The 137,661-nt window shown below is 34.7% G+C and overlaps 14 protein-coding genes, 1 long non-coding RNA gene and 1 other non-coding gene across 36 annotated transcripts in view; 7 read left to right on the plus strand and 9 right to left on the minus strand.

Moving 5' to 3' along the window:
• Positions 1-946: 946 nt before the first annotated feature.
• Positions 947-3,645, minus strand: LOC105168650 (putative serine/threonine-protein kinase PBL1). Of its 4 annotated transcripts, none has more exons than XM_020696341.2 (8): positions 2,923-3,645; positions 2,774-2,815; positions 2,564-2,674; positions 2,363-2,476; positions 2,060-2,278; positions 1,849-1,964; positions 1,353-1,613; positions 947-1,283 (listed from the first exon to the last, which is right to left on the minus strand). In XM_020696341.2, exons 1-8 carry the CDS (start codon positions 3,563-3,565, stop codon positions 1,032-1,034), a joined length of 1,758 nt encoding a protein of 585 aa, XP_020552000.1. In that variant the 5' UTR covers positions 3,566-3,645; the 3' UTR covers positions 947-1,031. The 4 variants fall into 4 exon arrangements, with proteins under 4 accessions (XP_020552000.1, XP_020551998.1, XP_020551999.1 ...); XM_020696339.2 differs by having other exon boundaries at positions 2,564-2,680; XM_020696340.2 differs by having other exon boundaries at positions 2,774-2,818.
• A 4,173-nt stretch (positions 3,646-7,818) lies between these two features.
• Positions 7,819-10,748, plus strand: ENT1 (equilibrative nucleotide transporter 1). Its single transcript, XM_011088250.3, has 2 exons — positions 7,819-8,471; positions 9,709-10,748. The coding sequence occupies exons 1-2, from the start codon at positions 7,823-7,825 to the stop codon at positions 10,437-10,439; spliced, it is 1,380 nt and encodes a 459-aa protein (XP_011086552.1). The 5' UTR covers positions 7,819-7,822; the 3' UTR covers positions 10,440-10,748.
• Positions 10,749-13,987: 3,239 nt separating this feature from the next.
• LOC105168249 (uncharacterized) lies at positions 13,988-18,160 on the minus strand. Of its 2 annotated transcripts, none has more exons than XR_848319.3 (3): positions 18,042-18,160; positions 17,826-17,896; positions 13,988-14,243 (listed from the first exon to the last, which is right to left on the minus strand). It is a non-coding gene; the product is annotated as an uncharacterized LOC105168249 (long non-coding RNA). The 2 variants fall into 2 exon arrangements; XR_848320.3 differs by having other exon boundaries at positions 13,988-14,252.
• On the plus strand, positions 15,314-31,668 carry LOC105168248 (methyl-CpG-binding domain-containing protein 9). The gene is made up of 10 exons (XM_011088251.3): positions 15,314-16,038; positions 21,599-22,277; positions 22,775-23,860; positions 23,936-24,514; positions 25,428-25,730; positions 25,864-26,199; positions 26,749-26,847; positions 27,268-27,705; positions 27,932-30,055; positions 30,861-31,668. Exons 1-10 carry the CDS (start codon positions 15,665-15,667, stop codon positions 31,215-31,217), a joined length of 6,375 nt encoding a protein of 2,124 aa, XP_011086553.1. The 5' UTR covers positions 15,314-15,664; the 3' UTR covers positions 31,218-31,668.
• A 1,916-nt stretch (positions 31,669-33,584) lies between these two features.
• Positions 33,585-40,265, minus strand: LOC105168651 (splicing factor PWI domain-containing protein / RNA recognition motif (RRM)-containing protein). Of its 7 annotated transcripts, XM_088883436.1 has the most exons (9): positions 39,653-39,685; positions 39,095-39,181; positions 38,784-38,826; positions 38,034-38,278; positions 37,753-37,902; positions 36,888-37,326; positions 36,114-36,785; positions 35,487-36,034; positions 33,585-34,116 (listed from the first exon to the last, which is right to left on the minus strand). In XM_088883436.1, the coding sequence occupies exons 3-9, from the start codon at positions 38,821-38,823 to the stop codon at positions 33,865-33,867; spliced, it is 2,346 nt and encodes a 781-aa protein (XP_088739562.1). In that variant the 5' UTR covers positions 38,824-38,826; positions 39,095-39,181; positions 39,653-39,685; the 3' UTR covers positions 33,585-33,864. The 7 variants fall into 7 exon arrangements, with proteins under 7 accessions (XP_088739562.1, XP_088739560.1, XP_088739559.1 ...); XM_088883434.1 differs by lacking the exon at positions 39,095-39,181 and having other exon boundaries at positions 39,653-39,861; XM_088883433.1 differs by lacking the exon at positions 39,095-39,181 and having other exon boundaries at positions 38,784-38,829; positions 39,653-39,861.
• Positions 40,266-45,794: 5,529 nt separating this feature from the next.
• On the plus strand, positions 45,795-57,581 carry ULP1D (UB-like protease 1D). Of its 5 annotated transcripts, XM_020695774.2 has the most exons (15): positions 45,796-46,216; positions 47,631-47,685; positions 48,315-48,409; positions 48,499-48,758; positions 50,211-50,259; positions 51,422-51,498; positions 51,620-51,652; positions 51,763-51,858; positions 52,705-52,807; positions 53,478-53,572; positions 54,192-54,314; positions 55,275-55,389; positions 56,650-56,757; positions 56,894-57,050; positions 57,146-57,581. In XM_020695774.2, exons 1-14 carry the CDS (start codon positions 45,887-45,889, stop codon positions 57,002-57,004), a joined length of 1,650 nt encoding a protein of 549 aa, XP_020551433.2. In that variant the 5' UTR covers positions 45,796-45,886; the 3' UTR covers positions 57,005-57,050; positions 57,146-57,581. The 5 variants fall into 5 exon arrangements, with proteins under 5 accessions (XP_020551435.2, XP_020551433.2, XP_088740410.1 ...); XM_020695776.2 differs by having other exon boundaries at positions 45,795-46,216; positions 51,623-51,652; positions 56,894-57,581; XM_088884284.1 differs by having other exon boundaries at positions 45,797-46,216; positions 56,894-57,581.
• Positions 57,582-58,140: 559 nt separating this feature from the next.
• Positions 58,141-64,230, minus strand: LOC105168252 (uncharacterized). 4 transcript variants are annotated; one of them, XM_020695778.2, is made up of 20 exons: positions 63,928-64,223; positions 62,969-63,006; positions 62,770-62,833; positions 62,246-62,273; positions 62,043-62,149; positions 61,908-61,959; positions 61,732-61,816; positions 60,977-61,067; positions 60,569-60,604; positions 60,391-60,458; positions 60,243-60,305; positions 60,035-60,090; positions 59,883-59,956; positions 59,696-59,788; positions 59,510-59,611; positions 59,300-59,380; positions 59,135-59,226; positions 58,996-59,011; positions 58,545-58,655; positions 58,141-58,459 (listed from the first exon to the last, which is right to left on the minus strand). In XM_020695778.2, exons 1-20 carry the CDS (start codon positions 64,048-64,050, stop codon positions 58,331-58,333), a joined length of 1,509 nt encoding a protein of 502 aa, XP_020551437.1. In that variant the 5' UTR covers positions 64,051-64,223; the 3' UTR covers positions 58,141-58,330. The 4 variants fall into 4 exon arrangements, with proteins under 4 accessions (XP_020551437.1, XP_088740411.1, XP_011086556.1 ...); XM_088884285.1 differs by lacking the exon at positions 58,545-58,655 and having other exon boundaries at positions 63,928-64,230; XM_011088254.3 differs by lacking the exon at positions 62,246-62,273 and having other exon boundaries at positions 62,811-62,833; positions 63,928-64,220.
• Positions 64,231-65,344: 1,114 nt separating this feature from the next.
• On the minus strand, positions 65,345-66,127 carry LOC110012398 (PHD finger-containing protein 1-like). Its single transcript, XM_020695780.2, has one exon. It carries the CDS (start codon positions 66,125-66,127, stop codon positions 65,345-65,347), a length of 783 nt encoding a protein of 260 aa, XP_020551439.1.
• Positions 66,128-67,000: 873 nt separating this feature from the next.
• On the minus strand, positions 67,001-71,288 carry LOC105168251 (Radical SAM superfamily protein). The gene is made up of 9 exons (XM_011088253.3): positions 71,026-71,288; positions 70,775-70,851; positions 70,176-70,278; positions 69,558-69,655; positions 69,292-69,422; positions 68,875-68,983; positions 68,464-68,655; positions 68,234-68,370; positions 67,001-67,449 (listed from the first exon to the last, which is right to left on the minus strand). The coding sequence occupies exons 1-9, from the start codon at positions 71,255-71,257 to the stop codon at positions 67,161-67,163; spliced, it is 1,368 nt and encodes a 455-aa protein (XP_011086555.2). The 5' UTR covers positions 71,258-71,288; the 3' UTR covers positions 67,001-67,160.
• A 56-nt stretch (positions 71,289-71,344) lies between these two features.
• On the plus strand, positions 71,345-71,416 carry TRNAG-UCC (transfer RNA glycine (anticodon UCC)). Its single transcript has one exon. It is a non-coding gene; the product is annotated as a tRNA-Gly (tRNA).
• Positions 71,417-72,029: 613 nt separating this feature from the next.
• LOC105168253 (Transducin/WD40 repeat-like superfamily protein) lies at positions 72,030-75,291 on the minus strand. Of its 2 annotated transcripts, XM_088884254.1 has the most exons (2): positions 73,400-75,290; positions 72,030-72,420 (listed from the first exon to the last, which is right to left on the minus strand). In XM_088884254.1, exons 1-2 carry the CDS (start codon positions 75,184-75,186, stop codon positions 72,414-72,416), a joined length of 1,794 nt encoding a protein of 597 aa, XP_088740380.1. In that variant the 5' UTR covers positions 75,187-75,290; the 3' UTR covers positions 72,030-72,413. The 2 variants fall into 2 exon arrangements, with proteins under 2 accessions (XP_088740380.1, XP_088740381.1); XM_088884255.1 differs by lacking the exon at positions 72,030-72,420 and having other exon boundaries at positions 73,396-75,291.
• Positions 75,292-77,174: 1,883 nt separating this feature from the next.
• Positions 77,175-77,928, plus strand: LOC105168254 (FKBP-type peptidyl-prolyl cis-trans isomerase). Its single transcript, XM_011088260.3, has one exon. It carries the CDS (start codon positions 77,263-77,265, stop codon positions 77,827-77,829), a length of 567 nt encoding a protein of 188 aa, XP_011086562.1. The 5' UTR covers positions 77,175-77,262; the 3' UTR covers positions 77,830-77,928.
• A 2,989-nt stretch (positions 77,929-80,917) lies between these two features.
• On the minus strand, positions 80,918-83,689 carry LOC105168255 (protein CORTICAL MICROTUBULE DISORDERING 4). The gene is made up of 4 exons (XM_011088261.3): positions 82,466-83,689; positions 82,187-82,381; positions 81,927-82,018; positions 80,918-81,825 (listed from the first exon to the last, which is right to left on the minus strand). The coding sequence occupies exons 1-4, from the start codon at positions 83,246-83,248 to the stop codon at positions 81,108-81,110; spliced, it is 1,788 nt and encodes a 595-aa protein (XP_011086563.1). The 5' UTR covers positions 83,249-83,689; the 3' UTR covers positions 80,918-81,107.
• A 2,471-nt stretch (positions 83,690-86,160) lies between these two features.
• LOC105168256 (cyclin-T1-3) lies at positions 86,161-98,517 on the plus strand. Of its 3 annotated transcripts, XM_088883430.1 has the most exons (10): positions 86,161-86,318; positions 86,470-86,544; positions 86,657-86,935; positions 91,983-92,065; positions 93,814-94,129; positions 94,738-94,819; positions 95,795-95,929; positions 96,140-96,315; positions 96,405-96,556; positions 96,993-98,517. In XM_088883430.1, the coding sequence occupies exons 5-10, from the start codon at positions 93,903-93,905 to the stop codon at positions 97,997-97,999; spliced, it is 1,779 nt and encodes a 592-aa protein (XP_088739556.1). In that variant the 5' UTR covers positions 86,161-86,318; positions 86,470-86,544; positions 86,657-86,935; positions 91,983-92,065; positions 93,814-93,902; the 3' UTR covers positions 98,000-98,517. The 3 variants fall into 3 exon arrangements, with proteins under 3 accessions (XP_088739556.1, XP_020551609.1, XP_088739555.1); XM_020695950.2 differs by lacking the exon at positions 86,657-86,935; XM_088883429.1 differs by lacking the exon at positions 86,657-86,935 and having other exon boundaries at positions 86,168-86,318; positions 86,457-86,544.
• Positions 98,518-103,075: 4,558 nt separating this feature from the next.
• Positions 103,076-105,332, minus strand: LOC105168257 (polygalacturonase 1 beta-like protein 2). Its single transcript, XM_011088263.3, has 2 exons — positions 105,140-105,332; positions 103,076-105,044 (listed from the first exon to the last, which is right to left on the minus strand). Exons 1-2 carry the CDS (start codon positions 105,218-105,220, stop codon positions 103,221-103,223), a joined length of 1,905 nt encoding a protein of 634 aa, XP_011086565.1. The 5' UTR covers positions 105,221-105,332; the 3' UTR covers positions 103,076-103,220.
• A 28,243-nt stretch (positions 105,333-133,575) lies between these two features.
• The window catches only part of LOC105168258 (carbonic anhydrase 2), a 4,142-nt gene continuing 56 nt past the window's right edge, over positions 133,576-137,661 (plus strand). The window contains exons 1-9 of the mRNA XM_011088265.3: positions 133,576-133,735; positions 134,075-134,132; positions 134,479-134,619; positions 135,478-135,526; positions 135,636-135,752; positions 135,870-135,923; positions 136,778-136,863; positions 136,951-137,056; positions 137,237-137,661. The exon at positions 137,237-137,661 is cut by the window's right edge and continues 56 nt beyond it. Of these exons, the coding sequence (XP_011086567.1) occupies positions 134,086-134,132; positions 134,479-134,619; positions 135,478-135,526; positions 135,636-135,752; positions 135,870-135,923; positions 136,778-136,863; positions 136,951-137,056; positions 137,237-137,401 (765 nt within the window). The 5' untranslated portion in view covers positions 133,576-133,735; positions 134,075-134,085 and the 3' untranslated portion in view covers positions 137,402-137,661. The remainder of the gene's footprint in view (positions 133,736-134,074; positions 134,133-134,478; positions 134,620-135,477; positions 135,527-135,635; positions 135,753-135,869; positions 135,924-136,777; positions 136,864-136,950; positions 137,057-137,236) is intronic.

Consider the following 137,661-nt stretch of genomic DNA (forward strand, 5'->3'; position numbering starts at 1 on the left):
CATCATTAAATAAATATGGTAACGTCTTCCATCCCACAATTATAAATAGGGGTGTTTCTCCAACAATTAGACACACCACTCAATACGCAAGAGAACACACAAATTAAGACGAAAGACAAGACACAAGTGAAGACAAGTTAAAATAAAAGAAGATATAAGTGAAAATACAAGCAAGAGAGTATTCAAGAAATCTCAAAATACTCACTAGCGCAGATCAAAGAAGATCAATGACGTTCAAATGAAAAATACATTTTTTCAATTTTATATGAACCTCATAATTTTATCCGATCAAGACCCTTACTAAAAGGGACCCAACTCAGTCAAACACTTTCTTGAAATATAAGAGCCCAACTCCCGACCAGCCTTGGGGAGCCCAATTACTTTCACATATTGTAACAACAAACATTGTTGTCCTTCGCCATCAACGTTTTAGTTTAGTGGCACATGTTGAGATTTTATAAATGCGTATGAGGCCGTGAATTCGAATTTTATGATATATATATATGTGTATTTGTTTCATTTCTTATAAATTTATTATTTTTTAATTTATTAATGTACTGATCAGATCAATATATTTGTTAATTTATTAAAATATTAATATAATTATATAACTACTAATTCTATCCAATAAATAAATAATTCAATATCGATTTTCAAGCAACCGAAATTTTAGCCAAAAATAAAAATCTTTTGTTCAAATTAAATTTGATAATACCGGACTATACTATAAAGCTCCAAATACTTTCTATTAGTAGGTTGGATAAATTCTTCAATACACATTTATAAGATATTTATTTTGTATTACGAGATTTTCATTTGTATCCTCAAACTCTATACAAATTATTATTCGGTTTGAATAATTCAATTCAACTAAGTACAAACAATTCAAATAAACATATTATAATTAATATAGAACTCAATTTAATTTGATCACCTAAATAACTCATATTACAAAGTAAAAGGATCTAATTGTAAACCTTTGTAATTAACCATTTATTTTTTAAAAAAATTACACTACAATTATAATACATTTATCGCGACACGACAAAACCCGGTTTTTCGGTCGACTGTACTGAAAAATCGAGACTCGCGACTGTCTCCGAAACGCGGCGGGCTTCCTCCAGCACGGCCACCACTTTCTCCATGGACGGCCGTTGTTGCTTCAGCCCAGTGCATGACAAAGCTAGCCTGAACATCACTCGAAAACCCTCAACCGAATACTCCTCGTTAAGCTTCGGATCTGCGAACTCCGTTACATCCCCTCCTCGTCCGAGATTCTTAGCCTACATTAAACACTCAAATCATCCCACAAAAGAATTAAAAGCTGTCCGAAGAGAGGAAGATTTTCTTACCATTTTGCTCAGAGGTATTGGTCTGGTGGCTTCAAGATTGATGACCCTTTGTCCCGACAGAAGTTGGAGAAGAACTATTCCAAAGCTGTAGACGTCGGTCGAAGAATGGACGTGGCGGTTCTTTTGGTATTCCGGGTCGACGTAGCCGAATGTTCCTCGTACCTCGGAGCTGACGTAGGAAAGCCCCATGCAGATGACTTTTGATAGTCCGAAGTCGGATAGTTTGGCCCGGAAGTTGGTGCCCAGAAGGATGTTTGTGGGCTGCAAAGGTTAGATTTTTAAACTCTCAAGAACATTGGAATGTGCAGAATGATCAAGAAAAGGTAATAGGCTTGTGAACACTCTGTTGTTACAAAGAGTCACGATATTTGTGGTTGTTTTATGCAATTATGATTGTCTGCTTATGTATAAGTTTTGAATCTTGTTTGACATATGTATAATTTGAATTTTATACTCGTGGCATGTATATGCAATAAAAAATAACCATAAATTTTACCTTAACATCTCGATGGACAATGCAGCCATCAGGATATGTATGGAGAAAACAGAGTCCCCTGGCGGAGTCTATTGCGATATCCACCCGTTGGATCCAAGTTAAGGACTTCTGTTTACCTGATCACCAAGAAAATTTTATGGTATGTATGAAGAACAAAAACGAACATGCTCTCCTAAAAGAATGTATTTAACCAGAATACTGATTTAAGTACCAAACAGCCATTCTGAGAGGTTTCCATTGTCACAGAGTTCATAAACAAGAAAGCTCTCATCTTCTCCATCACAATGGCCTAATAACTCGACAAGATTTGGGTGTTTGACGTGCGATAAACTTGTGACTTCTCTAACGAACGTTTCCATGTGGCCGTCGTTTGTTATGTGCTTTACTGCGATTCGATGACCGTTTGACAGAATGCCCTTATATACTTTCCCTGGAAATAGATGCCGTGTGGGAATTCAAGTGATTCATTAACATGATAGGACATAGCAGCCTTGAAATTAGGCAAGTGTTTCACCTGCTACACCCTGACCAATGAAGTTTGATGCACTGAGGTGGTTTGTGGCTAAAAGAACTTCTTTAAGAGAGATCTCAACGCTGCTAGGTTCTTTAGAAAACGAGCCGTCTCGTGCTGTTGAGTTGAAGAAAACAAGCAAGGGATAATTGTAAGAAAATTGATCTTTTTCATTATCAGAGTAAGTTTGGAGAGTTTTCATACCATAAGTTCCTTTAGGAGGAATTGTCTTAGTTGTCTTTCTGAACAAGAACAGGCAAACAAGAGCTGCTATTACTGAAATGCCCCCCACGCCGCCGACCAGGACTTCAAGACCTGTAGCTACAACGAAATGTCATCGGTTCTGATCTAAGTAAAGGATACAAGATTGTTCTTCTGTTCATAGTTAGCCATTTATTTCATATGGATCGATACCTATAATGAATGTTATCTTCTTTCCTTCTGTTGCCTTATCAGCTGCTGAAGACGAGAGATTTTCATTTGTAAGGCCGGTATACACGTCTACTAAATCACTGATGAAACAAGAATTTGTAAAAGATTTACAGAATTTGTTGCTAAGTTACCTATGGGACGTCCATTTCCAAGGCATGTGTAGATTGACTTGATCCATCCAATCTCATTAACTCTTCGGCTCGTCAACGAGACAAGCACCGAAAACCTACAGACGTCGGCTTCCTCTCTGATTAAGCCATTGCTAGAGTTACCTGATCCAGCCATCTCTTCCCACCTCCTTAAACAAGAGCTGCATTCTTCATCTGATTCTCTCTTTGAGTCCAAATTCTTGCAGTTTCCGTCTAATGTCTGCAATTCATTTCCGAGTTTAGAAATGACGTCTATCACAGAGTAATCAGAGCAGCCTCCGGCACCGCTCGTTAGCCTCCCCATACCACAGCTGAAAACATCCTTCTCAGCTGTGTTTACTGTACTCAAACAAGCCTTTTGCTCTGTTACATTCAAGAATATCTCTCCCGTAACATTGGCTTTCTTGGCCATTGCATACAAATACTGTTCAAATGGTGATCCACAGCTATTATTGCTCAGAAATCCACCCCAGTTCCCTCCCACAACGTTCGACTCATTCCAAGACAACGGAGTTCTCATATCCAGCACACATTCGTCAGCCGCAGCTTGCAGGAATGAGTACCGGAAACTGATTGATAAGGCCAACATGTATCTGATAAAGGCAGTCACCGTCCCGTAATTCATTTTCGTGCAATGTTAAAACGGTCGACAAAAACAATATGAATACATCAATGTTCTTGGAGAAAGAACTAGAAACGCTTAGAGAGAACAAACATATTTTTTATCATAAGACTTGCCTTTCTGTTTACTATAACTACATGTTATGACAAATGGAGTTGTCAAAATCATTCATTTATATTCATTGTTCAAAGATTTGAATGAGTCTAAAGCAAAATTCAGAATAAGGTATTGAAAACGGGAAAAACATTTCGATTCTGTCCGTTTTTATTCGATAAACGACAAGTGCCGAAACAAGGGAGACTGCAGGCTGTGATGAATAAGCACAATACTTAACATTTTCTTTCACTATTCTTCTGTTTAAAACAAGCATATGAGCACAAAATAACGATGATGATTGAGCTTTTTGCACGTCTGTCAGCTTAAATATTCGGCGGGTTAAATTCATTTTTACCTCCTGTAAAATATCAAAAATCTCCCTATAAAAATTTTTAATGTCAACAATCACCCTCATGTTACGAATAAATAGTCACACCGCCGCCTAGTCAATTTGAGTCTATTTTTTTAGAAACAATGACTAAGATACCCTTCTAGTCAACCAGTCAATATTTAACAGAAGGGATCATCAAGACAAAATGGGGAAGTTCAGAATTTGTTCTCCTGAAACATGCATACATGTAAACTGAAGTAGGATATTTAGGATGTTTTTAAAGGGGTTAAATGGTAATTATGATTACCTTTTTAAATTTCTCATAATTAGGAATACATTCTTATTGTTTAAAAAAATTATAAATACATTCTCAAATAAAAAAAATACTTGTGTAGTCTCTTTTTAAAGAAGAAAACATTTCAAAAAATATAAGAAACTATAAGGGTAAAGTAAATAATCAATATGGCATATTAGTCCATTAAAATATTTTAAAAAATTCTAAAAAATATATAAAATTATAATTCATAATACAAAATGACATTTTTGTCAGCTCACTACAATAATTAAATGAAATCTAAAAGAATTAGCTCTTTGTTCGACGAGCATTAATTGGGGGTTGTTTGTAATTTTCAAGACAATAAGAAAATATTTATAATTATATCAAACTTTAAAATAAGTGGTTGTAGTTTAAATGCAGCATGTCCCGTTGGAAATAATAATGGTAAAAATATCCTTAGAAAAAAGAATGAGCAACGGGACTGCCTGATGCAGGAGGTAATGTGCTTCTTTATCAAAAGTTCAGGAGTCGTATTGCCATTTTTGTTTTCAAATTTAGTGAGATTTTGCACGTATTAGTGTTTTTATAAGGGGTAAACTGCAATTAACCCTTTCTTAAGGTGCTTTTCTTGTGTTTTTGTCTATTTCTCTCCGTGGTAAATAATGTTTCATGAGAGGGTGGTTAAAAAGAATAATGGCAGCAATTACTATAAACTTTGCTGGTATTTTCTTCTTCTTTTAAAATCGAAATGGAAAGTTTATAGTAATTAATTTAAATTAGATGCTTAGCAAATATATGGACTTTAGGCCCAAATAACTGGACCGGGGTCTCATTTTCCTATCTGGGCCAGCCTATGTCAATCAAGGCCCATTTATGATCCATGTGCTCCGCAATTACTACCAAACTATGAAATTAAAATTTAATTTAAATGATAATGAAGCTAATTAGTGGTTAATCACATGATTCCCATTAAGAAACAAAGTTTTGTAGTTGTGGGCAATAACATTTTTAAATCAAGGGACTATGGGTAAAAATGTCAAGACAATATTGACTATAGTCTACACTAACGTAAAAAGAAAAGATACTCTTCACTTGTTAACCACAGTTTGCGACACCATTACACTAATTTTTTTGTTGTGTCAATAATATCTTTAAATTAATTTTTTTTCTTTATTACATTTCTTTTTTTTAATATAATGTGTTGATTTATATAATACCCAAATTTACACTTTATTTCATTTCTTCCCTTTAAAAAAATTTGGTCAGATTCGTAATTTAAATAATTTTTAATAATCTGACAATTATATTTTTTTTCTTTTAAAGACCCTACTACTCCACATTCTCTCTCTCCTTACTTCTCCACATTTATTATAATTTATTTTTTTCTCATCATCTCATATTAAAAAAGTTTATATACTCACAAAAATCGCATACAATGATAACTGATATAGTTAAACTGAGTAGTTCCCATGTGGGATAAATAGTTGTTTATGTACAAGGATTGAGTACTCAGTTATCCAGAGGCAGACAGCTTTTATTGCTTAAGAAAGAGATTAAGGTTGCTTCAACGTTAATAGTCAGAAGGGGGGAGTTTCACTGAAGCTCCCTAAAGTTCAGGACATTAGTTTTCTGCCCCAAAACTTTTGCTGATTGGCTAATCCCGATTTAGTTCAGTGGTTGCATAATTAATTATGAGAGTATTGATTATGAAATAATCAATTCTAAAAAAAAATAATGAAGTTTGGATTAATAATTTTATAATTGATTATATAAATACAAATTATATTTAAATTTTAAATCAATCGCATTCTTACAATTAATGAAATATATCATTAAAAAAATTATTAAATGAAATAATTGATTATGTAAATACAAATTTCAATTAAATTTTAAAATTATCCCATTCTACGATTAATGAAGGATTTCATTAAAAAAATTATTTAATAAAACATTGATTATGTAAATACAAATTGCAATTAAATTTTAAACATTGACCCCATTCTTACTATTAATGAAGGATTTCATTAAAAAGAATATTCAATGAGCATAATAAGTAATTAGGAAAAGTAACTTTTATGAAAATATGATTTGGATAAAATTTAATTTAAAAATGGTTATTAAAAAGAGAGCAAATAATACAAAAAAAAAATTGTATTTTAGAATACAAAAATTACTGAGTCATAAATCTAATGGAACATAAAATGTTATCTAAACGTCGCACTCAATGTCTTATCGTGTTAGAAATGGGAACGGATATAAAACAAGAAATCCTTTCAACTCAATTATATTTCATACGAAAATAATACAAGATTAAAAAAATATCGCGCGTCTGATTTTAGTAAATCTGTACAGATCTAATTTAAATAAGCAAAGATTCAAGTATATATAGATAAGTTGAGAATCTTGAAATGTGAATATGTGAGGCAAGAAATTGTAAGAACCACATCAAGAAGACTCTGTTGTAACCCTCCAATGCTTTAAGTCAGCAAAGTTGTAAAAGACAAAATATGAAGGTCGTAAGAATATTCAAGTATACGTAGAGTATGAAAAATTTGCATTTCTAGATATCTCGAGATGTATGATTTTCACGTGAATCATTGTTTCATAAATGATCGATGATGATCACAAATTCATACATACTACGGTTGAAGTTAAGGTGAATCATGTCGATACGACCAGAATGTAAAAAAATTGAGAATCTTAGTCAATTTTATAATTAAAAAAATAGTGCTACATTATTTAGATCGTATTAAATAACTCGATAAAAGTATAATATATTTTTATAACACAAAATAATTTCTTTATCAAACCAAACAAGCCCTAATTAATTTATTTATTAGATATTCTCAATCGCGAGATATCTGATGATGTACATAAATAATTTAATTTTCCCAAAAGTATTAAAAAAATTAAACACCACATTTAGATCTAGAAGCACTTAAACGTGGGCTTTAAATAAATCTATCATAATTGAAGGATATCTCATTCTGCAAAAAATCTCTCTCGTCATTTCAGTCCAATCTCCTCCAATTAGAACCAAAACCGCAATGTTCAAACAGCAACTTTATTTGCCGTCAAGAAACGACAAGCAACTGGAAACCGCAAAATTTCCATCACTATGTTTGTTTTCATTTCCAGTTTATTCCCGAGACAAGTCAAAACATACCCAATGTTTGCCATCATTCAAAAACACCTTATTTAGGTGTTTTTAACTGATTTAGCATAAAAACATACATATATATATATACACACATATATACATAAATATATATAAAAAAGGCATGATTTGACAATGAATAGTAATTTTTGTCTCCCAAAATACAACATTAAACATATAATACTTATTTTAAATTATCTCCAAAGACATGATTTGACAATGAATAGTAATTTTTGTCTCCCAAAACACAACATTAAATATATAATACTTATTTTAAATTATCTCCAAAAACAAATCCAAACATACATACTATCTCTAACACACACTTATTTATCTTTGTTTTTCTCTCTCTATTTCCACAAAACACAACAAAACACTCAGAAAACGAATCCAAACATTATGCATAAATTCCACATTTGCCCCAATTTCCAACACAGCGGAGCCTTCGCAAATCCCAAAAGAATCTTTGCCAACCACTGCAACCTGATCGTGATCGGGGAAGAACGAAGGCCGATGGGGATAACCACCGCTGCCGCAGCCGACGGCGACTCGGAATCAGCCACCCTTTTGATCCCTAAAGCAGCTAACCCAGATAAGATTCCGAAAGACTCGTTTCACTTGGCCTACGTAATATACTTCACATTGGGCGCAGGCTACCTCCTTCCGTGGAATGCATTCATTACCGCTGTTGATTACTTCACCTACCTTTACCCCGACGTGTCCGTCGATCGGGTGTTCGCCATAGTTTACATGCTTGTGGGGCTCACGTCTTTGTTGTTCATCGTTGCGTTTGCTCACAAATCGAACTCCTTTGTGAGGATTAATGTGGGTTACGTGCTGTTTCTCGTGGCGATTGTGGCGGTGCCGCTGATGGATCTTTGGTATGTGAAGGGGAGAGTTGGGGTGTACGGTGGGTATTATGTGACGGTGGGGTTGGTGGGATTGTGTGGAGTGGCTGATGGGTTGGTGCAGGGTGGTGTTATTGGAAATGCTGGAGAGTTGCCTGAGAGGTATATGCAGGCTGTGGTTGCTGGAACTGCTGCTTCCGGTAAGGAAATTTTTCCTTTTTTTTGTTATGTTCGTGTTATTGGGTTCTTGTTTCTTTTCTTTTTTGGTTTGTGTTTTTGCGTGTGTGGGTTCTTAACATTGAGGAGTCTGGTGATGTTTTTTCTGCTTTTGTTGGGTGTTGTTGCCACTTAGATTTTGCTTTTGTTTGATTTAAATGATGATTTCAGTTGGGTTTTGGTCAAAGGTTAAATCTTTTTTCCCTGATATTTTGGTCCTTTATGTGATTTAGCTACCTTGAATTATTGGTTCCTTTTAGGCTTTCAAGTTTTATTGACTGAATACTTTAGTTTTTGTTGCCCTCTATATGAATTGGTCTAAGCAATTCCTGTAAAGATCGTAGCTCTGAGCTTTGATTCAAACTATTACTGGTTCTTGTTGGCACATGTTGTTAGTTCTAGCTTTATTTTGTCATGGTGACTGCTGATGCAAGTTATTTATAAATGGGCTTAGCCAAAATTTTTAACGTTTCATCTCTATTAATGCATAGTAAACTCACGTGTCGGTTGTAACTCAAAACAGTTTAAAGATTTGCCATTTTGGTACTACTAAGTCATAGTTCTATGTCAAAATGGACAAAGTTGCAGTTATTCTAGCAGCGGTTATTTGGTTGAGATCAATTCTTATCTTTCTGCAACTTGTGCCTATTAATGGTGGCTTGCCTTTCCTATTGCTGTTGTGCTGTACTGATGCTACTAAAACTCATATAATTTTTCATCCGAGAAACAAAGATTAATACTTGTTGGCATATGCCTTTCGTCATTGCCACCACAAAATGTTGTTTGATTGCTTGAGCCATGATATTCTAGTTAGCTGCATCTGCATTTCAAAGTTAAGCTTGATATGATGGTCGGTATGGAGTATTGGTACCCCGAGAAAATGAACTTATAGTTGACGAAATGCGTAAAAAGAAAAGATTATTACATTTTCGAGACAAATTACTTCTTGGAGATGCATAAAATGAATTATGAAACATGACCACAAACATGACTAGGCGACCTTGTTATCATCTAAGATAAGAGAGGAGATTTAGCTTGTTAAAGTATGAATAGCACATGCTTACTAGCTTGACAAATTAAGCTTCAGGCATTTAGGTGCAAATGTACGTCTTGCTCAAGTTCAAAAGTTTTTCTTTGTGCTTCAAGTCCTGGTATCTTAGACATGTTAGTTACAAGTATCTTGCTGTTAACTGTATTAATATCAAATTGCATTGACTGCAGGTGTCCTGGTTTCAGTTTTACGGGTTTTAACCAAGTCTATATATCCTCAAGATACCAGTGGACTTAGACGAAGTGCGAATCTTTACTTTATTGTCAGCGTTGTAGTAATGTTACTGAACATTGTTTTCTATAACGTGGCACATAGACTTCCCGTTATCAAATACTATAATGATCTGAAAAGTCTAGCTGTAAATGAGGAGAAGGAACAGAAAGGTGAACTTACTGGGAAGCTATGGAGATCAACATTATGGGAGATTGTTGGGGCTGTGAAATGGTATGGAGTAGGCATCTCGATCATATATGTTGTGACATTGAGTATTTTTCCTGGGTCTGTTACAGAAGATGTCCATTCTGATACTCTGAAGGACTGGTACCCGATCATTTTAATTGCGGGTTACAATGTTTTTGATCTGATCGGCAAGTCGTTAACTCCGCTGTATCTTATGGAGAATGCCAAAGTTGCTATTGGCGCCTCCTTTGGAAGGTTGTTGTTTCTACCTCTTTTCTATGGTTGCTTGCATGGTCCTGGCTTCTTCAGAACGGAGATTCCAGTTACAGTCTTGACCTGTCTCCTAGGTCTTACAAACGGGTACTTTACCTGTGTTTTAATGGTTTTGGCTCCCAAGACTGTCCAGTTACAACATGCAGAGACTGCAGGAATCGTGCTCGTGTTGTACTTAGTCGTTGGTCTGGCAATTGGTTCTGTTGTATCCTGGTTTTGGGTCTTATAACTATTGGGGAACTGGTGCATCCAAATTCCTTTCTGGGAAGTGATATCTCTTTGTCCCAGATAGCGCAAGATTGCCAAACAAGTAATCTTTCACCTTATTTGTTCGTATCATCCAGTTCCTCTGCACACCGTAACTGGAACATTGTGCTGTATTTGTAACTAGTGTTGCCCTGTGGAGGCTGTCCAGATGTATAATGCTCCTTGTTGTTCAGTTGATTTCCAGTTTTCTTCCAGCACATGTAAACGCAGAAGAATCTTGTGAATATGTAATGGACATCTAGGAATTTCATACAAGTTCCAAGTTTGTATACTTGTAGTCATGTTCACCTCAACTTTCAATTTCTGCATTTTCTTCGGAAGATTTATACACGGAAATTGTAAATTTATTATCGTATTAGTTTAAACGTATACGTGCAGCTGGACTAAGAAGAATGAATGACAAGATGAGTTTAAACGTATTCATGTAGCTGGCATTAAGCAGCTGGACTAAGAAGAATGAATGACAAGATGAGTTTAAACGTATTCATGTAGCTGGCATTAAGAACGACGAACGGCGAGAGGAATGCAACCACACGTAAGGGCTTCACTTTTTTCATGTACCGAACGACTTTGTAAACTGATTACAGCTGAAAACATGCTCGGGAAAGCATGAACTACACTGCCTATGCCATGATAGAAAAGTGCAAGCATGAATGCCTTTTGCAGCACAAAAGAGCAATGCTTCCTCAAGAAAATCATGTCCTGTACATTATATACAACCCTACTCTCATGCTTAAAATGCATGTGTAGAGGAAGTTTGGAGCAAGGCTGGCGAAACAAAATTGTAGGATTTGCATCTGCAATTCTCCAGAATCTCTCTCTCTCTTCTCTCTAGGGTGGGAGGGGGGTGTTTATGTTTGTGTATATGCATTGAGTGGAAGAACAACCAATAGTAAAAATTATACCATATCAGCACTTAAGTATATTGATGTGATTATAATTCATATTGTCGATTGTCGATGTTTTCACGCTTAATGCGTATAAAGAATACATTTGTTTTTACATGCATTGAGGTGGGATAATACGAATAAGGATTATGCTATGCCAGCACAAAATATGTTAATTTAGTATCATTTTCACGGTTGGTGTTTTCGCATTTCATTTATACTATTATAAAATAAAATTTTATTGTGTTCGTATTTTTGAATATTCAAATTTATCCTTTAACTCAAACATCTCTTTTAATAAATTTTGGTCATAATATTAGTTATAAAGTTTTTTCAATAAATTTACTAAAAGTTTCCCATCAAACCCTCAACTTTTGATACTTAAGTTTTAAAGACATTATCCCATAATTGATAACCAACTTATCAATTGATTATTTATAATTTTTAAATATTTTTGTACACACATCGAGTGTACCATGTGTCACTAGTACATACTAGAAAAAAAAAAAAAAGTGAATGTACGATCCGAGCAATAGCTGCAATATGCATTCTGAGTGACAATCTGGCCATTCAACCAAACTTATTTGTATTAATCCATACTTTAGCAATCTACTTATTTTCATCAAATGTTGTACCCTTATTGATGGAGGTAGAATCAATCTTTTAACATTTCTCAAAATAATAAATAAATTAATTAGTCAATATTAAATAATATTTTTTATTATTAAGTGATTAAGTCTGATACCGTAAATAACATGATTGTCTCTAATGAATGAAATGTAAAAATCAGTTTAAGTTCAAGGAGATATAAAGTTTAAAAACCTGTTTAGATTCAAAAAAACAATGTAGCGGTTACTAGCAGAATAACTCCAATGAATGAATTCCAGAAAGGAGTGCAGGTTCAAGAAGACAACGTAGCACAATCCAAGCCCTCAGCAACTCAACAATAAATGACCAACCACTATATAAACTCTACCAGGAGGAAGCGAAATTGAAGAGGTAAAAAGGAAAAGAAGAATAAACTTTTACTATATTATAGTGTTATAATACTAAATTGCACCTCAATTAATAAAACTTTAGTTAATTTCATTTTTGGACCATGACTTATAGCCCTAAACAAATTGGTTTGTTTTAGAAACTCATTGAATTGAAATTTATGCTATCATTTTGGTAAAACTCAATGAATGTGTATATTATTTAACGTATACAAATATATGATAATACATGCATTTGTATAATTTTAATCTTTTAATTATTTCACTTATATGTGCACTGAGTCAAAGAGCACCCAACAATGAAAATTATACCATAACAGCACTATTGTACTAATGCGACATAATTCATATTATTGATGTGAAAATAATGCAATAATTTATTTTTCTGTATTTTTAGAAATAGAACAAAAACCTCCCAACGTGTTTCATGAATGATATACACATTTTTTTTTTAACGTAAGATTTAAAATAATATTTATGTCCTTATATAAAAAGAAATCATTGGTCTTGATTCTAATCTTAGGTCCAAATTTAACAATGGTATAAGTTTTATCTAATTCCAGTCAACAGTTTAGATTTAATTAAATAATAATAAAAATGATATATAATATATAATTAAATTTGAAATATATTTATATTATATATATATTTAATATATGTATATATATATATATAGAGAGAGAGAGAGAGAGAGAAGGGGAGGTGGTTGCCGGCAGGAATGAGGGGGAACGGGCGATGATGAGTTGGGAGGAAGGACAAGGGGTGATGGAATTGGGGAGGAGTGTGGGCACGGGAAGGAAGAGGGCTCGGCAGCACAAGAGGAGGGGGTCGACGACATGAGGGGTGGAAGATAGGGGCAACGGGGCGCGAGTGGAGCAGTGGCGGCAATGAGGAAAAAAAAGAAGAAAGATGTATATATATATATATATTATTTTTATAAGTAATATACTTACATATAAATATTATTTTATTGATTAAAAATCATATATAGATGCAGAGAGGATGCGTAATACACCAATAGGGGCATTTTATTCTATTTACAAAAATACAGAAAAATAAACTATTATTTTTTTCTGTTCAACATAAAGTATTTATACCTTTCTCTTAATTGGGATAAATTACATTTTTCCTTATAAAAAAAAGTGATAATAGGAGTTGAGGAAAACCATTACTACTCGTACCAACAATATTAGGCTCCTTTCTACTTTGGGATGACCAATATTTTTTTAATAACAATTTTACCCTTTAATTTACTACATTTTGGAAATTTGTTGGAATTGAAATTTATGCTATGATTTTGATAGAGTCGATATATATGTAATATTATCTAAACATAAGTTTTCTAATACAATATTTAAATTGAATATTCACCAAATAATCAAACAGAGATAAAGCGAGCAAAATACTATGGAAAGTAAATTTTAGTAACCAACAAATCTATATTATTATAAAAGAAAACTATTTTATTCTACCCATTTTGAAATACTCAAATTTATTATTTAATTAATTTTTTTATTAAAATAATAATTTCAATATTCATAAAATCTTGTACTTGAAAGACGGTATCAATGACATCAATACATCCACATAATATACAAGGATGATAATATATGCAATTATGCATAATATTTGTGTAATATTAATTTGTTAATTAATTATTTGTTATACTCATCATTCTTTCCATTTTTTCTCCTTTATTTATATGTTTAAATCACAATCGAAATAAAATTCGACGTTGCTTCATCTTAATTGGCTCACAAACAACATGCAAATTAAATTATGAGAAAGTATAGTTTATATGTATGTATCCGCTCATCGTTTCCACCATCACTCCTACTATCATCCTTCAGCAAAGACCGAAAGCATTTCAATTCGTGCATGTTCCTGCAAATTCTTCACAAACAACTCCCAATCAACACTCATTCCCATACACGGAGCAAACATGAATGCCAACAACAATCCCACAACCACGCCGTCAGCTTCACAAGGTGGCGGAATTGGGGGTTCGTTTAGATGTATAGAGAACGCCATAATTCTTTAAAATATAGTAATCGGACTATAGCTACGACCAACATATGTATCTAATGTGTACACAACAATTTGGACAGCTTATAGTAAGAGTATAATAATGGGAGTCTTGCATTTGTCGGTGAAAATTGCAAGAACCCTCCATTCGAATCTTACTATAATGAAAATCCAATATTGTTCATTATTAATTTTGTCTGGTAATTTTATAAATTAGAATTTATAATTTATAGTCAATTTGATTGTATTTGAATCAGTCATAGGATAAGTGAAATATTGTTTATCACTTACCAATGCTGTGAAATGCAATCAAATAAGAATTAGACTATAAATTTTACTTCCTGATTCTGGCTATAAGAAAATTAAATTTTCATCGAGTTAAAGAAATACTACACAATTTACTCAAATATACATATGGATAATCTCAAACCCAATCATATATTTTCCAAAAAGACCAATTTACCCTCCTCCACTTCCCTTGTTCAATCAAAATCAATCATTTCATTCTCTTTTCCCCCAAAATGTCAAACAAGAACCCTAAATCAAACCATGCTTAATCCCTCCACACGTCACTCCCAATAAGAAAAAAAGAAAAAAAAAAACACAAAAGGGTAATGTTGTCATTCTATGTAATCCTACGAACTTAATGGGAAAATTGTATTTTTGATGTGATATAAAATATTATACTTTTGATCTCACAATTTACAGGTTTAATATATTTGTTTTATAGAATAAAAAATGTAATATTTAGAACAAAATACTTAAATTTTTATCCTATAAAATATGCAAGCCCGTAAACTGTGAGACAAAAAACCTTTTATCTTCAAGTACCAAAAGTTCAATTTTCCCAATCCCATTTTACCCCTCAACTAAAACAAGGGTAATTTGGTCATCCCAAACCCCTATCCCTCCCCAACCCTCTTCTTTTCTACACCAATTTCAAGAACCCCCGCCCGGCACTCTCCCTCCCTGTCTCTCTCTCTCTCTCTCTTCAATTTCCCGTCCAAAGAGAGACAAAATTTTTCTTCTTTTGTCCTCATTCTCACCGCTCTCCTTTCTTCCAAACGTTACAACTCATTCTGAATTTTACTTTTACCTAAGAATCCGCCATCACTCAGTCGGTGTTCATTCTCCACTTTCACCAAACCATTTGCTTCCACCGATAACCCCTTTTAGCAGACTTTTCTAATTCTTGTCCCTCGAATTTTTCTGGGCTCGTTTTGTTTTTTCTGTACATGGTGGGAACTGTGAGAAGTGTTCTTGCGAACACCCTCTGAGAAATGGAAACTGAAAACAGCAGCAAAAAGGGGAACTGGAAAATGGCGTTCCCTATAGATCTAAACGAGACGCCGATGCCGTCTCCACGTGAGGCTGTTGATGACACCGTTGTGGGGAGTGCTAGCGTTTCCGTTTGTGCGGTGTGCCGCAAGGGAGTTCCAGTTGGGAAGGTTCCTGAAAAAGGGATGGAGGGTCAGCGGCAGGAGTTTAAATGCTTCCGGTGTTTGCTCAAGGATGACGGAGGCGGTAGAAGCGGCTCTTGCGGCGGAGGAGGTGAAGTGGGTCGTTTCGACATCAACGCTTCACCACCACGTGAGGCGGAGGAGGGAGATGATGCTGCCGTTGTGGGTAGCCGGGGTGGAGATGGTGGTGGCAAGTACGAATTTTACTTTTTTGTTTACCCATTTGTCGTTATTTGAAATTAATTCTTATGATTCTTGTTATTTTTACAATGCTCGAGGTGTATACACTTTATTTCTGTTTGTTTCAACCCATTTGAACTATAAAATTGGATCTTCAATGTTTCTTTTCTTTTTTTTTTTTTGTGTGTGTGTGTGTGTGTTATTTTTTCCTTTTCTGGTCTACTATGTGCACAACCCCCCCCCCCCCCCCCCGCCCACCCACACCCACATCCACATCCACACATTTAATGCGATTGTTTTAAACTTTAGCTGGCTTACAGCTCTTGTGTCCTAAGCATGCAGAAGTATTTTCATGTCTGCTTCTTCAAGGGTGATCTGATGCTTGGCTGCTGATTGAGAATTTTCCTCTTCCCATGATTAATATGTGTAAATGAGAAGATATGTTGTGGTAACCATGCAAGCAGTTTTGGTTTTCACATGTGTATATATGCACATACGATAGAATATCTTATGAAACCTAAGCAATCATTACAAAATTTGTTCATCTTTCTCACACAGTCGCACTGGAGGTGAGAAGCAGATTCAATTATATAAGATAGTGATCCTATAATAGAAGGAAGTTTCCTTCAATTATTCCTGATGGGACATCTGAAATGTGACTAATAATTCAAAGAGTGAGCACTACATGTAACAATTTTAAGGACTTCTGATTACATGCTTCTCGCCTTTTTAACCCAATAACTTCTTCGCAGGTTTTTCTTAATTTTTTTAATACTTCCTTGTTCTTAATTTAGTGGATATGTCAATGATGTAAATCTGATGCTTCTGGAGACCTGTAAGACCTAAGCTGGAAGGCCAGCTGTGTGTTGGATAAGGTTCTCAGAGCTTGGTTGCATTAGTACTGCAACTTTCGCTGAGGAGTTTGTTTTCCTCATGCATTTACAGAAGATATGGGGAGCTAACTTTTGTAATATGAATGGTTTTGCGATAAGTATTTGGGACATGGAAAGGATTAGGAGTTTATAATTAAGCAGAACTAAATCTTGGCTCTTGGGCTAACATATGATAGTAGTTTAGGATGATGTTGATCATACTTGCTTTCCCTGTTAAGTAAGTAGCAGCCAGTTTGGGAACTTCTACAGGCTGCTTTGATGTAGTGGTTCATTCCAACTCTGTTTCTATGTCTTATAGAATGTCAGGGTGGATTATTGTAGGAGATGATTGATAAAAGAGACAACTTGCTTCTAGGTTTGTAGAAGTGTTTTTTATGGCCTTGGAGAATCATGCGCGGAGCATGAGGACAGGTTTTCTTTTTTCTCAGCTTTTGGTGTACCAATATATTCATTCCTATATATATGTAAGTTTAAAAATATTTTTAGACTGCTCATAATTTGTAAACCATAGGCTGAGTTTTTTTTAAGAAGTTTCAAATATTTCAGATAGGACAATTCATATACCTTTTGTTCCAAGCAAAGCTGGCTCATTTGTCACGAAGAAAAATGAAGGAAAAAAAGTTCATCACAGCTTTTTGTCTTCTTCTCTCTCTCTTTCGCTCTCGTAATTTACTTTAGAAAACCCATCAATGTACCTTTGAGCTCCAAAGTACTTAACATTGTATGAACTTTTCCTCTCAGCATCTATTCTAAATGATTAAGATGTTATAGAGGAGGTGACATCGATTAGACATGCTCATACAATCAAAGCTAAAGGAATGATCTTTTTCATGTGTATGTTACATTCCAGATGCAATCTGTGCAAGACATCATGTGAAGACTAATGAAAAAGGTTTTCAAAGCCATACCTTCTTATCCATCCAGATCGGTAAGCCATACCTTCTCATCCATCCAGATCGGTGTGGCAGTTGCCGGTGCTCTGCAAAAAACACCGTGAAAAAGTAATGAAAACAGGAATTAGAAGAGCGTACAACTCTGTTTACCTGTGTAGATCGCCTTTCAAATTTAAGATACTCTCACTAGCTATCATGAAAAACTAATGGAAAACAAGTAGAAGAGCCTACCTTTTAGGTCATCTGTCCGGATGGCCATTACGGTTGCAGAAGGGGAAAGGGGGTAGAAGGAAGAGGAAAGGGGGAGAGATGTTGCGGCTACTCTATTAGGTGAGTAGTTGTAACGCTCCAGCTCCTTCCCCCCTTTTAAATGTAGGGTTTCCTTGAGGCTGGGCTAGCATCCATACAACTTTTTGGGCCAAAAAACTTAGGTTGGTGAGGCCCGAATAACTGCATGTTTGGGCCAACAAAAACATTGACATTGAAATTATCGAAATCTGGTCCTCAACTGAATTTACTTCTTATCTGTTGTATGATTGCCACATACAATTGAAACTTGTAGTTGCATAGAGAATGTATGTTATTAATGATATTAGCAGCATACTTTTTTATTCTTTGAAGGGTTGTTTTAAGTTGAATCACTAATGTTCAAATGCCGGCTAACAAGCCTAGTCCATCACATCGGCCAACGTATTAATAATTTTAGGGAAAAAAGAACTGAGGTGGAATACAAGGATAACATTTTAAGAATTTTTATGAACTTCTTAAATTGTTTCTTCTTTTTCAAGTTTATTTTCTAATTGTCTGGTTTAATTTGTCTCACCTTACTCCTAATGTCTGCAGCAGTATATACGTTCGTGTACCTTTCATGTAATTTATGAACTTTGCTATAAGAGAACAACAGTTAGAACAATGGAAAATGCTATACTAGTCAATTTGACATTTTAATAATGTGCCTCTAGAAATACATAAATCCCTTGATAGAGGAAATGTGGCCCTGAAGAGCTATTTTGTTTTGTTGGATTAGTTGTTTATTGTTGTACTCCATTTATGGATATAACTAATACACCGTTTTAGAATGTAATGTATTTTTCAGACCGATTGAAATTTGCCCGTATTAAATGTTAGTGATTGATATACATCTTTGTATAGGAACTACTACACCATTGCTATTCAAAAGTCGAAAACTAGAGGCCTACACTTTCTTTTGATTTAGTAGTTGATTAAATTTTGATGGTATCTGTGTCTATATTTACATAGATCCACTCACACTTTGCCATGTTTTGCATTCCTTGACATGTATAATCTCAGAGTCCAAAATGGACACAACTTGATGGTGTAATAAATTCATAGCACCGAATCACATGTATTCATCAATGTAGTAGCTAGGCATCCCTCCTTTATTGCATTTATATTTGCATCATTTACATTTTTATCTCTATCAAGTTTGTCCATATAAAATGAACAATGTATTGATTTGTGCATCTAGATACCTAATTCAACCAGAAAGTTATTTTGCTCGAGTCCTTGTGTTCTGAAAGTTGTCAATAGCGTGTTACGAACCAATTCGTGACGTTCTTTTGCATATACTCTAGAGTTGTTTAATAATGGATGTTTTGTCGAAGTCACTATATTCCCAGAAGCAGCAATTGTGGAGCAGTCACGAATGTAGATTTTGTTTATGCCATATTAATAGTTAATGCTCTACTAGTCCATATTGCCACGTTTGTGGAAACTCTTTCTTGTGTGGTAGCTTGACTATCTGCAGTAGTAATTTTGCAAACAATGTATTCTCACTATACTTGTTTTAGATAAGAATCCACATGTATTTTCCGAACATGGTTTGACCTCTGTCTAAAAAATATATTAGACATTTTCCTATGATAAGTTGGCTGACAGCAGTCTATTTTTGTGCTTATTTTTGTTATGAGGCAGGAATTAGGTGAATTTTGATTCTCCAAGAATGAGACTCTTTGTTGAGCAACAGACTCTGATTCTTCAAGCAAGGTCCATAAGTTCTTAGAGTTGCTTGACAAAGAGTCTCATCCTTAGAGAATCAGTGAAGAATATTTGTTTTCCTTTTCTTCTCTCTTGAGACAATGATATGAGTTTGCATTGTTTTTTTGTGTTGATTTAATTGCTAAGTGACAAAATAACAAAGTGAGGTCTTTCTGTTTTTATTCATTTGTAGCCGCAATTCATGGGCATATATTTCGTTTGCTGGCACTTGATGTCTGAGTGGAGACAGTATTTCATTTGTTGACACTTGATATGTTAGTGGAGAAAGAGTGTGATAACTATAGTATCAACATGTTAATGCATTGAGGAGAGAGCCTTGTCATCAGTTTTTTATGCTCTAACCATTCGTTTTAGGATACATCTAGTCCTGTGAAAATGGTCCATTAAGGAAACAATATAAGTTTAATATGTAAGATACTTTATGGCATATTTAGTTCTTTAGGCAAGTCAAATTTTGATTTTGAATCAAGGATTGTGAAGAAGCAAGCTTTCATATACTAAGATTATATTGAAGTCGACAATGGTGTGAGTTCTCAAATTTCAAGATGTCGTAATTAGTTACATCTTTGGGCTATTTCCCATCTTTCCATTAGGAATTCAGTTTGTAAGAATATGTAATGGATCCAGTTTTAAAGAACCAAAACTTTGTAACATAGTAGATATAGAAAAACTCCTGTTATTATCTTTTTATTATAATTATTTATTGTTTTGCAAAACTAAATTGTGAAAAATAATTATTATGTATTTATTGCTTGAACCTTGTGTATCTTGTAAAGCTTGATCTTGGCATTGAATTTGATTGGAAGACGAGCCATGCTGAGCGCACGATTCTTTTCTTGGCTTAGTTGGAGTCTGGTTATTTTAAGAAATTGATTCGCCTCTTTCGTGGAGCATAGTTCAATAACATTCATATATACGATGTAACTCCTGAAAGATTTGGAGCTTCTTGTCGAATTATTTCTTACATGCCACCCATTCCTTTCTGGACCTTCTTTTATATAAAGCAGTTCTTTAATTGATTCTCTTGCTTTTGTTCATCTGTTTTCACTTCACTGTATTCTGTGGAAAAACTTTGTTACAAGTCCACCTATCCTTACTTTTGGTATTTCAACCACGATATGACCACATACTGCAACCATCTGTATGCTTCAGATTGTTTGTGTAAGGTTTTTGCAGATATATGGTCATCTTAGTATTTTAAGATTCTGTAAGTTTTTTATGTGGAATTGTAACTCGATGCCATTCCCTCTTTTTTCTTCATTTTTATTTGACTATTACAGTTATTGAATACTGTTAGATATACAATGATTAGATCTTCACTGAAGTTCCAGCATAGTGGGTTTATTCTCAAATTGGGATTCTTTTTAAAAATATCCTACTTTACATCAAGTCTATTTTCGGGTTGGGTTTGAGTTTTAATGTTGATATACCCTTCATTTCCTTTCTTAAGCTAATAATTAACTTTCTCTAGTGGGTCCTCATCCCCCTCCAGTGTTCTTAATACTGGGCCCAACTCCCTGCAACTCACCTCTGGCAAGAAGAGGGGTTAGAGAGAGAGACCAAGGACAGCTTTAACTCGTTTTCACCTAAAATAAGATGCTTTTCTCACCAGGGGTTGATTTCTTGTCTATAATGTACTCATCTGTCTTGATCTGTATTAACTATAAGAGTTTAGGATGCTGAAAATTATTGTTTCTTTGAAGGTACTTGCTTACTGGTTTTCTCTGTTCTCTATTCCAATTTTATAGTTCTCATGTTCCAATTTGCAGGATACACGCTTCAGTTCGATCTTCTTTCTTGAGCCATCATGCTACAAAAAGACCTCTAAATCCTCTGTTGGAGGATATTGGGAATAATTTTCCAACAACCTCATCTGTCGCAGCAGCTGCTAATGCAGGATTTCGAGATATGTTACAGCAAAAAGTGCATTCTGATAGAAACTTAGGTACAGTTCACAAGGAATCTATATTTGATCTGGGGCTCCTGGCTGGTCATTCTAGTCGAGTGGAATTTCCCCCTGAGAGTCCAAATATGTTGTATCTACAAACTCTTAGGGAATATATTGCTGAAAGATCAGGTGTTCTGGGAGAAGGTTGGCGTGTGGAATTTGAATTCTGTGACCAAAGATGTAAAACCTCTGCTGTTTATATTGCACCTGATGGGAGTAGGCTCAGGTCAATGGAGGATGTTGCTTGCCACTTAGGGTTGCAGTCGCGGTATCACTATTTAGTGACCGAGAATGGAAGTAATGAATTTGCTTTCAGTAGGAGTGGATTAAAAATTGATCCAGCAAAGAAGGTATCCTCAGCTTTTCTGGCAGCCCAAAATTGCAGACAAAGGCAGAAGACACTGAGGGGTAGCAACAGCCAGGGTTTCTTGTCCAGTTCAGGGACTATTGGTTGTTCTGAAACTAATGATAACAAAAGTATAAAGGAAGTTGGCTACCATGTAAGTATATGCTTAGACTGCAAGTGCGACTGACTTTCACAAAAACTACCATCTTTGATGTTCATTGTTTTGTTTGATACTTTTTGCCTGTGTAATTGTCATCAACAGTACTTGTTATTAGCAAAACTGATTCAAGCGCCAAGAGCACCAGTTGCAGCGCAACCCTGTATGTGTGTGTGTGGGTGGGTGGGTGGGGGGGGGGGTAATCATAAATCTGATTTGTACTCTACATTAGCTAGAGCCCAAGAAGGAGCTGTGGCGATTGTCCTTTTCGACTGCTTGATTAGTTGGCCTTCATATTTTGAACTCTGTGCCTGCTCCTTTAGGAAGCTAGTGAATTCTGTGGGCATTGAACTCCATGTAAATGCCAAAGATAAGCAGCTCTTTGACAGAGCTTGCATATCGGGGAACAATAGTTGTGATAACATGTAGGGTAGGATGATCTTTGGCAATGTAACTCTGTATCTAACATTACTCTGAATTTTCTTCGTTTCCAGGATGGCTTCCCAATTCAGTTTCATGACTTCTGTCTTTTATCAGCTGGCATCGTTGATCCACGACCATCATACCACAATACTGACCAAATCTGGCCTGTTGGTTACAGAGCTAGCTGGCATGATAGAATCACTGGGTCTCTTTTTGTATGTGATGTTGCAGACGGTGGTGATTCTGGCCCCATTTTTAAAATCCAAAGATACCCATGCACCATGCAGTCTACACCAGTTGGCTCAACTATCCTCTCGAAGAAGAAACAAATGTCCTGCAAAGGGGATGACCAGGTGATTAAAGATGACTTGGTCACATTCGAGGTAGTTGATGATGACAGTATATCGACAATAACCCTGCTAAATGAAGATAGTCCCCCATGTTTGGAGCATTGTCTCACTAATTCAAAGAGAGAAGATGAGGTTCATAATACTCAAGAAGATAATTCTTCAAACTCAGATCTGGAATTGCTACCTCAGAGAAGTGGGAATTTGGTAGGTGATGCAGTAGGACTGAATGATGTCATTGGGGAATTCCAAGTTGAAGGCAGGTCAACATCATCTGTGTGGGAAATGGTTTCTCAGGCTTTCTTGTATGCTTGCCATGAGACATATAAACAAAAGGGCATAATTAAGTTTTTCTGCAGCCATGATGTATATGGAATGAATAATGAAAACCTGGATGGTGTTGGTTCTTTAGCGAAATTTTGTTACTTTGATGGTCTTATCAGCATCCCGGCTTTGGTTCAGAATGAGAATGAGTTTAACATGGCTTGTGAAATGATATTGATATGGTTAAACCAGGACAGGTTTGGATTAGATGCAGACTTTGTTCAAGAAATTATAGAACAACTTCCTGGAGTTACTGTCTGTTCAGAATATAAGAATCTGAATGATAGAAAGCACAGTTCAGACCTACAAACAGTTGGGAGCGGATTTTTGCTGGCCGAGCGAAAGACCAATTTTGCCTCTGGAACTTCTAGGAGATCTCAATTAAAATTGGGTGATCAAGAAGACACTTTAAAGCGGGATCCCGGTCCTCCGGGCAAGCCACTTAACTCAAGCCTTCCTTCATACCTGCTGGGTGATGCTCTACAGGTGCTGTGACGTCCTCTTGTTTGATTTTTTACATTTATACTCTACATGCTTATTTGTCTTTCTGTCTGTCATCAGATTTGGGAGCTTGCTTGGCGTTTCTTAGAGGTTCTAGGGCTTGAACAACCTTTTTCTTTTCACGAACTTGAATCGGAACTTGTAAGCCCTTGGTTAGATAGCTATCCTTTGGATTCAAGATATGAAACTGTGGATATTCAGGATGCCACTCCCTCTGGTTGTGAGAAGGCTTCTCAAGCTGGTGCAGCTTGTCTTGGCAGACGTACTGGTCTTCTTTTGGCAAAGATTCTTGGCTCGCTGCTGAAATTGCTCGTCAGTGAGCTGTTGTCCAAAGCAGCAGTATATGTGTGCCCTAATTTTGATGCAGGAGAATCTAAATCAAGACGAGGCAGGAAGAAAGATTTGGATTGCTTGGCTGCTTTAAAGAAAACCAAAATTGATATGCTGCCTGTCAATGAACTTACATGGCAAGAAATTGCTCGTAGATATATTTTGGCTGTTTTATCCATGGAGGGTAATCTTGATTCAACAGAGATTGCTAGCCGTGAAAGCGGGAAAGTTTTCCATTGTTTAGGAGGTGATGGTGGGATACTATGTGGATCTCTTACGGGAGTCGCTGCTCTGGAGGGAGATGCAGTGGTGGGTTTTACTGTCTTTATTTTGGTTTATTTGATGGTATAGCTCAATTTATGATGCATGGTAGCATGAAAAACTACACTGGTGCATTTTCATTTGATATTACATGCTGAATTAACTCAAAGAAAAAAAAAAGAAAGATATGAACAGATAGGTGGGTTTGAGAATCCTTCGTTTGGGTTGCTCATTCAACTCCTAGTGATAGTTTGGTTCAAATCAAATAACAGATTATGAAAAGCTCATAATCTAGGAGGCATCAACAAGCGGTTGTTTATGTAGGTGATGGAAAAAGGAGTATTCATGAGAACTACAAGCAGAGAGCTGGGTTTGAAATATTTGGTTCATTTGATTGGGAGGATGTTGATGCTATCCATATCCTTCTGTTCATTTAGTAGTGGTTTGATGACCAACATCAGTTGGATTTAGTGACATTCATTGATTTCTTCCTAGGTTTTGGTCAGATAATGAACTTCCAGTAAGTTGCTAATATTCCCTTACCTGGAATGTAATTAAAAACAGTTTTGTTGCTTGCTTAACTTTTAGTAGTTTCATGCAGTTATTTTATGGATGATGCACATTAGTAATGGTTTGATGACCAACATCAGTTGGATTTAGTAACATTCATTGATTTCCTCCTAGGTTTTGGTCAGGTAATGAACTTCCAGTAAGTTGCTAATATTCCCTTACCTGCAATGTAATTGAAAACAGTTTTGTTGCTTGTTAAACTTTTAGTAGTTTCATGCAGTTATTTTATGGATGATGCAAATTAAGTTCCCCTAAAAAAGTTTGGTTTTTAGTTGCCATTTACCTAACTGTGTGACTGTCCTGCAAGTTCCCCGGTTATGGACAACTGCTTCACTTCCTTTAATTATTGAATATTTGTTAACTGATTATATTGATGTATCTAAGTTTGCAGGTTCTGGCAGACGCTATGAAGGAGATATTTGGTTCACTGAAGAGTAAAAATGAGGTGGTTAGTTTATGTGAGAGAGAGTCGGATATCAACGGAGCTCAAACAATTGAGGTGAGTGATAGTGTTATCCCTGAATGGGCACAAGTGCTTGAACCTGTAAGAAAGCTACCGACAAATGTTGGAGCCCGGATCCGGAGATGTATCAATGAAGCTTTGGAGAGAAACCCTCCTGATTGGGCTAAAAAGATATTAGAACACTCTATTAGCAAGGAAGTTTACAAGGGTAATGCATCAGGTCCAACCAAGGTGATGTTTTTGTTTATAATTGAAAATCTTTGAATGCTTTAGTTTTAAAAAACATTTCTGCAAAAGCCAACTTTTGCGAGCTGTATATTGGAGTATAAGGTGAAATTAATTCTTGACTACTTATTGAATACAGAGAGCAGTTATCTCAGTGCTTGCAAATGTGAGCAGTGAAAGTCCGCAGCAGAAGACTGAGAAGAAAGAAAAGGTAAAGATAAAGACCAATCTGGCAGACCTAATCACTAAACAATGTCGTATTGTTCTCCGGCGTGCTGCTGCTTCAGATGAAGATAGAGTTTTCTGCAATCTTCTGGCAAGGATATTATTGAACCCTAATGATAACGATGATGAAGGGCTTCTTGGATATCCTGCAATGGTATCTCGTCCTTTAGACTTTAGGACTATTGATCTCAGATTGGCAGCTGGGGCTTATGGTGGGTCACATGAAGCATTTGTTGACGATGTTAGGGAGGTATGTTATTCAGTGAAGGCTTGATTTTCTCCCTTGTGCAGCTCTTTCTTACATTCTGAGTTAAATGGAAGACATTTGATTTACTCTTAACTTTAATTAGTTTGTGGACATCCTTGTCAGTTTATCTAGGCCGATTTCATGGCTGTCAGTTTGCACTTTTACCTTATCTAGTTTCATTTAGATCTCTCATTGTCTTGATGATTGTTGACAACCTTAATGCTTTGTAACAAGAATTTATAGTTTAGAATCTAACTACCTCGAGTGGATGGAATCTATAGCGAGGAACTTGCTTGCCACTTTAGTTTGTGAAATGCTAAGGAAGTACTATGTGTGCATCTGGATGTATGGTGATCCTAACTTGAGCAGCAGAGTATTCAATTCTAAAATTATGTTAAATTTGTCATACCTGTTCCATTGTAACCTATTGGTCAAAGAAGGTATGCATATATTAATTGTGATGGATTGCAGCTCAATGCAGTATAAGAATCTGACTTCTGATGATTTTATTAGTTTTAAGTACTATAATATTCTGACTTGTCTTTACTGTAGGTTTGGCGCAACATACGCGCTGCATATGGTGATCGATCTGATTTGATTGAAGTGGCCGAAAAATTATCCAACAAGTTTGAAGATCTTTATGAGAAAGAGGTTAATGACTGTTGTTTCTTTCCCTGTCTTAATAGGACTTTCTTGAAAACTATTTGTTGGATATTCATTTCATGGATGCATCTTTGTGGAAAAGTTTAGGCTCATTTCCATTGGAAACAAGTTTATCCCTTTTTTTTAAAGTCAAACCTTAATAGGTATTGGCCATAGACTATGCAAGTTCCCATGGAGAACACTAATTCTTTTGTAAAATTCTTGACCTTGTTGAATGCCTTCTTTAGATGAAACTTGCTTGTAAAATGAACAAGACCTCAGTTACTGTCTTTGGTTCATTGAATTATGAAGAAATCCAATCTAATCATGGCCACATAACATGCAGAAGGAGTGGACCTAAGGTCGTTGGAAGTTTTTCCTTTGGTACTGTAACTTTATCTTGTTTAATATGTTTGTAATTTGTCTCAGGTTCTGACTCTTGTCCATAAAATTGCTGAGACTTCCAACACAAATGATTCAAGTGCTGATGCTATAAAAGAGAGAGATGATTTGCTTGCTCATGTGTGTAATAGCTCACTTCCTAGAGCTCCTTGGGATGAAGGAATATGTAAAGTTTGCGGCATGGACAAAGATGATGACAATGTGCTCTTGTGTGATAAATGTGATTCCGAGTATCATAGATATTGCTTGAACCCTCCACTTCTACGAATTCCAGAGGGAAACTGGTATTGCCCTTCCTGTGTTGTTGGCCAGTCTGTTTCTTGTACTGCAGCCTATGGATCAGCTGCAACTCAAAGTAGGAAAAGAAGATATCAGGGGCAATTCACACGCAAGTTTTTGGAAGAACTGGCTCGATTAGCAAACCTGATGGAGATAAAAGAATATTGGGAATTCACAATTGAGGAGGTCTGTCATCAATGCTTTCTTGTGTTCCAACATTTTGTGTGACCAACAAGGAAATATGAAAAACACATGTAATGTACTTAGGAAGCTGTCCTTACGACATACTGAAAAACTCTCTAATCTTAATTGCTCTTGTTACGGTTTCTCTATGACCTGTTATTATGTCAAAATTATTGGCTGCATCCTTTCTTCATCCTTTTATTGATTAATCTGGGTTCCCCTGTTGCAGAGAATATTCTTCATGAAGTTCTTGTTTGATGAGGCGCTAAACTCTGCTACTATTCGTGAGCACATGGATCAATGTGCCTCTCGGGCTGCTGATTTGCAGATAAAACTACGCACCCTCACTTCTGAATTGAAACTTCTGAAAGTTAAGGAAGACATGCTAGGTTTGAGCACAGAGAAAGCAAACTCTGGTGTATTTAACGGACGTGGAGATTTGAAATCAGATGCATCGTCTTCTCTGCTTGCTATTGAAAATATCTCAAGAGGAAAACCATCGGACAAGGGCAGTCATCTTCCACCCTTCCCTGGTTTCACACAACTGGAAGATGGCCCATGTTTAAATGAAGAAGTTGATTGCAATAAACAGCCTAATTGGCCTCCTTCTAGGAGCAATAAGGGCGTAAGCTCTTCTGATATGTTGAGTCAATCACAAACTCAGCAGCTTGTGAGTGATCATAGTCAACAGGTCCATGCACAATCATCAAGAGGAACTAGTTGGCAAAATGAGTTGCCCAACCAAAGGCACACCATTGCAGTGAGAGACTTACAGGTGATGCCTGGCTGTAACTACTCCAGCTCTACATGTGACCATGTCACGGTGACTGCACCTATGAGTTCGGTACATGAATCACGCGGCAATCACTGTCCAGACCAAGCTGATATGCCTTCATCACAAGACAACAGCCTCAAGGTGAGCACCTTTAAGAATGATATATCAAATCTGCAGCATTCAATTGCTTCAATAGAATCAGAGTTGCTGAAGGTATCTCTTCGGAAGGATTTCTTGGGCCGAGATTCTAATGGCAGAGTTTATTGGGCCTTCTACTGTCCTGGGGCTCGTCCATGGGTAGTAGCTTGTGGGGATCTGGCATCCAAGGAGAGGTGTCCTGAAGAGTTCATCAGTATTCCTGATTCTGACAAGTGGGTATATTATGAATCGGATACTGAAATTGAGAAACTAGTTGGATGGCTGAGAGAAAATATCCTGAGGGAGAAAGAATTAAGAGAGTCCATTTTACTACTGCAAAGTAACAAAATGAAAGACTCGGAGTATACTGAAAATCATATTTTAAGCAAAGGAGAAACAGGCCATAATGGAAAGAAAACTTTATCAGCTGATTTTTTGGCTATAAAGGCTATGACTGCATTGGAAAAAAGATTTGGTACTTGCTTGGAGACCGAGGCAACAGATGTATGTCAGAATCTGGCTTCCAGAGCAAGTCAGGATGGCAAAATGTCTAGATGTGAGTGCTTAGAGCTGTTGTGGCCTTCTAAAGTCCACTGTCCATCGTGTCATCAAAGTTTTCCAACCGTTGAGGAGCTAAGACAACACTCCAAGGAAAACTGCATAGCAGCAGCATCTGTCTCTAAGAGAAGCCAGGCAGCTGAAGATATCTCCAAGCGCAAGAAGTCAAGAAATGTAGCTTCACAGGAGAAGCGCCCTGGTAATATCAGCATTCTTCAAATATCCACGAGCGAGAAACAAAGCGATGAATCTAATTTGGTTGACCGCTATCATGCTGATTGTCCATTTAATTTTGAGGAGATTGTGAGCAGGTTCATCCTTCCCAGCTCAGTCAAGGATGTGGTGAATGACATAGGACTTATTGGTACTGGTGGAATTCCATCCTTTTTGCCAAGTGGGTCTCCGCATCTCAGTGATCCTGCCCTAACATTGGGCTCCAGAAGAATACATGAAGCCAGTCCGAGTGACATGCCGACAGACTTGAGAAGCAAATGGCAGCACTCGGGTAATGAAACCAGTGCTGCAGTTAGCAAGAAGGCTAATAAAGAATCAAATAGATCGTCAAGGTGTGATGAAAATGGCTTGGCTGAGGAGGCTTCTACAGTTGAGAGATTGAAATCTATATTAATGAGTGAAAGGGATCAAGTTTCTTCCATGAAGGACAAGGGTTCACTTCTTGGGTTACCGAAAAGCAGTATAATTCCCGAATCTTCATCAAGACCATTAGTAGGTAGAGCTTCTGAGAATCTGAGGTTTCTTAAGATAAGTCTGCTTGATATAGATGCTGCTCTACCAGAAGATGCTGTAAGAAAGTCGAGGTCAAATCAAGACAGAAGACGGGCATGGCGTGGATTTGTCAAATCTGCAAGATCAATTTATGAGGTTAGCCATTCCTTTCTGTTCCTAGATGTGCTTCAAATTTTTGTTGTATAGTTTGTTTTAAGTTATTGGCCTGCAAGCATCATTAGATGCTCTAAGCATTTTCTATTAAGAACCTCAATTTTTTTGACAATTTAAATGCCCAATTCTGAGCTGAAATCTACAGTCTATGATGGTTTATATTTGGGTTTAGTGGGACCGGGCTGTAGTCCTGTAAATCATTATAGTTATAAGATCATGATTTTAGATGAAATTCTATCCTTTATCAAGTTCAGACTGGTGGAGCATTTCCAAAAGCATGAACTGCTCATATTTCATTAACATTTTCTGCCACTATGGCGCTATTTTATAGCTCAACTGAAGACCACATATTTACACTGCTGCAAAGATATCTCTTGAGCTTTAATTACTGTCTCAACTCTTGTCTGGAAATGCAAATGCTTATTATATGTTAAACTCTGGATTTTAATTGGAAAATTCTCGATGATGAGACTTCTCCAAGCTGATTAAGAGGTTACTAGGAGACATTCTTTCATGATAGCACAGAATTTGTAATGTTGAAGCTGTTATGTTGTTCAAATTTTTATCTTGATGAGTATGTTCTGTATTCTAGTTAAAGTTTTAATAGACAAAGCATATTCCAAACATCAGTCTAGCTGCAACAAAATGAGTGAATTCTTTTGATGAATGATGATAATCTTGCGGTGAACTAGGATTTTCTTAATCTTGACATCATCTTTTTCTAATTCATATGGCTGGTAGGGTTGCTAGTTCATAGATTTTTCATTTTTGTCTCTTGTCCCTTCAGATGGTTCAAGCTACAATCATACTCGAGGACACAATTAAGAGCGAGTACTTGCGAAATGATTGGTGGTATTGGTCATCACCTTCTACTGCAGCTAAAATCACCACTCTCTCGGCGCTTGCTCTGCGCATATACTCTCTAGATGCAGCCATTTCTTATGAGAAACCTCTTCCCAGTGGTGCAATGGAAATTCCAGAGCCAAGTTGTGCAATGGACGAGGACACCCCTCCTGGTACAACTTCAAAGAATGTTGCAAACTCAAGCAGCCCACCATTGCGAAAAACACCTGAGCTAGATCCTGCCGATAATCCAAGAACCAGGAGTAGAACTAGCAAGCGGAGGAAGGATATGAACAGTTGAGATTGGGAACTAGCTTTCATATTTCTGCTAGTGGTGGATTGAGGAATTTCTTGGCAAAATGGGGCAGTATGCCTATTCGATGTTGACTTGTAGTCCAAAATTATGAGCTAAGTTACTGCTTTGCCCCCTCGTGTATTGTCATTTGGAGCAAATATGTCCATTGATGGAGTTGTGGGCTGAAATCACAGCTGCTGATTTTCTTCCAGAAAACTGCATATACAGGCACAGGAAACAGGTATGTATACATAAAGAAATCCGCTTACAAGTTTGTAGTTTACAATAGAGATGTATATAAATATATATTGGCAAAAACTCGTATATTCCGTCCAGCAATGAAATTGCTTGTGTAATTTTCATAGCCATGTTAGCCGATGATGTTGTCAAAGATGAAGAGAATGCTGCAACATTATACTTGATGATTTGAGGAAATTGTCGATTACAGTTTATTTCACTCATGAGATTGCAGCTCAAATTCTCCTGTGTTATATGAAGCACTTAAGCTACCGTTTGTGCAAAGCCATACAGTGGAGATATTCATAGGCTTTATTAGTGAGTGGCAGTGGCAGTGGCAATGCATACACTGTTTTAAAAGTAGTGGGGCGGGTCAACTCCCGCTCCCCTCCCACTTCAGAACTTGCCGGTGGGTCTGACCGCATGACCCACAATTTTTAATAAATTGTGAATTAAATATTTTGGAGTTAATCAATAAAAATCAGGTATAATTATACTTTCCTCTCCTGAGGTTTGGTGCAATTATATGTAGATTTTCAAAAAAATTTATCTAGCACTCTTGATGTTTGCTCTCACAATAAGTCTCGATGTTAGTTAAAATTTATCGAATTTGCTCCTACTAACAAAAAAATTAGAAAAAAAAATATATTTACCATCAATTGATTTATCACATGTTAAATAATTTTTTTTATGATCGAATTATACTCGTGTCTTCACAGTTAATGTGAGAAGGTATATCTTCACCATTATAAGGGTAATTTAGTTGAAAAATTATTTGACCTGCAATAAACCAATAATGAGTCAATTGAGGGTAATATCAATTTTTATTCAATTTTTTTTTTATTAATATCGACAAATTTAGTAAATTTTGACTAATGGGGGATTTATTTGTTAGGTGGAAGTAAACTTCACGGGTGCTAGATATAATTTCTCAAACCACAAGAGGTCTACATGTAATTACATGAAATCTCAGGAGAAGCGAGTGTAATTATCCCTAAAAATGATATAATTTATATAATTATTAAATTGTATTTTGATTATTATATAATTATTTTAAATCTGAACCAATTCAATTTGTTATTATTCACATGGTTAAGCCTTGAAACAAACTATTTTTAGAGAAGACTCAAGTTATTAATCAATCAATAAGTTTAAACACAATTAATGCTTTAATGTTATTAAACAAATAAAAAATTCATATATATACAAATAGGATAAATTCATGTATTTAAGTACTGTATACCGCCGAAGCTTCAAATTAATTAACGCATGAAAATTAATCACATCATTAATTAATTAATTATCTCAATTCTTCGTTATTGACCATTCAGATATAAATATTATCCATACTTAATTTGAATTTATTATTTTTAAATAATTGAAGTGGGTGAATTAAAAATTTAAAACTCAAAATTCCAAAATTTAAAAATAATAGTAATTATAATTGTGTCAGGCTCAGGTCTGGGGCTGGGTTCGGGGCGGCGCAACAAAATCTGGGATCCACCCCATTCTTGGTGTTACCGGCGGACTCTTGTCACGCAACGGAATATCCATATCGAGTTTTACTAATTATCGATTATGTATCTTTGAGATAGTGCGACATGTGAACGCCTCCCTGTATGGCCTTGTGTATATATAAGTCTATTCAAATTGTTCATATTTGCCGAGACTCTCGACACACACCCGCTTGATTGTTTTCGTGTCCAACTCCAACTAGCAAATTTGTTGTCATGCATCTCACCCACAATTTCAAATCCTGCTGACGCATACCTCTCGACTAAAGTGAAGCTAGTGACAGCCGGGCAGCTCCAAGAAATTGGACTCAAACCTGCAGTCCTAATTTACTCGGACTCGTTGCTATACGTAAGTTTAGAAATAATTTCTGAAATGTTTCGTGAAAACCCCTTTAACTTTGCATGCAAAAATCCAATGTCCATGAATCGATACTATTTTTTGAAGGTCATGAGTCGTAACCTCTGAAGGGCAAATTCTCGGTTTCTGAATTCAAGAGATTGAAAGCTATGGAACCAGTAGTTACTGCCTGAAACATTTCGATAATGTCCCAAAGAACAGGATGAGAACAAGAAGAAAACCACATACACATCCATAGTATTAAAAGTTCTGGAAGTCTGGAAGTAAAAACCAATATAAAGGGCTATCAATTTTCCCACCCTTCAAGAATGTGTTGCAACTTTCCCTGAAAATAAATTCCTCCTTCGTTCTTACACAACATACGAAAAGATTACAACATGACTCTACACACGGCTTTGAAACTGCACCTAAACTTATCGGCTAAATGTAGCAAAATTATGCGTGATTGCAACTGATGCCGTATCCTAACCCAAAGATAAATAAATGCTGTCCAAGTTATTTTGAAAAAGAAAATCTCCATGGATACAAGATTTATTTATTTTGTTTAGGCCCTTAACCTAGGGGCTAGGCCAGTCTCTACTTTCTTGATCTCAAAGATGAGCATTCTCCACATCTTCAGCACAAACATCTCAGCTTCATCATCCAATATAGTTTGGAGCCTTTCAAGCATCTCACCTGCATCAACATGCTCTTGAGTGCTAGAAACAATGTAGTCTACAAGTGTATCCTCCTCCTCTCCCAAGAAGTCCGTAATCTTCTTGGATATCCATGGTCTCATTCTCTCATGCAGAGCATTCTGCAAAGTAGAAAATATAAGTGTCCGTTGAAATAGAGACTGCAGCAAAGAGAGTTGTGCAGGCCACCCCTAATTATATCATAATAAAATGAGATAAAGGGTGGTGGAAATTTTTGTTACTGCAGGTGGATGGTGAGACACAAAAGCTTATTCATTCTTGCAATGAAAAAGGTTTTCTCAGAATACTCAATCCCAAACATTCTCAAAAATCCAATGTACCTTCATGTACAAAATAGCATCACCTAGAATTTACAAACACAATGTTGGCAGCGCAATTTTGAAAATGCTTCTGAGAGTCCCAGTTAGACAGAGCTTCATGGCACATGATGCAAGATGAACTTCAATATTACTTTGTAAAATTGCACTTAGTTATGTTACATTACAATCGTAAATAGTAATTAATACTAACCTGCACATTGTAACGGAGAGACTAAATGATCCAATAGAAGCTCAATATTACTTTACATCACCAAATGGCAGCTATGTATGTTGGCATAACGGTAGTAACTACTACTTAATTCTCATATAGCCCATGCTAAGACCAATATTCATGTTACAAAGGCATGGTTACAATTTTCTATAACACAAAAGAAGTAAAAGCCAAGGAAGTGCACGCTTCTCTATTTTAATACTGTCTTTTCTGTCATATCATCTGCTAAGTCAACCACATACTAAGCCTAGTGCCATGATCCAAATGTGAACAAGCGAACCCCAGCAACAACTATCTACCCTGAGCTAAAGGCGAACATAAACATAATAACAAGAACGACAACAATAGTGACAATAACAATTACATATTAGTCACAAAAATCATGGTTTTCCAAGTTTCCAACAATTACATATTACAGTTATTTGTGTTGGGCGATACTAATTAATTTAAAGGGATAATTACATTTACACCCATAGATCTATGGCCTGCTTACACAAACCACCTCTATCTTTTAGATAATTACACATACACCCACCAAAATATCATTATCACTTACACAAAGCACCCCTTACTTTTTTGAAAACTTACACACCCTGTAAAAATGTTAGCATCATTACACAAACTACCCCTATTTTTTTGTTGTCAGGGATTGTTTCTGTAATTATGCAAAAAATAAGGATGGTTTGTGTAAATAGATCATAGGTTATGGAGTGTAAATGTAATTATCCCCAACTTAAATTATTTATTGAACAAACCAAAAGTTAACTTTATTTCATTGCTAAGTCAAGGAGAGATGTTCAGCAAGCAAAAAGAAGATAGACCGACTTTTCAGACATTTCTGATCTTTCATAACACAGCATAAAGATACTAGAAGATGATCTTTTTCACACAACAAATATAACTAAATAGACAAGAAATCTTGTCGAGAGATGTTAGTCACCTGATCGTAGATCACCCAATTTATCTCATACGAAAACAATTCATCTTTGGTCTTTGGAATCGTGTCAATCAACTGTTTAGCATCCAAAAGCTTCTGGTTTTCTGGTCTTCTGCTTTCTTCACGGTTACTAATCCCTTCTTCATGTCTATCTCGATCTCGCTGGCTAGATCTCTCATGAGAACGCCTACTTTTTTCTTTTTCTACGTCAGGCTTCTCTTCTTTAGGATTCAAAGTTGAAATACGCTTAGCAAATTCTGCTGCTGCAGCCATATTGGCAGATGGGCCTTCAGACATGGAAGGTTGAACTGCCTGCTGTTCCTCAGTTGAGTAATCAATTGGAACCAGAGGTCTCATCTTCTTTTCCTTATGTGCATCCTCATCCTCATCCTCGTTGAAAACAGACGGAACAGCAGCTCGTTTTCCAGACCCCGAAAGACCAAATCCCAACTTTCTAGTGGGCAAACTGCTAGTTTGCCTTGCATCTGACGCCGAATTAGATGATATAACAAATTCATCACTGGTGCCATTCTGTAAGAACCCTTCACCTGCTAGTGGCAAAAGTAATATAAGACGAAAAATCAAGAGCCTAAACTGAAACAAGATGATATATCAAGCAGGACAATTAACCTTCAGAAGTCCCATGACTTGGTTTGTGAGCAAATGCCTGATCAGCCTCATCGTGGTTTTCATCATTGTTTTCATTTGGCAAAATAGCTGTCTCATGTCCATTAGCTGGTTGATTAATTAGAGTCTTCAGTGCCTCAAGCTGTTTCTTCTGTTCTTCCTCGGCCTTCATTTTAGCTTCTGCAATCTCTTCTTCCTCTCTCAATCTGTCGGCAAGGTCCTCTTCCTTCTCCCTTTGCCTCCTTTTCCTCTCTTCATCACTAGTCTTGTATTTCCTCTTCTTTCCATACCCATCATCACCATCACGCTCTTGGTCCATAATTTCCCACTTCCTTTCCTGAGCCCTCTCTTTCTCTCTTTCCCGCTCCCTCTTCCGCCAATGCTCTCTCTCTCTTTCCCTAGTCTCCCACTCTTTTTCACGTGCCTTGAACCTGCGTTCATCTTCCCGACTCCTATATTCTCTCTCCTTCTCCCTCTTAGCTCGTTCTTGCTCCCGTTCTCTCTCGTATCGTTCTAGTTCCCTCTCCTTATCTCGTCTCATTTCACGATCACGGTCTCGGTCTCTGCTCCTATCACGCCTTCTGCTCCTATCAGGTGAACCTGTTTCATTCTTATCATGTTCACTTGAAGGCTTACTTTCAGCAGTCTTCTGATCTTCATTTTTGTCTTCTGAATCTGCAAGATGAAGTTGAAGCATGTCATTAGTGTACAGGAGAACCATGGTAGACTGGAATAAAAGGGTTGCAGTGGGACAATATGTCTGATAGAAACACTCACCATTCTTTGCTACATCTTCTTCTGATTCCCTATCCCTTGACCAAGAAGGCTGTTCTGCGTTTGAGTTGGCAGCACCATCAACAGCTCTTTGTGGGGGTGGAGGTGGTAGTGGTTTGCTCTTCAACCTCTCCTCTATCATGCCTGTGAGCTTCTCAAGAGCCTCACTATCTGCTTTCCTGTCTTCATCAGTTACCAGCCCAAAATTGGCAGCGTCAGGAGTTTCTTTATTCATTTCATTGTCATCCTTTTTCTGTTCATCTGAGGCAGGCTTCAAAGGTTCTTCAGAGGACCTTGTTGTCTCATTAGCATCAGCACCTGATGCACTTGCTTCCTCTTTTTCACCACTTTCAGTCTCTGATTCTTTAGTTTTCGTTGAACTTTCACATTTTTTCTCTACATAACGTTCTAGATATTCTCGAGTTGTTTGATTAACATTTAACTGCAGGTTCATCAAGTCCACTAGAAATCAGCCAAAAGATAGTACAAAAGAATTTCCAGGGGTTGAGGGAAAAGGATTAGTATATAGAAAAGTAACTAGAGGAGAAAAATCGGCTCACGCTAAACAAAGGCAGAAGACAGCCAAAGATATCGAACCACGGCAAGATCAAGACATAGATGTAATTGAAATGAAAATTGAACTATGTAGAGATGTAATAAGAATATGTCAAACTCAGAAATAAGGTCTAATTTGTGGTCAGATATCAAGCGGAAGAGTTCATCTAGTACTATAAGCATCCAACACTGAACAAAATTTCTAGCATAATATAATTAACAGGCATCTTGCAGTGAAGAGGCTAAAAGCCAATCTGCAATAAATAATAACAGGAACATGTATGCACAGCCATAGTAGAGAATGCAACCATACCATCAACTCTTGTCCATCAACACTAAGCTTATTAAGCAATCGCAGGGCACGAAGAACTCCTTCAGCAGACTCAAATTCACAGAACCCAAAACCTTTTAAAGTGCCAGTGGGATCTTGAGGACGTTTCCAACTCTTTACAGGGCCGCAGAGCTTCAGAAATTGTTGAAGATAGTAAATGTAAGCTTATCATAATCAAGCTAAAGACGACCCACCAAAGAAGCACAGGAAATGAGAGAAAAAATAGAAGAAACTCAAGAAAATACAGGAAACAAGTAGCATACTTGCAGGAGAGACAGCATGAAATCATTTTCCACAGTTGATGATATCTTTCCGACGTAGACAGTTGTCTGTGGCTCTGCTGATGTAACAGTTGGGGTAGAAGGCGGCCTAACAACAGGAGGAATGATCGGAGGACGAACTCCAACAAGCGGAGGGCGCGCCAATGGGGGCATAACACCAACCAATGGTCGTGGAGGAAAAGCTGGCCGGATCATTGGTGCATAAGGAGAAGGATAACGAGGAACTCCTGAATAAAGGGGCCAAAAAAATCTATGCAAATTGTCAGAGTATGCTGAGAAACTTATATATCAACCCTAGCTACAGCTGGAAATAAGCATAAAAGATCCAACAAGATAAATCAACTGTGGTTACCAAAAATATCACAAGCAATAAGAGATTGCAGCAAAGGCATGACAACACTCACCAGCTGAACTTATAACCTGAAGGAACATCAAGGAAATAACATTGCCATTCATGAATCAGGAATGCGTGAATAGGACATACCTTATGCATCCACTTGCAAAACAGAAGGCATGTCAAAACTATCTAATTCCAGGCACCAAAGACGAAGATTTAATTTGAGCAGTGAAATGAGAATTCCAATTCTCACCCACACCAACACAGTTGCAGACATAAAACTACAATTTAATAGTTTAGAACCTTATTTACGTCAACCATAAAAAATCTCATAGGGATCAGGATATATGCAAAGAAACTAAATCCAAATTGCATGATTGAGAAGATTGAGATACCTTGAATGACAGAGGCATAGCTGCACTCAACTGTTAGCATAGTCTGCTGCCGGCAATTCAAAAATCAAAATCCCGTAAAAGGGCTAGGCATTCTTATTGCTACAATAATAGCCTAGTTATGAAACAGCAGAGCTAGAAATGATTCAGATTCAAAGTGGCGAAATCATACTTGCAGCCTATGGCATGGTTTTTTAGAAGCCCTTTTCATTCCATTATTTCTTATGCATTACACTCTATTACTAGTATATTTCTTGTATTAGTGCATTTGCAATGGAAATCAAAGAAACCAAGCAAATAAATTATGTGCATACCAACAAAAAGGATTTGAAGTGTGAGGGGTACTCAGTAGTCTCTAATGAAGCCTTCCACCTTTCCCATCGTAATCAATCATGAGTGCACTGTAGAGAAAACATCCTGTCATCGATACCCCTAATCCAACCAACAGATATCCCCACCCTACCCTCTTCTGCCACACTCAATTTTCCCTTTGTACTCACAGATCCCAACATACAACCTTGTATGAAGCTCAGCAAATCCAGTTCACATTTTCACGAGAATGATCGACAGTAACAAGATATGTAAATGCAGTCTATATTCCTCATCCTATACAAAATTTTCACAAGTCTGCCTACAAAATCATATGAACTCGGAACAAAATTCAGTAAAACTTAATCTCCGTGGTTTCGAAGACTTAAGAGTAATTACTAAGACTTAAACATTCACCTCGTACCCTAGTTTTGATTTTGAATTAATGTTATACCATCAAAAACCTTAAACCACTAAAACATGAAAATGCATTCCTACAAGGAGATAGACACACTTAGGTTAAATATTGACGGCACTGATCAGAAATAGATAGAGAAACCCACCCGGAGGAGGCATGGCACCTTGGGGAAGAGGCTGAGGCATAGCCGGATAACCATTTGGCATCGGTGGCGCATATCTCATAGGCTGACCCGGCACAGCATACGGCGGCGGCATCACCGGGTGCACCGAGCCCACCGGAACCTGTGGCGGCGGGCCACTCCCAACTGCGGGAGCCGAACCCATTACCACTCCCGGTGGCGGGACCCCAGGTGCTTGATACGTGACAGGGGCGAATTGCGGAGTGCCAACCCCGGGAGGGACAGAAGCCGGCGGCGCGGCTGGGCGGAAGGAAGGTTGGATCGGGGGCTGAGGAGGAGTTAAAACTGACGGCGGCGGAGGCCCACTGGGGTTAGGGTTGGGAAATTGGGGGAGTGTTGCGGAAGATGGATCCGGATGTAGGGGTCGGGCATCAGCTTCGGGTTGGTGGGAAACAGGGTTGGGGTCGGCAGCGGCAGTTGTTTCCGGCGCGGGGGTCGAATCCGCCATTGCTAGATGACAAGCTCTGTCTTTCCACCGCGGGGTTTTATCTTTCTTTGGGGTTAGAGTTTTGGATTTGAGCCCTAAATTGAGAGGGGTGAAAAAAGTTTACGCGGATTTTGTCAGGCGGAATCCTCTGCGGCGGTAAACATAGTAGAACATTTACATTTGATAGCTAACGTCATTGGCTAATGCTGGCATGGTATGAGCTGATTGGTAGCCGAAAACAAAGTACTTACGACCATGTGATTTTTACGTGTTGATATTGGGGAAAAGTCCTACTGTACCACATGTAGAGAATCACAACTATTACAATATGCGGATAGGAAAAAATATTTTTTTCATACTTTAATTTTAGTCCTAATTTTTTTTTTTGTTTATTTAGCTATGTAAATTATAAAAATAATAAAAAATAGTTCTTCGATCATCGAAATTTTAATTTTAGAGCGAAAAGAGTTGGACAATTTTTAGGATTTTAATTCTATGTGGCTTTGAATATGAGTTGGAAGACATATTGGATATGTTTTAAAGGGAATAAAAATTAATAAATTTTAAATTATATTATATATAATTATAATATATTAGAATTGTATTATTATTGTTATTATGGTAAAAAAAAAAATAACTTCTCACCCTTCCTCCCCCCTCCCCTGCCCCTACCCTCGCCCCCGTTTCCGTTGTCCTTCCGTAATCCTCCGGAATTCACGCATTGAGGGGCAAGAGTGTCACCCTTCCGTCGCCCTCTGCTGTTGTTGCCCAAAGGTGAGGAGGGCACGACCTCTGTAGCTGCGACGACGATCTATGCCATAGCCGCAAATTCAAAAAATAAAATAAAATATTAATTAAAATAATTAAAATAACTAAAAAACTAAGAAAAATTAAGTTTTTAAAAGAAATTTATTTTTTTAAAAAAAGCTAAAAGAAAGTTTATTTATTTTTTAATTTATAAATATAGTTAATATTATTTATATGTAGCAAATAATATAATTAAAATATATTTAACTTTTATATTATAATTTTAATGTAATTTTTAAATTTAAATAATAATTTTTTTTAAAAAATTTTGGTATTTAAATAATGCCCAATCAGCTTGAATGGCCATGTGTCATTACACATGGTTGTACATGTGTCTAAATTGCTGAAAATTCAACAAATTGCCTGTCACGTGACAATTTTCGGCTGATTCTCAAAATCTCGTTAGAAAATTATATAGAAAATTCTAATTCGGATTATTTATCATTATTTTTGTAACTTAGAGGACTAAATAAACAAAAGGCACACTTATAGGACTAAAACTAATAGGGGGTAAAGTTAAAGGATGAAAAAAAATAATTTTCTTGTGCAAATACAGGGTAAAATATAATTTTTTTAAAAAAATAAAAACCATTAACTATTTTTTTTTGCGTAAATCGATTACAATCATTAATTTAATATTATATATAACAACTAGCGGTAATTATATTAATTAAATACTAATTATCAATATCAATAACTATATCTAATTAGCACCTACTGAAAAAATAGAATAACATTTCACACGTTGGTGGGGTCCAGACCCATTATCTTATAGTTATGATGATTGTAGTTAAATTGGCAAAAATAGAATAAATTTTTCTTTTTCTTTTTTTTTTTGGAGGAGGAGGAAAGATGAAACTTTCGTTACGAGATGACATCCAAAATTACAAGAGCAATAGTTGTTGGGGAGATAAGATGATCACCCTCAACAAAGTCATACGTAGTTTGGCAAAGCAGCGAGCCATAAATTGCCAAAGCACTTAACCAAACTAAAATGACATGAAAGAAAACTAGAAATTAAGCTACATATATCCGAAATAACCTTGACCAACTCAGGGTAGAGTAGTCACCATTAATAAGAACCAATAACCAGCCTTTGTTCTGGTCCAGTTGGACGGTCTCCTTCACCGCCAAGGTTTCAGCAATTCCCCACCTCTAAGTCTAGTCATCCGCGAGATAACCTTGCTGCATAGTTGTCCCAAACATCCCTCGCAACCACTCTAACTCCCACCTCTTCACCTTTATTAAATGTAGCATCATCAAAGTTGATTTTAATGAAGTTAGGGGGAAGGCTTGCTAGTGTGACGGAATCTGAGAGGTATCCTGGGCTCCTGAAGCAGAGTTCTACATGATGAAGGAGTCCAGGTAGTGGCAAGCAAAACATGGCACCTGAATAGGGGCTAGACACTCGCCTTCCATCAACTTGTGATTTCTACACCACCAAACATACCAACACAAGTATAGAAAGATGCCAAAGTTCTTAGCATCAAACTGCGATGAAATAGATTGCATCCACGGGAGAACGGACACAATCTTGCTAAGGGTAATATTCGAGCTGATTGGTGAATTCCCTCAAACCTGACGGGCAAATGGGAGACGCTTGACTACATAAAAGGGTACCATCTCTAGAAAAATAAATAGGAGATGCTAGGGGATCCACGAAAAATACAAATACCCTCCAGTTGTGCGGATAATTCTGCTCTGTAGATCAACGAACTAAGTGCCTCTGTGCACAACAAGAATAAGTACAGCGACAGCGGATCTCCTTGACGAGACCTTTTTTGGAATGATATTACCAATTTTCCTACCATTGAAAATAATCGAGTACAAAACAAAATAAACACAAAGAAGAACAAATTGCATAAAATGTTCGTGGAAACCTAGTTTGAAAAGTACCTTCTAGAGGAAACTTTACTCGACTTTGTTATGCGGCTTGCTTACATCCAATTTGAGAGCTATGTATCCCATCTTGCCCCAATCTTTATTCTTAAAAAAGTTATTAATCTCAAAGGCAATCGAAACATTATCAATGATGAATCTACGAGGGATAAATGCAAACTGGATGGGCGAGATGATTTTATCAAGCAAGGTTTCAATCGGTTAGCAGTACACTTTATAGCAATTTTCATTACCGCATCGCAGCAAAAGTGGGTGACAAGCTCCGACTTTTTGCGTTTAGGAATTAAAAAAATAGGGAAAATTGCAAATGCCCTTGTGTTATAGGAAAATTGCTAAAAAGTTACTTGTGTTAATTAAATAGTTAAAAAATACCCCCTATAATTATAAACCCTGCAAAAGGAATCCTCTTCGTTAAAAAATGGAGAGTTGTCTACACGCATTAGAAATGAGAGTGGTATGAGATTTTGACATATTTTCAGCCTTTAACCTTTTTGAACGGACAAAATCACCTCCTATCCTATACGATTATCCCCTCTTTCCTTTTTTTGGATTAATTCTTTACTTTCTTTCATGTTTTACTAAACAATTAATATTCATCAATATTGATATGTAAAATTATTACTACATCATACTAAATTATTATACACATAAAAATATCAAATTTTAAAGTGAAAATGCATAACTTTGTTTCCAAATATTATTATTTAGTTTAATTTTGTGTTGAATATATTTTGAAATTGTATTATTTATATAAATTAAGTATATAAATTTTAATGTTTAATATAATTATATTTAAACTAAAAAAAGCAACAAATAAAATAAATAAACAAATTTAAAAAAAATAAAATTGAAAAATTGCAACTACATCGTCTTCCCCAAGTTTCCTTCCCCGCCTCCCTATTGCCTCTGCCTGTTCGTTGGTGCCTCTCCAGGTCGCCTCACCTCTCCGCAGACACTCACTGCCTGTCGTCGCCCACCCAGATCTCAACACGATGTCTGATAGGAACACCAAGGGCGTCCAACAAGCAAAAAAAATTCAAGATCCAATGGACCAAGATTTAACCATTGGAAGTGGGCCAATGACAAGAGAAAAGTTGAAGAGAATGCAATAAGTAATTCAAACCCAATCCAACTTAGACTTTGCTAATGGGATCAAGTCACAATCGGAGCCCCAACATGTGAGCTTAATTTCATTAATTCAAGCCCCAGGAAACCCACAATAGGAGCCCAATTCGTTCAAGTGCAATCATGTGGTCAAAAGAGACCTTTCAACTACATTTAAAGTGCATTTATACACCAATTTTCGGATTCACATGGTCATGCATGAGTTTTACTCGTTTTTGACCAAGAATGCTTAGTTTTTAGTTATTTTTTACCAAGTATTGAATGTACGTCCACCAAAGAGTCACTTGGGGATATGAAAGGTTAATTTGAAAGTGTTTTAAGCCTATAAAAGGCACATACCAGCCATGCATGCGGGATACAATCGAAATATTCAAGAATTGATCTAAGTTTATAAAATATTGAGTGTTCTCTTATTTTGGAGAGTCATATACTTGTTTTAGCTTTGGTGAAACCTTTGCTTTGTCAATCTAATCTAGTAGATTGGTGATTCAAATTCACAAAGTCCCCAATTTGTGCTCGACCCAAGTGTGTCGTTGTGTGGATTGGTTTACTCGTGCTCGTGGTTGGTTGAATGTTCTAAGTAGTAGGTCACGTTCGTATAACGTGGTTGGCTATTTATATTCCTCAGGTCACGGACCACTTTATCCATTTCTAGCCTACGCCGTAAAGATCGAACCACCCATGGTCAATACCATATCATGTGGTATTAGAGCTTAAATTGATACGGTAGGCTTTCTTTCTTTCGTTTGATTTACTTTGAATCTTTTGTCTACCACCACAATCTTCCGTACCTCTCTTCCCCCGTTATGAATCCAAACACAATATTATATAATTTTGAATTTAATATTTGTGTTTAACTTTAATTTGATTCTTAAATAAATGAAGTTTGCATGAGTTTGAGTTAAATATGAATTGATTTTCAAGTGACTTATACTATGTTTGAAATTATTTTTTGGGCCAATTATGAAAAAATTGGGTTCTCAACTATTAAGGTGTCCGAAAAATGGCCCATTTGCATTTGAGATTTGGGGTTCCATCCCCAAATTTCTACTACAAAAATATCCAAATTTAGAAAAAAAATCCAAATTCCTACTAATATTACATGTATTTCTATATTGAATACATACATAAAATTACAAATCACCCAAAATTTGATATATATATATATATGTAATAATTTCTATCTTCTAAAATATTCTATTTAACTAGTTTTTTACACATTTGAATCACCACCAACGATATTGATAATAACTCTTGTCTACCTAAATCACAATACCAAATAGATAAAAGTACCATATACATTTTCATCAATTTTTAACTTTTTTGTTTGGATCAAGAACGATATAAGATACTCATAATATTCTTCAATATATTTTTTGAATCTTATCAAACTCAAAACTTATTTTATCAACTATTTCAAATCTCTAAAGAAACAATTTTAAATATTTTAATGATTTTTTAAAGTCAAAATCGACTCAAATTTTAAATTTCAGCTAAAAAAACTGCGTCGATATTTGATTTATTTAACGAACTAAAATAATTTTTTATTATCACAATTTAGATCGAGTCGAATATTGAATATTTCAATATAGACCGTGATAAATGGCATTTAATTTTTTAATTTACACTATATTTAATAATATTAATTGCGTCATTAAAAAAAGGTATTTGTGTATTTCGTTTTTACACTATTTTCACGTTTTAATATGATAATAATAATAATAATTTTCTCTATAAAAAAAACAAAATATAACAATAACAATTTTCATTTTTGTTTTCCTATTTATCAGCCAAAAAGAATAAAAGAAAAATGGGAAATAGAGGAGACTTGGAGAAGCAGTAAAGAGTTGCAGAGCAGACATTTTTCAAGTTTCCTCAGACGACAGACCCCCAAACGCCCCCCCCCCCCCCCTCCCCAATACACAGTCACACACAGATGCATGGAAGGGGGAGGACAGAGAAAGAGGAAAGCTGGTCCGATTGCGCTTGACTGGGACAAGCTACATAACGACGACGAGCCTCCGCCGCCGATCGAGGTAATTGAGGAGAAGGCGGAGAAATCGAAGCCGCTGGTGGAGGTGACGATGGAAGGCGGAGGGGAGGAATCAAAGGAGTATCTTAAGAGAATGTCCGATAAAGACCTGACCGAAAAGATTACTAGGTTAAACAATTTGGGCAGATTATCGTCTATGTTGCCCGATGGTGGCGAAAGACTCCAAGTTTCCTTAAAAAGGCACGAAGCGGAGTTGGAGAGGAGAAAGCTTCTGAAGGTTGGGAATATTCGGAGTTATGAGTGAAATGTTTTGGATTTCTTTTGTTTCTCTTAATTTAGTGTATGACTGGAAAGACTGAAATTATGCTGTTACTGTGAGTTGCCAGACTGATGTCTGGTGTGGTGCGGGTATCTGGAGTTTTTATTGGCAATATTAACTTTATTGGTCGAAAATGCCAGGGGGGGGGGGATGGAGTTCATGATGTACCTTTAGACGAGTGATACATGAATCCTGTCAATGAGTGAATTCATTAGATGTGAATGCTTGATTAAGGAGCATCATTTATCACGTTTTAGTGTATTCTCATGTATCATCTACATTTTCAGGGTTTCTGACTTAGGGGGTTGTTTTAGTGGGGATTCTGATCACGGGAAAGTGCCACAAATGGAGCTTTTGAACATGAAGATTAGTTCACTTGGTCGGAGAAGTGGTTTTTGGAAGTTGAGAGTGGAATACAAATAATTATTTGTAGAGATGTGTTACTACATTGTTTATTAGGGAATTCAGCATTTTCACTTAGCTCTTGTAGCATTTTGCAATTTTTAGTTTATTTCTTTGTGTAGAATCTATAGTTCTTCTGCCAGAGAATTAGTGTCATTTGCTGTATTCACGTTGGAGAGAGAGAAAATCTTGAACAAACTTATCATTATTTAGAAGACTGGCCGCGATTCACTGTATATGTGATGGCTGAAAGAAAGAAATGGATTATGCAAATGTCTTGTTGAGGAGATTGATGGAGTGATGCGTGGAAAGGAGAGTAGGAAAAGGAGGTACATTTGTGTAGATAGCTGTTGGAAGATCAATAAGTTAGATGGGGACCTGTGTTTCTGATTGCTTATTTGGTTAAAGGGAACTGAAGATACTTATCTTTCATTTTTATCTTTGGGAAACAGAGCGTTTGACTAGTGGTTGCCCAAAAATTCTTCCTTTCCGTCCCTCTTTCTTCAAAAGCATGTTTGAAGCACACTATTGTCCTTGGTTTTGATTTTTGTATTATTTCGCCTTTGCTTTGTGCTATGCCTATATTATAGTAGTCTTACTACTAACTTCTTTGGTGTTAAAACTTGGGTGTTGTTTATCATTTTGTTCCGGCATTCTGTTGAAGTCCAGCTACCATACTGTATCCTTCATATTAGTGATGCTATATGGCATATCATATCTCATGTCTTCTATTGTTTCTGTATTCTTGAAGGGCTATTTGATGTTACCAGGACAATCCGAATTTAATTTGAGTAAATGGCTATTTCTTGACTGCAAATGCTAGTATCCTAGTTGCCCCTATGCCTTACTTCAATCAAGTTAATGAATTTCATTGACATAGAGGATCTTGCAGATGTCTTTTGCTATCTTACTGTGCTTTTCTGTTTTGTGCGAAATTCAGTTATAATTTGTGGTGTTATTTGCTGCACAGGATGATGACAAATGCAAGAAGGGGACTCCATTAGCTGATGAGTCTACTTGTACTGGTAACGTTGTTATGCGGGCGGCGTTAGTCCTTTAGATATTGATCCCGTCTGCATTTGCACATGTGTGTGAGAGAGAAGAAAGCTCATATTTGCAACTCCTTTCATGTATTCTCGTTCACATAAACTCCTTGGGGCTGAAAGTAACATATATCATACCACATCACAAAAATGTAAAAACACCCCAGGCGTGAACCGAAATTTGAATTGATTCCATTTTAATCTTGTGTGGATATTTTTTAAAAATATTTTCAGGAGATTCCCCAGGGATATGTGCAATAATGAATGTGTTAGTCCAGTGACTTCCAAAGTATGACTAATTGAGTTGACATGGTGGTTTGAAGTTCATTTTGGGAAAATGCGTTTGGATTATTTTTTTTAAACATAAATCAAAGTGCATTGTAAGAAATGGAAATTTGTTTTTTGAAAATGGGAGCAGGATCATGAAACGAGTTAGGTTTTGGAAATAGGATTTTCTGAAATTCTTATAGATATGAAGAAAACAACAATATTTCAGATTGAGAATGCAAAATTATTGCGGAAAACAAAACCAAACATAGAATCAGTTTTCAGTATACTGATTCTTACATCTGCTCTTAAAAGCAGAAGTTAAAGATTTGTTTATTATGCAGGTGCAACTGATGACTTATCACCTTGTGGAGTTCCACCATCTTCGTCTGCACAATCTACCTTTGCTTTACATTTTTGCAGCAAGTTGGACGATAAAGTATGACTTTGTCTTGGGGTGCTTAATTGATATAACTGAAGGACATAACCTGGTAACTGTATTCCTTTTATTTGTTTTTGATCAAACAGGGGCCAACCAAGTCCTTCACGGAAGAATTATCTACTTTGAATTGTTCTGGTTGCAAAACCAGGAGAGAAAATGGGTCATTTCTAATGCAGAAAACACAGATGGGTTTATCTTCAAGGCAAGCACCTTTTAAATCTCCGAGCCACCTTTCAGTAAAAAATGATGAATGCCTTCAATCAAGTGGTGGGCAATTGGGGAGCCACTCTTCTACTGCCTCACCTCATCAATCTGATAAAGATGTGTCTGGCAGCTTTTCAAAAAAGTAAGTATTCTTTCTGCTTGGCTTTAATATTTGCCTTCTTCATTTCTGCATTGTTTGGCAACGAGAATTTATCAGGGGTTTTGATCAATCCATGTTTATGTATATTTCTTCATTTGTTGCACCATAAATCCAACTATTTTTGTGATTAATATACCATGTGTGCTCATGGTTGCTTCTTGTGTCTATTTTTAACAATTATCTTGCCTCTATGATCTCCTATTCTATTTTGTTTTTGCTCTATTTTCTTTTTACTAAGGGAAATGCGGGTGCATGGGCCTCTGGTAATGGTTCCAATGATTTGACAACCTTTTACTAGGCCTCATGGCTCACTCTACGATTCCCCTTATGTGATATTGCTATTTTTGGTGAATGTGGCTTTCCAGTTGGGATCTTATCCATCAATCCTCATTTTCTGTAAATCAATGGTAAATCGACGAACAGCCTGCCAAGCTCAATACGACAAAAATTGCTTCATAGCCTACTGGTATTTGGATTTTCGGATATTCAACTGCGTACAGATTTAGGTCTATGTGGTGGTGCAGTTTTGTCTTGCTTGATATGCTTCCCCATTCTAGTTCAAATGGTACTGGGGATCAGGAACATGCTTGAACATTGATCTTTAACAAGGATAGCAGTTCCTTAACCCAAGCATCTGCCACTAAGCTCCCGAGTCCTGACAATAGGCTGTTAGGCCTACACCTGTAGGAGGGAAGTTGTGTCAGCTTGAAGTTGGAACAATGTGGATCCGGAATATGCTTCAAATGGATGTTAAACAGGGGTAGCGGTTCCTTAACCCTATCATCTGGCACTAAGGTCCTGAAATTACGCAGTCAGGCCTACACCTGTAAGTGGGGAGTTGAGTTAGGTTGAACATCAAAGTGATTTGTTTTACTGAATAAATGTTTCATAGAATGGGCAGCTAGGTTGGATGCTGCACATTTTAAAGCTTCCTCCTACTAACTTATGTGTCTGTATGATGTAAGAAATGTGCCACGAGAATAGAGCAAGAGAACCAAGGAGATATGCTCCTTAATGATGATAGAAAGCTCTTGAATTACCACATTGTATAGGAAAATTCTTATGTCCAATTTCCCAGAAGTATAACCTTTCTAAAATACTTTGTTAAGGTCATTTGAGCATGTACTATTTAACTGCTGTTACATAAAATATAATATGGATAAAAGCATGTGAGAAGGTCTGTTGCTGATATCATCATTGTCATGTCAACCTTATAAATCTGCGATTTTTCTTTCTATTAGCATTTAACTAAAACAAACAACTAGGGCTGTCGCACACTTTCCGCAAAATGGAAATTGTTATGCAAGAAAAAATACTGTGGTAATCCCCATTAGCAGGATAATGCTAATCAAGGTTATTTGGCACCTATTAATGGAAAGGGCAACATACTTATATGTAATGGTGCATATTCTTACCGTGATCTTCTGTTGTTAGGGAAAATGCTCCTCGGTTTCAATCTACACTTAACTCCAGAAGGAACAAGGTAAGTTCAAGTTCTCAGTTAAAAGTTAGGCGCCAATTATTATGCTGGTACATTCATGCTGCAACTTTCTTGGATGCACCTTCATTTTGTTATTGAATTTTGGTGTGATCTCCAACCTCTGAAATGTCTACATGGAACTGAACCCCATTTATTTGGCGGTAATGGAATTTGACAGAAAGATTAAAGCTGCAAACAATTTGATTGCTAGAGTCTTATTCCATGTAAAATATTTCAATAACACAAGAGATTGAAATAGGGAATAAATCAAAGTTCTAAGGGAATGTTTGGTATTCTATATACGACAAAGGAATTAGAAGAATCATATATAAACTTGGTGGTTAAACTCTACTGCGTATCTTGCCCCCCCCCCCCCCCCTTTTTGAAGAAGACCAGTATCCTTGATACGTATATTTGTATATATATACACATGTATATGTATATCTATATGCATTTATGTTTATGAAATATATATTGTATTACATGGGATATCATAGAAACATATGTGATACAAAGGGTAATAATGTCCAAACATCTTTATTGATAGATTCCCAAGAAAAAGGAATACACATACACACCAAATATTAGGATTTTACATTCCCAGTTTTTTCGTGCATGTTCCAATTTTTGGGATTATGTTTCTATTCCCAAATTTAAGATAATCTTGCCAAACAGAAAAATATGATTCCCAGCAATTAAATTCCCCAAAACATTTCATTCCCAGCCTAACAAATGGGTTACAAAGGTATAGAAAGAAAGGAAGGCAACTTCAGAATGCAATTTTCAGAATGCCAGGAAATGAGTTAACCACACTCAATGACGAAACAAGGTTTTAGATTTTAGAAATTCAGGGGAAATTTCTCTTGCAATTGATGAATATCTGCAAAGTCTTACTCTGTCTAACACTGTCAGCAAATGATAATTTATTTTCTCTTGATCTGTCTTTTTAATCCAAATGTTCCGACTACACAATTGTTAGTGCTCCTTGTTCACCAAGGCATTCGTAGTTGTACATGTCTACCTCATTCTTTGAGACTCTTCCTTCTTGTTCACTTCATTTCTGTATGTGTTGTTTAGAAAGCTGCACTTTTTTATGTGGTCTTCTTCTTCATCATCTCTATTATCAATCACGACTTTTATTGCAACAAGCTGACATCAACTTCAGCAGAAAACTGTTGTTCTATTAGATGAGGAGGAACTTGAGGTTGATGTAATAAATCAAGCAGACCAAGTGGGCCAAAGGTACTATATAAACCTTCAACTCTATTAACAACTTCATTTGGTTTCTATTTCCAGGAAAAGGCCGACAAATGGATTTTCCTCGGGATTAGCATTTACTAATTCCTGTCTTTATTTATTTCAGCAGTGAAGAGATCCGAATATATTATCCATCAAGGTACTATTTTACTGCAATGTATATGTGAAAGATAATGGAATTATTTCCCTTAACTAATATGCTAAATTCTTCTAAACATATCCTAAGTTATTGATAGTTTTTGAATGTAGGGATGATCCTGAAGCTGTTGAAATTTGTTACTCAGACATGGAATGTCTGGCTCCTGAGTCTTATTTGTCATCAATCATCATGAACTTTTACATTCGGTAAGTAATAAAAGTTTATCACCACTACTACTATTATAATATTGTGTTGTTGTTATTTATTATAACAATACTAGTATACTACTATTATTCTTCATATTCCAGTGCAGTGAAAGATCACCGGCATCTTCTTCTCCTTCTCTTTCTGCTTCTGGTTCAGCTTGATTGACTATAGTTTTGAGATGCACTGCATTTATTGTCTGCGTGATATGGTTCAGTTGAGTGTTCTGTGCTATTGCAGTTATTCTCCAGGTTACAAATGAAGAAACTTAAACTCATAGGTTGTAGTTGACTAGTCTGTTATATCGCGTTGTCATTTGTGAAATCACCGTATCTTACAGGTCTTCTCATGTAATTGGTTACAGTTTGATCTAGAGTTGCTGGTCTTACCATCCAGACGTAGGCTATCAAGTCCAAGTGCACTATGCTAATTTTGTTATGCTATCATATAAAAATAGCTTACTGTGTTCTGCTTCGGTCATACTAAAATTGCAAAGTCTTGTTGGACATGGCCAATTATGGTTTCAGGTGTGAGAAGAGTATTCTCAATGTAAATCATTTGAATCAAGTGTACCTGAAATTACTATTGTTACGTATGTTTGTGTTTATTTGTAATATATGTGTATGTGTATATATATATATATTTATTTTATGGGAGACCAATTGATCCAAAAATTACCTTGAGCTTTGAAAATAAATAATTCTTTTTGTCTTATCATCCCTTAAAATCTTTATTAAAGGTATGGGATTTACGGGCTATCTAATTTTGACTTAGAACTCCAAGTTAGGAGAGTCATGTGCTGTAAACTAATGTTGAGATCCTTCACTTTACTGATCTACTTTGATTAGGTATCTGCAGAAGCCAACATCGCCAAGGGCCAGAAGCAGATGTGATTATCATTTTTTCAATACATACTTTTATGAAAAGTTGAAACGGGATGTCCTGAACAAGGTATTGACTTCTTCTGAAGCTCTTGGAGGCAATCCTTCTCCTCAACAATTAAATTTTGTTCCCAGTTATGGTAATAAAAACTTCAATCATATTTGTGAAAGTGAAACTTAATACAAACAAGTAGCAAATCATCCGCGTGCATGTTACTTCTAGGTATTTTGGTGGATTTACTGTGGGAAAAATGAACTTTGCGCCCTTAAAAGTGGTTTGTTCATCTTGTGGTTCATTGACATGGACTCTTCTTTGACTGCCATGGAGAACTATATTCATTTTATGAGGATGTGTTATCTGATCATGTTTCATGCATCTTACAAGCACTGGTGAAACCTTTAAGTTTTACCATATTGTAATAAGTTTTTAGTTGATCGTGTAATATACTTGGTTTAACTTTTTAAGGAACCCTGCAGAGAGAACTATCAGATTTAGTAAATTTCGGCAAATCCATTCTATTTGGTGCTCTAGTCCTTTTCTTCTACTTCTACTTGGTTTTCTTACATTTTGTTGTTGACTTTTCAGTTGATTTCTTTGTTTGATGTTAGGTTATCTGACCTCATATTTTAATAAAAGAATTTGGAACAATTTATTTCTGAAATTGTAATTTTATTTCCGAGTTGCTACATCTTAATTTCCCTAGTGCAGTTCATTGAGTTCTTATGGTTCTATGATGCAGACTGATAAGGAAACTTCATTTGTGAAGTTCAGAAGGTGGTGGAAAGGTGTCAATATATTTGAGAAAGCATATATCTTTCTACCAATTAATGAAAAGTAAGTATCATCAGTTGTGAGGTTCTTTCGGATAAAAACCATCCTTAGAAATTAAATTTCTTTGTTTATTAACTGCAGATACTTGACATATTCTGTATTGCACCGTGGCATCTGGAAAACTTGCTAGGTTTATCAAAAGAACCACTATCATGGTTTCACATCTGACATTTGAATGCAATTTTCTTTGTTTTGCATTATTTGATCACCATGATGATGAGGATTGCTTTGATGACGCATAAGAATAATTTTAAGTAGTATGGTAGTAGCAAAAACCAGTTATCCCAGTCTCACCTTTGGAAACAGGCTAATGACTGCATAGCATTTAAAATAGGAATGAATCAGCTGAGTCTTTCTCTCTCGTATTAGGGCATGTCGGTTTCAACTGATTGATACTATTCCTGGAACTTATAAGCTCTTTTAAAAATATGTGCATCTCATTCATTGATCTCAAAGTATCTTCATTCTGGTAATGTAAAATCCTGCTTCTGGTGTGTTGCATTTCACACTCTATGCATCTGGATGCTAGTGTCTAATGTCCACTGAACTCACAGATCTTATTTAACTTTATTACGAATATTATGTGGAATTTGTCAGTGACCTATTATCTTTTATCTTTCAGTCTTCACTGGAGCTTGGTTATTATTTGTATACCAAATAAAGAAGATGAATCAGGACCAATTATTCTTCACTTGGATTCTTTGGGACTGCACACCAGCAAGTTAATATTCAACGATGTGAAGAGGTAAATAGAATTCAATTCTTGGTTATGTTGCAGGTGAAATACTAACAGCTGAGTTTTGATTATAACCTAAGCTAGTTACTAGAAATTGGCAAAGTATGTGCAGCACCAAGCTTACCATGGGGTATATGACTTATATATAGGATTTTAACATTTTCAATTTTGGGATGAAACATAGGAAAATGAACTCATTATTTCATCACCGCTGTTCTTTAAAGTATGACATAGTATATTTATGTCGAACTATGTGTTTCTTGTGGCATTTCCAGTTAAAAAGCATTGGTAAGTTTTTAATGTGGCGCCGGGCACTATGTGGAGTCTCCATTCAGTTTTAACCATTAGCTGTCAAATAGGGATTGAATTTGCATATTCTATGTGCATGGCCAGTTATGTATTCTAGTTCCTATGTGATTGGATAGTCTGTTGGATATTCTAGCTATTTACTTATCACTCTCTATGAACATTTTTACTTTAGGCTGGATGGTACCTCAAGTGATATGAGAGGTCGAATCAGGTGTTGTGTGTCCACTATCTCTTGGTTGTTTCTTCACATTCTATCACAATTATATAGTTGTTATTTAGGAGGCAAAGTTGAGTATACCTTTTGCCCTTCTCTGAGTACTTAAGCATTTATATGGTGTGCTAATCGGTTGAATGATAGAATTTGCTGAACATAGTTAATGGTCGTTAGATTCTGAGACATTTGAACAGAATTTCTTACAAGAATAATGTGTTATTTCAAACGAGTAAAATCATACTTTTGCACTGGCGTGAGAAACAGGTACTGATCAAGAATAAAATGTCACTTTGCTCTTGTTGCCTAGTTGGCTGGTTTGTTTGTTGTTTGACTTTTTACCCAAGGCATCATGTCATTCAATTAATTTCTCTTAAATCTGGAGTATAATTGTTTTCAGATAACTGTTGTCTTTAGCATTACCTAAAGACTGACAAAGTTATCTGCAGCTTTCTAATAGAGGAGTGGAAGTTTCTAAGAAAAGAAGACGTGGTGCATGAACTTCACATCCCAGACAATATCTGGGACAAGCTATCTCGAAGAATTGATGAGAAAGTGATTGAGGTATAGCTTTCTTATTCTGCCTTAACGAAATTATTTATACGTCTGAGTGATCTCTCTTTCTGTGGTTTATCGTTTCCTGCATTCAATTGGAAGAGACATGGTATAGTTTGTCCTTGATGCAAGAAGGCCTGAATTGGAAATTCATTAGCACATTGCTATTGGATCATTCCATCAATTCTCCTGTTTCTAGAAAACGGGAGGGTTAACTGCTGCAAAATCTAGCGCCTTAGGATATCATTTAACTTTTAGGTTATCTATTAAATTAATATTCTATTGATTGTAAGTGCAATTCATATACATATTGAAAAGAAAATTGTATTTTCTAATCAGCTGTTGACATTCCCTGAGTTTCTCTTCTAGAATTACACGGTCATTATGCCACCACTGCTAGAAAAGTAAAACACTTGAACAGGGAGCTTTATTGGTGCCAAATGTATAGGTCACTGCAAAAATCCCAAATTTACAATGCCATGAATTAAACTTTTGCTCTTAACTTCTCACTGGCTCGAACAGTCTTGGTTTGAAAAACGCTCCTTTTGTGCCAATTCTTTTGCTCTCATTTCCTTCTTAGACCATCCTAAAATAATGCTTGTCTCATAAAATGGATTCATTTACTCAAATTATCTTCTAGGTCACTAACTCTCGATCGCTACTTTTGATGGCAATACTTTGAAGATTCAATAAACTTCTGATTTTTCAACAAAGTTCATCTCTGGTCAAATGGAGCTAGTTCTTACTCTGCCCCCCAAGATCTTTGATATTTCCAACTTGTAGTAGCAATTTACAAAATAATTGACTACTTTCATTCTTTCGAACTATAAAATTGCAGGAAATTCTTTCTCCACTGTCTTAGTATGGAGGAGAACTTTTTTGGAGAGAATTAGAAATCTAATATATCTGAACTGATATAGACTGCTGAGAAAGGTTTTATATCGAATCTTGGAGTACAAATATGTGATAAGAGCCTTGGCTTAGCACCTGGTGCAACAGCAAATCCAAATTTAGGTGGGGGTCCGGGGTGGTGAGGTGGTTAGTAGTAGGGGGTGGCAAAGTAGCTTTGCTATCAGTATCAGATTTACTGTTTATCTCTGTGGAAAGACTGTTAGACTGAAGATGTGTCGCCATATGCGATGGGAACATTCTGATGGATAATGCGCAATGGGAAAGAGGCCATGCATTGGTCATATACTTTTACTTATCTTGTTTTACTTCAGCTAATGTCACTGGCTCATTCTTCTTCCTTTTGCTTACATTAAACAGGTGCCTCAACAAAGAAATGAGTATGACTGTGGTCTTTTCGTTCTTTTCTTTATGCAACGTTTCATTGAAGAGGCTCCTGAAAGGCTCAAGAAGAAGGATTTGGATATGGTACTTCTTTCCATTCTATTGTGCTGGTTGCATCACACCGTTTTGGATTTCCTCCATCTTTCCTTATTTTTGTTTTCCTCGTTCTGATTCATCATTTTTATCCTCACACGGTGAGTTTATATTTTTGGATACTCAGTTTGGCAAGCAATGGTTCAAACCAGAAGAGGCTTCCAGTTTGAGAAGAAAAATTAACGACATACTAAGAGAACAGTTCAAGAATGCAAGTGAAGGCAAATTGAACCCCTAACCTCTGCTGTAAATGGGATTCCTCATTATAAGTAACCAGTAAATTGGTGCGGGCACCACTATGGACATCTAGAGTACTAATTTTTGTTGAGCTTCTCAGTGAAATATTATGTTGTCGAGCTTGAGATACTTTGATTTGCAGCCTAGGTGGTGCATCTGAGTTGAAGATTTTGAGACGACTTTTCTGTACAGAATGGAGATTTTTACAGATCCCAGAACCGAAACTTGGGAACTAAGATATGTGAAGTACATTGTAGAATTATCTCGTTAGTATCAACTGCTACGGGAGCAAAGTGGATTTTGGTGTATATTCAAGAAGGTCCAGTAGTACACTGTAAAGACCAGAGAGTTCATCAATCGCGGTGATCTGCTCCATTGAAATATTCAATGTGGGGCTTCAGTAGTTGAATAGGAGGTGACAGGTGGTAAGGTTCTTGCCTTGTTGACCTCCAATGTTAATTGCTGGTAGGAATCTTCTAACATGCTATTCCTGTAAATGAATGTAATCAAACACAAAGCAACAGTGGTTAACAGAAACTGTTGCATTTCTGCATTATGATGCCATTTATTTCCTCAAATTTATTGTCTTTGTTTGGTTAGGAGTACTGCATGTTACTGCCCCAATTTGGCCAGTAGAGTCCTCTCTGTTAGCTGTGGATAGCGAAAGAGTATGGAGTGTCTAGAAGATCCTTTCTCTTTTAGCTGTGGATAGTCAAAGAGTATGGAGCGTTTAAACAGTGTCCCAACCAACCTGAGTGCAACCATAGACATGTCTACTCAGTTTTGACTTGATTTGGGTTCATCTACTATGGGTATATTTATTGCTGCAAATATCTTAACCCATAGAAGTTGGTGTTTAATGCTATTTGCTGCAAGTGTTCAACCTTCATTCGCGCATTATCATAGGATTTTGTGGGCAGAAAGCATATTGATAGATGGCTGTAAACAAATAGCATATCCTAGTTACATATGTTGAGTACCCGACTCTGGTGAGATGTCCTGGCGAAATCTATAGCGGGGATGAGGTACTGCTGTTTGTTCTTCCGCACTATTGATATAAAGCCATGTGTTTTTCTGGAATGTGAAGCAAGGAATTCTCTCAGCTCCCAAAATGAGAATTAACAAACACTTGGGACATCATAGAAAATACATATACTACCAGCGTTTTGTTTAGTAGATAGACGGAGGAGGGTAAAAGTAAAGCCTGTTTGTGGAAGTATGATATGCAAATCTCTAATTACAGTCACAAGCGTTTTTAAGTTTATATCCACACACCTCCCTCAGCTAATACCATTTGCACATCCGAGGTGAGATTGAGGTGAGCATTTTAGACACCACCTCCACAGATGTGCCTCAATCGCTTCCTCTTTTTCTTCTCAGGTGTTGCATGAACTTGAGCTTTCTTCCCATAGATCTTCAGCTGGAAATTCTCGAAGGCCTCGGACACAGCTTCCACCTGTATGATATGATGTTTCAGATAAAAAGTGTTAAAGCAAGATCTGATAAAGAATCCCATGTAAGAGAATTGTTTCTTTCCTAACCAGGTGAGGCTTCTTCGAGTAAACTCTCACAATCATGTCTTGATAAGATGTTGGAAGCAAGTGGCTGACCAGATCATCTTTTATATTAAATTTCTCATTGCTCTCATAATCCTAGAAAGGCCAGAAACAACATCGTGCAAACAAGTAAGATATCATTTTGCATCATCAAAACAGTGCAGTTTTTACAAGGCTTTATAGGAAATGACACTTGGACCATTTTCTTAGGTGGGCTGGCCCTTGCCAAGCTGGCTATATTCCATTTGCATGCGACATGATTACGAGCAAGCTAGTTGTTTAATTGCCCTATTTGGTGATAATTACTTGTTTGGAACATGAGACAGTAGAACCAAAGATTACACGTAGCAAAAAATTCAACCCCCTTGATTAGACCTGAGAAATAATAAATTTCATATCAGAACAAAACTTTGAGCTCTAAAGAAAACTATAGTACCTTGAAAAAGCTGATGCTGGTGTAGAGAAACGCACATGGAGACAGAAAAAAATAGAAATAATTTCAGACTCAATCATAATACTGGTAATTATTTTTCTCTGAATCCGTATAAATAATTAACTATTAACAGCTAAATTACCTCTCAAGCGGATTATTCCTTCCACGAGTCAGATCAATTTTCACATTACTCACTACAATATCTTCCTCATGCAGTATAGGATGACTCGAGTTCTACATCAGAAGTTATCTTCTCAGGAATTTATTTATCATTCACACAAGCGCTAAATAATGAACTTGGGTGGACCTGTGAACAAACTATATCTTGAGGAGTGACATTTTTGAAGTACTCGAGCTTGTCCTTTGGAACTGCAAACTCATTGCAAAACTGTAAAAACATTTTGAGGTACCATGGATGTGAGTATGACATTGTTTCCAGCAAATTGCATGGTCAAGATTTTGCGCTATAGAATTTGAACTTGTGAGGCAGTATTCTTTTGAAGTGTTTTGAAAGTACCTGGTAAAGCTCCCTTCTCCGTATGCGTAGGATCAGGTCTCTGGATTCCTTGAGATCTTGACTGGAAGAAGTTTCAATTGCTTTTAGAATTGTGTCATCTAACTGCGATTTTATGAGAATGGACAATCTAAGGCCTCGAGGTAGAATTGATAAGTTTTAAGATTAATCAATGGAATCTCTAGTAACCTTCCAGTATTCGGCTGGTTCATCAATGTAGGATGAAATACAAAGAACATCATTAGCTTTCGTCATGGCGTCAACAAACATCATTTCTATTGCCTGGAAAGACTCATCATTAGATTGTTCAGTCCCGGTAAAAATGAAGTCACGAATTCAGATGTGTTGGGACAAAAAACAATCCAGAATCAGTTACCTTTACTTTTGCATGCATATAGACCATGCGATGCAAATCTGCCCGAGCAGCAAATAACTTTTGGATAGTAAGATCTGGTACAAGCTTAAAATGAGATAGAATGTTACGTAAGCAGTTAGCACAATTGAATTGGTGCAGTTATAAATACTAACACTCCTTAGCACGGTAGCATATCTCATCATCTATTACTCGCATGGTTTCCAACACTCTGCAAGTGACGACAGAAGAGTTAACAATGTTTTGGATTGGCATAACAATGTTCAGAAAAATATTGAAGCCAGTAAGAACTAAAGGAGATGTTTAATAAAGCAATGATTATTTGGTATTAATACAATAAGCTTTCCGAAGATAGAATCACACCTCTGAAACTGAAAATTGCACCCAAGACCACAAGCCCTGGAATCTCGAACAATGTAATCAAATCTGCAGAGAAATGGTAATTTATCTGGTTGCTGCTGAAAAGATCCTTTTGTCATAATAACTTAGTGAATTGTGATGGAAAACGTACTTGTCAACATCAATTCCATTGCGTCCATTAGCAACAATGTCATACAAGAAAAGCTTTTCTTTGAAGCTCTAAACAATTAAGAAAAAATGCAATTATAATAAAATCCTGTAGAAGGAATATAAAAGTTTATCTACGCCAGCAAGCGATGTATATTACATCGTTCCAGAGCACCACTTACTTTGGATGTACCATTCTCAGAGGCAATTATCATCTCCTGACAAGAAGCAAGTGAAAAGTTATAGGGAGAGAGAAAGAGAAAATGCAAATTCATGTAACAATACTGCAAAAACAAGGATCTTGACAGCAAACAATTATGCATTTAAAGGTATAAAGCATGGAAAGCTGAATAAAATGTTCAGAATGAACACTCTAAAAGTATTTAGCACCTGTTCCCCGATTAAAGTAATCAATTCCAATTGAAATAAAATAAAGAAAAATATCCAATAGGAATGTGGTGCTACGGAATCCTAGCTTGCAAGAGTGAGTCTCAAGTTCTGAACCATGTGAAAACAAGATTAATACAATAATTAGGAAGGCACCTACAAAGAACAGTATAAAATATTAAGACTGTAACATTGGGCCAAACCTTCACTCTCTTGAGACTTTCAGAATCAATATCAATGTTGTGCTCATCTACAACATGGTCTATCATCTTCAGAGACATTTCTTCATGAGACCTGTGGATGTCATTCAGTGTTACTTTGATAAGTAGTTCAGCACGTGATACCTTGCAATTCAGTAAAATGTTGCTTCAATTATGCTTCTGAAAGAAATGGCTTTCAAGGAAACAGAATTCAAGACGATTGAAGAAATTCATAACTCAGATAGATGCTTAGAATTAACAACAATTGAAATGGGTATAGTACGCTCATGAGTTTAAGACTAGAAACCCCTTGATTATTCCTCTTGATTGAAAATGAAGGCAAGAAGAGGACAAGCAGAAAAGATTCTTGGAATCGGATGAAGCAAAATCTCACAGGAAGGACTATACATTCTGAAGTTACACACACATATATATATATGTATATATATTACAAGTGCATATAGACACTCAATATAATAGAACACAACAGCTGTCAGAACAACAGACTGCACTTTTAGCTCCAAGAAACCCCTTAAGTGCACTTACGGCGTGATCACACTTTGCTTCCAATTGGTATTAGACTCTCTTGAATAATCACCCATACTCCTCATTTATATTTCAAGAACAATTCTCAGTACGGAAAACATACAGAACAACTGGATTTGACCAAAAAGAAGGCATAACATTTAGCATATATTAATAAATTACTAAACTATGCAACTAATGTCAATGGTGGAAAAAGAGATATATGAAATCACCATTTCTGGCCATTACAAACCCGTGGAAGAAATTCACGCTCAAACGTGTGGCTAAATGGTCCATGACCCAGATCATGCAGTAGACCTACAAACAATCAGCAGAGGCAAAAAAATGGAGGACAGTCATCTCATGACTGCACATAAAATGACTGGAAAAAATCAGTACATTGATTTACCAGCAAGTTTTACAGTTTGTGTGTCAAAATGATCAATATCAAGCTCCAAGCCCTAGAAAGATAGTGCGATTAAGGTAATTATTCTCATTTACATGATCCACAATCACTGATAAGACTAGAGGATGATCATGTTACTTGATAGGTTTTCAGTCTGTTGATAGCTTCACTAGCCAGCCAATACACCCCAAGTGAATGCTCAAACCTTGAATGAACAGCCCCAGGGTAGACCATGTATGAAAAACCTTCAATATACATATTAAGTCAAGTCAGTGATGGCACCATAAGTAATAAAAATGTACGGGGAGAAACCACATAATTTTCAAACGAGATGAAAATACCAGAAGCACATCTATGATTGACCTGATCCTGGAGTCACATTGATCTTATCAGTATCTTAAAAGTAAAAGACTTGCAGCTAATTATCATAAAAAGAGAACAGATGCTGTATAAAGAGTTCTCATATTTCCGTACCGTGACACATGGTCTTGCAAATGCATCAACATTGCTGGAAAACTAATACACTAAAATCCAGTGCCAAAATATTTTCAAAAGATAATATCCCTGTCAAACTATAGAATTTTGCATAGTAGCACAAGCGTAACATTTAGAATGTTAATAAGCAGCTAACCGGAATTCACAGTTCAATATAGCTGAATATAAGAACTAAACAATTCTTACTATTTAGGTCCAAGGATCAGAAATTTCCAAATATTTTTGGTAAGATGAACCAGAGGCTCAACATTATGAACGAAAATTAATTTCATCATATCGTCACAGTTCGATCCTGGACTCTGTTTCATCCAAGTGAAAGCTTCTATATGTACTTATCTTATGGATATCGTACAACTATTTATCACCATACCTGAATTGCAAATTCATACAGTACAAATTCCAAGAATTTACCTAGCTGCTTCAGATCACGAAGTCTGCAAGATATTTGAGAAATGTGGTAGACACTTACTTCAGATAAATCAGAAAGAAATATAAACGAAGAAACCAGTGCAGCCACTTATCCTAAACAGAAGAAAAATGACAAACAAACATGAGACAGTTTGACTTACCTCTGAAACTGTTCAGTGTCCACAAACTTCAAAGACAGCTGCAATGCAAAGGGGAAGAAAAGATGAGAGCGAAATCCACCTCTGGTGGACAAGTAATTGAGTGACCTAATTACTTTCTCTTCTTTTAATGTAAACCTTACAGCATAACCAATCAGCAATATGAATAAGGTAATGCCACATCTTCTCTATTACATGCAATTTATAAAAGAGTCAGTAAACAATTCAAAACATCTAATCCTTTATCTCTAGTTTCACTCTGCTTTCATCTTCATTCTCAAACTTTCTAACCCGGCAGTTTTGAGACAGCCTGATCCGCATACTTAAATGGAGCATCATGTTAGGCATACAACAAACGATACACATGCGCTTACTTAAATATAAATATCACATTTTTATAACTAAAAAGCCTTATGATAAGTATCAGAAACAGAAATGACCAAATCACAATAAATGGCACAGCTTCACATTTGATGCAAAATTTCATAAAGCAGGCAAATTACTTAAGAGTTCTCTTTCTGAAGTATCCGATGTTAAGTACATATGTAGAGTAAGATTTATGATTGAGTTCGATATTTGAGAATAGTGCCAACTCTTACCATGTCTCGGCTATGATGACACTAAAACACATAAATTTGCAACTTTATCATTTACAGGCCAAAAATCTCAAATCATCAATCAAAACGGAAAACGTCTCTGCTCTAAAAACCTCCAACTTTTCACAAATACAACTACCTATACGTATGATGCACAACTCAGCGTGATACTACTCTTGTACCTGTTCAAATCCGTATATGCACAGCCACACAAACTAGATTTCGACCGTTCAAAAACGAACAGAACAAACTTCAGTTTCTCTCTTCAAAACTGAACTTAACAGATAAGCATGCAGAGCAAGAAATAAAAAAGATAACCTCAATAAATGAAAACAAGAACTATATGAAAGGCATAAAAGGAAATACAGGATCGATATAGATGTTGCCGTGGACATTATCGTGTATGTGCTTCGTGAATCTTCGATCGTCAGTCGACGCCAACGCAAAGTTTTTGCTCGGAAGTTCCTCATCACAGTATGTAGCTCCCATGCTCTCCCTTCTTACTGAAAAAACTCAAATTCGCCGGCGAACGGAATAGAGTTCCGTAACTCGTAGAGAGAGAGAGAGAAGGAACTTTGAAGGGGGGGAAGAGAGAGAGATGGCAGTTACAGAAAGTAGTCTGAGGGCAGAGGTTTAATATAATGGGAATTTTTGGAATTCGTAGTGGTGGTGAAGGACGCAGCGATGCCGCCAAAAAGCAGGCTTCTTCTGTAATCGCGGATGATAGCGCGTGCTTCGTACGACCTTTCAACAGCTAAATTTGTTGCATTTCCCTTGTTATTACTTATATGGGATAATTACATTCCCCCGTCTTTTCTTCCTTTGAAATTTGATATAATTAAATATATACAATATTTATCTTTTTTTATTTTTTTTAAGATTTTATGTAATTATATATATATATATATATCTTTTGCTATTTACATCTAATATTTTTGATATTTGCTTCTATCTGACAAATAAATTCCTCTATTAATTAAAATTTACTGAATTTATATTTAACTTTTTTATTTTAAAGAAATAAAGCAAAATTAAAGTTTTCATACTCTTATTCAAAAATTATATAATTTTATCACATATAAAAAAATATTTATAATTATACAAACAACGAGTGATATTTCATATATAAAACATAAGGGATCTAAGCTCCCAAAAGAAATCATTGGAAAGCAAAACTAGAATTGATTCTCTTTATTTGAAATGTACAGTCTTTATTCTTTAAAATAGAAAAAGATATTCAAAAGTTATGGCATAATAAAAAAATGAAAGAATTTTGATGTGAAATTGGTTACAGAAAGGAATATGTATGGTGAGGAGTTAGGAGGCATTATTAATTCATTTCATTAATGTGTGAAATAAGAATGTGAAGGGAAGGGGTCTCTTTAACTTTCTAAAGCAGGTAGAGGACTCCTCCATACTCACTCATAAAGGATCATCAACCTTCAAGTATTCGGAGCTGAGTTTACATTACAATTTCACATATTCCTGCCTCATGTTTTTTTAACTCAAATGCAACTTTTATTTGGTGCATGTGCATGCATCCACATATGTATACTCTAGAATTTGTAATATGGGATTATTAGAGTAAATTGTATTAAACCCTTCTTCTATCCAAACAAGCTTTCTAGGCAACAAACAACTACGTACATGAGTGGAACTAACTCTGATGATCCATACCTTCATCTGGTTAGAAAGATTGTCTCAACATACAGTACCTATCAAATACTACACTAAGATAATGCCATCCTCTACAAGAAAACTTAAGCGCCATTCAGACAACCAGCTAGGCAGCCTGCTTTTCCCTGAAAACTCCCCACAGATAAAGCTTCCCCTGGAATCTCCTAAACCTCGATGGCAACTCAACCGAAGTGAAAATCAATAGCTCCGCGTTCCTCACCCGAACCCTCATTGCAACATCGTCCCGCATCATCTCGAAAACCAGGTAGTCGTAAACGTCTTCGTACTTCATCAGAGACGGAAAGAAATACACCGCAATATTATCATCCGTCGGCCCTGACGCCTCAAAACTCTTCGGCCAAACGAAAGACCTCTGCAGAATCTCAACCGGCATCACCTTCTCGAACGCGGCAGCCTCATTGATCACTTTCTCGCACGATCTTACAGACAAATGAGCAGCAAAACCCTCCATTCGTCGGCGGCCGGATTCAACTTCGAAACACCCCGTCCAGATGGGACGAACGAGGGGTTCTGCGCATGTTATCCCTCCAGCAGCAGCGAAAGAATACAAGAAGCCCTTGCTTCCTTTGCACAAAACCTCGTTATCACATTCCGATTCCATGTACTTGCTCTTGGTCTCAACTCCTGGTTCCCGCCTGGTGATCTCATTATCGGATTCCACTACGACCCGCCTTCTCTTCCTGAATTTCTTCGATGGTTTGGATTTTATGCAGTCCTCGCAAAGCCAATCGACAGATTTGTCGTTGGGGTTGGGCATTACATCCATGCAATATCGATGTACAGCGCATTCCTGGCAGTTGTTGCAGTAAACTAAGGATGTTTCGTATCCTACATCACCACATTGTAGACAGATGTTCTTGATTCCCATTGTTCTTGAATTTGTATTTTTCTGAGTGTAGGAACGTGTGAGTTTGTACAATGAGGTTTGAGGTTATATATATATATAGATGAGTTGATGATGGGGACAGTTGAAGGAAATCCTAAATGCAGTTGGAAAAGGGAAGTGTATTTGAAGAAGGATTTTGTTGAAGACTTGGCGGACGGTAGTATTTTAGGTAAGAAGAGTTCCTATGTTGAAAAGGACTCCTGATAGTAGACTATTTCTAGTATTACTTTCTTGCTCGAAAAGGAAAATAACTTGACTGACAGTTTTAAGTTAAACATAGGAAACCTTCTTGGCCAGATAAAATTACAATTTTAGTTATATAAGGATGATAAAATTTTACTTTTGTATGAATTAAATTTGATAATTTGGTGTTGTAATTTTAAAATATTTTCATATTAAGGAAAAATGGTCTGAATTCGTTAATATGACCGAAAATATTTATGTGCTGAATTTAATTGGGTCCATTTTTCCAGTCATTTTGGTGAATTTTTGTTGCTTTAATTCTCAATGTGCAAATTTTAAAAATTACAAGACAAAATTATCAAAATGAATTTGTATTGCCACCCCCTCATTCTTACAAAAGTAAAATTGTAATAATTAATTCGAGGAATATTAGCTTATGTCTGGAATTTATTGTCCGAGGTTGAATATATATGTAATTATGATTATTTTACGTATGATCTTACACTTAATGAGACCTTAATAAAAAAGTTGAGATTCCATCACTCTGAAATCATAAGGCTAAAACTTTATCAAAATGTGTTTGTTTATTTGATTAATTTTAAAATATTACTAATTGGTGATAATTTGATATGTTTTTGTAGTTACCAACAATTAATAACTAAAATATAACGATTTTCTCAAAAGGAAAAAAGCATTATGCAATTAATTAATGAACTACCTCAAACTGGCATCAGCAACCAAACAGTTGAAACCAAATAAAAGCATGCATCCTTTAGATTTCAGGATGAGAATTTGTCTAAGCTGGGAGCCAAGAAACAACCAAATATTGTGTTCAAGCCGAAGCCTCGACGGCAGTTTGAAATTTAGCCGGGACTTTGAGCACGGGAGCCTGGATTTCACCTGGCTTCCCAAGCTGGCCGCAGGCAGCCATCTGATCGTCGCCTCTACTCAGTCTTAGAAATATGACGCAACCTGCTTCGGCAAGGATATTACGAAACTGAATCATCTTCTCTTCACTGGTCGGCTTGAACTGTGACCCAGAATGAGGATTAAAAGAGATGAGATTGATCTTGCAAGGAATGCCCTGGACTAGCTCGATCAACCTCTTGGCGTCTTCAATGCTGCAAAAAGAAAATATGGTATCAGTATCGTTTTAGGGACGGAAATATCAATAAAAGACATGACGTGGCGCTTTTGCACATATTTATGTTTGTCTTTCAGTAAAACTTGCAAGAAAATTGTGTACTTATGGGAACATATAGATGGAGTCAAAATACTAGAACTTATAAATGTGTAGCACACACTGGAAATGGATAAGAAACACATTCACCAACAAAGACCTTCACAATTCTTGAATTGTTGCCTTATGATAGTAAGCTGGCAAAAGATTAAACAATCAAGCAAATATCAAGCCCGTGCAATGAAATCCAACTAAATTAACATCCCCTTTTTGTTAGAAGAAAGATCATGTTTTCTTTAGTATGTATCCAAATGTGATGAACAAAAAGCCAATGAATAGGCTTCTTACATAAAATGTTCAACTAGAAACTCTCTGTAATATGAAATACTGGACCTTTTCAAGGAAAAGGAGGATTTAATTAAGTCCATTCCTTGTTTAAGGCGTTCTCAAGCCTGTAGAAATCAAAGGTGCTCATTGTTTTGAGCATGTTGCCTCGTATCAAGAATTAATTGAACTGCAGTAGGAATAGGATTCAAATGCTCAGAAGCATGAATCTTCGAGAACTGATCAATTTTAGAGCATGAATTTCCAGAATGTGTTCTTTTTGGTTTAGAAAGCAAGCATCTTACTCACGGCAGAAGAAGCCATACTGCAATGCATCAAGCAGAATTTATAAATAATTGACTGCCAAGCACCAAAAGAAACAACACATAAGGCTATCTGACCTGTCGTTAACTCCTGCAAGCATTACGTATTCGAACAAGACCTTGTAGTTGTGTTTCAAACAAAGTTCCTCGCGGAGCATGTCCAGAAGCAACCGTAGGTTATACTTGCGGTTAATCGGCATGACCCAGTTTCTCACCTGCATAATATTCCCAACCAGTTAAGAATTATGAAACCCTTGATTGAGCAATAAGAAACTTAAACGAAAGGGAAGAGGATAGTAAATAAGTACCTCATCTGTTGTAGCATTTAAGCTGACAGCTAATGCACAGTTAGACTCTTTAAGGAAACGTCTTATTTGAGGAACAAGCCCACTGGTTGAAATCGTGACCTTCCGAGGACTGAAATGAAGGCCATGCTCATCTACCAATATGTCTGCCGCTTTTATAACATTCTCGATATTGTGAAGTGGTTCACCCATTCCCTATAAAGAGGTTAAATATATTCAGTGATTTTACAAAGCTCAATATGCGGAAGGTTTAGAACATAGGAAACTAGACTTGGCCAGATAAGATTTTAGAGGATGGGCAACCCAATTGATGCATAATTGTCACGCCATTAGGACTAGTAGTAGTAGCTTAAGACTACTGATGTCAGCTCAAATGATCTGACTGATAGACATAAATGTTTAGTAGACAGTTACCATGAATACAACATTGGTTATGGTGCCAACTTCACGCGACAGAAGGCGCCTTGCAAAAACGGCCTGCTCCACTATCTCAGCAGCAGACAAATTTCGTTTTAATCCCATTCTGCAAAACAAATCACCACAAGCCACCAGAATTACTATATTGAAAAAATATACAACAGGGAGTCGCTACGCTTCCAGGACTCCAAATATGTCCTACTTCTAAAGCACTTGAAGAGTACATGTATAGCCTTAACCCATTTAACTTGAACTGACTTTACCCTTCATCATATTCAGTCCGCAGAAGGAAGGCAATATTTCAGTGCAAAAGTTTATCTTTAAGTAAGAGGCATATGCCGAGAGTACGTTTCTAGTCTTATGCAGATGTTATAAGAAAAATGCCAGAAAAATAATCGAGAGTGATGTTCTTGCCTTCCAGTGTAACAAAACTGGCAATTCATCGCGCAGCCTACTTGACTGGAAACACATACAGTGGTTCGGCCCCTACGGCAAGGAATGATAACAGTTTCTATCACCAGCCCATCATCCAATGTGAATAATATCTGTAACCTCCTGTGACTTCCAAATGAGATAGTTCTCAAAACAGTCCAAGTGCATGAAAGTAATCTATGAAACCTAATGCAAAGTAGTAACATGTGAGAAAGAGGCAGTATAATAGTAAAAAATGATGTGTTCACCTTCTTGGTTCCATCAGATGCTGTGAGCATATCCTTAAAATGTAATGCCTTGAATTCAGCGTGTTCAGCCAACATCCCCTTGAAGTCCTTGTTCAAGCCTAGCAGTAGCAAATGAACAGAGTCAATTCCAGTCCCAACAACTAGAGTAAGAAATTGTATGCGTCTTCAGAACTCTTGGTGGAAAACATATTATACTTGTTTTGTTTTCTTTTGCAAAACAAACAAAATATAGTAAAGTCAAACAGATCAAAGCGAGGAATAAACCAAGGGAAAATACGATTTCTTCTTTTTATTCTGTGAAAGGGAAACATGTAAAGGATATAATGGAAACAATAACTAAGCTGAAAACTTTATTGGATAACTGAAATTTGATTACAAGCACATTTGTTAAAATAGATCCTTGCGGACCAAACAGAGTGACTTTCCTTTCAACCAATCTACTTTTCTCTTATGTGGGAAATTCACATTTTCTTCAATCCCCTGGTCTTGCATTCACTCAAAACAGGGGGTGTATGGAGATAAATGCTTCAAAGAGGTGCATATGGAATTCATATCATATTACGACGCAAAGCATAAAACTAGCTCAAAAGTACTTGAACCCAGATAGAGGGAAATGACCTTCCATTTCTTCATTGTAGTGAGCCCAAATATTATTTCCATAGAGGCGTTTCCATAACATCAAAGCCTGAGCAGGCCTATAACCATGAGACTGAACCCATTTCTGTTGCAGCAGTTTAAAAAAATCAGTAGGAGACATAATAATGACAAACTCATACATAACTAAAACTGCAATCATATTCTAAAGCAAAACGGAAGAACATGATCTAAGCATTACATCAGTCAATCACTACAAGTATTGACATTCTTTCGTGACTTATACAAGAAGAAAGGTCAGCAAAACCAAAAGCAGCTATTGAAATAAACAACCAAGAAAAAGAAGATCATGAGGGAAGCAAAAATTTACAGCAGGAGTTGATCAATAGGAATACTGAACAAGCAACTCATACAGATCTCCAGCAATGCAGCTTTTGTAGATTCCAACTATACAGTTAAGTCTGTCAGCTTTGAGCCATCAATAAAAACCACAGAATTGCCATGTTTAGCTATAAAGAAGTAAATTTGAAACTTGATCGTGATTTCTGAGTGAAGGTTGAAGCTAAAATGTGAAGGAGAATAAGAAGAGAAAAAAACAGTGAATACGAGAAAAGGAAAACTACCTCGAGTTCATGGTATCTCATCCCTTTTAAAAGAACCTTGGAGCCCTTCATTGGAATCCCACTATTCTCCTGGCCCTCTAATAAGCACAAACATGAATAGAGAATTTCTTTATTCTCAAAAAAAAAATGAGTGGAAAATTCAAAGAAAATACAACCCACAAGAACAAGTAAAAATTAAAAGAAATATAGGGATTTTCGTAAAGTTAAGTTGCGTAACAAAGTGTTTGCAGAGAAGGGAAAAGCAGTAATACCTGCAGGGGTGGGAGAGAGAGATGATTGAAGAGTGGCGGCTGCAGAAATTGAGAGGGAGCGGGCATTGGAAAAGGAATGAGGAAAAAGAGAGTGGGTGGTGAGAGGTGGTGAACTAATGGAAGTAGATGGGACTGATGAGAAAGAGAAGGGGTGAATGGTCGTGGTCAGAAAGGGGGAGAATAACTGCCGCCTCATCCATGGCCAGGGGCCGCGGCTCAGCTTCATCTCCATTGCCACCCAACCAGTCTAACATCCAGACTAAATACTGTACTGTCAAAACTAATACAATTACATAAAGGCGACCGGCATTAACAAGTAGCGTTTGTAGTGCAACGGTTAGGATAATTGCCTTCCAAGCAATAGACCCGGGTTCGACTCCCGGCAAACGCAATTGTCCTTCATATGTTTTTCGACCTTTTTGCTGGAATTTGACCTGTAGCCTCTTTAACTCACATCATTTAAGGGAAAATAATACACTATGTTTAGTTTCATTTTTGACTTATTTTGGTAAATTATGTGGACATAGAAAGAGAAAAATAAAGATAAATAAATATGTGCTAAAGATAATGTGTATGTTTTGATTTATTTTTAAAGATAATATAAAATAAGTATGGTATGTTCGATATTGTTCAGTGGGAAACAAAAACTACTGTTCATTATTAAATCTCGTCTCTTTTATATATATGAGTATGTATATAATTTTTTTAATAAACAAATAAAGGCAGATATTGTCCATTTTTTTCCCATCTCAAAAATGGGCCAAAAATAAACCCAAACACTGTGATAGAGTTTTGGGCAATGCTGAAATTGGGATTTGTCGTTTGGCATCAGTCCGCTTCTCAACTATTATTATTATAGGGGATTTTGTTTCATAAACAAGAGAGCATCATGATCAATCAACTCTACTACGATTACTTCTTCATAAAGCTAAAAAGGTAAACACACAGTGTTATGAGATGAGATATTTCAGGAGGGGAGGATGTGATGAGCTAAGTGGAATAGATTCACCATAGCAATATCAAAGGGCTTGCCAATTGATTGGTTGTTAATATTACAGAGGACAACAAAAAAACATTCATTACAACCTGAAATTTGTTCAGATGACCTTTCTTTTTTCAGAAGCTTCAACGCAATAAGGATACAAAGGTGTTTCTCTGTCTACTTCTCTCGGTGCATAAGGAAGTATATTGATTACTACTCAGGATAATAAACAGACATTCACTAAGTACAGTACATGGGGATTGGCCTCTGCCTGGATTTCTTTTCAACTTCATCCAATCTCAAAGGAAAGCCTTGTTTCTACTCCTCTCTGTCAATCTCTCTAGTAATGAGCTTCTGGGAAGATGACCAACGAGTAGATACACAATCCAGTCATTGACCCAGCAAGTTAGTCCCTGCAAAACAGTTGAAAGTTAGAATCTCTGGTATCGGTGGGTGTTCTTTGGTGAAGTTGGTTAGAAGAGATCAGTCCATAAACATGCTAACGAGGTCAAGAAAGTTCCACTGTCATGAGCCACAGACAGATGCATCCAATCCAAAGTCCCAAGGTTTTCTCTTCTTTCTTCAACAAACAACAGACACTTCAGAACTTAGCAAACAAACGAGCCCTCTATGAGAATATATTGACCCCTTACAGGCTAAAACTCCACATGAGCCGAATCTTCAACATAAATTTGCCCGCGGGATAGAAACATCAGAATTTAAGGATAAGAATAAACACTAATGGAAGACACTTGTCATGGTGAATTAGGTGAAGCGGAGTAGGACCAATTTGCATTTTTTCTGTCGTCTGGTTCCAATGAGGAAGTAAGCCAACGGCCATATGTGTGATAACAACCTAATTTATCCAAGTTCATTCACTTAAAAAGTTTGCAATGACTGTACAGCTCCCCTAGAAGAAACGGATAGGTTCTTCACACGGCCAGAACTGCTCTCTCATAACAAGGATCAATCACTAATCTATTATTATTTTTTGAAAGAACAGCATGCAGTCTGATTTCATCATATGAAAAGTATATCCTCTTTCTTCCCTTAATAGAAGCCAGATTTACCAAAATCAAAAAAACTATTACATTATAGTATAGTTTTCATTAATATTATGGTCAAATTCCTAGCTCCACCAACTCCCTATAACAGCTCCATACAGTAGCGTAGAAATGATTCCTTCTCATAGTTGATATTTCCCTATAATCAACACATCTACTTCCAGGAAATATCACCAGTCATCACAGTCAATTTTAAGCAAATATAACAGCAGATAACCAAAGCATTCAAGAGCTCAAGCAATTAAACAGACAAATTCTTGAAGAAATAAGTAGCATCATTAGAAGGATTACTCATGTTGAACCACAGTCCACAGATGAGAATTCTTACCAGTATTTGATTAAGCCATCCCAGCCGCAGGTTGCAACTTTACTCTGTTCCAATGGATGCCATTCACAACCAATACAAACTCCCTCATGGCACTTGAGAGTTCTAAAGACTTTGCAACTTTTCCAATCCCAAAACCAGCACCGTCCCTCACCATCTCCTGACATGACAAACCGTCCATCAGGTGAAAAGTTAACCTGACAAGCATACCCTGCTACAATGTGTCCGGCAAACCTCTTCTTCTTATTAAGCTGGAATCTCTCCCTGGTACTGTAAATAAGTATCTGATTATCTAAGCTCTGACATGCAAGCCAATTTGAATTTGGGTGCAAAGAGATCGAAGGCATTGAATGCATATGGGGTTCACTAATATACTTTATAACCACCGGAATCCCAAACTCCCATACCCGCAGTGACTTATCATCACTTGAGGTAACAAACCTTCTATTATTATCCACAAAAGTAATTGTGTTAACTGCCCCTAAATGCTGATCATACTCCTGCGTAATCTGCCCCGTGTTTATATCCCACTGGACAATCTTCTTATCACTCATTCCTGCTAACAGCACATTTTGCTTATCCTCATCCGGATTAAGCCTCACTACATAAGGAATCTTCCCAGTTGAAAAAGTAGATATGACTTGCCCTGTCTCGGTATCCCAATATTTAATATTCTTATCATACCCAGCACTCAAAAACTTCGTCCCATCATTGCTAAACCATATATCTCGCACAGCCTTGGAATGCCCCATGTAAGTTCTCATACATTTCCCCGAATTGAAAACATCCCAGATCTTCACTTTTGTATCCATCCCAGCAGACAATATCAAATGACCATGCTTGGGGAAGAACCTAATAGCTGAAACTCCTTTCGTATGCCCACTCCAAGTGTGAACCAATCTTTTTGGTATATAACAATGATCATTACTCGCCTTTGCGTCCTTAGGCGGTGCAATCCACGACCGGCCTTGATAATCCCTGTCCTCTTTTCCATGAAACGTAGTCTTATCAACATGTGCTTCCCCTTTCTCCCTCTCACCCCCTTCCTTCTCGCCCTTCTTCTTCGCATGCTCCTCAGCATACTTCTTCTGCTCCTCAGTCAACTCCCCTTGCACCCACTCTTTCTTCCCTGCCCATGGACTCTTCCTATTCTTCATCAACCATGTATCCGTTGCCGGGTTCTCTACCTCAGCCTCATCCACCTGATCACCTCCCTCATTCTCCTCCAACATCTCCTTCTTCTTCTCCAATTTCCTCTTCTTCTGCTCGTGTTGCGGTATATTATACACAGAAACCCCATCGTGCTTCTTAAACCCTTCAACATCACCCACATAATTGTTCTCAGAAGGATCAGCAGCGTACCCAAATTTATAAAAAGTATTATACTGTTCATCGAACACAAAAGATTCTATATTCGCATCCTCCACGAACCCAAGTTTGTGATTGCGGAGACCCTGAGCAAGGCCGTCTTTCGCGTACGGATGAGAGGGGCCCACAATGGGAGCCCATAGCTGGTCGTAAGTGGGGTTGAAGGAGACGAGGTGTTGGGTCGGGTCGATGGGTCTGTGGGCCGAGGAATGTGCCTGTCCGGCGACGGTGAGGGAGAGCATGGTGTCGTCGACTTTGGGTGCAGCGGATTTGGCCGGGAGCGCAATCCGGACCGGTGATGAGTCGGGTGAAAGATCCGATTCGGCAGTTGTGGTCGGACGTGGATCCGGGGGCGGGGAAGTGTCGTCGTTGTTCTCGTCACCATCCATGTCGGTGTCTCTGTAGGATTGCAGGAGATCCATAGTTAGGGCTTAGAGCTCAATCAGAAGAAATAGGGGAAGAAGAATCTGGCGGCTGTTTCTCGAGCCAGAGGAGTTTAAATATACCAATTTCTTTTTAGGGAATTAGGGAGGAGGATAAATCCCAATTCCCATCCTTATTATATTTCAATTTTTATGTAAATATACAAACCAAACTCAAATTTAAAAAAAAAAGAATCTTTAACAATAACTCAAATATAATTTTAAATCATATAATAATTTTTTTGAATTAAGTAATTACAATTATGCATAAATTTAAGTTATCAGTACCGACATAACTTAGCTCAATCAACGAAGTTGAGACCTAGCTCAATCAACGAAGTTGAGACCTCGTGATTTTAAGATCCTGGTGGTTTTGATCTCAACATATGGGATATTTCTACTTTAATAATAAGTGTAGTACTTCTTTAACTGTAGTGTTTATTAGATATAGTTATTTGATATTTATTAATAGTATATGATTATTATTGTTGTTAATAGTTGTTAGATATTGATGATTGTAATAGAAAAATATCCATCACTTCGCTTCAAAAAAAAAAATTCAATTATTGCCCATGAATATAATATTTTTTTAAGTAGAACACATACATGATTTATCACGTCTCGAAAAAATAAGCAATACTCTATAAGACCAAAAAAATAAATAAATTATAACAACTCACATTAAGATGCGCAATGGCCTGGAATCGAATTAAACCAATAAAAAATTAGGCTCGATTGGTTCAGATCCGTTTGGGACCAGACCAATCATAAGTATTGAAATTTGGGATCAGATCAGCCCAATGTCCCATGACCACTTGGTCTTTAGCGAGATTGGGCTAGGCTGGTTTTATTAAAATAATAAATGGCATATGAGTTTTATTTTACTTTTCAAAAGTGACTGTTTAATATTTTTTATACTTTTGAAACTGTAAAAATCATTATCATTATTGTTATACTTCTAATTTTCTAGTACTTTAGATTATTAACACTCCTTCATTTTCTTTGAAGTTTATTTTAAGTTCTTTTTTAATTTATTATCATCTACATTTATTATTGTAAGATTGTGCATCAAATTATTATTAAATTTATTATATAGTCTTAACTATTGGTTTTTCTAGTTATAATTTTTTATCATAAATTTAAGTAATTATTCAAAAGAAAACCTCAACTTTATATATATATAAAAAAATAGACCATTTCGGATCTGATCTAGTATTGGTTCGGCCAATTCATGGGCTAGGCGTGGGTTTATATATAGATTCAATTAAGGCCTATTTAAAGGCCCATGACTAGTCATAAATAGTAGCGGGCTGGTACATGCTAGTCCTGAACAACTAGAAACTTGAAACTCGTTGTGCACAAACTCACATAAGGTGTATAACTACGTGTCCGTGAGATTTGATCCTACGTCCTCAAACTTGTTTGAACTTGTCTATGTTATATTAACATTTATAAATATATTTTTAATTGTTTTATAATTTAAACAATATCAAATACATTTATGATTGGAAAAAAAAATCAAATTACTCGATACTTGATTGAAATCAAGTGATAAAAGTTTGTCTGAACTCAATTCATTAACCTTAACAAACCAAACATGAAGATTTTTTTTTATCTAATTAAATTTTAAACCCAACTTGAACTCGAATTGATTATGATAGAAATAACAAAATGTAGTTAAAAGTATACCATTCAAGCTCGAATCATAGTTTAAGCTTGATTAAATCAACAATCAAATCAAATTGAAATGTAATTTTTGAAACTCTATAATAACTAAAATAAATTTGAATAATAATGTGTTCAACTCAACTCAAATTATTTACCGTCTTATACATACCAAAATGGGATCAAAATGATCTTATTATGCAGCATGGTGTTGAAGTAAGGGGTTCAATTTTAAGTTTCATAAAGAGTTGAGGTGGTAATGTAAAACGCCGTAATTTTGGGGTGTTGCAGATATTTTCCTGAACTCATCGAATCCCCTCAACCTCAGAATCATGAAAAAACACAATAATCAAGGAAAATAAACGGCCACACGAAACAGAACAGCCCAACTACCAGTAACCAGAAACAACAATGGCGACTCTACCACCTTCAACGCTGCGACTCCACAAACCGAACACGACATTCCCATCATCAGCAAGGCCAAACCCAACACTGAAATTCCACGCGCCACCTCGCGCCGCCCCGGAAGAGGACTCCTCCTCCACCTCAACCTCGTCCGAGCCCGCACCCGACCAGGATGACAGCTTCGAGAACCGCCTCTCACAAGTCCGTGTCCGCTACCGCAGTGGAACCGGGAAAAAGGCCGAGATCCGGAAGTCCCGGAAGGGGAAGAAAACCGGGTCGGGAGCTTCTGGGTCGAGCGTATTTCTCCCGCCCGTGCCGTTAAAAGAGGCAGTGTCAGAGGGGTTGAATGTGGAATTCGGATTCAGTCCGTATTCGGAGCGGATCAATGGACGGATTGCAATTCTGGGATTATCCGCTTTGTTCTTAGTGGAGCTGGCTACGGGCAAGGGAGTAATTAATTATCACACCCCTGCTATTGTTTTCATTCAGGTGTACTTTGTGGCTGCTGTTTCCGCGTTGTATGTAAAGTATGAGAAAGAAAAAGTTAGTGTGTGGCCACAGTCTGAAAAATGATGGCAGTTCTTGAAGTGAATTATAAGTTGTTACAACGTTTTTGTACTAATGTATTGCTCACTTAATTGATCTGAGTTTTGTGCATTTCTTGTTTAATGATCTGAAGTGTTATTTTAATGGTTGCTTTAGTATTTCAGTAATTGTGTTCTGTGACAAGCTTCAATGAAAGAAGTGTGTGCCTCTTTTGCGGGAGACTGGAGTTTAATACATGTTTGGTCCGGCATATTTTGCTCGTAATGATTGCTTTTAGCTTGTTGTTTCTACCGTTACTAATCAGCTCGATGTAATTACAAGATGATTTCTTGTCGGTTGGGTGAGGGTGTTCTTTATGCTAGCCTGCATGAACATATGCTGAAATTGTATTATTTATACATGTACAAGTTCAGTGGTTGTACAGTGCTAGGTGGTTATTACTTGGCACAAGTTCAGTCGATTCCTGAAGCTTCTCAAGTCGATATCTTGCTTGGTTCATCGGATGGTGGTTGGTCAAGTGATGTGATTTTCGCATAGTTAATAGGAAAGCATTTGGAGTTCTGGATAGGAGTAAGGCAAAGGGATACAGAATTGAACAAGTTGATCTATGCCATGAAGAGGTTAGTTAATAGATGTTTCACTTTTCGTGCTGAAGAAATGTTGTGTAGTATGATAATCGATCTTCATTCCTAAAGTTCATTGTTATATCTTTTTTGAATATGATAATCGATCTTCATTCCTAAAGTTTATCGTTATATCTTTTTGAATATTATTCTATCTTTTTAGTGAGTGCTTTATGCTGATAAAGAAGATTAGTAAAGCAGTGGTGAACAAGCAAATGCATCACTCTGGATTTATTATGGAACATGTTGTTGGGTACTTTAGTCGAGAAAAGGAAAATAGGGTTGCTGAGTTTGTTTAGACTACTAACTTATCGCTTAATTACGGCACATTGTATTATGATGAAACAAGACTTGCATGCATTGACATCAGTTGGACCACTTTAATTGGACTTGTACGAAGTTGGTAGACTTTTACATTAAGTCGGACTAATGATCAACAGATACAATAAGAAATAGTGGCATTTTGAATTTCATAAGAAGCGCATAATTGGAAAGATTTCATACTGATGTTATGGAGAGGAGAGTGAATACTGTGACATTAATGTAAGCTGAAACCCTATCACTCAGAAATGCATGTAGTGTGTGCATGTTATGCTTAAAGCTGTCTTCTAATACGTGCATTTTTCAATTGACAGCTTCACCCAAATGTGATGAAATATGTTCGTATCTGTAAACTACTCTTGACTTGGCAGGTCAGAGGCATCCTCACAAGATTCCTTCTCTCTCTTTTTTCAGGATGTCGTCCTGATGACACCTCCTCTCTTGCTAGTGTGCAGCAGTTGAAAGAATCTCCCATTAAGTGGTTAAGTTGACAATTTCAATCATAAGATTATATCCATCATAAATAAATAAAAAAGCAAATAGACTGTTGAAGTATATTTGTCTTGGCAAAATTGGGTTTTGTTTTCCATTTTGGTCTCTGCAGCAAGACAGGTAAGGTTTCAGAGCACTAAAATTAGGCTGGCCTTAACAAGTAGAAAATTTGGCTCATATCTGCTAGTCACAACATTGGTTTTACCAATACAACGAAAAATCTAATGTTCTTGTGCCTGCGATAAGATGAACAATTTCTTGGTTTCTTACAGGTGAAGATGTATGCATACGTGATAGCTTGATGGTTTTATGGTTTCACCTGCTTATAATGTTTGTATTTAACCCTGCTGATTTTTATTTTTTATTTTTGGTTAAATCATTTGGGGGTGAGGGTGGGGGAGCTTTTCGGAGTCCCCGACCCTTCTTCATTAAGATCAGAAAACGAGCAAATTTACAACGGGGGTACTGACTCCCTATCATTTCTAAAAAGCTGGAAAAAAAAAAAGAGTATTATTCTCTTACAAATATTCACCAAAAGTATAAACGAGAAGCACTACTCTCTTACAATAAATCACAAAAACATAAATAAGGATTACTACTCTCTTACAAAAGTGAGACGTGCTAAGATGGATGACAAAGTTGGTGACAGTAATCCAATATATCAAAAAGTTTCTGCCATTATACTCGAATCATCAGTTCCAACTAGCACCTGCAGATCAAGCTATACAAGCAATCAACTATTGTCACCAAAAGTGGTGTACCATCAACAGTTGTAATGCAACAAATGAGAGAAGAGCTAACTGTACATTAGTCACATGAAACTTCAGCTCTCAAATCAAAATAGTGGAGCATCAAAGCAATAACTATGTATGCTCAAAATTGGGATACAACCTAAGCATGCTCATAAGACAAAAAGAGATGAGAGTGTTCCAGAGATAACAACCAAGAAATAGGAACACGCGATAAGCTGCAGAAATTTGTAGTGAACAACAACAAGCAATAAGTTACAGCATACAGAAATTAACAACCGTAGGCAGACAACAATGTAGTAACAGAAATAGTAAAAACAAAAACAACAAAGCAGCCTAACCAACATTCACGTGAAATTAAGGCAACCGATATCAAGTAAGCTACTCAGGGGGATCAACAACAATTTTGAATCAAGCGTGTGGGAGGTCACAAGAGTCAAGGTCAACAATACCTTTCGCTTTACCTGTGAGATGTTTCGTTCTACAAGAAATTCAAATCTGTTCAATGACATCTTCATGCCAGAGCCTAAATTCATTCTTATTTCACTCTTCTTCATTTGATGACTGTCTAGAAAGACTCTAGAAGCATGGGGATGGTGAATTTTCAGCCCAGTATTTTCTTTCTCATGATGATTAAAAATCTAGGTCATCTGTTCTTTTATCTTTCTTTATTGGCCCAGCAGCAGCACCTAATGCAGTTTGGTTTCAGAAAATAGGGGAAATTTCATGCAAAAGTATCGGACTTGTTTGTTAGTTCTTAAATGATATGTGCTAATGTAAGTAAATACTGATACATGGTCCAGTTTGGACTCTGCTAAGCATCGACAATTTTCTCTTATTTTCTTCAGTCATCTGTTTCCTGCACTGTAAAGAGACTGCCGTGCCAAGATTGTCATCTGGAGTGGTGGAAAATCAAACAGAAATAGAAACTCCAAAGAAAAAGGTGGAAGATTTACTAAACAACACAGAATAAATTTCAGTACAAAACATGGAAGAATGATATGTTAGATGCAATCTTATACCGGATCTATGCTCAAAATCTAAGACCTAATCACACTAACATGTAGCGGAACTATAGCAGTTTACTTTCATAACTGACAAACGATAGTTGATGCAAAACTCAAGGGTTTTTCATCTTAATCCTGAGCTTCCTGGCTATAACTGCAGCTCTAGGATGCACCGGCCTCTTATTTGGGTCACTCTGTTCCACTTCTACCCAATTGATCACCTTCAATATAAGTGACTGAGGCAATTTTCTAGCACCTTCTGCCGTTCCTTTTGATTTTCTCGTCCCCTTCTCCATTGCTTTCTCTAGAAACTCCATAAACCAGTTGCCTGCTTCAGTTTCAATCTGCTTCCCCAATTTGATGCTACTCGACAAACTGCAAGATGATCCCGGTTTTTTGTTTTCATCATTCTCTCCTGCAGCTTCAGAGGCCGCTACTCCCTTTTTCTCCGAAGTTGCCTTCTGGTTCAGAGTTGAAGATCTCAAGTGTTTTCCCAAAACTGACTTCTGTTCAGTTCTTTCAGGAAAAGCTGCGATAGATTTGTATAGGGCAGCCCTTCTTTTTGATGCATTTGACTCTGAGTTTGGTTGTCCTTCCACAGAATTGGGGATTAGTTCATGTAAAACTGAGCTTTCTTCTTCATGATACTTTCCAGTAGCTTCCCTTGGTTCTGCATTTGATCTTTTAGCTGTTTCACTAGCAGTAGTTGCTGCTTGGATGGACACCATTTCTGCCACTGCTTGCACAATTTGGTTGTGGAACTCAAGAAATTGATCAAAACAGGTTGATGGGTCATCTAGTTTAGCTGATTTTGTCAAGTTCGAAAATATCCTGAGCAATAAAATTGTGAATGTTATAGCAGGGCTTATACACAAGAAACGATCAAGTCAAGAGTTTATAGATAGGCTTTCGCATCAGAAATAACTTTTTACTTGAGAGAGCGAACAAGGTTCTCGGTGGCTGAGGCATCTCTTAGTGCTTGAAGGGCAACCTTCTGTGCTGTTTCTCGCTGTTGCACGGCCTCCTAAATGCATTAACATGAGGAGATATTTGGGTTAATTACAGCAACTTTCGCCAAAAATTAGCATAGCTATGGACTATATACCTTCTTCTCATGAAATTGTAAAAATCATCTTCTACTCTATAACCCAATTTCGCAATCTAGATAAATTCGAGAGCAGGTGCAGCTCACCTTTCCAAGATTGCTGAGCTTTCCAGGTAAATTCATGTGAAGACTTGTATTTATGGAGTCTGAATCACCAGATAAAATTCGAGATTGTGAAGCAATCTTCGGCTTTGAGTGAGACTCTGCATTTCCACCAACAATGGCGGAATCCGCTGTGTTCACATTCCTCAATATTGGAGGTGGCGTCGAGCTCTTGTTCTCCTGAAATAGGAAAATATTTAACAACCATTAGCAAGTTACAGACATGCAGCCCAACAAACTGCATTAGTGCAAAAATGTACCTACAGCTATGTTGAAGGTACTTTTGGAAATCCTATGCTCTCTGTCACAAACACTTTTGCTCCTTGAGAACTTAGACGAGGAAGGCGTGACAGCACAACTTTTCCGAATTAATGGAGTTTCTCCCTTAGCCTCCACCATTTTAGACAAGAAAGCACCACCTACTGAAGACCTCACCGCGCTCCCATCCCTCATAGCTTTCCCTCTTATCATCGGTGACATAGGAAAATTCCCGGAGAATTTCACTGCACTAGGCGGCCTCTCCTTCACCGGTGTACACTGGTCAAAGTCCAATGGGACCGGCTTCAAATTTCTAGGTGATAGAGGATTTTCACTCCCATTAGGCCCTGTTCCCCAAGAACCCCTTCTAGGAGCTGACAATTTAACATTGGGCTTCTGCTCATTCTTCTCCCCCTTTGCTCTCAACCCCATCAATGGCTCTGGTGTGCCCATCAAAGGGTGCCTCCCTGGGAGCGGTTTGGCGCCCCTAACGACAGGAACAGGCGAACCGGGCTCCAACCTGTCAACGTAAATGAACTGACCCAACTGCATCTTGTTGCTCATAACAAGATCATCTTGTTCAAAAGGGAGACTCACATAAATGGAATGCGAAGAATCCGAAACTTTGATGTAAAAACCATGTTTTGGTAAAAGGTTTTTCTCATCAAGATCTGCGGGAACAATGTCTGTGACCTGCAAAAGCGAGCTCCTGTGCTCGCTTGTGGGCTTCACCCCTGTGTTCATCCCGTCCAGAAGCTTCAACAGAATCCCAGGTGCCAAGGACGCCATGTAAATCTTCAAAAGATCAACCCAAATATATATCAAAATTCTCAAAAAAACAATGGTCCAATAAAACGCCCCTCCTGATCAAGATAGATTAAGCAATACTCTTATCTATTCCCCAAAAGAAAGAAAAAAAAAATCAAGAAATGTAAAGAGGAATCCTATATAATTCTGGGCTAGAATGAAAAAGATGGGAAAAGGGACGAGTCCTCTCAGAGGAATTTCTCCGAATACTTGGGGGTTTCTTAATTGTCTGGAGACAAAATTCTCATTTCTCCAAGGAGAGTTTGCGAGTAGTGAAGACTGAAGAGTGAAGAGAGAGCGGTGGTGTCGTGTGAGGTGTGGAATGAAGTCCCAACGGTCGGCAGCAATGGAAGATTTTAAATTCTGTGAATTCGGAACGTTGCGGATAACGGTCATGTGCTTCATGGTGGGTCAAGTACTCCCAACTTATTAGTAGTCTTTTTTGAATATGCGGTTTATTTGGGGTAAAAAATAAATTACCTTTAAACTTACTCTTCCTAATTACCGGTAGGGGTTTATTTGTATGTTATTTTTTATTTGAATAATTATATTTATATTCCTTAATCTATGATTTATTTATAAAAATCAATCATATTTTTTATATAATTACATATATACCTACCAAAATATCAATATTATTTATACAAATCGCCTCTTTTTTTTGAAAAATTAGACAAACCCTTATAAACTTTAGCATCATTACATAAATTACCCCTATTTTTTTGCTGTTAGGGGTAGTTTTCATAATTATGCAAAAAATATGGTAATTTGTATAAATAGATTATTCGTCAACGAATGTAAATAATTCATTTTTTCTTTTGAAGAAATGTCGATGTAACGTATAGTTACAATTTAAACAAATGTACTTGTATAATTAAATATAATTTTAGGGAATGCTGATGTAATTTATCTTAACAAATTCATCGTGTTTTATGAATATTTACGAAATCCCACGATATTAAAAAGAGAGAGAGAACAATGCAATTTAGTCCCCTGTGATATTAAAAATGAGCAAATTATTCTCTTAAGTGAAAAATATAGCTATTTATCACCCTATATTTTTTAAAATGCAGCAATTTACCCCCATGTATTTTTTAAAATGGAGGGTAAATTGCTCTATTTTAAAAAATACATGGAGATAAATTATTATTTTTTTCAAATGAGGTAATTTGCTCATTTAAAATATCTCATGGAGTAAATTACATTAAACCCATTAAAAAAAAAAACCTAAATGTCTGTCGTAAAATTCCGAAGTTTCCACTAAATCCGTATTTCATTGTAATATATACATGATTGGCGTGAAACGAATAGTATTTTCATGTTCTATAAAATTTTAATGTATGTTGAATCAATCTGGCTATATTTGAATTACGTGAAATTTGCAAAAGAAAACTTTATTTTAAATTGAAAATCATTAATTCATTACCTTTTTGTTTTTTATTATGTTAAGTAATACTTATATACCAAATTTTATCAATTTTATTCCTAAGAGTTTCATTCAACACAATCCTACATTCTCTGCTCAATCTCTACGTTTCCCATTTCGACACAATCTTACTTTTTCTCATCATAATATTTTGCTGCATTTTGTTAAAAATTGAAAAAACACAACCCTACATGAACTTCTTTTCAATGAGCAATATATGATTAGTAGGGATAATTACATTTAGCCACCATATCAAAATGTGAAATTACATTTTTTTCTTAACTAAGTTTTAAATTTATACTCAACTCTTTCTGCAAGTTGCTGATCCCATTTTATTGTAATTTGAATGAAAAATTTTGAAGTTAGTAAAAAAATTATTTTTTTCTTAACTAAGTTTTAAATTTATACTCAACTCTTTCTGCAAATTGCTGATCCCATTTTATTGTAATTTGAATGAAAAATTTTGACGTTAGTAAAAAAATTATATAAGTGTTCAATTTTACCCTCATTTAATATTTTCATATAATAATTTTGTATTTAAGAGAGAAAAAATATAAGGGTAAATTACAATGACATTCTCTGAGATTTGATATAATTAGGAATGCCCCTCTTTGTTTGAAAAATTACCAATATCTCGTTGATTTTAACGGTCGTCTAACAATTAGCCCAATTTATTAGGTTTTCATCTATTTTTTATGCTAAACTAACCAAAATGTCTTTGTGGGTTAAAAATTATAATTTTATTTATTTTTTATTTTTTTATGAACTAAGTAGGTAAACTTCTTATAATTTTTAAAATTTTTTCATCAATCCCGTTCGATTTTTTTTATAAGTTTTTATTTTTTTTTAAAAATAAAAAGTACCATAAGGGCAATTGATAATTTCATATCTCAGTTAAAGGATTGCATAATTTCATCAAACATCAGGGATGTATTTATAATTTTTTAAATAATAGGGGGTATTCGTAATTATAACAAACATTAGGAAAAGTGGTTGTAATTTACTCAAAATAAATGATGTTAATTTTATTTCACACACACACACATATATATATTATATTTATCCGTCTATAAGTATAAAAATATACATGATAATGTCAAATGAGTTGCAAAATAAAAAAATTATGTAAATTTTTTTGCTAACATCAGCATCTTTTGTCTAAATTCTAATAGGAGTTAGGTGTAAAACGAAATTTTTTAAGGGGTATAAGTATAATTTTAAGTTTTTTAAAGAAAAAAAATATAATTTTGTATTTTTAGAAGGGGTATAAGTGCAATTAACCCTTATTATTATTTATTATATGGCTGGCCCAACAAGGATTCAGATATAATTTTGGGCCTTCACGATTTAGCCCATATCCATTGGACTGGAAGAGGCCCAATAAGCGATAGATATATCGCGTTGGATTTAAAAGGTTTTAGTATTTTGCTCTTTTTTTCTTTTTTGGTTTTTTCCTTTTGAAATATAAAATGCAGAATAATTACTGAATTTGTAATTGAGCACGATTTTTGGTCTCATTCCAGCCCTCGCCGTCTAAGCTACAACATCGCATGCCGCCGAGCCGGCGTCTCGTCGCCTCCCGACTCGCAACCTGAAGGGATTCCGTCCCCTCTGCACTGCTAATAGGCAAGATTCTGTTCTTATTCTATCCTTGATTCCCCGACTTCGTTCGAACTGAAATTGCCCTAGTTTTGATTTTTATTCCCTTTTGAGAGTGGTTATTTATTGTTCGGAGTTAAGGTTTTTTACCTAATTTTTCTGTAGTTCTGTGTTCCAGGTTTCAATTGAATGTGTTCAAATAGAGTTGAAAGTGAAGTTTTCGAAGATTGGGTTTTTCTTATTTAGTTTTCAGGTAACGAGTATTATTTAGCTTTTGAATTCTTGAGTCTATTAATTTTCTATAATATGTGCGGGGTATCTGTGGAGTTACTTACTGATAATTGTCTTATCCGTTATGAAATTAGGTCATGGATAAGCTTTAGTTTGTGATGTAAACTTTGTTTTCTTATCTACTCTTGGTTCTTGTGGTGAACTTCCGCCCCGTTTGGTCCAGTTTGTTGGTGCTATTGAGAACGTTTCAATCACATGTATGCTCCTTTTTACCTGAATTTGAACGTTCTTGGTTACTCCACTGAACTAATGACTCTTGTTGGGGTTGTATGTTTGTTAATGATAACATGCCTGAAATGGGGGCTGGAGAGCATGCCTGTTTGGGAGAGGGAAGACCTGCATATTCTTTTGCTGTACGGCCTTTTGTTTGCTTTTTGTCTCCAATAGCTAGTCCATAATTCTGATGTGTTTCTGTTTCGAATTGTCTTAGTTCTGGTTCTGCGTCCATGTGAGGTTTGATTAGGTTATCTGAATTTGATTTAATCTGTCATTCCTGTCAGTTGTGAAAGCCCAAGGTTTGTGATATGACAACATAAAATTCTATGCAGTTGTTGGAAGCTACTTAGGTTGTCATTACTGATTGTGAACGAATGAGTTTTTTGGTTGCTTCATCTACTGGAGTTCATGAATTCTTGTGATCTGATCTTTTTACTCTGTTCTGGAGTGTTAATGCTGGTTTTCCCCTTTCCACCAAAATAGTTGTTAGATGATATTTGAATAGACTTGGAGTTGCACAGTTCTTTCCCTGTCTTTATTGGTTGAAATGGCATATGAATGCCAAACATTGATAAAATCTTTTCAGGTATTAGTTGATCTTTACTTCATCTGCATGATTATATACATTTTCGCCACTGTGGCCTGTATATGACTGAATTCACGTACAAACCCCTAAACTACAAAGCATGACAAAAGCCTCTATTTTACCAGTCAATCCTTAAAAATCTGGATGGCCGTGATGTTTTTGCATTTTACCACTTTGCCCGGTACACGTGGCAGATTTCTGATTCACCATTACACATTAGACTTATAATGTTATTCCTACAACACCCTTGGGTGGAAGGAAATCTAGCTGAACAAAAGTGTCTTTCCTTGCATTTTATGTAAGAAAATGATTCTTAAAAATTGCACCCCAAATTCCAATAGCTCGCAGACCAAGCTTAGCGCTATTTTCTCCTAACTTTATGTGCCAAATTTCTAGAAATCTGTAAAACATGAACCTGGTTACTTTATAGAAATACGATATGTATTGTCTCCCTAAGCATTCCTGAGCAATGATTCCCAGAAATCCGTGAATTTAAGAAACTTAGATTAGCATTAAGGTTATTCTTTACTAAGAAAATCTTGACATTAGGGCTTATTTCGGACATTGAATTGGGGGCTATTTTTTGCATGTTGTTTGGGTGCTTATGTTTGGGCCTCATATTTGGGTGTTCATTTCTTCTGGAGTTTTTTGATTTAAGGATTTATTTCTGACATTGTGCTGGGAGGTTTATTTACATTGTTTTGGTACACGGTATTTTCTATTATTTGAGAATTTACAAGTATTTATGTGTTTTTTAATGATAAAGGTTAGATTGAAACATCAGTCTTCTCTGAGCATATACCCTGCAAGAATGCGTGTGTTTTGGTATATGTATTGTACGCAATGCTTATTGGTTTCTTTCTTGGTTACATGGATGGTTGCTATGTTGTAGGGCATGCATGTTCTTCACCTTTTCATATGCTGTGTCCTGACTCCTGAGTTTATGCGTATTTCACCTTTTAATATGCTGTGGTCCCACTGGGTGTATTACGTGTCATACTATATCCCACATTGATGGAATCCTTTTAGTATAATGGGGTGCCATTAGGGTGATTACTGATGTCTTAATAGGTTAACTTATCTGAATTTTTCATTATTAATATTGAGCCCTGGATTGCTTTGATGAAAAAATGTTACGAAATTGACTATTATTGTATGAAAAATGAGAACTTCTTGTTTTAGTATTAAAGTGAACCACAATTAGGCTCATGACAATGATAAGGTAGTAAATTATGTTAGGGTATCGTTTCAAAATTCCGAAATATTTACTCCAGAGTTATTGTCTTATTTTGAAATTTTGCATTACGTAAGAGATCTTGGTAATCCTCTGACTAGCATTATTTGGTTTAGTAGGGTGTCTGGGATTGAATTAAATAGTGGAGGACTAAGGTTGCTTGGCAGGGATGGCGCATTCTTAGAAATGTTAACATCAATATTTTGGAGATTGAATTGTATGTATAAAATGTTTACATTGTAATCCTATCATTATATCACCTTTGATGACCTTGATGGAGTAGAAATGATGTAGTTAGGTGGTGGGGAAATGGGAGGATAGCCGCTGCAAAACTTGATTGCTGAGTTAGACAAAAATAGGTAATAATGGTATCAGCGTGTATAGTGAAATGGATACTGAGGATATTCCTAGTTCTGTCGCTGAACCTGAGAAGTGAAAGTGATGACAAGGTCTTCTCTGATTTTGAGTTTTTTTGCTGAAGTTGTTAGGTTGAGTGATAGTCGTGATCCTTTAGCCAATGATGAGTTGGAGTAAGGAGGTTACCCAAGATAGTGACCTAGGGACACTTGACATGCACTTATTGCTGAAGAAAGGAAATTCAAAGTGATCTTGATGTTCTTTCAGAGCATTCCAGTCTGATGTAGAGTTTTAAAATTTCCCGAATTTGATGTAAAAGGGACATGAAAATTCAAGTTAGAAGCAGGTTTCATGTTTCTGAGCGGTAGGATTTGTAGGAAAGCGTTAAGGCCGTATTTAGATGCAACGGGGATTTCAATTGAGTGGAAAAAATGAAAAACAAAGGGCTACTGCTAGATGCAAAAATGATTGAGAGTGGATACATGCAAGTTCAATGGGTAACTTCTGCGTTTCATTTAAGGAGCTTGAAGGCTGAGCATCATAAAGGTCCTAGAAGTTTTGATAAGAAGAATGATAGCTTGTCATACGATTCTTGCCTTGCAAGAGATATGTGGGGTTCTGGCTTCCAGATTTTGTTTGTATCTTCATCATCACATCATTGTTGTTTTGTAATTTATGCCAGTTGGATATAACTTCTCATTTTTTACATTTAAGGTTTCACTTAATCGCTTCGGATGTGTTTATCTTTTCTTCTTTTGGTCCAAAAATCTTATTAAACCTTGCCAATATCTAGTCCTTCTTCAAAATTTTAGGTTCAATCTATTTAGAAATTCCATCCATTTGGCTCCTGCAATAAAACAAAACCACAAAGATAAACTTCTCCTAAAATATTGGGCATAAAAAGAAATGTGTAAAAAAAGATTCACATTGCAGTTTGCACAATCTGCAAACTCCCGCTGAATTATTTCCCGTCAAGCTCTTTGAATCCCACACTTTTTTTTTTTCTCTCATTTGCATTTTGCACCATTACGACCAGCCAAGCAATGTTGTGATCTACGGCATGTAAAACAAGATTTATATTACCATGATTCGTTTCATTTGCATTTTGCACCATAGCAATCAGCCAAGCAATGTTGTTACCTACGGCATGAAAAACGAGATTTGCACTTGAGCTGCTACTAGACATTTAGGTTTAGGAGAAGAGAAGAAGTCGAGTTTGTTTGATAATTTTAGAGCAAATACTGAAATAAAGAAGAGAACTTGTGCCGTGGAGGAAGTGTAAATTACTAACCCTATGTATTAGTGTCTGGAGGATATTCTTGCCTCCAAATTGTAACAGTCAGTATGCAACAGTTGCAAAAATTAGTCAAATCCATGTGAACTTTTTCCAATGGAGCCACTATCAGAACGTAAGAGGAGGGTTTTTTTGGTATATTTTGTAGTTTCGGGGGTATGTATGCAAGTTTGGCTAATGTACAGGCGTGCAAAATGTATTTAATGCTCAGAGAAACTGTGTTAGTTTACTACAATTTCCATTTTAAGATTGCTAGGAAGCTTGAATTTTAAATAGGAACCATAATTTTACTATGGTAAACCTCTTTATGTTGTCAAGAGTTTTAGTATGGATAGAGATGAATCATCACATGAATGTGTCAATCTCTTTTATCTAATACAAAAACCCCAACCAATTTTGCATGATCTCAATATCTTAACAAAATATGGCAAAATCCGCTGCAATCCAAATCTTTTATGAAGGTTTTTACTTTCCAAGTGTGTATGTTGCCTTACAAGTTACAAGTATGAATTACTTAAAATCTCATTAAACCCATTTTAAAGAAGAAATCTGTAACCCGAATTTGTAGTTGCCTGAACTCCAATGAAAATTGTAAATCTGATTCTTAGTTCTTCCTTAAGGATGGAACATCATTCTGGTTTTATGCTCATAAACCTCGAGATAATATATGCAAAACAAGTCCAACAAGTGCTTGCATTTTTCTTGTTGGAGAAGGTTAGGTCTCAAAGTTTGGTTACTTTTTCATGCAAAATATATATGCATCTAAGCATTCTGTTACTCTATCTCAACTAGATTAGAGATAATATCCTCTGTTTCATCTTGATACCCACTTTTACTGATCACTTTCTGCTCTCTCTTTAAATCAAACAAAAAAATTAATGCATGCAAGTGATTTATCCGTGATACAAATGAAATGTTCTGTTATAAAGATTTTTGCAAGTTAATATATATTGAGAAGCTACTAGATACTCATAACAGATGCGATAATATATGCTGTCAAAGATGATGTAGATTTAGTAGTTTAGATTAAAAGATCCACTTCAGATGCACCACAAATTTTGTTAACTAGGGGATGATTCGTATTTCAAATGGGCATGCAGGGTAGTCGCCAAATTGAAATCATTAGATCTTCAAATGGATTTTTTTGCTCTTCCTTCCACTGAGATAAGTTCATGTAAAGATTGATCTCTACACCCCCCCCTCCAACACAAAGAAAAAAGGAAGTGTTGGGGCTTGATCGCAGTGGAATATAGTTGGTGCACCCCCTATCACTTTGTGAAGGTCCAAGACTTCGAAGTACATTGAAAAATTGTTGGATCATTGGAGTAGACAGTTTAAATTGGCTGGCATTGAGACTGTGTTGGCGATAACTCAATCTAGGTGGAATATTTTCCAATGCTAGCAAATGAATTAGAAAATGTAATCCTTGATTAACATGTGAAATAATGATGTCTGTATTCTAAATCAATGTTCCAGATAAGCAGATAACTATGATGTGAACAATATCTTAAAGATCTGTGGCATTTCGTTCAGCCTGAGGATTATTTGTGGGATTTTATGTACATGCATCATTGTTTATGTAGCATGCCGTGGTGTTTGAGCTATTTCTTTTTATATCAGTAATTTAATCCTGAATTGGTCACAACTTACATTGTTAGTTTTTTATTATTTGTATTAGGATCTACTCATTTGTTCTCTGTTATACTTTTGCAGAGGCACGAGTGTTGTTGTGCTTGCTTATGCTTTTAATCTAGGAAACAGGCGACTGGCAGGAAAGTCTCTGAGAGTAGATGCCGGTATGTGGACTGAATCTGATGTGCATGCTTTTTCAGACATATTATTGCATTCAGTTTAGCGTTTGCATTTTCTCTTGGTTTATGTTTCGAGGAAATGCAGAAAGCTTGTGCAGCACTGATGGTACTGATCATAGTAGTCAGTGGCGCACGGCGCACAATGGCGCCAAGGGCTCCTGGAGCCATGGCGCACGCCGCGGCGTGCGCCTTTTCAAGGATGGCGCAAATATAAGAAATAATCTTATTATTTATATAATTAGTATTATTTTGATTAGATTAATGTATAAGGAGTTAAATAAGACATAAACAACAAATTCAACATAACAAAACTTCATATAAGTAAAACGACCAATGTTCAACCATTGAAGGATAGCAAAAGTCCTAAACAATAGTTACTTCATCATCTTTAAGTATGCTGTATGCAATTTTGAGTTTCAAGATTTCTGGTAAATAGCTAATTTGTCTATCAGTCTACAATAGATATCAATATAAACATACAATAAAATACTGTAATTAATTTAGAAAAAAGTCATACCGTAAATAAATAGTGAACAGCAGCGGCAGGCTACTATGGAAGAGAAGAAGAAGAGAAGAACTGAGAAGAAGATGTGTTGGTAGAGGAAGAACCGAAGAAGAGAGAACTGAAGAGTCAAGAATGATATTATGATAGTTACCCATGCATGCAGTACTTACAATTTGCTGAAATTCCTTTTTTAATTAGGGTTCCCTTTTTTTTTTTTTTTTTTAATTTCTTGGGCCTGGGCAGGCTGCAGCCCACGCGCGCGTGCTATGGCGACGCCATAGAGAAGGCGCGCGCCATGGGCGCCGTATGGCGCGAGAGGCGGCCATTGCACGCGCACTTAGCGCGCCATTGACTACTATGGTACTGATTAAAATACGAAAAATGTAAAGGTTCTATGCAATGATAAGTGTTGTTGGTTAATTTTCTTTATCGCTGATCAAGCCGATGTTTGGCTCTTAAGGTTGGTTATTTAAATAGTGAAGCTACTGCCTCTGGTTGAAGCAGTGGAAGTTCCTCGGGATCTCAAATTGAGATACTCTGCCTTTTTGGTTTCCTGCAACATTTTATGTGATGATGTATTCAGGGAAATGTGTATTTAGAAACATTAAAACTGATGAAACATTAAGAGGAAAAAAAAAGTAAATGTAATGTTGTCATATATTGCTAAAAACATTTCTTATAAACTTATGTTTCATCAGATTGGGCTTAGCTTATATGGGGTTGGATAAGATTTATGTGGATAGTTGAGAAATTGATTTGCTAGTTTCAAAACAAGTGAAGGGTAGAAGGTTTTCGAAGAACCAGAAGAAACTGAATTACTTCGGTTAACGAGTGCTAGAATTCTGTTAATATTCTTGAAATCGTGAATTCTGTTAATATTCTGTTAATAAATGTGTTTGCCCTATTTCCAAGCGGAGAAGGAGAGAAACCGCAGTGCTATTTTTAAGTGTCTTGAACTCTCATTCTCCATGACAGCATTTGGGTGTCTGTCTTTGTCACCATTGCTGTATATCGTACTATTTTCTCACTTACAATATGCTGTTAACATAAGGTGTAATGTGTGGCTAAATCTTTTCAACACTATGTCTGTGTAGTGGATTTGTTATTGCTTATGATGTAGTTTTCCTGATCTCCTTCTTTCTAATTCTGTCTTTTATTTGTTTGTTAAATTTTGCTAGAAGTTTCTTCTAAGTTACAATTTAAGTGCATGTTTACTCTGTCTATGAAGGTTGTCTGAGGCTCTGAGCATATCCTGTTGACTTAAGAGACCTCATCTGGCATCTTTTGACAAATTCTGGTGGGAGAAAGGAGCTGCAAATGGCTAACCTGTTGCCTGGTGAGCCCTCCCATCATGGAGCACCTGAAGGAAATTACAGAGTTTCTCAGGAAAGGCCAGAAGAAGGTGGTGGGCGTTGGTACTTCTCGAGGAAGGAAATTGAAGAAAATTCCCCTTCTAGAAGAGATGGCATTGATTTGAAGAAAGAGACTTACTTGCGAAAATCATATTGCACATTTTTACAAGATTTGGGCATGAGGCTTAAAGTGTAAGTTCTGTTTTGTATTTTAGCATTTCGTATAAGGATGCACCACTTGAAGTTTCCTGTAAGTGTAAGTTCTCTTTATGTTTGTGGTGCTTCTTTTTTAACTTAGAATTTCTGAAATGTCAGTCGTTGTGCCTTTATTTATTGGCTTTCCTTTTATTTTACTTGAGGAGCATGTGAATATGTGTCCATGGCTTTTTTGTAACTGTGCAACGATCTTGAGATATTAGTGAAATTGTGCTCATCGATGTTGTATGAAGTATTTCATTCCTTTGAAATTAAACGGGTGGAGTTGGACTAAACTTTCAGAACATGTTGCACAAAGGTATGTTGTAAATGAATATTGGCTAGTTCTGATCTGCACAGGGTTTTTGGCAGTTCAAATCTCTCAAAGATTTGCAGAAAAGAAGTGTTTGCCTCCATTTTGAACTTTAATATGTAAATTTTATTTGCATCTTTGGATATAAGAAAAGTGCATGAATATCATCATAATAAATGTCCTCATCTCATTCATCCTGCTATAGTTTTTTTGTTCTCTGACTGCACTTTATTTGTGTAGTCAAATCCAATAGATCTGTAAAGCTCCTCAATTACGATGCTCAATAATGCAGGCCTCAGGTGACGATTGCTACAGCAATTATATTTTGTCATCGTTTCTTCCTTCGTCAGTCCCATGCCAAAAATGATAGGAGAGTGAGTGAATTCTTTTCCCTTCTCTTTATTATTTTCATCTTGAGTTGATAACATCTTTTGTTAAGTGCTGCTTTGGCAATCTGTGTAGCATGCTTAAAGCACACTGCCCTGTTAATCGAATCTTCATATACGACATTCTTGTCCTTTTAGAAAGTTTCTCCACCAACGACTTATTATGCTTCTCCAGTGTAATTAAATTCAGTCAGTCGTGGCTTGGGTGCTAAATTTCTTTTAAGTTTGGTTTGGCTGTCTGCAGCTAAAAGAGCATAACTTTTTCCCCTGAATAGCATCTGGGTGTTACAAGAAATTGTTGGCAAATGGTTGTGATGAATTTATTTTTATAGTTTGTGCTACAACTGTGTGTACTTTGTTGTCCTCCATCCTGCAAACCGTGAAATTCGTCAAGCGATGCAAAGGATTATTGGCTACCTCAGTCCAACATAGCAATTAGTATAAGATGCAGAGGTGGTTGTTCAAGCTGATCTATAACTTCTTCTTCTAGTGGGTGTCTGTATTGCACATTCATATGCACGATTTCGGAATGTTGTTGATCTATGTTTGGAAATTATGCCGTCTTATAATAGACTTGTTGTTATAGGTTCATGATGTTTGGCATGTGCATTAGTTGTCTATATGTCCTGTTTGGTCAGTAATCGAGTGTGATGTAATCTGATCTGCATGGGTCTGGTTATTCCTTTCGTGTACAATTCTTATGCCCGTGAGAGACCTTCTTGGTTTATGAGCTTATAGTATTTCAAGTATTTGTTATGTGAAAATAAGTAAACATAAAAGTTGCTTGGAACACAAGAAGAAAAATACTAATCAGACTAATTGATAACTATTAGAGTATCAAGCAAATGCTTTAGATGCTGGGGATTCTATTAATTTATAGTTTCTTCCTAACCTCAACTCTTTGATGACTTCCTGTCAACATGATTAGGATTTTGGGACTGATGTATTTGCATGTGTATGCAGACCATCGCCACAGTATGTATGTTCCTAGCGGGTAAGGTTGAAGAAACTCCTCGACCTTTGAAAGATGTCATACTTGTTTCATATGAGATTATTCATAAAAAGGATCCTGCGGCTGTGCAGAGGATAAAGCAGAAGGTGGTGTACTTCGTTCCTCTACCTTATTAGCTTAATGCTGCTTTTGACCTTGATTCCTTTTCCTCGTTGACATGCAGTCTGTTGCACCTTACTGACGTTCATTGTTTTTTAACACATTGGTGTCTTTATATTGAATTGATGATATCTTGAAAGAAATTTTGAAGTGTCTTCTATTTGACAGTTATTTTAATGTTTTTTTCCTTTGTACAGGAGGTATATGAGCAGCAAAAAGAGCTTATTTTACTTGGAGAAAGGGTTGTTCTCACAACACTTGGTTTTGATCTCAATCTACATCATCCATATAAGCCTCTCGTTGAGGCAATTAAAAAGTTTAAGGTTGCTCAAAATGCACTAGCTCAAGTTGCATGGAATTTTGTAAATGATGGGTATGATGGACTTGACATAGTTTTAACTTTGTGCTTATCCATGGCCTTTCTACCTCTTCTCCTTTTGACCCGAGAAATGCGGCATGCAGGCTTCGGACATCTCTATGCTTGCAATTTAAGCCCCACCACATTGCAGCAGGTGCTATTTTCCTTGCTGCCAAGTTTCTCAAAGTAAAGCTTCCATCTGATGGCGAGAAGGTTTGGTGGCAGGAGTTTGATGTCACCCCACGCCAATTGGAGGGTTGGTGTCCTTCCTGCTTTTGGTTGCTTGTGCACATTGATTTCATGATGTTGAATAGTATCAACATCATGCTATCATTGACTACTTCTCACCTCACCACCCAATGATTGAGGAGATGGATTTTGTTAAAATTAGCTTTCTTACAGATACTTTAGCTATGTTTGGTCCTTGGATTTTACTGAGGTAAACACGAAGGAAAATGATTTTGTCACTTTAAATGATAATATCTTGCAATTAATATACTTAATCCTTTCCTTTTACAATTTTCTTTACCTCACCAAAATCGAAGTTCCAAACATAACGTTAGAGATAAAAGGAGAAAAGGGGGAGGGTCAAGGATGACACAATTGATTGCAGTGATGTAATATTTCTGCATGTTGATTGTGTAAGATAGTGTGTAATATTTTCTTTTTTAACTAGATCATGTTCCTTGCAGAGGTTAGCAATCAGATGCTAGAGTTGTATGAACAGAACAGGGTACCGCCATCTCAGGCTAGTGAAGCAGAAGGGAGTGCTGGAGGCAGTCAACGACCTCCATCGAAAGGTCCTGCAAATGAAGAACATGTTGCAAGTCATAGTTCTTCGCATGGTGGAACTATTACAAAGGCATCATCATTGAAGCCAGCACCGCCAAGACCAGGTCCTGATCAACAACATACTGACAATCACGGTGGACCTCCTAGAAACAATCAAACACGAAATAATGATTATGGAAGTTCTGACATCAATAGCGTTGCAGATCGTAGGGGAGAGGATGAGGTTAATGAAATCCAGCACCACGAACGAGATGCCCCTCGCCAGGGGAACTTGACAGAGACCCACACTAAATCAAAGTATGGGAATGAAGGGCATGGTGAGGATGATCAAGAGGGGAATTCTGTGCGATCTGAACCAAGGGATGCAGTAGAACTGAAGGATAAATATCATGGGAGAAATCTGTCCAACAAGGACGGTCCAGTTGGTCAGTCACCTCAAGATGCTATGAAAAAGCTGGACAAAGAGAAGCTTAAAGCTGCATTTGAGCGGAGGAAGGCTCGTGGAGACATAACTCGTAAACTGGATCCCATGGATGAACTTGAGAGGGAACTGGAAGATGTTGAAGTACCAGGTGAGAGTGACAAAAATAAGCGGGAGAGAAAACAAAGCTGGTCCAAACCTTCAAGTAGGCAAGAGCATGAGAACTCTCATCATGTGAAATACCCAAATGAGTCTGGAGATGGGCATTACCAAGTGATGAAAGGGCAATCTTCACATGGAGATGATTTCGACACTGTAGAAGAAGGTGAAGTCGAACCATCTGATGAAGTTGATAGGGGATATCGGTCACCTAGGTCAAGCAACCGGAAGAGGAAGCCTGGTAGCCCCTTGGATAGAAACGGGTTGGGGAGACTTGGGTATTCTGAAAGGGACCACAAAAGGCACTTGCAGGAGAATCATGCGTAAAATGTATGACTAATTGCTTGGGCACGTTGGAATCACATCTGAGGTTATGCGTGCTGGACTGAATTCTTCATCACTTGGTTACTGAAAACGGAACATAAAAGAAAATCTTTGACAACTTGAGCAAAGAAAATGGCGGCCCCTGATATTCAGGTTGGTTGTTTGGATCAGTTTCTGCTTATTGTTTGCCTATTTCAACTGGAGTTCCAGAATGTGTTGAGGAACCAGGTAAGTTGATTATATGAGTTGCCATTGGCCTTAACTTGTGCGGATAAAGAAAAAGAGAGAAGATGCAAGATTCAAGTGTTTCCATGTAAGGTAATGACTTAAGTTTTATTGGGCTTGTAACGAAAAAAGAAAAGAGAAACGGTACAAAATTTGGATATTGAGCAGGCTTGTGACATTCTGCCGGTTTTACATGTTCAAATCTGGAGTTGAAAGCCAATTTTCATGAGAGCATTGTGACTGCCATAATTCAACTGCAAAACATCATTAATTTTATTGACGGATGCTTTTGATTATATCTGATGAAGAATTTTTGCTTCGTTGCTGTGCTACCATTATTATCGCCTTGGATATTTTCTGAGAGATCCTTAAAACTTGGTTGGAACTCTCAGGGCTCTACCTTTCAATACAGCAATAGTTGGAACCCATGAATGTATTGTATTCCCTCTAATTTTGCCATTGAGAAAGAATACCAAAATACGCATATGTGCTAGTGAAATACGGTACGGGTATGTGCAGGTTTTCATGTGTTGCATTTACTTGTTCCCTGGCGGTGAGGCCAAAACTTGTTCTTCTAACCTTATATGATCTACACCAGGACAGATTGTGCAATCAAAACCGGTTATTCTGATTTCAGAGTATGCCCTTGGGCTCTCAGTTTGAACAATTACAGTTACGACATGATGAAATCATGTTAAATTCATTATACATAGGCAATTGTGATCATCTACTATTCTATATTGCAAGAACTATCATTACAATTGCCTTGTGAATGTTTTTATGACTTAAGGGACATCCTCAATAAAGAAATCAGAAATCAAGAAGTGGGAGAAATCTTCATGGGATGGGGTCAAAAGTCATAATACGAAGTAAGATTCTAATTTGCATATGAAGACAAATGATAGTCATTATTCACTTATGATGACAGTGAAATTCTTTTTCACCTAAGAGAACAGCAGGCAGGCAATGATGGAAGAGCATATCAAGGGCTGCTGTCACTGAAAATGTGGGGGGTTTCATTCTGGAAAAGCAAAAGGGACAGCAAATTGCCTTGGAAAATTATAAAGTTTAGATAACGCAATAAGGCAACAAAAATAACAAAGGACAAATGTTTATATGGCCATTTGATTCTTAGTATGCACAACAAAACATTAGCAAAATAACAAAACCAAGAACCAGAAAAAGAAGTACATTCTTCCGACACAATCCGTGTTAATTTGGTAACAATTTTGGATGATTCTACACAACTAAGTGCCTGCCAGTTGTTTTTCTTTTATTCGACAAAGATTAGATAAGAAAACGGATAATTATACTCTCCTCTCGTTCCTTGATATTAGGCGCAATTATATGTAGACCTTCTGCGATTTGAAAATTATATCTAGTACCCATGAGGTTTGCTTCCGTTTAATAAATAAGTCCCCCCATTAGTCAAAGTTAACCAAATTTACTAATACTAACAAAAAAATTAGATGAAAATTCATATTTACTCATGATTGGTCTGTTGTTGATTTATTGCAGGTCAAATAAATTCTTTTATTACCAAATTATTCTTATACATCTTCACACGTAATTGCATGTGATGAGGTATATCTTCACCATTATAAAGCTATTTTAGTAAAAAAAAAAATTTATTGACCTACAATAAGTTAGTAATAAGTTAATCGAGGTTTCATATCAATTTTTATTCAATTTTTTTGTTAATATCAACACATGTAGTGAATTTTGAGTAACAGAAGGACCTATTTATTAGAAGGATGCAAACTTCACGAGTACAAGATGTGATTTTCTAAACCACAGAGCGTGTGTGTAATTACACCAATTCTCAAAAGAAGGAAATTGTAATTATCCCATAAGAATACTTTACGCAACGTTTTCCTACCGAGCAAATAACAAAGAAAACACTTTCTGTCACTCTAAATTGTACCTAGTCGTCAGTTTGTGCGTGTGTGCGCGCGCGCATTCCATTTTTATTTTTATTTTTAATAATATTTTTGTTGTGTTGAAACTTGGAACATAAGGTTAAAAGCATCTGAATTATTTTATTGGTGAAGTGAAGCTATTGAGTCACAAGAAATTAATACAAGGAAAAGACAGTGTTGCAAGCTTTGGTGCTGTGCTGCCCCGTGACTCACTCTCTACTTTCCAGTTGCTGGTGAAAGAATTACAACAAACACTACAACAAGCTTCACATGTGTGAGAAACATACTCAGATGTTGCCATCCTACAGCTCAATCCAGAGATGTCCCAAATTCTGATCCATTTAAACTCGGTATGACTACTTGAATTAAGAGCATTTATCTACCTTCAAATTTATATTTTTCGTTAAAATCGTCGAAATGTTATTTATTTTGAATTCTGTAATCCCATCGACATACTCAATATATTAATTAATTCCAAATGTACAAAACAGCTACCGGCTCTTGTTTTTGGAGGTCAGGCCAAAATATTAGCTACAGCTAAAAATTATGGCGAATGTTCTGGCGATAGCTAAAATCATATACAGTAGATGTTAATTAATCGTGGTAAAAAATTTTAACTTTTCACATTGATTTTGTATTGTCATAGTAAATAGTATTAATTTTGAGTAGTTTTTAAGTGGTGCGTATTTATAATGTTGAAAATAATTCATGTTTTCTTATCCTGTGACGATTATGTTATACTTTGACCTTCAATATCTTTTTATATTTATTCAATGGTTATATTAAAAACACTACTGTAAAAGAATAATTAAAGGGGTAAGGTAAAATTGGAGGGAAGAGAGAGGTTAAATTATATGGTTGGAAAAAGATATGTTGAGAGAAAACGCACAGTAAAAAGTATACTACAAAACATACAGAAAAAAAATGAAAAGAACTCTTCATTGTTATATTTTGCCCCCTAAAAATGGGATTTATTTAGCCAATATTTTAAAGTATGCGTTAAAGTAAATTATTCTAAAACTCTCACACTTAAATATTTATATACGTAGAAATAGATATAAAAAAATAAATTATACGATAATTCCTGAGGTTAAGTCAAAATCCACAAACACCCCTTATTTTTTGCAACATTACAGCTATGCTCCTCTGACGGGTGCTAGTGTAACATTTTTAAGAAGTGTTTGTGTAAGTTTTGCTTCTGAATAGGGTTTGTTACTTGTTATTGTATTATAATTATAATTTCGAAATGTGTATTTTATAATTTTGTAAAAGGGAAGAAGTAATGTGTATTTTGATTTAATTTTAAAGGGTGTGAATGTAATTTACCTTAATTTTGAAAATGATAAATTGAGAAGGTTGAGTAAATGAAGTAAAAATGTGAAGTTTTGATGTAAATGTATTACCCTAAATAACTATAGACATGACACAAACAAAGCATAGTAGAAATGAATCCCAACATCTAGTTTCCAACACAACAACCTTATCTATGCTTTTCTTAGACTTTTATTAAATACTCTTATTCTTGTTTATTAATTATATCAAAACTCATGAAATTTCAAACCTAAGTTTGTTATACTATTAACAATTAATTTTATTGGGATGTGGGGACCCACTAGCAAATAAATAAAAAATATTACTATTTTACGTTTAATGTTGCGCTTAAAATCATTTATGCTAAAATTTCAGAATTCAATAGTTAAGTTGATTTAGATTTCCTTTAAATCTTTGTGATCATTGATCCCAATAAGCAAGGGTACGATGTTGTACACGTCATCTTGATGTGTTTGAATGTTACATATGAATATGCAAGTTGTTGCATTTATTACAACTCAGTTCATTTATCTGAGCGTCAGGAAACTTTCGTCGACAACTTTCATAGAATGTAACTATTATTGTTTGTCTTTAAAGATTAGATTTTATATGAATTGAACTCAACACCATTCAAATCACAGTTGGAGTTGACCTATTTTTTTTAACAATCGATCAAAATGTCATTTCTTGTTACATTATAGTCGGAGAAAAACTCTGATAAGTGCTTTTTGTTTTAATAGTTGACGTACCATCATCAATATTCAAAATAATTCTTGAATTGATGCCTATATATAATACCTAATACAAAAAATTAACATAGAGTTTGGATGTATCCAATCTAGGAAGACTAAAAATAATCCAATGGGTTAGGAACCCCCTTGTCTTGTTTCAAATAGAAATAGTGGATTATGTTCTTTTCTATCCATCCCCCCCCAACCCCACCCCACCCCACAAGAAGCATCATCAGCAAATAACAGTATTAGAAAAAAAAATGGCTACAAAGAAAAGAAGGAGTAGTGGCCCAAAAACAGCTGGAGAAATGGCTTTATCCCCACACACTCAAGAGTGGTGTATAAGGACCACCAAATTGCTGCCATACATGTATGTATGTATGTATGTATGTTTGTAAGCTCTTCATGCACACATACATCCATCCTTTTGCTGTGGGCTCATTTAGTTCTTACACTTACTACCCCCCCACCAACTGTTTCTTGCATTCACCTTCTTTAATGACTGTACAACCCCCTCCCCCCATATGATTGGACTAAAATACCCCTGCATAGAAGAATTTCATGCTGCCCAATTGAATGTGCTGATACCATCTAATTATTATATGTTGGTCAATTAAATATATACTCATTTAAGTGATGTGAAACGAGTTAAAAAGGGATCATTCCTATCAAATTATTAATTTTCAATTATTGTGAATCATGGTAATATGATATTTTTTTTAAAAAAAGAAAAATACAACTTTTTATTATATGTAAAGTAAAGTTGTTAAAGTGTTGGCACGAGTACTTCAATAATAAGCAAACGAAAACGAAAGTGCGATAGGCGGGCTAATATTAGTCATATTTATGGTTGAAACACAAACATGTAATTTAAGAATCTAAAGTCCGAAGAATAGTAACTTAAAAACTTAATAATTTAAAATGGGTTTAATTATAATAATCGTCCAACGAGAACCGGTGGTTCACTCTTTCCGTAACACAACCGGCTCAACCCGACCTTACAAAACAAGACTCCATTTTAGGACATGCATTGCATCCTTAATCTGCGATTGTCCATGTCATGTCGTTCTCGAAGATCCAGTGGCAAACTTCTATCTTCCCGGGGCCCGAACCCAATGCTATGAAGGCTCCATGACCCGGGCTCCAAGAAGAGGTATCCAGGTGACAAATGGCAACCCCGTGGTTGATTTTGGCCTTGGATTTCGGATCCAGGATATCCGCTTCGTAGACCCGGACTTTTGGAACTGAATGGCAATAGTAGAGCAAGTACGGGTACAGGCTCTGGTGACAAGACACTGATTTGGTGACTTTCCCACCGTTGATCCCTTTGACTTGCCCCAACATGATTTTACCATTAGACCCTTTGGTGGTTTCCGTGGATCGAACCGCCACGTTCCGCCCTAGGACCGACGTTGCAAAGTCGATCATGTCCTCTATCGAGGCCACGCACCGCTTTGTCTCACCAGGGCTTGGCACCCTCTCGCACTCACCTAATGCATCCGTGATCATGCTCGTCATACTGGAATTGTCTTCCGTGTGGAAAAGCTTCTTTAGGTCTCCAAGTTTGGAGGTCGAAAAGGGTAATTTGGACACGATCACCCGGGGTAAAAACGACCTTTTAGGCATTTTATCGCGGATGTCGGGCATTGGCATGATGGTATCGGTCTTTAACATGGACTCCCTGAAGAACTTCCCCGGCTCGACCCACTTATTTACCATTTTGCCCTTGGCGGCCAAAGATGCCTCCAGAGATGATGAGCTATCATTAATGTACCTAGCAAATGTGACGCCCTTCTTGTTGTACTCTTTGAAGGTGTTGTTCACGCCGTAAATCTTGAAGCCGACGGATGGGCCTGTGGAATCTTTGCCGTAGCCGGTGAATTTATCGGTGCCCTCGTTGAATGACTGGCCGTAGTTCACGAAATCGATCTTTGCGGCGTTGGAATTTTTGCCGTAAGAATCGAAGCTGTCGTCTCCGACGTTGGATTGATCTCTGTAGTTCTTGAAAGTGTCTGTTGCAGCATTGCCCTGAGAGCCGTAATTCTTGAAATTGTTCTCGGGGACGTTTGTATTAGTCCCATATGAAGTGAAAGTGTCGTTGGCACCGTTGCCACTCTCGCCGTAGTTGTTGAAGGTGGAGCCCATTACGTTGGAGTCTTTGCCGTAGCTGGTGAATTCATTAGCCGCGCCATTGCCGTTCTTGCCGTAGCTGGTGAACCTCTGGTCGCCGGCATTGGCCTCGTCGGTGTACTGGGTGAAGGATTGTTGGCGGCCATTGCTGTTGTCGGAGTAGGCGGTGAAGCGGAGGTTGGGCACGTTGACTTGGCTGTTGTAGTTATCGAATTGCCCTTTGCCGCCGGTGGCGCTGGTGCCGTAGGTGTTGAAGCTCTGGTCCACCACATTAGCATCCGTGGCGTAGCTGGTGAACTTGTCGTTGTGGCCGGTGGAGTCGCGGCTGTAGCGGCGGAACGAGTCGAGGGGAACATTCTCACCGTCGGAGTAGTTCTTGAACGAGTCAGTTCCACCGAGCCGATCCGTGCCGTAGTTGGTGAAGTTCTTGTTCGAGTAAGAGGCGAAGTTCACGTTTCCGTCGTGCTTCTCGAGGCTGGGAGATAAATCGGGGAAGCAGAGCAGATTAGCCTTGGAGCAGAAATCTGGAAGCTGAGTGGAAAGCAAGTTCTGATCGGCGAGCTTAGAGAAGGCAGCGTATTGGGCGGCGTTCAGCGGCGAGGCTTTCTTTAGCAAGAACTCCGGCTTGGGTAAATCGTTTGAGATCTGCTTCTTCCAGTAACGCATTACATAACCCTTGGGCGTAAATGGGTTCTCTCCGGCAGTCGAATCGCCGGCGGCAGCCGCTACTACCTGCATTCACAGAACACTCAGTCACTAGCCGCACAAGCATATGACAATATGCGTGAACGAGAAACAACAATATAAAGATCGAAATTGCTATGTACGTCGAAAGTGTAGAAGGTAGCGAACAAGAGGAGGAGGAGACGGAGAGGAGGAGCCGGAGGAGCAGCGGCGGCGGAGCGCATTATTTTAGAGAGAGAAAGAAGAGAGAGAGAGAGAGAGAGAATGTTGGTGGGTTGGTTTCTGGTTGGAGCTAATATACAATTTTATACTGGGAGTTCTGTGATGGAGAGAGAGAGCGAGCGAAGAGGAAATGGAGGGTGGGGTTTAGTTTTGAGAACTGTGTGGGCATTTTGAAATAGTAGAAATTGCTAATTCAATTTTGGATTTTAAAAAAACGTCCTTCTTTTTTTTGTATGATAATAAAATCGCACTTTCATATTCAATTGGGAAAAACCTAAACCAATTTTGTTTTAGTAGTTATAATTTTTTTCTTGAACAAATATTAAATAGGGCACAACACCATATTCAGGAGGTCGCTCATCCTACTACTACTTATGCCCAAACACGCTTCACTTCAGAGTTATGGTAAAATCCATTGCCTTCGTAGTGTTATAACAACACTCAAAATCATAACAATTATTATTTTATTGAAATAGTATCCCGTGTTTAGACATTTATTTTTGAAATACTTAGACAAGAAATTCAATTGATTTGAAGGAAGTAGTAATCATTGATTTTTGACGTTAAAGATTGAGTTAAATACAATGTGGCGTATGTGATAATTTTTATTTTTACAATCAAAATAAGTTACAGATAAAATTATAAGTTTAATTGTAGTAAAAATTTAGTGTATTTAAAAAAAATATCATAATGTATAACTTTTTATTATCATAAATTAGAAAAAAAGTGATAAGTAATTTTGAAAATGAAAGATTGATAAGTCAAATATAAGTGTGGGGTTTTGAGGAACATTGATGGGTTGCATACGATTATCGTGCCCTTCCTCAAATTACTCTCTTTTCAAAAACATTTGGGAACCCGCCGTGTACGGGAGTTTTTCTACATATTTTGCACCAATCAATAAATATGTCAGTTTGATTTATGGTTTTTTTTTTTTAAAAAAATATTAATAAGTATAATTAAATTAGATTATAATTTAAAATAGGATTACGTACCATATTTGTGTGCTTGTGATACCAATATATGACAATAAGGTGTGATAAAAGATCTTTCGCTTCTGTATGGTATCGTATTTGATGGTACAAAAGTTTCCACCACTTATGGTAGGGGTAAATTTTCTCCCCCCACCAAATTATTATCAAAATATATAAATCAATACATTATATTAAAAAGAAAGAAAATAAAATTAATTTATGAATTAATGTAAACTTATAAAGTTGAGTAAGTTAGTTATCTTATCAGTTAAAAGACAAGTTTGGGTTTAATAATTAGCCCAATCTATTAGTTTTCATTAAGTCTTCATCTATTTATATGATGAATTGACCATAATATCCTTGTAAATTAAGAATTATAGTTTTATTTATTTTTTAAAATTTTATGATTCTTTTAAGGATTAAGTGAATAATTTTTTTACAATTTTTTAAAATTTTTCATCGACCTCACTCGAATATTTTTTATAATTTATAATCTTTTTAAAATAAAAAATGTAACAAGAGCAAAATTGTTAATTTCATAATTCGATTTGAAGATTTCATCAAATAAAAATAAATATTTGTAATTTTTCAAACAATGAAATAATATTGTTTAAAGTTGAATTCAGAGTGAGGAATGGAATTAGTGAGTGAGAATTGAGTGAGGAATGGAATTAGTGAGTGAGAATTGAGTGATTAGGCTTCAAAACAAAGGCTGCTTCAACCATTTTTTCCTTTTTGGGGTATTCTGAGCTGAAATGCTTTGTTATGAACCAAATGTTCTTTAATCTTACAACATTTTGCTATGCCAAAGAACAAAAAGGAAAGGAAAAGTCGCAATCACTGGTAAAAAAAAGTGCTTCCAATTGACTGCCTAAAATCTTCACTAGATTGTCAGCAACTGCTATTTGTCTACTATAATAATAATTATTTATTTAATTATAAATATTTAACGTCGATAATTATTTAAGTACAGTATAATGATAAATTATTGCTAAATCAAACCAACACACAAACATTGGCCTTTCGAACCCATGGCTGTGAGATGATGGGACGTTAAATTTATCAACTGTGTTAAGCCTCGTCAACAAACTTGATCTGCTCGAATTCAGCGACATCGAAAGTTGACTTTTTGGATGACTGCTAACTCCACCAAGATCGAGTATTGAGTTCCTGATAATAAAACAAGAACGTGAAGCTTGTCGGCGTTCCCGACAACGACCCTCCGACGCTCAAGTTAGAGATCGAGGTAAAAATGCACAATTAGAGGTTATTGATCGAAAAGTCTTAGAATCAGTTACCTCGAAATATGACGTCTTGGGGTATTTATAGGGCTTAGGTGGATACTATTGAATGGACTACGTGGCCTTATCCTGCTAGTCCCCGTCTAAGATCGGACGATATTTGTTGCCTGGGTCTTCAAACGGGTATTCGGATCCGGGTGAGGGTCACACTGACCCAACTGATCAAAAGGGCGCGGATTTGAGGTGCGCAAAGACTGAAATGCCCTTCATTAAGGGCATTTTAGGCATTTCGTGCATATTTGAATAGATACTCATCAAAACTTGTGTTTTCTCTTACTGAATAAATAATAATTTTCAAACCCGTGGATCTTAGTTTTTTCTTTTTTTGGTAAATATAATTTTTATTAAATAAATAGTACGCAGATCTTAGTTTTCATGACCAATGATTTATATTCTCTAAATTCTGAAGCTCGTACCCTTTTAAGTTTGATTGATCTTTTATCACATATTTTTATCATACGCTTCTAAATTATAATTTCATTCAATTTTATTCTTTTAATTTAGAAAAAATACATATCATTCACTTATTTTTTGTAACATCAATATGTAATACAAAAGTGGGATAGAAAATTCATACCCAAAATGGAATGGGTGAGTTTGGATACAAGTAAGTGGCAAAATTGTAAAATTAGTCCTAATTAGGGCAATTCCCACGCTTTTTGAGATTTTGAATTTAACACATGATTCATTAAAATTTGCAAAAAGGGACCAAACATTGCAGAAGAAGTCCCCTCCCACTAACAGATGTTAAACTTAACGATTGTCCATTTTTTTTCACCTAAGTGCACCTAACTTTTACGTGGGTTCTCTGTCATTAATTTCAACGTCCGTTGATGTTTTATAATTTTTAATAAAATATGAGGTCAAATATAAAATTTTGTGAAACGTGGGGGTGAAATTTAAAAGAAACGCGTTTACGGACAGGTGGAGAGGAGTTATTGGAGGGAGGTCAGGGGGTTCAAAGTGGATAAAAGAACGCGGTTTTGAGGCCTTTTGTTGTTATGCTTTGCTCCGAATGTTTTTGTGTGTTTCTCTCAAACTTTACGTGACCATACATTCTCACTCTCACTCACACTCACACTCACACTCACCACCAAATTCTACTCTCTTCCCAACAATTTGTATTTTTATTATTATTATTGTTATTATTTGTTAGCATAAAGTGATGATAGATAGAACTAAGAGTTGTGACATTTTGCCTAGGGACAAAGGCCCGTGACCAGGGACGAAATCCGTCATTTTCTTTAAAGTTTTGGGGTCTTTTCGCCAATTTCCATCCCCGTTTATGTGGCTCGCAATCGCACACCATCCGCTCGAATCATTTGTGTCTTTCACGCTTCTATATTTCTTTTAAAAGGAGAATTACATTTACATTCCCCAATCTACGATCGGTCTACATAAATTATTTTTGACTTTTGGATAATTACACATACATTCATCAGAAAATTCAACGTCATTTGCATAAAGCATCCCTACTCTTGAAAAATTACACACACTCTTAAAAAACGTTAACATTATTACACATATTAGTATATATTTTGACTGTCGGAGCTGATTTCTATAATTAAACAAAAAACATGATTGATTTATGTAAATATAATATAGTTTAGGAGGTGTAAATATAACTATTCTTATGTTTATTTATTTTATTTTTGGGTTTGTTTTGGTCTTGGTACTATTATTCTTGAGATCTTATTTTGTAAGTTAGGGATGAAAAGGACAAGAAGATGATAGAGCTTTTGTTCGATTTCCATCCACCATGGAAATTCTTTTTATCTCTTAAATAAATTGTTACTTATTTTCCTTGTCTTGCTTGCATCCTTCACCATATTTTTCTTACAAATATTTATCAGTCGTATGCTCTTCGATTTGGGAGGATCCGTATCAATTTTAGTAAATTATACCCAACTAATGATACTGCTATGTTGAAGAATCAATACTTACGCTAATTATTGGTATGAAAGCGATACAAATATCCAAACGTTTGATGAATTTAAACTCACAATGTTGACTAGTGGCATGAAACCTCATATTTTGATTTTATTTAGAGTTGATTGTCTCTAATTAATTAATTAGAAAGAAAGAAAAGTTTATGAAAATAAATGGGTCGAGTAGTTGAAAATTTGAATTATATTACACGGCCGTCTAATCTCTAAAAGTTTTAATATTAGAGAGGATAATTATTTAATATTCACTGTCTTATAACACGTCCTTTGTCACGTGAAAATTATCTTTCATAAATGAGCGATAATGAGATTCGAATTCCGAATCTTTTATTTGGTCTAACTCTAATATCATGTAGAATGATTATTTCATCTAAAATTTTAAATTATTAGATTCGAGAATTATTTAATATTAATATTTTAATAAATTCATCCTACCTTACTGTGGAGCAATATATAACTGATTCATTGGGAGAACACGCGTATCGAGTTCACGAATGATTCACATGTTTCAATGATATAGTAATATCAAATTCATTCTGATACTTGAAATATGATTGATTATTCTTTTTAAATTATATATTAATCATATAATAAATAGGATCAATTATATTGAACTTTTTTGAATTTTAATACAATTATAAATATCCCTTGTTGTTTGAGAAATTATCGGTATCCCCTGATATATGATATAATTATGTAAGATTTGGGCAGTAAGGTGAACATGTCAACTTTATCCTTACAAATGTGAAGCTACACTTTCCTCCAAGAAATTTTTAAAATTACACTTATGCCCTCTCTAAAAATTCAATATTTACACCTAGCTTCATTTCGTTAGTGTTTGGACGAAAAATGCTGATATTAACAAAAATAATTACAGAAATTTTAATTTTACCCTCATTTAATATTTCCAACTAATAATTTTGTACTTATAACATCACTTCACATTTATCTCTTTATAAGTACAAAAATATAAAAGAAAATGTTAAATGAGTGGTATAATTGAAAATTTATATAATCTTTTTTCTTAATGTAGCATTTTCGTCCAAATCATAATGGAAGTGAGTCAGATGTAAACAGAGAATTTTTGGAGGAGGTGTAAGTATAATTTCAAAACTTTTTGAGGAAAAGTGTAATTAACCCTTTTATTTTTTTTAAAAAAATAATAAAAAATATAAACAAAATTAATATTGGACGGATGTCTTTATTAAAATAATATAAAAATATAATATTGCACATATATCATTATAAAAAAATATAATTTAAGGTTTCAATATAAAATTTGGATGAAATCCTAACGAAATAATCAATTGTTGAATATATGCTATTATCAAGAGATATCGATAATTTTTTTATAGTAAAAAATATTTATAATTATATCAAATTTTAGAAGAATTCGAGGTAAGTAACCGTAATAAATATAGTGCAGTCGTCATCATTATATAATTAAATATAATTGATGAAATGGAATATATTTAGAGTTCACCAACTCAAGAAAGAAGTCCAAATATTGAAAATAAATTAGTGAAACACTGAGCTGGAGCACTCGAAAACGGGCCCTCTCCGAGTGTGCACTCCGCTGTGTCGGTAGGTAAGGACCTGTTTGGAGGACAGCTTTTGGTATTTGAAATATGAGTGGAATTTTATTACATTCAGCTCCAGGAATCAAACACGATCTTAATCCACCAAATTGGAGCCCTAAACTATATTAATTAACATAATTACTCCCTTTTAATATCTTTAATCGCCCATTATTGAGCTCAAATCTTGTTAATTAGGTAGACAGTACAGCTCGTGGAAGGATTAATTACTTTATTAAATTAATTTCAAATACTTAAACAAAAACCACTATGCACTAATGAAGAGTTAAATGAAGCCCACATAATTATAATATTCGTTTTATTATTATTTTTTCTTTCTTTTCTCAATCTCCAAAGGATTATCATAAAAATGATTACGACATGTGACGTAATATAGTTATATAATTTATGTTCAATATTTTGTGATTGGATAGAAATACGAAGACAATACTCTTATACGACTTCAAAAAAAAAAAAGAAAAGAAAGGCAAAGATTCTGACACGTAAATCGATATAAGTATAGAATTTGGCTTCGTAAAAATATTTCAGAATAATTTTTATTGTTTTTTCGACTATCATCCGAACTAACTTAAGTATATGAAAATCTTTGATTGGGACCTCCCTGAGAGATCATGTATGTAACTTAAGTATTGTTATCAATAACTAGTGCTTACCTCTCAAGAGGGATTATTTGTTGGGATAATTATACGATTTTTATCTAGAGTTGATGTAATTATACGTAAATCTTATGTAGTTTGAGAAATTATATCTATTATTCTTGACGTCTGTTTTAAATCACTTAGTTAATCAATATTCAAGAAATTTATTTATATTAGCAAAAACGTTGAATGTAAATCTATATTTACTCCCAATTGACTTATTATTAATTTATTGGAGGTCAAACAAATTGTATTTTCTGACCAAACCATCCTTATATATTTTCACACGCTAATAAATGTGAGGAGATACATTTTCACTCTTATAAGGGTAGATCGGTTAGAAAGATTGTTTGACATGCTAAATCAGTAATAAGTTAATTGAGGGTAAATATGACCTTTTCTTTCGACTTTGTTGCCGATATTAACAAATTTTATAAATTTTGACTAATAGAAAAATCTATTTATTACATAGAAACAAATATTATAGTGACTAAATATAATTTTTTAAATTATAAATTATGGGAAGACGGTGTAACTATCCCATATTTATTTTTCTAACTTATATGTACGTATTAATTGATTGATTTCGTACAATTTCTGATCCACCATCAATTCCACAACTCACTTCTGGCATCCCTAATTATTAATATTTCGGAGCATTAATATGTTCAGTTTCATGATGAAAAAATATGGTACATTAATACAAGAAATTGTATTTTTCAGATTTAAATAAATGTACTATGATATTTTTGGCTACCCTAATTTCTGGTAAGAGGGCAGATAAGGTACACAACGTACTGAATCGAAATTAATATTTTTGGACCCAATTTCACTCATTACATTTTCAATTTCAACTCTATTTTTTACCCATTTTTTGACGTGACTATAAAAATATTGATTTTTCTTCATCAATATTATTTATCACAATTAAATAAAATATTTTTGATCAAATTATTTCTATATATCTTCAAACGTGCTAATGCATGTGTGAGGAGGTAATCTTCACCAATATAAATGTAGTTTGGTTAGAAATATTTTTTTGAGTTGCAATAAGTTAGTAATAAGTCAATCAAGAGTAAGTATGAATTTTCATTCAATTTTTTTTTTTTTTTGTTAACATCAATAAATTTTCATGAAAATTGACTAGCCGAAAGATCTATTTATTGGACGAAAACATATGTCATGATTACTAGACATAATTTTTCAAGCTGTAGGGGGTCTACATATAATCACACCAAAATCAGGGAAGGACGGTGTAATTATCATAAAAAAAATTATTTTCTGACCAACATACACCAACTTAAATATCAGGACAAAAATCAATAATATTTACCACAGTCAAACAAAATAATACCAAAAATTTAAATTTTGAACATAATAAATTAACATTAATTAGCATGATATTATTTATATATAGCTACAATATATAAATCATGATTTTTAAATATAACTAATATTTTAACAATAATCAATATACAATTATAATGAATTAATATTCATCACAATTTTTTATAATTTAATAAAAAGAACATGTGTATTTAATGGAGATGGTGCATTCTGAAAACTTTCAGGGTTTCTAGGGAACATTAATGATTGTTGGCCACTTTGACGTGACCAATTGGTTATGTATTGATGATGGTTTTGGAGTTCGAGACGTCATAAATTATGTACAAAGGCTTTTGTTTCAGATGAAAAGAAACTTCTAATATATATTTTTTAATTTTTTATGCTTTTCCTCTGTTGCTTTTTGGAGAATTAAATTATATTAATTGATAATGAGGATCAATAATTATTTAATATACCAAAGTTTATTAAGAAAATTAACATGGAATTATGATAATTAAGCTGCACAGTATTAATTAATTATATAAAGTGATTATTTGATATTTATAGTTTGGAAATTGAAGAAAGGTAGAAGCTGTGTTGGCATAGCCATATAGCATCATGGTGGCGTCAGAAAGATGTCACAAACGTTTTTTCTGAAAAATAATGTGTAAATTATCTGATTTTAATTTACCAAAATTAATGTTGAAATTAAATTTTGTACTTCAATTTGGTACGGGACCAAATCTGAAACTATTTTACTGTCGAGCTAAATTTATTTGAAATATCTTATAAGTTGTTATATTTTATAAGAGTTGCAAGAGTTTAAAAATATTTAATTTTATTTTGAAAGTATACTTTTAACGTGTTTGGATAAATAAGATATCAGAACTAATTGTGAGATGTTAGTATTTGACAATAAGTTAGTCATACTGTAATAATGATCGAGAAAACCATCCGCCTATTATAAATTAAAATTATATATAAACTAATAATTTTGCTTCGAGGGGAAAAAGGTCAATTATATGAAGGATAAATATGAATTAAAAAAATTATGATTTTATTTTTATTTATTGGATATTAAGATTAAAAGTTTATAAGATGTTTTCGAAAAAGTTGGTGAAGTTAATTTTTTCTTAATGATTACTATATGTTATGATTCGATATTTGTACGATTTTAATTACTTTAATTAAAAATTAGGCGTCAAAAAATTAAGAGATATGTAATGACTATTAAATTTTTATTTAATCGTTGCTATATCATATATGCACATTAATTATTATATTTATCGTTTTATAATGAAATAATTATATTTACACTTCTGATCTGTAATTTGTTTACACAAATCACCCCCATCTTTTGTATAATTATAGAACTATCACTGATAGCACAAAAATAGTAGTAGTTTGTGTAATGATACTAAAATTTTCAGGGATGTGTATGTAATTTTTCAAAAAAATAAGAGGCGGTTTGTGTAAGTGATATTAATATTTTGGTGAATGTATGTGTAATTATCTAAAAAATAAAAATAATTTATGTAAATAGACTATAGATTAAGGAGTGTACATGTAATTATCCTTTTATATTTTCACAATGGGGTCTATCTCCACCGAACTCCATTGATTTTATTATCTAATGATTATTAATGAATTAATTAATAATAAGACTAGTTAGGTGAATTATTTCAAAAAATTAGTATAATTATTGGTAATAAATATTTTTTTAATGAAACCCTCCAAATTTAAAATAAATTTAATACTTTCTTTTGAGCATATGTTATAGATATGATCTTGATATTCTGTTTTCAGTACATAAGAGTATATTAATTGCATATTGTACCCCAAAAAAATAATGGTAAGTTTTGGAAATTCAAAAGAAATTTTTTTATAATTTAAAGATAGAGAGGGAATATTATTAATAATAGTTAAAACTTAAAAACAACAGAACTACCTGTAAAAATAATAATAGACAATAATTATAAAAAAAGAAAGGGCAATCCGACTCTTTGAAAGTTTTTCACAATGGGTACAACATAATTAATACTAATTAAGAATTACATTAATTTCACTAAAACTCATTCTAATTAATTAAGTAGCCCTCAATAATGCAAACCGGTTAATTAAAAGGTTAAGTCTTGATCCCGATTGTTACAAGTTCTCTATCTCACGTGGGTTGGGAGACGCTCGGAAAATGGGGTACCCCTCGATTCCCTCCTCTTCAGTAATTTATTTTTTAGGGATGGACGTGAGTTTATGACAAGTTGTATCAGAACATGATCCTTTTGATGCCTAAAAGGAATTTGTGTCTGAGTATCAAATATAGGGCCAACCGAGGGAGAGCCTACACCGCTCAAGGACCTGCATCGATTGGATGTGGAAGAATATAACAAGTTCCTCATTTCATGTCGATTGAAAGAAGAGTCTTGTGAGTATTTATAAGGTGGGATATCGTTTCTTTTTTAATATGAACTTAGAGAAAAAGAAAGGCTTGGGGAGTGGGGGGTGGGGGGGGGGGGTGTTGTTTGACATTTTTGATAGCAATGAAGTCAATGAAGAATCAAAATTATTTGTCTTGGTACCATAAATTCAAAAAATCAAACAGTTGCAAGTGCACCAAAGATTCACATGTACTTGTAGACCATGTGCCCAAAAATAATAACTATCTTCTTACATATCCAAGAATTTGGGCTATTATTTACATATATTCATTGACAGAGTATATATTCATCTAATTCTGAGGGTTTGTCTCTCTAAATTAATATATATTTATACATATTAAATGTTGCAATATATATTTATATATGTAATCAGTGAGTACAGCTTTTATTTTGTGACATTCACATGGTGCAAGTTGATGGATGTCCCAAGAATGTCTAATTATTATAATTTGGTAAAAGAAGACTTTATAGGTTACATTTTCATGAATGATGATGATGAACCATGTGCTCAAAATTATCTCTCAGATTTGAAATTGGAAATTATATATAGAAATAGGGTTTGTTTGTGGGCAGTCTCTGTCTCAAGACTTTGACCCATGTCATATATATACCATAAATTATAATAAATTCTCTTGAGTTTTATTATAATTATAATTATTTTTTGTTATTTAAAAAATTCTAAATATTTTTTTAATAGTAATAATCGTCTAATTAGGAGGTATTTGCTAGATGATCGTTAATTCTAGGGACCTGTGTAATTTTTCAACAATCACTACCAAAAAAAAAAAAAAAACAAAAAGTATTAGTGACAAAAGAATCAGGTGACAATTTTAGTATTGTCACTAATATATAATATTTAGCGATAAAAATATTTATTCTGTCACAATAATAAATTTTATGATTTTAATAATTACTGTTATTTTCCAAAAAGTGTTGGTAGCAAGAATTAGTGACAAAAAATATACTCATAATTATCACTAAATACAATAAATAATAGTTATAACTATATTAGTTGTCACTATAGATATGTCGCTAATTGTATTTAGTAGCAATTTTATACAAAATATTTGTCACTAATAATTATAAAGTGACAACATAAAAGCTGTTGTCACTTAATATATATTTATAGTGATAACTTAAAAAGTATTACCTGATATTTTATTACTAATATTATATTTTGTTGTAGTGAATAATTTTTTTTTATAATTATGATAAATTTTAAAAAATTCACTATAATTTACCACATTTTATATTCTTCATTTAAATATTGTAAAATTGGATTTTATTGAAAATACAGAGCTGGTCGCTTTTATGTGGACATATTTTGACTTAATTGGAGTCCATTGCAATTTTGATTTGTAGTTATAGGTGTTTAGGTTTTTGGCCTTTAAGAAATAGAACTTGCGATTTAGTCCATTAATTTTGTGAATTATACAGTGTGAGAACATATTTTATCAGAAAGTTCTAAATCTATGGAAAATTGGCACGTGCAAATTATGATCCAATTTAAATTTAAGAACATGCACGATTTGTACGTGTGTTTTCGGTTCAAATTTCTAGCAAACAGTATCCTCAAATCAAGAAATTTACAAAAAAAAAAAAACAAAAAAAAAAAAGAATAGATGATCACTTGGCAAATTCCATTTCTACAAGGACCAAAACAACAAACATCTATAATTGAAGAACAACATTTGACTTGGGCTTCTATTATTACATTATAGAACTGGTTATTTATTTTGGTAGTAAATAATTCCTCAAGAATTCAGCCATAATATATATAGAGAGATAAAAAGTTTGTTTCATCATGTGGAAATGCACATGCTCACCATATGTCTTTTTTTCTTCTTTCATGAAATTAGTCACAAATCATTACAAAAACCTCAAGTGATATATATATATACACATATATATGTGTGTAAATGTGTGTAGGTATAGTGTGGCCACATGATATATGATAGAGGTTCTTATTCTGATGATATCTCAGTGGTTTAAAGAATTGGAAGCACTATCATCAATGCTTCTTTTTTTCTTTATTCCCTCTTCTTTTCATCCCACCCCCAACCCCCCTTTTTTTCTTTTTCTGAAATAGTAATTACATTTATGATCCATCAACATTTCGATAAATTAAATAATGTATTAATTTAAACAATACATTAATATGACCAAATACAATAAATATTTTTGTCATCTGAATTATGCCCGTTTTTACACTTTGCCATTGGAACTTTTTTTTGTCAACTTACTATCTCAACTCTACAAAATTTGCATTTTGCCACGTATATGATAGGTTTTTTGTTGATTTTTTCTATCGAAAAAACATCACATGTTATGCATACGTGAAAATATCACATCACATAATCGTTAAATATCACATGTGCACTGCATGTGATGTTTTTTCAACAAAACCTTGGTCGGAAAACAGCTACAAGTGGCAAAGTGCAAAATTTTGTAAAGTTGAGATGGTAAGTTGATACGAAAAAAGCTTATGTGCCAAGGTGTACAAACGTCGTAGTTTGGATGGTAAAATGTAATTAAACCCATTATAATAACTCACTTAAAGTGATATAAAATATACCTATACATCCGTTGGGATTCAAATCCATGATCTCAAACTTAATCACTAAAGTAAGACATTATTGGTCCCTTTTTTTTTTTCCTTTTTCTTTTTCGCTGAAAAAATAATTTTTTTTAATAAGTTTTGGGGGTTACATAAATATTATCATTACTGACAATTAATCAAACTATATATATATATACAAATAATTATAGTACTCATCACTATATTTTTTTATTCTTTCTTGATAGTAAATGCAAGTAAGTTGTTTATTTTCTTGTTCACTTTTCATATTTGCGCAACATCAAACCCTTTGGAACAAGGGGCTGAAATAAGTATTTGTAATTTTATTTTATTTTGCTATATTATATCATGATTATAATTAAATGGACACATTCAATATGAAAGGAAATTACAAGTAAATAAAATATATAGGAAAGAGTGAAACAAGAAATGAGATGACTGAATAATTCCTAAAATGCTCCAAGGACCTGTGGTCCAAATCAGTCACAAGAAGAAATATGGCATTTCGTTTTTGTTAATTACTATAGTTAAAAATAGAAAATTATAATAAATATTAATTAATTATTATTGCATAATAATTATTAATCATTGCTACTGCAAGCGAAACTAATAAGTAGCTACAACTAAAAATCATTGAATGTTTTTGTCATAAGTAAAATTTAAGTTTTTGCAATGATTTTATTTGGCTGCAATAAATAGTATTGATTTAACTTAATTTTTAAGTTTTAATAATTTATAGCATAGAAAAATCATATATTTTCCTGTAGTGAATGTTGTTGTGAAAATAATGGGAAAGAGCTAAAATAATTGTATTTACCATATAAAGAAAACATAAGTGTTTGCTACCAACGTTTAAACATCATGGTAAATCAATACTATCCATTACAATTAAATAAAATCGATACAAAAAAATTATATTTTGACTATAATTAATGAATATTTTCATGGTTTAATTGCAGCCAAAATATTTACAGCCTTGTTTGTAGGATTAACGGCTAATAGTCGTACACATGTATAAGTGAATTAGTATTAGCCATTACCATACATAATATTTGTTCCAGTAGGAGATGAATATATCTCTAACATAACCTCTCCTCTCAAAACTTTTTGAAACTAAAAATTGACTTAAGTCCCATAAGGTTACAAGTGAAGAGATTTTCAGTGCTTCTAACATGTATTTGTACTGCAGTCTGAGTTGGAAAAAAAATTATTTGAGAATATTTCATATGCAGAGAAGTAATATTTTTCGTTCCTTACCGACTCTTAGAGTTGGTATATTTTGCGTCTCATTAGTTATAAAATTTTTATTAAAAAATAAATATCATTTTTAGTTCTTTTATTAGATTCCATTAGCACTTGACTGTTATCCAAAGAGCTACGTGCTGAATTTTCCGACAAAGTACTAATGAAATGTAACAAAAAGACTAAGCATGAAAATTTCGTATAACTTATGAAATTATTAATAAAAATCTCGTAACTAATAAAACAAAAAACATAATGTTCCAAAAATAGGGGACGAAAACTGAAATTTTCGATTTGGTACAGCATGGCCACAATAGGGTCGTACATTAGGATATCTACCAAATCTATGGCATTAAATTGAAGGGTTCATTCCTTATGGCAACTTGAAAGTAGCTTTCACACATTGGCAACAATATTTTCTCTTGAGCATAAAAACTCCAAATTTGATTCCACAACTCATTGGGATATCAAATAATTGTGTTAATGGTTTCCTCAAATTGACAAGAAAATTGGACATGTTGATGTGGCATGTGTTTCATCAATTGTACCATATTATTGGTTATGTCTCAAAATCAATTACCATAACTACAAGGATGTACAATTTGCTATGCAATTCCACCTTTTCCATTGCTTGCTTCAAATATTCCTTTTCAATTGAAGAATTTGCACATGGGGTTTGATACTGAGAGGTGCTGATTTTGAACAAAAAGACATGAGAAAAGAAAGATATGAGGCATCGTGTGTTTTTGATCCGTTAATGTTTCAAGAAAAATTAATTATGAAATGTCAATTTTAGTATTTGAAAGTATTCGTTGCCATCAGCAAATCACTTCGTTATTCGCTGTCATTTTTCTTTTTTGATTTGATAAGACAAACTATTTGATATGTATCGATCACACGATGTATAAGCGAATGATAGTTACTCAAGTACAAGATTACCGGCCCTAGGTTACTATATATATGTACCTCAAAATTTGGTGTAAGATGTAATAAGTGTGTTGACCTAGAAAGAATTATATGTGCAAGTGTAGGTATTATGTTGTCTCCTAGGAATTACATCTATTTCACTACTATAAATTAAATATTAGCAATAAAAATTTAGTTTATTATATTAAGTAGTTTGTTGATTATATGTATTGAGTGATAAAAATGTTTATTTTGTCATAATAATAACTTTTTATTATTTTAATAAATGATAGAAAAATTATGAATTATTATAAATTATTAATCGTACATGTGTAGTAACAACTCAAATATATTTATTACTATATCTGTATTGTTACGAACACTATAAAAAAAAGAAAGAAAAACAAAAATCAAGTGAGAATTTTAATATTGTCACTAACTGTGCTTATTTAGTGATAATAACAAAATTATTTTATCACAATAATGAATTATATAATTTTATTTGTCATATTTTTTTTGTGAGAATTATTATTATTAAAAATTAGTAATTAACAGAAAGTTGTGACACAAAAACAATTAGTGACACATATAGTGACAAAAAATATTTATTGTCATTATATTTGTGTTGCCACTAATTGTTATAGTAATAACTATATATAACATTTTTATCACTAATAATTATACTATGATAAAAATTAAAATTATTGTCACTTAATATATATTTTTAGTGACAAAGTTTAAACTTATCACTTGATATTATCTCACCAATACCATATTTTCTGTAGCGAGTTGGCACTTTTTATCAGTAATGAGAACTTAAACAATATTTTTTTGTTAATAATAAGTTTTGAATATTGTATTGTTGCAAAATTAAAATTATAATCACTTATTATATATATATATGTTTAGTGATAATATTTTTTAGTAATTATTTCCTTTTTTTATTGTAGTGTTAGAATTTTTTAATAATTCTTCCTTTCTTATACCTACTAGCTATACCTATATCCCACTTGATTATCTTTTCCTTCACTTTGATTTTTTTAAGCTGTTATTATATGATTACATTAATATCTTAATAAGTTAAGTAATATATTAGTTCAATCAATGTATAATATAAAATATATTATTTAATTTTTATATAAATGACATATATATTTAACTTTATATATATCACTTAACTTTAATAAAATATAATATTTAATTTTTATTTATGTATATAAATATATTATTTTCTAACAAAAAAAATAATTATGAAAGAAAAAGGTCAGGGGTATTTTAGTAAAATTCAAATTAGTTCACAATTCAATTCTAAAAATTATAAAATCGAGCCACTTAAATCCTATAGCTCCAAATAAAAGAGGTCTGGGAGTGCATTATTTGGACTTCTCATAATATGCAATTAATTGGTATAAAAAAATAAATAATATGCAATTAATTAGCAGAATTATGATCCCACCCACCATAACAAAATTCCTCAAAGCAACGAAAGAAATAGAGTCGAATTAATTAACAATTAAAATTTCTACTCTATATTATTTTAATAAAAGATATTTACTCGCTAATGAATTTAACAATGAAACTTTACTTACTAATGAATTTATCAACGAATTATTAAATAAATATATATATATATTAAATAATGCAAATTAGCAACGAGAAGTTTACTTGTTAATTAGTTCGACGCTGATTTTAGCATTAATTTTTTTCATAACTGTTGAGTCATTTTCTTGTTGCTTGGAGCTCTCTCTGGCAAAATATATCAGAAACTAGCAAAGATCGATGGTCGAATCTTCTTTAATCAAAGTAGTTTAAGTATCATTTTCAGCTGTAATTGTGTGAAAAGTAAAGCATGCAAATGGTGACAAAATAGACTAATTAATGGAAACAAAATTGCAGCTAATTATTAATTAGGTATGTCATCATGATCTGCATGATTCGTGCGTCTGGTGATGGAAAAATTGACTGCCTAGATATCCACGTTAAGTCGCTATCCATTATTAATGAGGCCTAGTTTAATTAGCAAAGTTAAAATTCAATACGTAACGTAGTACCATTGATTAATTAGACACACATATTAGATATTAGTAATTGACGTATATTGATTGTTGATAATTGTAATTTATAATGTGACTATAATCGATAATTAAAAAAGATGTTACTGTCGATTGGTCTCAAACTGCAGAAATTAATTTATGAATTATGAAATAATTAGTCACACCGACATCAATTTCCAGTCATGAAATTGTCATGTAATCAATTTAATACTTATTTTGCTTTCACTTACAAGACAATTTTGGATAATAATTGTGGAAAACCATAATGTTCTTCAAATACTTAGTCATGACAATAACAAAAACGTACAAACAACAAATAATAATAATCAGAACATGTTTATTTTTATTAAGAAATTAATATTGAATGATTATCCACTTTATCAATTAAAATTTTTAGATGATGTGATTGTTTAATATACACGATATATATCAGAGTCGGGTCAGGCAAGATATCATGTGTGCGAATCTCATTACCAATCATTTTGCGTGCAGAATTTGCACGTGAAGGGTCGTGTTTAAAATTAATATTAAATAAGTCACCTTTTTAACCACGTTGTATAAATATATATATATATATATATATAAGAGTAAATTACAACAACATTCCCTGAAGTTTGGCATAATTATAAATATCCCTTTGTTTGAAAAATTATAAATACCCTTCTGACGTTTGGTAAAATTATGTAATCATTAGATGGAGGTACGAAATTGTCAAGTTTGCCCTTACTGTAATTTTTTATTTTTATTTTTTTAAATAAAAAATTTATAAAAAATCGAACGGAATGGATGAAATTTTTTTAAAAATTATCTACTTAGTTCATAAAAAAAATATTTTTTTAAAAATTAAATAAAATTATAATTTTTAATCCACAAGCGCATTTTGGTCAGTTCACCATAAAAAATAGATGAAAACCTAACAGATTGGGCTAATTGTTAAGACGGACGTTAAAATCAGGAGGGTATTGATAATTTTCAAACAACAAGAGGGTACTTGTAATTATGTCAAACTTTAGGGAAGGTCGTTGTAATTTATTCTAAATATAATTTATTCGATGACATAGGAAAAACATTTGCATGACGCAGTATCAAAATTTAATCAAATAAATTAATTTTTTCCCCAATTGTTTCATTAACTCCGGCTTAGGGTTGTTCAAAGCATGCAATGAGTAGTTCTTCCAATTTCTTGAAGGCATGAAATTGTGGATCGATCATGACATGACGATATCGATCTTTCTCATCTTCCAACAAAACATGTAGGGTTCTTGACGAGGTTTTCGGTCCTACAGATAATTTCTCTATCAATATTGTTGCTAAAAAATTCACAGTTTTCTAGTAACATTATGAGGTCCACAAGCTTTAATGATAACAAACATTTTTCATTAAAAAGAAAAAAGAAAAAAATGGTGAAAATAATGAAGACAACAATGTCTGAAAAAGCATTAAAGTATATGTAATAAAAAGACGGGTAAAAATCTTGAAAATTGAAAATTTTTACTGCCTTTGCAAGAATCCACACATATTTTACATGGGTTGGATAGGTCTGATCTAACTCGATTCGATCTGATAACCAAAGCGTGATCTGTTTATGGCGGAGACGTGGCAAAATCTCTACTGCCCTTGCAAAAATCTACATATATTTTACTGGGTTGGATGGGTTTGTCCTAACTTAGTCCGATACGTGGCAAGATCTCTACTGCCCTTGCAAGATAAGAATTTCGTATTAGGCATTTGGATAGCCTTGACCAGACCAATAACTTGAAACTTGGTCTGTTGTTGGAGGGATACATAACATGATCTTATTAGCTATAAATTATGAATACCTCCTTTCACTTTAACATTAGGGTATAGTATAATGTTGGGCATTTGACTTTCAACATTAGGCCCGCTATCTCTATCTTTCATTAATAGATTTCAATGTCAAAATTTTACTGCTGACAGCAATCTCGACCCTATGAACTTATTTAATCTCACGTTATTTTCAGCGAATCAACTTCATACCAACCGATTTGACTTAATTGGACTGGAGTGCGACCCTGATCTCGACTAAAATACGTGCACACTGCATACGTGTTTAAAATCCACGTAATAATTAAGGATGTAAATAATTTGCGAAATTCTGGAAAACTTACCATAATTATCCTCTTCATTTTATGGTAAAAGACATATGCATTTGTCATTATTTTGAGTAAACAAGAATTTCATATTCTATACATTAAAAGATATGAAAGTGCAGAATATTTAAGCATTTGATATAAATGTACAAGGTAGCAATGGAATGTTAATTTGACCATCTCGTCCTACTACATCAAAATCAATTAGTTGCTATTAATCACAAGAAGTTGAGATTTGATTTTAGTGAATTGTGGGCAATAGAAAATGGAGACATGACCGCTTTCATTTGTCTTATTTTAGCTTAAGATGAGCATAATTATCCCTAGTTAGAAAAAATAAGGGCATGTTTTTAATAATTGAACCTACTTTTCTAATTTTAACTTTGAAAATAAGGATTTAACCCAATATATTCACTTTTGACTTATACTTAACTTTGTAATTTCCACCAAAAAAAAAAGTTCACTTTTAGGAGGGTGCTTTTCTTAGTTAGCTTTTGCTTTTCTCGTAATTTCATGATTTGATTTTTTTTATTATTATTATTGACAATATTCACAGCGTGCAAATTTTGAAAAATTCAATGATTAATTATTATTTTTTTTACTAATTAATGCTAATACGGAAAAATCTCGAAACTCATATAATGTAAATAAAATAAAACATTTCCTGTTTTTACTAATAATATTTTGTTTTTGTCAAAATTATTAGACTAATAAAATTATTTGAAAAATCACAAGGTCATATATATATATATATATATATATAGAGAGAGAGAGAGAGAGAGAGAGAGAGAGAGAGAGAGAGAGAGGTAGGTCATAGGCATTGGCTTTAAATTTGGTACGTAGAATGGAATGGAGCAGTAGGTAGGTATTTGGGTTTATAGTTGAGTGCATTAAGACGTGAGAAAGGTGGAGAGTTTCACGAATGTCAACCTGCTTTTTCCCACTATTATTTATTATATTTTACCTATACCCTTACTTCATTAATTACTGCTTTTACTACTCTCTACATATATATATATATATAGCTTAATTTCTTTATAATTAGATATACAAGTGATGGTCTAAATGTAATAAATGATCTCGGTTTCATAATGGATGAATTACAATGCTGGGTTTCATCTATTTTTTGCGGTAAATTGATCAAAATGCACTTGTGTATTAAAAATTATAAATTTATTTATATTTTAAAATTTTCTGATGAATAAAATAATACTGTAAGGACAAAGTTGATAATTTCATACATCCCTCCAAAAATTACATAATTTTATCAAATAATAAGGGGTATTTATAATTTTTCAAATAATGAAAAAATATTCGTAATTATGACAAAACTCAACGAAAGTCGTTTGTAATTTACCCTTTTATAAATGTCACTAAATCATATGTGACATGTACATGTCCATCAACGTTGCTGGATTAGGCTTCACATTACATGCAAATCACACCAAATAATACGCCGTGTACCTGCTCATTATGCTAACAAAATGTTCATATATATATATATATATATATATAGGGGTAAATCTATTTTTATGATAGTCTAAGTCTACTTTAACGTTAATATTTTTTTGATCTGTATCTCATGTGAATATCCATTTTAATTTAAAATTATCGATATATTTAATTAATTTTTAATATTAAATACATAGAATAGTGTGAAAATTAAATCAAATTAGCATTAAACCCGTTCAAGTATATGGCCTGATATATATATATATATATATATATATATATACACGTCAAATTCATTAATTTATATTGTATAAGTGTATAATTAAAAAAAAGTGATCAATCATATAACAAGTGTATTATATTTAATAATCCGTGATCGATTTACCTTATTAGGTAATTCTATTATTTATTTATATACATGGAGAGTGTGCCACGTATTACTAGTGATTGCGAAAATCAAGAGTAGAAATGGAGATATTAGCAAGCGGAAGGAAGAGTTTGGTGTCTACAATTGTTTGGGCTGTTGGGCTTCCCCTCGGATATTGAATGGGCTCAAGCCCATCTTCAAAGTAAACTAATTGATCCAACCCATAATTTGAATTGGCCCATCAACGTTGAATTGGAACGAGCGGCTATGTAAAAACTGGAGGGCAAACTCAAATGTCGTTTTCACATAATGTTTTAAAAAAATATATTTTGTACTATTTAAAGATATATATATTTTAATTAAATAAATAAAAGTACAGTAAAAAGAATAGAAGAAAGTTATGAGAAATTATTGAGAGAAAATATTAAAAAAAATTATGTAAAATTTTCATTTTAATCTTTATTTAGCATTCTATATTTTTTTATTATGCATTCTGTGTAATTTATTTATAAAGATATCCTAATACTTTTATAATTATAAAAAGATAAATAATATATATATGTACTAATTGCAAATGAGGCTTGATTCCATTGATAAAATTGATGCCTCATGATGTTAAAAATTATGAGTTCGAACTCTACTTTATGTGTGGTGTGTTTACTGAATAATAAATGTATTAATTAATTTATTTTAATCAATTATAATTTATCACTTTTATTTAAAAAAAAACATATTTACTAATTATTAGAACGAAAATTGCAGTACATGCAGTCTTGGAATGTGTTTGCAGTGTCCGCTTTGGGGCCGACAAGATTTCGACGGTTGATACGAGTGGACGGATCTTGTGCACACAAATTTGAATCCTCTGCACCACCACCACCATTATGTATTATCCAATCATATCAACATATTAGTATGTTAATCAATAATTGGATCATCTATTATTATTATTATTATTATTTATTTATTCTAATTATGGGTTGACTAGTTACAATTATGATCAACAACATTGATAAGTTATTAAAAATATTGTATGGAAAAATTGGGATAAGGTCTTAAAAATTGAATAGGTGATTGCTAATTTTAAAAAAACGAAAACTGACTTAAATATCTCAGATGTAAGCATACAAAGCTCACCACTATTAGGAAAAATCTCAATTATAATTTTCCAATAATTAAATCAGTAGATCGTAAAAGAAATGATAATGAAGGTTGTAAGAATATTAGAGCAGCAAAAAATTATAACTATTGGATGGAGGACGACTATCTATAAATTTATTCTATTTGTACGATTTCACGTGAATTACAAACACCAAAACAATTAAATGATCATGATAAGTTTGTAAATATTATTAGAATTTAGAATGCAGCGGGACAAATTGTAAAGACCTTGAATTAATAAAATGGATTCAAAACTTGTATGAAGATGATAAAAGTGGAGGCAAACGTGTAGTATACATACATCCCACGTACTTCATCGTGAATTAAAATTATTTCATTTTTAAAATTTCTTAATTATATATATAATCATGTGGCATATACAAAAATTCAATTACTGAAAATTGTTCAATATCAACAATATAGTAGTGATACGACATTACCAATTCTATTTAACCTTTTGACATTGGATGTATATAAGAAAGTTCAATTTTTTTAAAGATTAGTGTGACATGAGACAGCCATATAGATCGCAACAGAATCAGGACCAAGAGTTAAGTCAATGTGCGCATGAAGTGGTCCGAAAATGACTTATCACTGTTTCTTTTTCTTAATTTAGATGTGGAATTCATGTTTGCACATGGACAGGGTCGTAAGAGACACAATTACACTAATTCAAACTAAACTAATCAAAAACAGAACAGAAAACAAAAAAGAAAATGTTGGGTTTGGACAAATGGAATTTATATGTGTATGTTGGAATTTTAATTAGATATTGATGTCTTTTAATTATGATGTGATGTCCAAACCTTGAGAGGACTTTGCTGCTACAATCCCTATGACAACACCACCAACCAAGCTTTTGGTTATAATAATTCCATATATAAGTAACTAAATGAGATTGTTTTGAAATGAAGGTAGAGAAAATAGTAAAAATAGCAAATATTGTATTTGGGGTCTGGGAGGTCTATGCATTTAATTGAGGGAAAATATAGATTTTTATTTAATTATTTTGCTTATGTCAGCAAATTTCATGATTTTTTTTTACTAACGAGTATATCTATTTATTGAAAGAAATAAATATAAGAGGCACTAAATATAATTTATCGGACCAAAAATACTGTATATAATTATATTAAATTTTAGAAAAGAATAATGTAATTATTCGTATAGATTAATATTGGAAGAAGAAAAAAACAAATAGAACATGATTGAGTCGAAAGGTTGAGGCCATGTTCTTAAGTTAAAAATCCTTTCCCCCTTTGACTTGCCTATCCAAACGCGCCATTAGCCATAAATATACATAAAACAAAGAACCTCTCATCATTTCTGGTACTCCAACAGCCTCTTCATGTGACCATTGTCATTTTCAACTTATTAGAAAATTAACAACTTTTTCCTCTATATAGAAATTTTGTTATCTCACCAATGATCTCTTAATTTAATAATTAAGATTGATGTCTCATGATTAAATTTAAAATTATGGGTTCGAGTCTTACTGTAAATGTGAATATTTATCTCATTTTATGTGAATATTTAGTTCGAATGGGAATAATATCCTTATTAACCACAGGAGATACATGCCCCTACAACAAAAGCCCAAGTTTTCTTTCCAAAATTTGAACTCGATCCTTATCTACCCAAAGTATCGTTTCGCTCCACTGTTTAAGATTTGTCTAACAACACTCAATTTGTTCGAAGACCCCCTGACAGCTGATGCTCCCTAAGCACGAATCCCAACTATCTGTTACTACCATTTCACAATGAGCGGATGCAACCATGCCACCTCTAATCTCCAAGGTTGAGCACCACGGTTCTCATAATTCGGTCTATCTACTAAGCGAATAACCAAGGCCGTGTGATCGGAGCTGTTCATAGGTTCATGCCTAGAAGCATCCAGAAAGAGTTGAGACCATCGGGCATTAGCACATGCTCTATCAAGTCGCTCTTGAACCGTGTTCGGGACACAACGCCTATTACACAATGTGAATGGGAACACCGTAAAACCCAAGTCAGTCAGCCAGTAGTGGTTCAGTGCTCTTCGAAAATTACGTATTTGCGAGTTTGAACGAGGCGGGCCTCCTAACATTTTTAACTGGTCTGATATCTCATTAAAGTAAGCACTATGGGATAATGCCAGTGAAACGCCAATTATCCAAATTATGCTTCAGCTAAACAAACACATCGATATGACTATGGGAGAAGTTCTGCAGGAGAATGTTTACTGATTTCTGCCACAACAGAGCCAAAAAAAACCACTCAATTAATTATTTAGATATTAATGTAATCATATAACTAAAACAAGAGTAAATACAATGGGTTTTCTTGAGATTTGTTATAGATATAATTACCCCTTATTATTTGAAAAATTACAATTACCCCCAGCATTAGCAATTGTCTAACAAATACCCATTTGTGACAGCTCATTGTAGGGATTATTTGTTAGACGGTCTTTAATTCCATGAGACATTGAAATCTATCAAATAATGACGAAATATCAATAATTATAACAAATTTGAAGATAGCGTGTTATAATTTATGGAAAAAAGAAAAAACTCTAGTTTGGGCGTTAGCAAACAAGTTGGCCACTTTGTTTGAGGAGGCATATGCAAGATCCATTTTGGGCGCAAATCAAACATTGGTCCCCTAATTTGCAAATACTATGTACATTGCATATTTCAAGTAATTATTTTCTTGTAATAATGGGGTTAGTATATGAACATGTGAATATGTCTCCAACTACAGAGGGACTATTTGGTTTGAAAAATGTACTGATTCTATCCAAGTCGTGAATGGTGTATGGGACTTTTAATTGGAGATGTGATTCATGCGAAATTTTTATTCTAAAAATAAAAACACGTTAAATTTATTAGAAATTTCAATTAAAATTCTTCCATATGAATTAAACAGAATTCCAAAGTAAATTAAGTAGAATCGAAAAGTTGGGTTCCAATATCATAATATATATATATATATACTTAGCAAATAGTGGTAATTAATATTTAAAAAAGTTGAATGCATCAGGAGGTGTATGGATCCACACGTGTCCCAACGACAGTTGGATGGTTTTAAGAACCAACAGTCGTGAATGCATGTCGGTTAGCTGACCCGAGTGAAAATATGTGAATTTTCATCCTACAGCAAAATCTTTATAAATTAATAATATTGAGATCATGAAATTTTATTAATTTAGAGAGATGTTAATTTATTGATGAATTAATATTTTATTAATTAAAATAGAGACTTTTTAAATTCAGCAAATTTAGTACATATGTATTGAAAATAAATGAATTCATATATGTTTCATTGATTATATTCATGCATCAATCAATTCTTTGTAACTAATTACATATATTTATGCATAACATCAATTTATTGTATACTATTAACTATTATATACATAGACGCATGTATCAATTCATTGAAATTATTTAAATATACATGTTTATATTAATTCGTTGCACTTAAATAACTATTATAGCCAATTAAATATATTCATACACGATGAATGAAACATATACTATATAAATCTCAATATGTAAATAAAATAATTCATAACCACCCACCATGTCTTCTCATCTAAAAGGCATCATAAAATCATCCATGAATGATCAAATGCGTGAAGCATTACAGACTTTATATTTTAGCTAATTACCATAATATTTATAATTGTATTACTTATGAATTATTAATTTAGAATTTTAATGGGACCTAGTATTTATAAAGGAATTTTCTGAAAAATTATTATCTTATCAAATTTGATGATTTTTTACAAAGGCCCAAGTCGGGACCGGAAGATTTTATTATTTTAGAGAGTTTATTAATTTATAGAGGTTTTACTGTATTTAAGGATTTTTTAAAAGTAAAATCGTCTTTTTAAGGGTTATCGTCTTATCGATGGTTTCAATGGTTATGGGGTATGAAGCCACTCACCAAATTTAGTAAAATCACAATTTTTTTTAATGTTGTTTTACTACAAAAAATATAATATTTATCATGATTAATTGTTATGGTTAATAATAAATATCAGTAGAAAATAATCATTGATCACAGCCACGAAATAATTATTGGTCGTGGTTTTTGCAAAGACGGCTAAAATATTTGTTATGACTAAAAACTATGGTAAATAATTTCATCATTGCTCTTAGTTGTGCAAATAATTTTCACGGTGAAAAATCTAGTTTTTATTTGCATTGATTTTATTAAGTGTGATTAATAATTATTATTTACTATAATTTTTAGTCATAATCATTAATTATAATTATTTTTTTCCCTAGTGTTTTAAATCATTGTCTGGTGTTAGGTATTGCTGGAGTTTCTTTTATGTGTTTCTTATTATAAATTTAATAATATTTTATTTGATTTGGAGGTAGTATATATTGAATTAATTTTGAAATATCAATTTCCAGAATGATTCTCTGAAAAGAAATATATATATATATATTTACATGGACAAATATTGGTACAGTTTGATGTTTAATGAAATTTCAATTTAACGGGCAAAATTAAAATTTTATAAGTCTAAAATTATAGGTTCGAAATTCATTAGATATGTTGACATTTATCTACTTCTGGTTGTTAATTATTCATAGGTAAAAATTTGTAGGTGATTTGTTGGTACGAAGTTCATTATAGTAAATTATTGAATAATAATTGATACTTTAATATGCTATATATAGATATATGTTATATTAAGTAAATAATAAAATTTAATAACTACTTTCGATTCAACCTCTAAAATAAGTCAAATTTGGTGAGCTATAAATCCCTTGCTTTGATATCGATCCAATGGGCAGGTATTAGAATGTGGGCAAGATTATATTTTTTTGTCCCGTAATTATAGGTTGGTAGTATTTTTTGGTCTTGTAATCATTTATATGTTTACTCCTTTTTATTTTTTTGGCAAATTTAGTTCTGAACATTTTGCATTTGGACCTTTTTGTGCAAATTTAGTCTTATATTTATAATTTTAGTGCTAATGAATTGTAGCTACAAGAACGAAAATAAGATCTACTCCAAATCGAAAGGGCACCAAAAGTGTCATAAATGATTAAATTTGCCCATAAAAGATCAAATGTGATATATTTAGAATTAAATTTATAAAAACAAAAAGACTAAACGTGTAAATAAAATAAATTATACTAACAATTTACATTTACAAAATCAAAAATATAATTTTGCCAAATTAATTTGATGCAAAAGATCACTACTTTGAAACTAATTGCGCCAAAATACCGTATCGTAAGTCCAGAATAATATATAGTGATATGATTAGCTACAATACGTATATTTACTTGTGTATTAAAAATATATATTAAACAACTAAACATCAATAAGATAATTGAATTTTTATATTACTTGAATTAAATACAAATGAAATGAAACTATAATATACCCAAAAAAAAAAAGAAAAAAAATGAAAACTCTATGTCAAAATAAGGAAAAACGAGAAAAAAAGCAATATATATGTGTATTATATTTTATAGTAGAAATTGGGATTCAGACTTACAAATCAGAAATTGCAAAATAAGATTAAGTAAAAAGGTTATTTTATGGAAAGTTTGCAATCTTAAAATATTAATTGCTAATTTTAATGAATTCGATTTTCTTTTTAAATCAAAAGCAACTAATATAGTGAAAGGATTCAAATTCTCAATTATGATTCTAATTATATTAAGCTGATTTCTAACTATTTTAGGGAATGGGATAAAAGTAAGTAATCTAAGAAAATTTTGGTAGGTTAAGTAAATAGAATATATATTATTTTATTAATAAATTCTTTTTAACCTAATAAAAAATCCAAAATTCAGAATTTAGTCAAAATTATTTAATTCTGGTCAAAGGACCACCTTTATATATAATAGATACATTATGTCTTGAATATTATAATAATATATTCACTGTAAAAAATATAGTATTTAATCATGGTTAATTGACATTATTAGTACTATATAAAAAAAAATTCAGAAGCAGTCTAATAAAACATAAATTAACCTGTACTTATTTCTATTCTTTCAAAGAAAAAAAAAGGTAAATTACATTTTTTCCATATTTTATTATTAAAAAATTTAGATAATGAAGTATAAAAATGAGTATATTTGAACGACGAAATGTAATTTATAAAAAAAAGAAAAAAATAATAGAAATGGAGGAAAATGAGAAGGCTGTGTCCACGCTCCGCCGACCGCCCCCAACATCCCACCTTTCCCATTTATGTCCTCCAACTCAATTCAGACACTCTAACTATGGTTTGTTATTCAGACAATATTTTCTTAACCATGGTTACTTCCCAACTATAAAACCGAAACCTGCGCCTTCATTCCTTCACTACACACCCACACACAGACACACTGTCTTCTTTCAGCTCTCATTCGATCGGTTTCTTGTTGTGAAAAAAGCTTCTTCATAGTGATCCCACCAGACTCAGAAAGGTCAGGATCATATATACTCATTAACTAATCCCCCAAAAATGAATTGATCGTCTTTAAACGTTGTTGCTAAGGAAAAGTCCCTTTGTTTTTTTGTCTGAATTGTTGAGGTTCGATCATTTGTGGAGATTGCGTCGATGAGAGAAAAAATTGAACTAGACAGCCATGCTTTTTGCGATTATTGATTGTTGTCGTTTCTGCTTGATTATTTACATGATCTGATGTTCAATGTTTGATGTCCTAAATCTGCAATTCTCGTATATCTGTGTGTGAAATATATGTGTGTTGATTGTGTGTATATGTCTTTTCGGATTTTAAAAGGAAATTGTGGGATTTTGACAGAGAGAAGGAAAATGACTGCGTACGAGGACGCCATTGCTGGCCTGCAGAAGCTTCTCAGGTATGTAGTCCATTGGTATTCTTCGGCCTTTTTGGTGTGATTGCCCTTTTTCTACCTCGGGATTTCCACCACCTGATTTTGACAGTCCGATGTAATTATACTCAATCATCTGGCCTTTTCTGTCATTTCACACCCCATTCCCGAGACACATGCTCGGACCATATAAGCTTTCTTGCATCATCGGCAACTCCGCATTAAACTTCCTCAAAATTCTGGAAAAAAAAAATAAAAATGTTTTAACTGTTTTGTCTCGGGTGGGCCCACTTGTGTGATGGTCATGATTTTTGGGCGGTGCAACGCAACGTAATCTCTGAACAATTTTCTTGGTTTTGTTTGGAGAGTGCAGTGAGAAAAGTGGGCTCGGGGAGGTTGCCGCCGCCAAGGTGAAGCAGTTGACGGCGGAATTGGAGGCCACCGATGAGTCGGCTTTTGACCCGGTTCAGAGGATCCGAACGGGGTTCGAGCATTTTAAGAAAGAGAATTACGAGTAAGTATTTATTACACATAATATATATATTAGAAAATAGGAAAGAGAGGAAAAAAAAAAAGAATTACTTAAAGTCGTGTTGTACTTCGTGTAAAGGCGTTGGAACCTTCTGGGCATAAAAAACTGCGAGATTCTTGGAGATGCCCATATAAATTACTCTAATTGACATGTTGAAATCACACAAGTACCCTTATTCCTAATCCTCTCTCTTGTTATTACATTTGCGACTTATTAAAGTCAATATGATTAGCTCGGAGAAAATTGTCTTAAAGACATTATTCATCATGCGTGATTTTTGGCCGTTGATTTTGGCTGAACATCACATTCTTGAATAGCTCTCTAAGTGCCCCTCCAAGAAATATGATGTTGATTGTGCATGATACAACATCTCATGGGTCCACAATTTTCAACTATTCATTAAACATTTTAGCCTAACTGGACGAAGTTTGTTATCTGTCCGCAATCAAATCAATCGCGTTACAAATATTAATATATTGAATGATTACATACTTCTTCTAAATTATATATTTTTCAAAAAATAATGTATTATATTTGTCGCTGAAGTCTAACTCAATTGACGAAGTTGAGACTCCATAATTATAAAGCCGTGGATTCGAATTCCACCAATATATGGATTGTTTCGACTTTAATAGTAGATATTAATTATACATAGTTATCTGATATTGATAAATAATATATGATTATTATTATTGTTGGTATTTGTTAGAAATTGATATCTGTAACAATATTTCATCGCTTTCATTTAAAAAAAATATTATGTGACTAGACTGTGTATTAATTCTTTAATCCGTATTATTATCTGCATGAACTTATAATATACATTTCTTTTTTGGTTAGCAAAAATCCTTCATTGTATGAGCAACTAGCCAAAGGACAGAGCCCCAAGGTAACTCAACCCTATTAAATAAAATATCTCTATTTACCCTATTTTTTAATTGTAAATGTGTTATGATTAATGATTTTAATATAATTAATTAATTAATTAATTTATGCAGTTTTTGGTATTTGCTTGTTCGGATTCCCGGGTATGCCCTTCCCACGTTCTGAATTTCCAACCGGGGGAGGCCTTTATGGTCCGGAACATCGCTAGCATGGTTCCGCCATATGACCGGGTAATGCCCTTTTGCTTATTTTATTGAATATTTCAATAGTTAGTTGTGTTTATTTATTTAATTATCTGGTCAAAATTATGGGGCCGTTTATTTAATTAATTATTTTATCCATTGCAGAAGAAATATTCCGGGATGGGGGCTGCAATCGAATATGCTGTACTTCATCTTAAGGTGATTAATATTTTAGTGTCTGCAATCTGGTTTTGGATGTCCTAACCTTAGTTTTACACGTCAAGACAATAGAGTATGTGAGAAAAAGGTGGTTGTCCTGGGAAAGTTGTGGTTGGAATTTGAGGAAAAAGAAGTCCAAGTGTCTAGTCCTATACCATAAAAGCTTGTCTATGTCTTTTTAATTCCCATCCACATCACTTTTTATTAGCAATTAGGGAAAAGGGAGTCTTTATGTAGAAGTCAAATGATCATAGTTCATAAGCATGATGAGTACTAGAATATTGTCCGTATAAAGGTAAATGGGACATGGGAATCGGAACGAAACGAAACGGAAAAAGAAAAAAACAACCGTTTCATGGTTCATATTTGGTTATGTGGACGTACCTCTCCCACCAATCAATACTTTAGTTTTAAAATAAAATTTGTGTCCTTTTCAATTAAATTAATCAATATTTCATTTCTTGATATAAATGGGCATTTCTTAACGATACACCCATAATGTCTTAGCATTGTGGTTAATGTTGAAATTTTATGAACAAGTTTAAGGTTATGTATTCGAGTTCCACCAGACGTGTGGGTGTTTTATTCAATTTATGTGAGTTTATTGTAATTTGTTTCATTGTTCTTAGATAATAATGCATTGAACGAATATTATTTCAATGTATATGTGCTCAGTTTATTTATATATTAATATAAATGTATAATTGCCACTTAAAGAAAAACTTGAAGGGTATTGATTCCTTCATGGAATTTTTAATTATTAAACTTTGTTGATTAAAAAAATAATATTTAGGGGGTGTATTGTTCCTCATCCTTTTGATATTGGTGTTGAAGAAGAGAGTTATGGATGTTAGGTGGAGAATATATTAGTGATTGGGCACAGCTGTTGTGGAGGGATCAAAGGCCTCATGTCCATTCCTGAGGATGGGACCACCAGCAGGTTAGTATTCCCCCTCTCCTCCTAATTTCTCTTACACAAAAACATGATGGATGGAATCTGCTTACTTTTGTGTTTTGGACCATATAGTGATTTCATTGAGGAATGGGTCAACATCTGTAAGACTGCTAAGGCTAAGGTTCGGACAGAATGCAGCAACATGGATTTCAGTGAACAGTGCAATCATCTGGAGAAGGTAAATTCGAATTTGTTAGATTTTCATATGAGGTTGTTCTATTGATAATGATCATGACTTAAGTTTTACAGTTTCAAACATCATCTGATATGTTTCAAGTGGTTGTGCTCGTTATGTTGTTTGTTTCAATCAACTTCATGATCATGTCCGAACATATGTATTTATGTTTGTGTCGAACAGGAGGCCGTGAATGTTTCGCTAGGGAATCTGTTGACCTATCCGTTTGTGAGGGACGCTGTCGTAAAGAAAACGTTATCGTTGAAGGGGGGACACTATGATTTTGTGAAGGGCAGTTTCGAGCTTTGGAATCTCGACTGCAACGTCTCTCCTTGTGTTTCAGTCTGAGGTTTAGTTAGAGTTGTTATGATAGATATTGATGATCTATGATTCACTGATGTAAATGTCATGACGAGCAAATTAATGTTTTTAGGCAAAAATAAGGTTGGTTTGTGTGTTGGCAAAAATAAGGTTTTCTTGGCCGCTGCGGAGGGTGTTAGGCCGAGTTGTTGCTTGTTTTTTTCTAGCAATTCCTGCACTTAATGTTTTGGTCCTAATAACCGTGTATACTCCCATCGAAATGGATGGCTAAGGTTTTCGTACGTTTC

Source organism: Sesamum indicum, linkage group LG8 (genome assembly GCF_026168435.1).
Source record: "Sesamum indicum cultivar Baizhima isolate 11 linkage group LG8, ASM2616843v1, whole genome shotgun sequence".
In the NCBI taxonomy this organism is placed as follows: Eukaryota; Viridiplantae; Streptophyta; class Magnoliopsida; order Lamiales; family Pedaliaceae; genus Sesamum; species Sesamum indicum.

Excerpts from the sequence above, each read along its gene's own strand:
- LOC105168254 (XM_011088260.3), top strand. The coding sequence starts at position 77,263 with ATGGCGACTCTACCACCTTCAACGCTGCGACTCCACAAACCGAACACG.
- LOC105168256 (XM_088883430.1), top strand. The coding sequence starts at position 93,903 with ATGGCTAACCTGTTGCCTGGTGAGCCCTCCCATCATGGAGCACCTGAA. Across the intron at positions 94,130-94,737 it reads TTGGGCATGAGGCTTAAAGT|GCCTCAGGTGACGATTGCTA; the intron begins GTAAGTTCTGTT and ends TCAATAATGCAG. Across the intron at positions 96,557-96,992 it reads CACCCCACGCCAATTGGAGG|AGGTTAGCAATCAGATGCTA; the intron begins GTTGGTGTCCTT and ends TGTTCCTTGCAG.
- ULP1D (XM_020695774.2), top strand. The coding sequence starts at position 45,887 with ATGGAAGGGGGAGGACAGAGAAAGAGGAAAGCTGGTCCGATTGCGCTT. Across the intron at positions 46,217-47,630 it reads AGAGGAGAAAGCTTCTGAAG|GATGATGACAAATGCAAGAA; the intron begins GTTGGGAATATT and ends TTTGCTGCACAG. Across the intron at positions 47,686-48,314 it reads TGATGAGTCTACTTGTACTG|GTGCAACTGATGACTTATCA; the intron begins GTAACGTTGTTA and ends TTTATTATGCAG.
- LOC105168252 (XM_020695778.2), bottom strand. The coding sequence starts at position 64,050 with ATGGGAGCTACATACTGTGATGAGGAACTTCCGAGCAAAAACTTTGCG. Across the intron at positions 61,068-61,731 it reads GTTTGTAATGGCCAGAAATG|GTCTCATGAAGAAATGTCTC; the intron begins GTGATTTCATAT and ends TGACATCCACAG. Across the intron at positions 60,459-60,568 it reads CTGAGAATGGTACATCCAAA|AGCTTCAAAGAAAAGCTTTT; the intron begins GTAAGTGGTGCT and ends TTAATTGTTTAG.
- LOC105168651 (XM_088883431.1), bottom strand. The coding sequence starts at position 40,136 with ATGGCGGATTCGACCCCCGCGCCGGAAACAACTGCCGCTGCCGACCCC. Across the intron at positions 37,903-38,033 it reads TCATGCTGTCTCTCCTGCAA|CTCTGCGGCCCTGTAAAGAG; the intron begins GTATGCTACTTG and ends CAATTTCTGAAG. Across the intron at positions 36,035-36,113 it reads AAGTCATGGGACTTCTGAAG|CAGGTGAAGGGTTCTTACAG; the intron begins GTTAATTGTCCT and ends TTTTGCCACTAG.
- ENT1 (XM_011088250.3), top strand. The coding sequence starts at position 7,823 with ATGCATAAATTCCACATTTGCCCCAATTTCCAACACAGCGGAGCCTTC. Across the intron at positions 8,472-9,708 it reads TGCTGGAACTGCTGCTTCCG|GTGTCCTGGTTTCAGTTTTA; the intron begins GTAAGGAAATTT and ends CATTGACTGCAG.
- LOC105168650 (XM_020696338.2), bottom strand. The coding sequence starts at position 3,565 with ATGAATTACGGGACGGTGACTGCCTTTATCAGATACATGTTGGCCTTA. Across the intron at positions 2,477-2,563 it reads TCCTCCTAAAGGAACTTATG|CACGAGACGGCTCGTTTTCT; the intron begins GTATGAAAACTC and ends TCAACTCAACAG. Across the intron at positions 1,284-1,352 it reads CAATACCTCTGAGCAAAATG|GCTAAGAATCTCGGACGAGG; the intron begins GTAAGAAAATCT and ends TGTTTAATGTAG.
- LOC105168253 (XM_088884254.1), bottom strand. The coding sequence starts at position 75,186 with ATGGATCTCCTGCAATCCTACAGAGACACCGACATGGATGGTGACGAG.
- LOC105168251 (XM_011088253.3), bottom strand. The coding sequence starts at position 71,257 with ATGGAGATGAAGCTGAGCCGCGGCCCCTGGCCATGGATGAGGCGGCAG. Across the intron at positions 69,656-70,175 it reads CTACAATGAAGAAATGGAAG|GCTTGAACAAGGACTTCAAG; the intron begins GTCATTTCCCTC and ends TGCTACTGCTAG. Across the intron at positions 67,450-68,233 it reads CTTGCAGGAGTTAACGACAG|CATTGAAGACGCCAAGAGGT; the intron begins GTCAGATAGCCT and ends TTCTTTTTGCAG.
- LOC110012398 (XM_020695780.2), bottom strand. The coding sequence starts at position 66,127 with ATGGGAATCAAGAACATCTGTCTACAATGTGGTGATGTAGGATACGAA.
- LOC105168257 (XM_011088263.3), bottom strand. The coding sequence starts at position 105,220 with ATGCGCTCCGCCGCCGCTGCTCCTCCGGCTCCTCCTCTCCGTCTCCTC. Across the intron at positions 105,045-105,139 it reads CTACCTTCTACACTTTCGAC|GTAGTAGCGGCTGCCGCCGG; the intron begins GTACATAGCAAT and ends CTGTGAATGCAG.
- LOC105168248 (XM_011088251.3), top strand. The coding sequence starts at position 15,665 with ATGGAAACTGAAAACAGCAGCAAAAAGGGGAACTGGAAAATGGCGTTC. Across the intron at positions 16,039-21,598 it reads GGTGGAGATGGTGGTGGCAA|GATACACGCTTCAGTTCGAT; the intron begins GTACGAATTTTA and ends TCCAATTTGCAG. Across the intron at positions 24,515-25,427 it reads CTCTGGAGGGAGATGCAGTG|GTTCTGGCAGACGCTATGAA; the intron begins GTGGGTTTTACT and ends CTAAGTTTGCAG.
- LOC105168255 (XM_011088261.3), bottom strand. The coding sequence starts at position 83,248 with ATGGCGTCCTTGGCACCTGGGATTCTGTTGAAGCTTCTGGACGGGATG. Across the intron at positions 82,019-82,186 it reads AGCTCAGCAATCTTGGAAAG|GAGGCCGTGCAACAGCGAGA; the intron begins GTGAGCTGCACC and ends TAATGCATTTAG. Across the intron at positions 81,826-81,926 it reads AACCTTGTTCGCTCTCTCAA|GATATTTTCGAACTTGACAA; the intron begins GTAAAAAGTTAT and ends TTTATTGCTCAG.